Consider the following 144,179-nt stretch of genomic DNA (forward strand, 5'->3'; position numbering starts at 1 on the left):
CAATGAAATTCTAGTTTTCAGTGAACCTATGGTCAGGTCACCCACAGATTAATGGGCTTTAAGCCTAGAAGGTACTATTATGATCATTTGTTATGATCAGATACGCACAGCAGAGCAGATCAGCAAGTAAATGCTGCATTAAGTCAGTAACTTGCTCTTGAATCATATCACAGTACAGAAGAATGAACTTCTAGCAGCTAAATTTTAATAAACTAATGGCAGCATGATCTGGGATTATATGGTGGAAAGAGAGCTTGGAAGAGAGCCTTTACACCTGTGTCCATGGTAATAAAACTTCACACTCATTTGGCAAGCCAAATTTAAAGAGAAATACACTGGTGCTTCTAGAGAAAAACACGTACAGAGCTATGCTTTCAGCCTCTGGACTATGAATTCTCATTCAGAGATGTAAATCTCTTAGCTTCACCTGCAGTTGTACACTGGTCATCCTGCAGGACAGCTGTGACTGCTTGAAGAACACTTTAATAATAGTGATATTCTTCTAATATCCAATCCAAGATTTTTTCCAGGGTCAGTCTATATGTATTTGTTCTTGTGCCAGCATTGTTCTTTAATTTAAACAGCTCTGTTCCCTCATGGTGTTTATCTTTGAGGAGAGCAATCTTAGCTCCTCTCAGCCTTCCTTTTTCAAAGTTAAATAAATCATACCCTTCCATTGTCTTTCATTACTAGGTTCTCCTTTCCTGTTGTCACCCTTGTAGGCTTCTCTGCAAATGAAGCTTCAGTTTAATTTTTTGCATATCTGTGACTGGAGTTTTTACTATTTCAGATGACTACAGCACCATCATCCTGCTCATCGGCTCCCCTGGAATTCTCCTGGTGGGGAAGGAATATTGCAGTCTCATTTGCCTTTTTTCATGGCTCCATGCCTTGAGCAATTTACACCCATGACAACCATCAAAAAATGCTGGATTGTTCTCTTTCTTAACTACTTACAACTGATTGCAATCTTACAGCAAAGAAGATGCAATCTTACAGCAAATATTTTTGTTATCAGCCCCCAAATCATGTGTTCATAACTATACTGAATCTCCCTATGACGTTCTGAATCAAATCTGTTCTGAGCAGATCAAACAGTAGCCAGAGACATGCACGCATGGCTAAGAACAGTTGAAGACATGGAATGAAATTGCTAAACCTTCTTTTTTAACCACAGCAGGATTAAGCTTAATGCTTCCTCATATAATAATAAGCATTTAGAGGGAGAGAAAAGTCAAACTTGGCAGCATCCAAGCACAGAAAAATACAAACAAATATTGTAAATCAACACACAGTGGTTAGATTCTTTTTTTTTCTGATTTTTTTTAAAGTTTTGTAAGGTTTTTGTTTAACAACAAAGTACTGAATACAATGAGCTTACTAAAAATTCTGCATGCTTTCATATCTCAGAAATAAGGAAAGAGAAAAAAAAAATTTTTACTTCCCCAAATTTGAACATGTACATATCAAGCACCAGGCTGTGAAGAAAAATCTGTTTGAGATTGAAGTCATAAAAATAATTTCATAACTTGCTGACTATTTGCATCTCCTGCCTCTTAAATGAACTTTCTTTAGCAGTCGAAGGTTTTCTCTACCTACCCTTGTAAGCAATAGTATTTCAGTGAGATGGGAATCTAGGTGCCTATTTCTATAGTCAATCTCCCAATGACCAGGGTCCCTCTTCTCCTTCCAGTGTTTAGTTTCTCACTCTTTTCTTTCTGCAGTTTCCATAAGATGGACTGTAGTAGGAATAGTTGAGAGCCATTCCACACCCAGGAAGTTAGAATGCTCTTTTGGGAGATAAAGGACATGATTTCAAATCTCAAAAATTTCTCACAGAAAATGCCAAAATCTATTGGGGTCTGATTACCCCAACTTCCTGGCAAAAGAAAAGATGACCTATCACTGGATTTGTGAATGCACTCCCTCCTTTTGCTTTTCTGACAAAACCTGGAAAGCATTCCTTTTGAAAAAAAGGCTTTGCTAAGAAGCAGGGAATGAAATTAAGGATCAAGCTTATTTCAGTACAACAAACAACAAAACATATCCATTTAATAGAAAGTATGTTTTTCTTTTAATTGTCTGGTTAAGCAGCCAAAACAGAGAACTTATTTTTCCCTCCCTTTTCCATATCTTAGTCATTGCAAAGTCCTGCAGCTGCATATTTTGACACTTTGACAGATGCTTCCAGATCTACCCAATGGCCGAGGAATGACTCTCTTACTTGGAAGCACTGTCTGAGGCATGGGAACACATAATACTTTTTAAAGGGGTATTGAACTAAGATTTCTCTTACTTTTTAGATCATTAAGTGCATAAAAGGGAAAGAACCATTCTGCTCTGCCTTGTTTCTTACATCTCATTGCTACCACTGGGGAATATTGGCCATTTGATCTGATTCTTTATGCAATTTTGTTATTATGCTATTACTTATTATGGAGCTGTGCCTCAGGCACTGACTTCAGCTCTTTCTAAAACTGCCGACAATCAGCTAGAATTTGCGCAACACTGATTTCAAAACAAGACTGTGTTTGCTTGTGCATTCATGCAAATTTAAGGGCAAAATATATACCACATAAGGATGAGTACATTTGACAGTTTATATTTGAAGTTTACACTTTAGTATCACAGATCAAATCCTAGATCTTTTCTTCATTTTCTTCACATCACTGAAGAGACAATCTGAATTTACAATACCACACCTTCTGTGTTCAGTATGGATTTTTGTGTAAAACGGCCATTTTGTTCAGAACTGTCACATCAATGCATCTGCCTTCTTTAAAATGCAAACTTTCAGTACATTTGCTTGTGTTCTGGGATGTCTTCAATCCAAAATATATCTTCTGGCGCCAGACATCTCCCAAAGAAACACACTCCTAACTTCCTGAAAGAGGGCCACTACTTTCTTGTTTTAAATGTTCTTTATGAACTTTTACTCAAGCAGCAAGATCTTTGTTTTCAATTTTAGACAGTTTAGTTCCTGTTATTTTCTGTAAAGTTCTGCAGGGCCTTGAAGGTTATCTGTCCTTTGTTCTAGCTGAAAGAATATGCTTTGGCAAGTAGATTAAGCAAGAGATCTAAAACTGAAGTCGGTTCAGCCTGTTTTAAGGACATTGAGTACTTACACTTTTTTTTTTTTTTTTTAATTTGAATATATTGCACATTCGTTCTGAATCCTCAACAGATTAATTCTATCCTGTCAAAGTAGTGACTAAATTTGCATGAAAAGAAAGTCAAAATTCTGTAGAGAATGTTCCCAAAGATTAATCTCCTGAGACCATATCATCCATGGGATTTGTATAAGGATAGTGTAAGCACGAAGAATTGCTTTTAATTGCAACATTCAGACGTGAATTTGTGGTTGGTTTCCAATGATAATTTGATTTATTCAGTGTCTCTGAAACATTTGTGGCTGTTATTTTCTTTTTTACACTTAAAGGGCTGTTCATGAATGTACTTTGACTTGACAGCACACAATTATATGATGCAGTGTGTACAGTAATGTATGTGGTTTTATCAAAGTCAGAAAAAAAGCTATTCAGTTAAAAGACTTAGAGGAACACATCTGTTTAGGCCATTTCAGTGGTGCCATCCACAGGATTAAGAAGAGGGACATGCTACTCAAGATACAACCAAAAAGTTCAGTAAGGGTTTTGAGGACAAATTTAAAGGCTGATTCAGTCTGATGAGGACACTGTCTTGAACACAGATTTCAGTTATGTCTTTCAAGTTTTTCTTCTTTTTCCCTTTAATTGTTGCTCCCTGATGAAAGAAAGGAAGCTACAATTGATGTATCAGTGTTCTAGTTCCTGAATGCACAGAAATACCAGTTTGCTGGTACCAGTAAGCATATAATGTCTCTGCTACTCCCTAGAGGAAAGCATAACTGTGGTCAGCATCCACACACGTTACCTGGTGAAGTTCGTGGCTCCAGGGTGTTTGCAATTATGTTTTTGCTGCCTCTGAAAAGACTTGCTAAAGTGTGTTGAGCCATGCTGCTGGAATGAACTGTTGAAATCATGAGAAGCAACAGTTCAATGTTATATTGAAATTGCCAGCAGACACAGTGCTTGACTTCTTTTCACCTGAAGTAACCTTCGGGGGAATACTTTTTTCTGGGATTGTTTTCAATTTGTTCTATCATGCCTAATGTCCTCAGACTTTTCAGATCTCAGAAACAGCTGCATGACCAGTAAAAGGTCACTCAATATTTTTGGGTTAAAAAATTTACAAGTGGAGATGATCTGTATCAAGAAATATGTCACTTGCTCTCCTAATAGGGAGTGCATTCTAGCCTGGCGCTGTGAAAAAATGCAACAATATTCTTTTTGTAACTGAAAGTCAATGACAATTACAGATTTAATTTATGGCCTCTGGGAAAAGGCTGGCAACTTTTGAGACTTTGAAGAAGTTTTCTCAGGTGATCCTAGGCCGATTACAGATGGTCTTCTTCCACATCATTAACATTCTCAAACTGAAGAGACGTACCTCTACGTCAGAGTTTGGCTTAAGTAATTCACAATCACTGATTCTTGGGAATCACATTGCAAAACTTCCAGATTAACTGTTCCATTTAGCAATGTTCCAGAAGTAGAGGACTTCTTTCTGTTTCTGCTCCTGAAGTAAAGCTCTGAGGAATGCTGGGAACAGCCTGTACTGCTGTTCCTAGAACCATAAACACAGTTCGTGGCTTTGGGAATTGGTAAGTTGCCAGATCAAGCAGAAATATTGCATTATCAGAGGTAGTTCCCTTTCTTTCTTGAGACTAGGGAAAATTAGTAAATCCCCATCCTCCTTTGCATCAATCAAAAAGTATACTTATGTATGCAATCAATCTGTTTTTCTAGAGAATCATTTACAGACTGTTCCTTCTGCTCATCTGGGCAGTCCCTCCCCTTCACCATTGTAAAAAGACATGGTTGTAATTGGAAAATCCTACGACTACAACAAGGGACAGACTTTAAGTGTTACTGCAGTCTCACAGAATTACAGAATGGGTAAGGGATCACTGGAGGTCCTCCAGGAGCCTCCCTGCTCAAGCAGGATTCTCTACAGCATGTTAATCAGAATTGTGTCCTAACAGATTTTGAATATCTCCAGGGAGACTCCACAACCTCACTGGGCAATTTATTGCAGTGCTGAGTAACCCAAAGAGCAAAGAAGTTCTTCCTCATGTTCACGTGAAAAGCTGTGTTCCAGTTTCTGCCTGTGGCATCTTGTCCTGTTGCCTGCCACCACTGAGAAGGGACTGGTTCTTGACACCCTCCATTCAGACACTTATATACATTGATAAGATCCCTCTCAATCTCCTCCTCTCCAGGCTGAAGCAGGTCTATAATCAGTATGCACTCACAAGGTCAACAGACACATGCAGTAACATGCAAGAGAAGTAGAACTTCCTGAAGTCTAATCAGAATGAAACAACAAAACCACAATGATACCAAATAGGCAACATATTTTTCAGTAAGCTTGAGCATGCTACTGGAAACTTTTCCAAAGCCAATGCAAATTTTTTGGCTTTGGTTTACCATTATTTTCTGTGGAAAAAAATGCTATTCATGAAAAATTTGGAACAACTTTAGTGAAAACTATTTGCAAAGTGCAGAATGGATTCATAAAACCTCAGAGATCTGATCTTCAAAGTATTCTTTCACTGAATAAAAAACCTATTATTTATTCAGTGGTGATATAAAGGTGTTAACATTTAGGAACAAACTGAGGAGCTAAAATCCTCCTAAAGACACATAAGTAAATAGCCACATGAATGTACTTGTGCTGCAAAGAATCCATATAGCAGCTATGAGCAGATAGTCACTGCAGTTAAATTAAACACTAGTAATAAATTCATTAAGTGAACCAAAATGAGAAACAGACTTCAATGCACCATAGGCAACATTTTTTTTTAAATCTTCCATCTTCTAAATACAATTATGCCATCTTCCCGGAGTCATCCTGAAGCAATAATTCATTTCATACTTGTTGGCTGTAAACATCCTGGTATGACACAAAAATATTTAATTTTTTTTTTATTTATTACCTTTTATTGTTCCATGGCAAGGATGTCTTTAGAAGGAGTTGCTCTGAGGTGAAAGAGCACCAGGCTTAATCTAAAATTATTTCACAATGGATTAAGAACTAATAATTTATGAGATATCAAGCAGTTTATGCTACCATGAACTCATTAACTCATTGTCTCCACCTATGTATATGTATGACACACATACACATGCACCTTTATGCTCTGTTACCTCAGCATGATTCTTGGATCTCAGGATTGTAAAGACTATCAAGAGGATAGGAGAGGTTTTATGTCTCAGAGAAACTAATTTGCTTATAGGAAATCTCCACTTGTTGCATAAGGCAGACTTGGTTTTCATGCTTATGTGAATGGTTACTTTTTCACTATTGCTCTGGAAAATCTGGTTTTCTTGAATGCTTTATGTCAAATCTACCAGTGGGTATCTGCTACTCCTTAATGCATATAAAATTATGTGGATGTCAATGTCTAAGCCACAGAAATCTTCCGACTATTGTCACTAAACTGAGGTAAAAGATGTCTTACAGAATACAGTGCACCTCAAAGATTTAGTTCAATACTTTAGCTTTGAGCCATAACTATTTTGAGGCTTTCTGTGAATAATTCTTAGGGAACAGAAGATGACCATAATGGCCACTGCTCAAAAGCCAGAATATTTGCTTTCTTTTTAAGCACACATAGACAGTCTGTGAAGTACTTTCTCTTGGGATAATGGGGTCATGTGGTGTATATCTGCATTTTTTGTTGACAGTTATTTATTTGACGTTGACTGTACTAAAAACAGTCTATAAACACAAAAACTAAGTTGCTAAAATTTGAATATGAATTTGACATTTTCTGACGTGTTTGTATAGTCTAGTTTCTTAAACATTTGGACATAATTTGTGAATCTACTTTTCTTTGGAAATTTGAAAGGAACAGGTGTTGCAACTTCCCTGTCACAGGATACTCCATCTGTATTTCACATTTATGGTACACTAAGCTGTAGTTACCACATATTGCATGTTTATTTACTTTTCTCATTTTCAGTCTCTCTCTCTTTCATTCTGTTTTTCTTATATTACTTTAATTCTAACTACATATGCCTTTCATAATCATAGAATTGAAAATTCATTTAGATTCTGTGACCAAAAAAATGCTCCCTGATGCCAGAAAAACAAAGAGAACAGCTGCCTCAAAGTAGCTTGTTACTCAGCTGTATTTATTCACCTCATTCTTTGCAAAAACATTCATTTTTAATACTAGTCACAAGTCACAACTAGTTAATGTCAAGATAAATGATATCATCTGCTGATACAATTTCTAGATCAAATGACCAGAAACTATTCTGTGTAAGAATTCGACAGACTCACAGATCTTTCTGCTTTGCTTCTTTATCTATTATTTCATTCTTTGTTTTCCTTGAAGACTAATTTTACAGTATCTAGATGCAAAAATTAATCCACTGTTACAATAAAATTACTTTTCTGTTGGAATTTTCCATTCCCATTTGCAGTTAATAATCACAGGATATTTTTTTAGGCCCACAGGGTGAGACAGAATTCTTTGCAAGAAATTATATTGTCTAGAGTTTAAATTAATCATGCTGGCATGCATATAAACAAATAACAAAAATGTCTCACATAAGCCTGGATGTTTCTGCAGCTACATAAAACAATCACTTAGTTTCAAATACACAGGCATACTTCAGGAACTACTGAAGGACTACTCAAAGTGCCCTAGTTTCAAAAGAAGAGCATTCACTCGCACCAAAACCAGTATCACTGTACAGCCTCACAGCCTTATGGCTAAAACACTTTCTGAGGAGATATGGATTTCAGTTCATTCATTTTGTGGAAAGTCTTTAACCCCTTAGCCCCATATTCTGTTTGAATGCTTTAATTGCTCAGGTATTCCACAAAACAGAAGACAGATTCCAGTTTCAAACAGCTACAATCTTAATCCTAGCAAGATGGCACTCATTGAAAACAATGGAATCTTTTGCATTAGAAGAGTCTTGCCACCAAAAATACCCTTATATGGCTCAGCTGGACTTTTGAGAATCACAGTCTTGGATTTAGAAGCTCAAAGCATCTACAGATCCACTTTTGGCACTATAACACTTATGTGGATCTTGGCCTGAAACCCTCCAAGCCTGAATACGAAGTAGGATAGTACTATGAGAAACTGCAGCAATGTGCAATGGAAAAGATATCCAAAGCTTGACTCCAAAGCTGTCTGCATGCCAAGAGCTATTGGTGCTAGTAGCACTGTACCATCTACCATGAGGACTGTCTCCTCACTAATACTAATGGTTGAAAGATGTAGGGCAAAAGGCTAGTATAGACATATCTCTGATTGTTTAGGCTGATTATTTGTTCTCAGAGCAATAGAAGGAAGCTATGCAATGGATTTGTGCAATAAATTAAGTGTTAAGCAAAGTGTTTTCCCAGTTACTGATATTTTTGCAAAGTTTGCTGATTTCTCCAGCTCTCATTCTCTTTTGAGTTTGCTACTGTGTTAATTAACCCGTGTCAATTCTGCCTGATTAGTCATAGAGCTAAGTGAATCAGCATAAAATAACTCATGTGTGTCTTAGCTTCATTGGATTACATTGAGTCACGCAATATTTGATTTGTCTTGGTTCCTAGTGTGTGATTTTGAACTTGCACATAAATTTTTGGACATCTTTGCTGGTTGTTGAGACACCCTGCCTTGAACTTTATCTGCTCCAGATGCCAGATGTGGTTAGTAACTTTGAGCTAGAGCCCAGAAACAAACAAAAAAAAAGTCCAAACAGATATGGAAAAAGAACCTACAGTGGTGCCAAGATCCACCCTCACTTTTCATGCACAGAAGGTACACTGAAAGCTTTGAGTAAACAAATGCTCCATCTACACGCTTAATACTGTGAAAAATGACCTTGGAAAAATTGCAAAAAGGAAACCAGAAGGCTTCAGCCTAGCAGTCGACTTTTTACTTACTAGAGCCCTGTGATTCAACATATATAGAGTTTACTTGTGTCTTATTCCTGGAAAGCCCCTACTTGGCTTGAAGAGAACACATTTTTACCTTACACAGGATATGCATGAATTAAATAAACATCCAAAATAAAAGAAATAAATATATTCAGGAATATATTGATAATAACAGGCATGATAATAAGAGTTATGGTACTCATCTTTTTCTTCTTTATGAAGAACTTTTTTTTTTCCCCAAATTCGAGTAAGTTAATCGGCTTTACAGAGGCACAGAATGCTTTTTAGTGTATTTTTTAGGTCTTGTACCTCTATAACTTGTGAAAATTACACATGGATGAAACTCTGTTAAAACCAATGCTGTTCTTTTCCTTAATTTCCTGTAAAATACTAGTTTTCTGTTGTTCAAAGCCATTTGATAAACTCTATGGTTAAACAGTCTTTTAATTGTGGAATCTGATCCATAAGAGCCACTAAATACCTGCAGCTTGCCTAAAATTTATTTAGAATCACTCAGAAACAGTATTTGTGGTCTTGGCCTTAATTTCATGAAATCCAGGAGGAGAAAGAACAAAAATTCTTGCTGTATAAGTGTAAAAATATCACACATTGAAATTTTTTTTTTTTCATTTAAACAAGCACAATTTTTTAAGGTATAGAATAGATTAGTTCATTAAGATGCTGTTTGAGAGGAACATACATATACTTTTTTTGGCACTGATCTCCGTCAGTGCCTCCTAATGTCACCTAAACCAGAAAGGAAAATATAAACTCACTGTATTAATACTGTTGTTCTCCTTCCAGCTTGTAGCAGTTTGGGTATTTCATAATGGGCTAATTTGTCTTTCAATTAGAAATAAATGACTTGGAGAACCAGCCTATTTCCCAGATATAGGAAGATATGCAAGCTATGTGTATTTGTATGAACATACACAAATATACACTGATTATTGAGTGAATATTAATATAGAGAGGACAGAATGAAATATACCTGAAATAGGTAAAAAAAGAAAAAATCAGACATTCTTCAAAAATGTTTTATCTGTAAAAAGTGTTCTGAAAAAAAAAAAAAAGTCAACTGTATAGACATTATTGTACTGACATAACACCAAAACCAGGACTTTACTCATCCTGAACAAAGATCTGCATATTTTAAAATCCTGTCTTTGACAGTCACCAGGACATATGAGAATATATATATATATATGTATATATGTAAGTCTTCCACATTTTGCTATCTCACCTTCAGTGACCATAATTTTGTGTCTAAGTGCATAAGAGTGTGCAACTCCCAAATGTTGGAAGTCAAGCAAGTAAGGCAGAAGACCCACTTGGCTTAACAGGAATCTTCTTTGGAAATAAGGCAAAAAAGGAAGGTGTTTGCACAGTGGGAGCAAGGTCAGGTGACACAGGAAGAATAGAGAGATGCTGCTTGCCACTGTAGGGAGAAAATTCATGTGGTAAAAGCTCAAGTGAAGTTGAAACTGGCCAGAAATATGGGGGACAATAAAGAGTTTTTTTCAAATCTATTAAAGGCAATAGGCAGTGTAGAAATAACATCAGTCCATTACAGGGAGAGGATGGTCACCTCACAAACCCAGACACAGACAAGGCACAGGTGTTTAACACATTCTTTACCTCTACCCCCAACATGGACGATGGAACAAGGGGATACCAGTGCCCTTGAGCTGGAGGGCCATGAACGCAAAGATGATCAGCTCCCACTCAACTCCAAAATTGTGGAGATCTCCCTACATATTTATTGGGTCTGATGGGATTCAGCCAAGAATATTCAAAGAGTTGGCATATGTCGTTGCAAACCTATCTTGATAATTTTGAGCATTCTTCAGAATACAGAGAGGTCTCAGCTGAGCAAAAGCTGGTGAACATTGTTCCAGTTTTTAAGAAGGTCTAGAAGGAGGACATCAGAAACAACAGGCCTGTCAATCTCACTTCAGTGCCTGGTAAAGTTATGGAGAGGATTATTCTGGGAGGTATTAAAAAACACAAGAAAGACAATGCAGTTTTCTTTTCAGCCTGGAGAAGACTGAGGAGAGACCTCATTGCAGTCTGCAACTTCCTCGTGAGGAGAAAAGGAGGGGCAGGCACTGATCTCTTCTTTTGGTGACCAGTGACGACAGAACCCAAGGAAATACCCTGAAGCTTTGCCAGGGGAGGGTTGAGTTGGATATCAGAAAAAGATTCTTCCCCCAGAGGGTGGCTGGGCACCGGAATAGGCTTCTCAGGTAAGGACAGAGCACCAAGCCTGAGAAGTTCAAGAAGTGTTTGAGCAATACTCTTGGGCACATGGTGTGACTCATGGGAATAGTGCTGTGCAGGGCTGTGAGTTGGATTTGATGATCCTTGTGGGTCCTCACCAACTCAGCTTATTCTGTGATTCTGTAAATTTCATTGATACGATTCTGAACTAATTTAAAATTATATGACTCCCTATGGCAATGAGTTTCACAGTCTAACCATATTGTGCACGCTGTAGTGATCCTGACACCGCTGGTATGTCATTTAAATAGTCAAGTATTACTTTTTTGTTACACACTGGTGTTGAGAAGCCAAATTAACCCAAAGTACAAGGCCTATTCATGGGCCCTATACCATGTTTAACATTCATACTCACAAGCTCTTAGCAGCTCAGCAGAAGTTTCCCAATTAGATCACACACCCCATTCTCTCAATAAACTGTACCAAAATCTTTATGTCTCTTACCAAAGAACACTTCAGTTGAGTTATCTGAGTCAGCCTGGGACCAGGTGCTTCAGAGCTTGGAATTGCTTCGCTTACTTGGAGATGGTTGAACAATGGTCATTAACTGTAGATTAATACATGATTGATAGATAGATAGATAGATAGATAGATAGATAGATAGATAAACAGACAGATAGATGTTCCTAACAAGGCCAACTGGCACTGTAAGCCTGAGAAAAGTTCTGTTCATGTGGACATTTTTAATTTCAGTGCTGGATTGTGAATATCTTCAGATCACCAGAGCACTTTAATTAAAATCAGTTGCAGACTTCTGCTGCAATACTTCTGCCTTTAAGCAGTCTCAACTGCTTAAAAATGGATTACATAATTCTTTAAACATAGGCTGCGATTCACAAACCAACAAAATTTTTTCCTCTGAAATTGAGAGAGTTTTGTCATATCCTGGTATATCTAATAAATTTTTATACATCATACAATTGAGCATCTTGTGGGACCTTCATTATTTAAAGCAAAGTAAAAAGGCAATAACCGAGAGACAATAAAAATGATGGGGGTATTGAATATCTGATTTCATTCATGGGAATGCAGTCTAGTAGTATTTTCCTTATTTGTTTTCCTGGCAGGCAGTCTGTCTAAATGTGTTTGTTTAGTAATCCTTAAAATTCATAAGCCTTAGAAAGAGTAGGCCTTAAAAATCCCTGACTAGAATGGCTGAGACTTTAAAGTTCAATGTCATGGAAAATTCTCACATTTCACAATTACCTTTATCACTACATATTGAGGAAATTATTCATGGAATGTGAAATTAGAAATTTTCAGGGGAAAAAGAACTGCTAAAAAACTGAAACACATCCAAAAATATCACATACAACAGAAACTGCATTATGGCATAACACAACTAATAGAATATCAAAGTCCAAATCAACAATAAGAAAACAAAGTAGAAATAAAATTAATTTTGCCAAAAGAAATATTATTGTTACCAATGAAATAAGCACAGTCTCATTTTAATGATTCTTTATTTGACATTTGTCAAAATAAATGTTCTATGAGAGATTCTGCTTTCTTAATACTGAAACACTCAACATCCCTACTTACAGAGAACAGTGACTTGAAATATGGTGTGGTACAGGGAGCTAGAAAGCTGGAATGATCCAGCCTGATTCCCTTCACATTGGGGACAATACTTGGGTCATTATTAGGGTTCATTCTGGTTTTACACAGTTCACAGATTTTTTGGCAGAGTATGTTCATTCTCATGTTCATACCTATGTTAATCTGATGTCCTTAATTTGGATTTTTAACTTCTCAGCTGTCAGGATTTTTTTTTTCTTTTGAAAAGGCTAAGTAATTCTTAGCATCTCAAACATTATATTGTTATTAAATACTGACATGAAATAATTCAAATAAGGGCAATACTTCTCCTCTAATTGATAAGTCATTTCAGAAAATTGAAAATGTTATTTAATAGTGTAGTGCAAAATTATTGACAATCTTTATTTCAAGAAATGAAATTCAGTCACAAGATGAGGAAGAACTAGATCCGTTAAGAATGCTTGTTATCTCCGTAGCTATGTATATATTTCAATTCTATAGACCTGTTAACTCCATCAAGAGCAATGAATTATTAAATTTAGGAGAGAAATTAAATATCCCAATAAACAATGGGCCTATCTTAACACAAAATTGTTAATTAATGCATCATACATACTTCTAAATAATTTCAAAGCCAGTAAGTAGGAAACAATAAGAGGAAAGTATTTGCTGTCTTTGCCTTTATATTTCACTTTGTACCTAGCCAAATGAAATTTCATCATTACCCTGTATCAAAAAATACTAAAGCACTTAAACTCTAAAGCACCTTTAATTTAGATAGCTAAATTACGCCTCTCAAAAGATAGAAATGTGGATTTGAACCTCCCCTTCACCCTGACAGGAAAAAGAAAAAGATCCAAAAAAACAGGCAATTATTTTTTCATGGAATTATTTTGAAAAGCAAGAGTTGCACAACAATATAATCCAGTGAGAGATGCCTTGCCACAGTACTAAATAAACCCCAAATCAGTACCTGTGCTCACTGCTCACATCCCAGCATATGGGACCAGTCACAAGGCTGAGAGGTTTTACTAGACAAAGCTCAACACAAAGTTTACACTTCACACGTTAACAGTCAGTGAGACAGTATTCCTGTGAAAACAAAAACATCCTGGGAGTGCTGTGGCTGAGCACTTTTTTGAAAACTACTGAAAATCTTGTGCAGATAGAAATAGCTCTGCATGACACAGCCCAAATACATGAGGCATGCAGCTGAGGGAGTCTCACATCTTACTTAACTTGTCTTTACCTGCAGTTTTCCAACTGGAAGAAAACATCTGATATGAAAATTTCTTGCTTTTAGTATGGTAGAACTATAAAAATTTTAAGCAGACAAATTCTAATGAGAAAGGTGAGATAGCTTCTTGGGTTGTGCTTATAGTTGCCCTCATAATTTCTAAGAAGATTCTTTATGTTCTCTTTCATGAAGATCTTGACTTGTAAAAAATTTGAATTTTTTTGAACATGACATTTTAAGATAACAGTTTTTACCCTCCAGTAAATTCAGTGTGTGAGAAAAATGAAAGATTTCTTGTAGTTTTTCTTTTCCCAGTTCAAAGACATATGGGACAATCTTTTCAAACAATTTTTGTATGTGCATTTATAAAATGAAATAAGGTTAAAATATCTTTGCTGCCAGCTTCTGCCTGATTTACCTCAGGACGGAATTAGTCCAATAACTGTTGAGGGTTTTGGTTCTTGTTTTAATTCTGTATTGTATCTACTAATACGAAAATATGAGTGTATCAGTTACTTTTCTGACAGAAATTGTTTCAACACAATTTCCCTTTGCATATGTCATTCTTTAATTTAAAAGAATGACCTTTCTATAAGAAAAAGGGCCATGGTGTTGACATTTGAGATTGTTGACTCATTTCTTAATTTCATTTAATGTGATAATTTCTAGCAAGTACATCACTCATAAATTTTTACTTTCTTTTTCATAGCTCTTCTTTGACTTTTGGTTCACTTTTTCTTATTATTTCTGGATATGACTGCCTCATTATTCTGACCAGCTGTTAATCTATAGCATACTATAAATTGTATGTAGCACTTCCAAGTTTTTGCACGTTATTTTCTTTACTCCAAACCCTTTCTTTCAGTAGCAGTAGATATTCCCTAAAACATACATCTCACAATCACTCTGCAGCATAAAATAATCTGCCCCAACTCAAAAAAACCTCTGTATGTGTTAGCTTTTTCTTAAAACAGGACATCCACAAACTGATGCACCTAGACAGTGATTACATGTACAGAAAAATGGAGGAAGACAAAACACTAGCATGAAAGATAACTATCACCGTCAGACCATACATAAAACTGCAAAGCAGAATTAGAGGATTGATTGATTTCATGGTTCCTGCTAATTCTTTATTTTTCAGATTTGGAATGAAGGTTTGGTTTCCTGGACTCTCTCTCTCTCTTTTTTTTTTCTTTTTTTTCTTTTTTTTTTCCTTTCTTTTTTTTTTTTTTTCCTTAATTTTAAAGGTTAAAACATTAAGATAATTAATAAGACCCCAGGGTTTCAACAAATCCATATAACTTTGTATATTTAAAGAAATATACAACAGTAGAATTACAGCAGTAGAATTACACAGTTCTAAGAAACTCAAGTTACTGTACTAGGTGGCTAGTGTGATTTTAACTGCTCACCCTAGCTTTTCAGGAAGCCCTTTACAATTTCAGTATAAGCTTACAACATTTTCTTTGCAAACATATAGATATTTTCAGTGCTTGATAGGTTGATAATCAAATTAATAGGGAAGACAGTCAGTCCTGCATGTGGTGTGTTGCCAGACTTGCAAGAGGCATGGGAGGGGCTCACATATTTTTGTTTTGGTTTTGCTGACAGCTGCTGTACTGCTGTGGTGCTTAAAGACAGTGCCAAATACAGGGTTTTAAAGGTTCTCCTATAATTATATCAGATAGAGCTAGGGCAGGGCATGCTTTACTACTGAACCTTTCCTTATTCATTTAGAGCCTGTCTCAGGCCTTAAGAAGTTTTAACACTTTGCAGAACTGCCTTCCTAGCAAGGCCTCATGCTCATGTTCTCGTTATTTCAGCAGACTACACATTTTTAAAATGCCTTATTGATTTTCAAACAGGAAAACCCCAAATTCCCTTATCTAGTAACTTTTTTAAGTGATTTTATTAATGATGCTTCTATCCTCATTGAACACTGTGTTACCTTAATTGCATTAAACTTTTTTGTTTTTTTAACAGATTTAAGTATCTAAGGGGAAACACAAGTAGCTAAGTGTTCCCCAGTTATATGACCTATATGCAGGACAATGGATTGAAATATTTATCACTGTGATGCCTGAGATATAGACTGAATTAATGTTGAGCATGGCAGAAGTAATTTGATTAAGGCATGGTGAAGAGCTAGAAAGTCTCTCTGAACAGGTCCTCAGGAGAGGATTTCTAAATTTTTTATCTTTATCCTCCTGGATAAGGAGAATTTTCTTATTTTCTTTACTTCTTCTCCTATTTTCTTCACCTCTTCTCTAGATATTCTACATTATTTTCTTTACTCCAAAACTTTTCTCTCATTAGTAGTAGGTGTTTCCAAAATGCCAGGAATCTCTCTCTCTCTCTCTTAATTTCTTCTCTAATGTCAATTAGCGGAAATCTAAAAATAAGTAATTATCTCTCGTGTCTCATTTATTGTCACATCCTCCCACATGTTCTGTCACATCTTTTCATAAAAGCAGTATACTTTTTAGACATTCTCAAGAATCAAGAAATTGCACTGTATAGGTTTCTCTTTCTCTTTTTTATCATCTCCAGTGACACTCCTTTCAATTTTATAAAGCAAAGTGATCTAGTCTTCACCGTATGGTCCTCCTTAAGCTAATAAACAAGGACTTTTTATCTTCATCAACTACTATTTCTATTATGACAGTACTACTAACATCAGTTGCTGGTATTTTCAAAAAAAAAAAACCCACATTACTGCTTTCTTATCCTGACTGCTATTTTTGACAAGACAGAAAACAACAGAATAGTTTGTTTTAGTGTTTTGCTCCAAATCTCACCATGAAAGTCATGACATCTTAAGCATACAGTACAAGCGCTAAGAAAAAAGATTTTTGACAACTTTTTTCTTGTACTCTACTTTGATGTACCCTGTTTTCTCTGATTTGGCCCAAGTACATTATATTTTTGTGCATGTCCTGTTGTCCTGGGTGAACAAAATAATCTAGCCACTCACTACTATGAGCTGATATGATGTCGTCCTCTAAAAATGCATTTTGGCAAATGTCTGAGCCTGTTATTCATTCATTTTCTTGCCCCTTGAGTTTGTTAGTTGGATATTTCTGGCAGCCAGTCTGTGTCTTGAATTCTTTTGTATACACAGCTAGGTGTAATATCCAAAATGTAGTATAGCTGGATAAGCTCATCTTCTTATGCAGTAATTTATGCCTTTCAATGTAATACATGCAGAGAGAAAATACAGAAGTTGCCTTATGAATAAGCCTCTTGGACATGGAAAACTATTTCATACTTGCTGTAAGTTTCTTAATGAAAAAACACAAACCATATTAAGTATGTGGCCTGAAATCTGTCTTTTAATTACCCCATGCAAAGCTGGATATTTGTGGCATTTCTCTAGTTTTGTTTTCCACCTGTTCTTCTTAGTAGAAGTTGAGGAAATGCACTGAGCTACATACCAAAGCACACATGCTGATCAGCTGTGTTTGTCTGCCCTGCTACACACACTGCCTGATAATTCATCCACAGGTGTGATACCACTTACTTAGTCTCCATAGCAACTTGCAGAGAACAAGAAGGTGGTAACAAATAATGAATGAACAGGGTGACATATTCTGAGCGGTCATATTTCTGTCTTCTCTACAAATTTAGATTAAAACTATCTGGAGCTCCATCACATTGATGCCACTGTGGTCTGTGAGGAACAGTGCAGCCTAAGCCACGGACTTAGTAAATGGAAGGAAAAGGAAAAGGAACCACAGACAAAAGGAAAGGAAAAAAAAAAAAAAGATATTGCTAGCCAAGATGTTTACTAGAAAGCAATAAATGAAATGGCATCCTGTACACAAAAAATTGCACCCTTGTGTAAGAGTTTGTGTGAAAGATTTGACCTGAGCAGTGTCAGCATTTAAGACATTATTTAGTAGTATTATTATTTCTTACCTTTGAACAGAAAGCACATGGAATTACCTTTCTCTCAAAGCACCAAAATCAAATATTCGTGGACTAATTTAATATATTTTCATGTCTGTGACTTCAGACAATAGTTGTTTGTGATACTTTTGAGTCTAGCTAATGTATTACACAAAAACTCCTTAGGGCAAGCGTTAGTGCAAATTTCACTTCAGTGATAAACATCACAAATATGATAAGATTTGGTTTGACTCTTGACCACTGAATAATGCACCATTAACTGTCCCATTTTCTTAAATCAGCATACCAGCTTAAATAAGCATATCAGGATACACAGAATAAGGTACCCCAGGCATATACTCAGTGTTCTGTAAATTGGCCACTTAGGAAGACAAATCATTTATGGCATGCTGCTACTGCCTGATGTGAAAGCTCTTCCAACTTTTTGTGAGGTTGGGTACTTTTTTTTCTTAAGGTTGGGTTGTTTGAAAAGGTGGACCATTGAAAAACTGACAATGGAAGTCCTCATGCTTCTATGAAATTTTCTTTAAAATTGAAAGAAAGGTACAAAAACTGTCAATGTGTAAATAAGTGAGAAAAATATTTCATGACTACTCCCTACACCCCAAGTTTCACCAAGAAGACTGAGATGCTAACTCTGGATTTCTAACAGATATCTACAAGGACCTTTTTCCTATGGGTGATATTTTATCTTTTATACAGTTGGTCAAATGAAAAACTTGTGCGGGTAAGGGACTACGTGGCAACAAATTTCTTAAAAGTACCTGTAGTGAGTTGGCAACAAATCCAGTGTAGTTTGAAAGAGCAAAGCACACATATATCCCTTACAGCCAAGCAGTCTCTGCTGGCTCCAGGGGTAAATCACAGAGCCATCCTTCTATTACTTCCTCCTGCATTTGGAGGATTGGCACACCCTGTTCTAGTTTGGAACACTGTCTCTTACATCAAATATCTTTCTCCAAGGTTATGGGTATCAGTGTGGATCCTTTTTTGCCATCTTGGAAGTTGTGTCATTTAGATTCTTGAACAGAATAATGGCAGGAGTCTGTTCAGCCAAGAAAAACAGGTTAGAAACCCTGGCTTGCTTTATCAGAATACTTCTGAACAATTTCAACCTATGATACCCAAGATTGTATTCAACCAAGCTGATCTCTGGACACAGAATTATAAGCTTTTTTTATGGAAACAGTCTGTGCACTCAGATCTTAAAGCATTCCAGCATTTATAAAGAGTCCAGATTGTTCTTAACGTTCATGCCAAATTATCAACAATTTAGAAAACTGTTGCCAAAGGTCATTCCAACTACAGCTGTTTGGAATATAGAAGGGTTTATTGATCTTTTCCTTTGCATAGCTCTTTAAAAAAACATTACATTGGAGAAATAAAGACCATGACAGATGTTAATCGTTGCCATAGGAGAGGAAAGGAAGGGGAAGGAGGGGCAGGGGGTTATTGGGGTTAAACTGAGGGTGAAGGACTCCAGTGCAATGCTATTGTTAGGTCCCTATGTGGTAATATTCTTCTCGTGATGTGACTTTAACCTGGCACTTGTGTCCCAACAAATTAGGGAAGCTGGCTCGGCTGGTTGGGACAGAGTCATTAGGCATGGCACTTTAGGTGGCATAATTTTCACAGCTCCAAAGCAAATTGGAGTCCTCCCAGAAACACAGGTATCATATTCTAACAAATCATGTATCCCAGAGGCCATCTTTGACTGCTCTTTTGAAGTACAGTGCATCATGATCTTTAGGAAAACTTAATGGCTGTGATCCAGTTTAGCAGCTGGATCACATTTTTAAGGACAAAGGTTATAATAACGATTTTGTGTTACCGGGTTTACTCGGTTAGGTAACACAGTTACCTTAAAATTCTGTAACAGTTTGCTGGGTGTTAGGAGTGATGTAATTTCTTTCTTTTAGATAACACAAAAGAAGGGAATTCCATAGATAAAGGCAGACTAATAGAAGACAGAAGACAGATAAGAGAGAGGGCATAATAGGAATGCTATTACTAAGAAACAGGGAGAAATTACTAGACATTAATGATAGAGATGCAGTCTGAGTCAGAGTACTTTAGGGCCTTGAAAGCACAAGTAAAAATCTTAAACCTGATAAACCAGGCAAAAGAAAACAGAGAACATAAAACACAAGTGTGTGTGTGTTTTAATATACACGCACACTTGCATGATGTACATGTTTATAGAGCTTAGGCCTGAAACAATGGATTTTTCCTGCCTACCCAACACTCCACAACATTCCATTTTCTATAGGACATTTGTGAATCTCTGACAAATCTCCAAACAAGCTAATGAACAAAAGCATTTATTTCAGCTTTTACATGGTTGAGGGTGCTCTTATTTCTAATGTATGATCGCACACATTTGTATTGAGGAATTTTAGTTGCATACAGTTCACATTAATATAGAAGAAAGAATTTGGCTTATAAGCTATAAAAGCACATAAACATGCTGTAAGGTATGAAGATGAGCTGAAGATTTCTCAGAAGCACTTATCTGGATATGTCTCATGTCTTCAATATTAAATGGTTGCTTTTTCATACAAATAGATTCTGCTTACTGGGGAATGAGAGGGAGAGGTTGGTGGGTTGTTCTGAAGTGAGAAAAAGTGAGAAAAAATGTATGGTTTTTTGGAGGCTGTCCTCACCCTGCTCCTCATGCAGCTTGGACCAACCAAAACTCACACAGCCCCAGGAGCTGCCAACAGCCCTTTATCAAAGCTTATAGCAGCTTCTCACGCTATTTACACACACGTGCAACACACAAATCCCCCTCTCCACCGAGCGGAGCTGTAGCTGCCCTGGGACCCTTTCCCTGCGGGGCGCCGCGAAACTGTCCCTCCGGAAAGCCTGGGGGTGGGAAGAGGGGATGAAGCCGGTCCTCTCTTCGGCTCTTGCTCTCCAGGGTTCATGCAGACACTCGGGAGGACGATTCAGTGACCCGCTCCGCCCCTGCTTCCCCCCGCCCAGGCACCTCCGGGAGGCTCTGGGTCACACGAGTGGGGAGCGGGGGGAGAATGAGCCGCTGCAGCGGCGGCAGCAGGAGGAGGAGGGAAGGAGGGAGGGCAGGAGGCAGGGCACGAAGGAGGGAGAAAGGAAAGCGGGCAGGTGACACCGCGCTGCGTTGCTCCGGCTCGGCGGGCGCGGAGCGGACTGCGGGAGCGCGGCGGCCATGCACGTCAATGGGAAGGTGGCTCTGGTCACCGGCGGGGCGCAGGGCATCGGCCGGGCTTTCGTCCAGGCGCTGCTGGGCAAGGGCGCCAAGGTAAGCCCCGGCAAGCGCGTCCTCCCTTTCCCTCCCCTCTGCCTCCAGCCGCGGGCGGGAGTGGTGGCAGCCCCGGGGCTCTGCTGTCCTCGGCGGGGACCTGTCCGTCTGTCCATCCCCCGGCGGCCAGCCGCTCATTTGCCTCCCACCCCGCTTAGGTAGCCCTGCTGGACCGCAACTCCGAGGCCGGAGAGGAGAGCAAGGCGGCCCTGGACGAGCAGTTCGAAGCGCAGAGGACGCTGTTCATCCAGTGCGACGTGACGGACCCGGAGCAGCTGAAAGGTAGGAGGGAGCGCTGAGCGCTGAGCGCCCGCGGAAGGCGCAGCGAGCGGAGCGCGCCCGGGCTGCGGCGGCCGAAAGCGCTCAGCCGAGGCTTCAGCACAGCCTGCTCCACATCGCTTCTGGCACTGGCTCAAAAACGATTTGTTCCTGAACCTGCAGATGTGAAATATTGCTACCGGCATTACTACCACGATTTCACTTTGTTCTTTGGCACATCGGAAAGAAAAGCCAAAGTCATGTCAATTGAGTGTTGTGTGTGATATTTTTGCATGAAAGCCTCTGCAGAAGATAATTACTATTTTATGAGTAATATATATATAAACTTTAAAGCTCATACTTGTTTTTTTATGAGGTTTCAGTACAGATTCCAAGCTGCATTCCCTCGTCACAGGGGTAATAAATTCTGTACTGGGTTACAGTGCTCTTTCCATACAGCACATTCTACTTTCGTTGTGTGCTGCCATAGCTGAAACCAGAACTGGCAAAAAGTGGCGCGCTACTTCATTGCGGGGTTAACTATAGGGTGACCACACTTGACACACATTTTGCAGATGCATGGAATGAAAGCAGCTTCCCTCATGAATGATTTGCATTTCTGTTTTCACTTAGTGGATAAACAGTGTTCCCTACTGAGTATCATATAACATATAACAGGCACATCACTTCATCAAAGTTTCATTATTAAATGGTACATTCATAGGTAGTGACTCAGATTCAGATTTTGACATCTCTTTTGTCAGTGCCCTTTCCTCACATTCATTTCTGCCATGCTAGATGTGATTAGTTTTGGTCTGTTTTCGTTCATTACAGTTCACTGGTCACTTTCTCCACAGTGATCATTGAGCATAGCCATTCCTCTTCTAGAAAACATTGCTGCTATTCCAGAATTCAGCAGTACTGGCTACTATTCCAAGCTAACATGACTATTCCTAAATCTATAGCTTTACGTTGTCTGTCTGTAAGAAAGATGCTGGACTTTAAATCTGGCATCTGCTTTAATCAGCACATTTTTTATCAGCTAGGTTGATTATTGACTTTTTCTCCAAGTGGAAGGAGTAAGGAGAAAGAAAAAACATCCTAGGGGTAGGAATAACATGTGCTGCTGCACGAGTATTACCTCAGTGCGTCTTGTCTCCCACAGCTCCTCCTTTTTTTAGTGCCAGGCAAGTACAGCACCAACAGGGCGTGAACCGGGAGCTGGAGTGAGTAGGACAGGTCAGCAAGGGAGTTTTAGGAACAAGTTAGGAAAAAAGCAATCAGAGTAAAATTGGAACTGTTTCTTGCAAGGAAAAAGAGCAAGAACAGGCGGCTGCTGCTGCCAACACCTCTGCAATCATTGCATTAATCCTGTTGCAAGTTTCTTACTATAAATTTAAAATCATGTATCATGATCCTTTGGGGATTATGAGCTGGTTTTAATGTTGCTTTTTTTGTTTTTAACTGCTTTATTTTTAATATTTTTTCATTTGCAATTGTAAGCTACTACTTAACAAATTTAGACTAATTTCACATTTAGGGTTTAAAGGTCTTATTGGATGAATTAAGTCCTGTACTTTATATAAAAGGTCATGTGTGTGAATGAAGTTCTTCTCTTTTTGAACTTTAGCCCTTACAGTAGGAAGTCCCAGTATTAGAACTAGTATTTCTAAGTATGTGAGTCTTATAGACAAGAAATAATCTACTTAATCTACTTTCAGGTCTTTCCTGTACTTTTTTTCTATGGTGGTTCTTTCACCTAATCCCCACGAAAATCTCCTATGTCATCCCACTTAAAAAAAAAATCACCATACTTACTTTTGCCATCCAGGGTCATTTAGGAAGCCCACATAAAGCAGGTATTTGTGCTGACTTTGCATTGTTTTTCCTGTCTTTCTTTTAAAATTAATCCTTCTCTTAGTTTTTTTTCTTCCCCACTTAATATTCCATACAATCATGTGCTTTTGATTTTTTATAGTTCCATAAGCACAAATTGGTATGCAATGCAAACACAGAATTATTCTATGTTTGAAAAGGGAAGAATAAATCAGCTTATACTGATATGTAAGTGACAACTTCACTAAGAATTTACAATAAGATTCTTCTTTTTGTGGATAGGGGATAGATGGGATTACTGTAGGCAGATAAACTTTTACCAGAAATATTCCAAACATAGATATGCAAAAGCATCTGGTCTTTTCTCAATATGTAAAATAGAAGAATACAAATAGTCAAGTCTGTGTAAATTTAATTTAAAAATCGTTGGCAAAATAACTATTGTCCATGGTGGTTTCCAAAGATTCTGTTAAGAATTAGAATCTTCTTAAGAAAGATGTTATGTAGAGAAGGCTTAAAAGGGAATTAGTCAGTTTCCAAAATTTGGAAGCTAAGACCAAAATTTTATTTATTTTACTCATTGGAAATAAGTTAAATATTCACTTCTTCTTCTAATAAAGCTAAAGGTTTTCCTTTGCCCTTGCTGATACAGAATTGGAAAGATAAGTGACTGAAGAGTTGAGAAATCATAGAATGAATTGGCAGCAAATATAAAAAGAGAAAAAAAGGTAGACAGATGAAACCAGATTTATTTATACTGCAATATTGTAGTATGGAATAAGAATATTAGAAAAATCTGTACAATAAAGGCAGTTGGACAAATAAAACCTGTCCCATCAGCTGCCCAGCTCTTTCTTTGATCACAAGATGATGACTATCACAGGCCTGAAGCATTGAGGCAAAGAAAAGTTTGGTGCAGGAAAAGCTTTGTAAACCCCTGCAAGTGCTGCAGAAAAAGGTAGGTGTCTGAAAGCTAATGCTCTGTCCCTGATTGACATTAAGAGCCAAGCACTAAAGATCAGAGAAGGAAGATGCTCCTGTGATCACCTTTCAGTGAAGTAATTTCATCAAGGCCTGTCAGGTGTGGTTTTGATATAGCTGAAATACTATGGATTTTAAGTCAAACACCAAACAAAGTTTTTTGAAACAATAGTGGGGAGGTAATATCTTGGTTTACATAATAGTAAATATTTAGTGGTGAGAAACAATGCTTGAAGTGGAAAACACTCAAGCTATATATGCATGTCAGATAATGTCCTCAGTTCTGGAACTTCTTAGTCTGGAATGAACATCTGGAAGTCATCTCATCCATCTTGTCAAAGCAGAGCCAGGCTTGAGGAGTTTGCTCCTCATTATGACATCATCATGTTTTTCTATATACATCTTTTATCTCAGTTCAAACTCTGTCACCTGGGAAAAGACAATGTCATTGTGGAAGTTTCCCAGTTCTCATTTTGAAATTCTTTGGAAGACAAGTCACTATTTTTATCCTCAGAACAAAGAAGATTTGAATTTGAGAAACACATTATTAAAGTTACCTGACAAGTAGAATGTGTAACAACTTATCCATAAATAGATACATCTAAACAAGAATTGTGATTAATTATTTGTAGTTGAAATATTCATTTCAGTTATTCATTAAATAAAAACTGTGTTCTTAGGCTAAATTTGGACTGAATGAAGAAATTTTTTCTGAACACTTGAAGCTTTTGTTTTTCATTCAAAATAAATGGTGTCAAATCTTGACTTTACTAGCTATATCAAACTGATACAAATCAAGCTATAAATGCTTAATTTATATGATTGGGGTGCCAAACATCCCATCTAATACATGACATATTAGTGCTAAGAAGTTACATTTGCTCCTGTTATCAGACATTATCAAGCTGAATGAAAAGTCAACTATGTTTTCTTAATCCTTCCACTTTCCCTAACTATATCTAATGTTGGTGCATGTTAGATAAATAATTTAACTGCATGTTGCTCACTAATGTTTAAGAAAATAATTAAGACATTTTGGTACACTAATAAACCACTTATTTTTGTGTATGCATTGTATTTTTATATCTTACTTTCCAAAGTCCTAAGAAATGTCACTCTTGGATCTTACTGTAGGTGCTTTCAAAAAAGTAATTGAACATTTTGGAAGGCTGGATATTTTGGTTAATAATGCTGGAGTGAACAATGAGAAGAACTGGGAAAGCACTATACAAACTAACTTGGTAAGCATTATCTCCTTTCACATGTCTATATTTCACTGTTTAATGTTGGAATACAGTTAACAGCCTGTCACTTCTATAGATTTTGCCAGATGACAGAACATTAATTATTGGATTGGTAAATACAGCTGTTGAAACAATCACCACATAACTGAGTGTGTGGTGGGTCTCTAAAATTGTCTATCCAAGACATACAGGACATGTAGAAGTGCTTGGATTATCTATCACCAGACAACATTCTCTTTCTAGAAAAATCCAATTAATTCCCAAATAGTTGTAAGAATTGACTGCCCAAGGCAGGAGAGCTGCATCTATAGTAGGCTAGTCTGTTTATATGAATATTTTAGAACATTTTAGCTTTTTGAGGGTCAGCTGGCTTGCATTAGAGTTGCCATTTGTTGATAGTACAAGTAAATTTTTTCAACCAATACCTCCACACTTTCCTCACCAACCCTTCCATAAAATCAGCATAACCAGCATAAAATCTGAGTTTTTAGTATAGGCCACTTCACTATCATCACTGGTAGGAGTGCACTACTTAAGGGCACTTATTTGCTAAAATCCAGTACATTCAACAACCCTGTAAAATTAATTTTCAAGCAAACTGCTACCACTTCTTTGATATTATCTGGTATCTCGTCAAATAAAACCACAATATCTGCTTCTCAGCTGAAAAGTTTTTGATTTCAAGTACACCTCTAGGACATCTAAGCTCCAAGGAATGACCTTTCCAGCATCAATAGAATTTCTAGGTTAATGAAATTCAGCTTGTAGTCTACCATCTGTGAAGTCCTAATTCAATGGTGATTCTACAAGTCACCCCGTGATCTTACAGCAAAGAAAGTGGCAAAAAGAAGCTTTGAAGAATAAAATGTGTAGTTCTCTCCTTTGAAATTTATCGTTCAACAAATAAACTCAGAATATGAACATTAGGTGTATTTCTGTCAAAAAGTTTGAGGACAAAGGTACCCATCCTTTAATCCTAATGCCTCCAAAATAACAAACGAACAAAATAAGTCTAGAACAAGTAATATAAGCTGTGGAATTTATGGAAAAATTAATGAGAAAATAGGTATTTGGAAAAAAAGGAATTTAAGTTTCGTAAGGTCTTACTCTTGATTCTTTATGTCTATTGCTTACATATTCTTCAGTATTTATGTACATATATTTCTTCCTCTTTATTTAATTTCTAAAATATTCTGAAAAACTAAACATTAGGAAACTTCGTATTGTGAAGTAACAGTAGTTTGTCATCTTCAGTGACAGGCAACATCTATATCTCTTAGCACAGATCCCTTGAATGTAAAAGAAGACTGTGTTCTAGATGGCTTATTTCTCTTTACTTTTGTGCCTGGTTTTAACACAGGATATAAGTTAATGTAGGCAGCCATCCACCTGTCAAATTTGCAAGCACAGATAATTAGTGATTAGTGGAAATACTGAAGTCCATGTGACAAATACATTTGACTGTGATACTTGCTGTCAAGGTAAATATCCTAGCTTACAGTGATGTCTTAATAGTTTTTGATGCCAAGAGCTTCAAACAGAAGAAGCTAAAAACCTCCTCCTACTCTATTGCAGAAGACACCAAGTTGGCGGGCGGGGGGGAGGTTGATCTGCTGGGGAGGTCAAAAGGCTCTGTAAAGGCTCTGTAAAGGCTCTGAACAGGCTGGACTGATGGGCCAGTGTCTTAGCTGCAATAAAGTGAAGTGCTGAGTCCTGCACTTTGGTCACAATAATCCCATGCATCACTACAGGCGTGGGGCAGAGTGGCTGAAAAGGTGCCCATTAGGAAAGGACCTGGGGGTGCTGGTCAACAGCATGAGCCAGCTGTGCCCAGGTGGTCAGGAAGGCCAATGGCATCCTGGCCTGTGTCAGAAATAATGTGGCCAGTGGAAGTAGTGCAGTGATTGTCTCTTTGTGCTCAGCATTGGTGAGGCTGCAATCAAATCCCATGTTCACTTTGGGCCCCTCACTACAAGAAAGACATTGAGGTGCTGGAGCGTGCCCAGAAAAGGGCAACAAAGCAGTGAAGGGTCTTATGAGGAGCAGCTGAGGAGGACGTGGTTGTTTAGCCTAGAGAAAAGGAGGCTCAGAGGAGCCTTATCACCCTCTACAATCACCCAAATGGAGGTTGTAATGAGGTGGGGACAGCCTCCTCTTCCAGGTAAGAAGTGATAGGACAAGAGAAAATGGTCAGAAGGGCTGGGCAAGGTTTAGACTGGATATGAGGAGAGATTTCTTCACCAAAAGGGTTGTCAAGCACTGAAACAGGCTGCCCAGGAAAGTGGCTCAGTCACTATCCCTGGAGGTATTTAAAAGGCCTTTAGATGTGGTGCTTGGAGTCATGATTTAGTGGTGGACTTGACAGTGCTGGGTTAACAGTTGTATTTGATGATTTTAAAGGTCTTTTCCAATCTAAACAATTCCATGATTCTATTTTTTTCCTATTGCAAGTAATTGAGCAGAAGCAGACAATAAGTGGTCTCAAGTAACAGAAAATCTGAAATCCAAGTCTTAGAAATCTACATGCTTAACTATCAAGTTAGTCCCCTTTTTTTTTTTTTTTTAAGGGAATATTATATAGTTTATACATTATTGTATATGTAAGCTCATCATAAATGTTCTAATGACCTAATACACAGTTGGATGTTGAAAAATTTCATAAATACATGGTGGTGACTGGAAGAACATCTGGAACAATCAGACAGAGTAGAAGTACAGTTGTGTGGGTTAAATCAAAGCCACTCTAAGATCCAAAAATCTCCACTCACCTATTGATTTGATTATTCTTTTCCTGTCTGACTCCAAGTCAACTAACTAGCTTATCTCCATAAACATTTCTGTCTAGTTACTGTATTTTTTGTAAATTAAGATATAACACTTTGTACTTATTGCTTTTTTAGTTATAACAAAAGAAATATAGCTGATGCATGTAATATCTTCTGTGGATTGGTTCTATAAAATATTTATCTGTTTCTTGTAGGAAGGAGCAAAATATATATGAAATACATTATTTTTAAATGTCTCAATTTCCCTCTTGTAGGATAGTTTAAGTATTCTTTGTTTTACTCCTAAGAACAGAAATACCACACTGTGTGGTACATATTATGTACATATTTTTGTTTTAAAAGTGGAAAAAACCCATTTACATTCCAGTCATAGCCTTAGTGATATCATTTACATATTGATATAACAAATATTCCCTGCCCCAGTTTAAAGTACAAAGTACAAAAGTAGAGCAGTACAGAGCAAGATAAATCAGGACAAACACATCTGGGGTGTGTTCTTTATGGTTAAAAAAGTTCACAGAACCGGTTGGTCTTCGGGAATGTTTTTAAAGGAGCATAAGGAAGTTCTCTGATAGTACTGCTTGAGAAAGCATCAAGAGGAAGGTTCAAAAAGTGGGACTTAATTTGGAAGAAAAAGGGAATAAAACACAATTCCTACTGGTGTCCATTATAGTTTCCTGAGAGTAAGAAAAGGAATTGATACAGCTGGGGGGGTGTGGAGGAAGGAGTACTGACTACTAAAATGATATTTCTATTGCAGTGCTTTCCACCATTTTACTACATTTTGTACTAAACATCCATCTTTTCATTACTTTATGAATACATCTATTTTTTTTAACTTAAGTATTCCAGCAATGTTGTCTATTCCTCACCTCAAAACTCCAAATCTCATCAATCAAGTGATTGATATCAGCTTGATCAACAGCAGCTTCAACTAGTGATACTTATACAAGTGTACACTCCTGTTATTAGGGCACATAAAAAACCAAACTTGGCAATGATACAAGAATTCCATTTTAAAGAGATTTTACCAGTGTAGTTTCAGCAGTGTGTCACACACACATATTCATGCACAGAATAGCACAAGGGTGTATGACACAGAAATTCTTATTAAGGGTCCTACTTACAGTCCTCTAGCATGACAGTCTTTATTACATTCATAAAAATTTTGCCTAAGGGATCCAGAAATTTTATAATCTGATCTTTTTATTCTTGAAATCCCTAAAGCAAGAACAGAGCCCACATCTTTACAAGCCTTGAACATGTATGTTATTTAAACACAATTGGGTGTTCCAAGATGCTTCAATAATTTTATCTTATGTTGGTGTAGCCTTCTGGAACCACTGTAATTAGACTGCCACTATAATTACAGTGTTTTTTGTCATTACACATGCACTTAGCACATTTTATACTAAAGATAATCCCCGAAATTATACGAAGGGTCTCTTTTTATGTTTATATCAGAGGTTTCTGAAAACTGACATAGGTTGCAGTATGCAGTTGTATGTAGCAATACTGGTGTCACCTAAGACTGCGTTTCGAATATTCAAAAGTTTAAAGAATCAAAAGTTTAGAAGTACTTTATATGGCATTTTGACTACCTTACTGTTTTAATATGACAAAAAATTAATTTTGTATATATATTTAAATAATTCCCCAAATGAAATTATGAAAAAATTTAGAAAGCAAAATCACATCTCCTGTTTATGTCATAGTTATGCCTTTTTAACACATTCTGGCAAAACTTTACATTGTAGGCCAGAGCCTGGGCACATCAAAACACCCCAGTCAAATGGGATTCAATTATTTAAGCATTGTCTAGAAGTAAGTAGAATTCAAATGCACACATAAAGTTTCTTCAGGTGCATGAGAGTCCTATTCTTCATTTCTAGGCAAAATGTAGAAATATGCAGCAAGTCCAAGTTTTTACAAATTTACATGAGTTTGCACATTTATTTCCATAAGTAACAGAAGTAAAAAATTTCCGTGAATTCAGAAAAGTCCTTTACTAAAATGAAGTCTACCAACATCATGGTTGGTCCCTGCAAAATCCTTAGATTGAAACTACAGAGAAGATAACGCACCACTGCTTATTTACGTGTGACTCCCTTCAATATAGGTCATGGTGAAATACATGTTCCAGCAACTAGCAAAACCTTGCAAAATCAATGTTTGCTTATCAGTAAAGACCTATTTCTCAGAAGGCCAATTAATGTTTCAGCAGAAACCAGAAGGGTAGCTAAGCAAACATCAGAAGTGATTACTTGATTTTTTTTTTTTTTTTTGTGACAAAGATTTCATGATTATCACAAGACTATTCCACTGTGCGAGCCATAGAAGGGAGTATGTTGCAACTCTCTTCTGGTCCGCACACCTTGCTGGCTTTTCCCAGCATACCAGGAGAAAGCAGAAGGACTGAACTTTCATCCCAGGGTAATGTAACTGGACACATAGCTGGATTCAGCAGCTGGAAATAACTACTATGTTCTGCAGTAGAGACAAAGGCAAGCACCATTTCTCAGTGCCAGCAACAGAGAAACAAACCAGAACAAACAGTGCTGTCAGTAGTAGATGAAATGGCTTAGGTGACTGATTTACTGACAACCAGTGGCTGCCTCAATGGCTTACTTGCCTATTCTTCAGTGTAATTTGATGTCAGAGGACTAAATGTCTAGAGATGTAGCCAAAAAATGAGAAGTGACACTTACCTTGACGTTAGTCACACAAGGATCAATTCTCTAAGTACATAAAGAAGCCTGTAGGTATAATTATTTTTCCTGTTTGTGTTTTACTAGGAAGGACACAATTACTTACCTTAGTAGCACAATAAGGCAATGAATTTTTTAGCTTATGGCTTTAATGTATGTTTACAGTAACCAGTGTTGAAGTATAATGAAAAGCAAAGGTTTTGAACTAAGAACATAAGACCAGCTGTCAAAATGGAATACTATTCCTATGTCCTTCAGGAATGTGGAGATGTATTGAAGGTGGGAGGGAAGTAAAGAAATCTGCACCATAAAAAACTGAAGCATAGTGTTTCATTCCCACCTTGTAAAAAAGCTACTGACTGTAGCAAATTATTAAATCCTGCTATATATTTCTTTCCCCTTTCTGCCTCTATCTCTCTAGACTTCTTATTTTCCACAGTTTGAGTTGGAAATTCATACTCAAGAGCTTGTAATTTCATTTCATATAGCAATCAAACTAACCTATACATAGGAATGCCAAGGAACTTGCATGCTTGCTCCAATTTGTCTACATCCTAAAAAATCTACATTAAAAAAATTAGTCTCACCTTCCTGTCCAACAGCAAAATGCTTAAATTTTCCATGGATATAACAAGCAGCACTTCTAGTTTCAGAATTTTGAAGTTCATCTCACACAGTTCACAGAATACTTTTAAATGTTTTCCTATAGAAAGTCAGTGATTTACAACATCACTGTATGAAAGGCAAATGATTTAGGGTCAAATTTCAGCTCTGTGCTAACCTGCTTTAGGAAACCACAAGTTAGTGGCTCTTTCATTTTTCTTCAGTATCCCTGGCACTGAACTTAGTTCAGAAACCTACATAAAATGCTAGCACTGATTACTACTTTGTTTTCTCTAAGGAACTGGGAAAACCTTGATAACAATATAGTGCTTATCTTCAGCACTGAAGATGCTGATGTGTTTTCTCAGCACGAAGTGCCAGATGTATGAGACAAGAGCTGGTAAAGGGAAACCTTTTTAAATATGTGTGAGAAACTGTGTCAGTTGGAACAGCTGCCCTGAAACACTAGAAAAGAAGCACCTTGTACTAAGTTACTTTCAAAGCAATTTCCACTTGAAAAGGATGATGATTAATGATGCCCTGGGCACCATCACCAAAGAACACTTTTTTTTTTTTTTTTTTTAAAGTAGATAAATCTAAAATGAAACATAAAGTATAAAACCTAACTTACAAGTATAATGTTGGAAGACAAGAACATTGTACATATTGGCTGACATTGGCTCCTAAAAGTAGAAAAAATTAATTAGTGCTCTACTGAAGACTCTGAATCTAATTAGAATCAGAGTTTCAATACATGATTTCTTTTAGAATGATTGAATTAAAGCTATAAAGTCAAAGAACACAAAGAAATGTGAAGAATCAAAGATTTTGTAATTTTTTTTTCTGATTTTGACACTCAATTAATTGCCATTTATGAAACCATTAAATAAAAAACTGATTACTGATATGTGGTTCTCAAAAGCTACTGCAAATATTTTGATTATTTGCACAATTATTTTGCATTTTTTATCATGCTGTCAGATACCATTCTGGGTTTATTACTGTATGATACTTCAGCATGTTTGATCTCCTCTAATTTAAATCTGTAATTTATGTAACCTAATGCTAGGAGATCTTCCCACACTCACCACTATAATTTTATTTGAAAGAATCCTAAATTTTCTGCTGGCATTTGAAGAGTAAAATTGCCTCTCTTGAAAGCATACTCAGACCTCCAATGCACCTTAATGGCCCATCTTTATTATGTGCTGTAGTAAAATGCTGTATTTTGGTAAGATAATAATCAGAAATGTTACTGAGATACATGTTTCTCAAAATCTAGAAGAGCAGTAATTCAGATTATTTTATGACTTCAAGGATACTAGTTTTCTATAGCCAGGTTAAAAAAAAAAATAAAAAGGTAACAGTTGGGTTTTTTAGCTTAACCAATTTTTCATTTACCTACATTTAGTTACAAAGCTGACTATTTGGATACACTTTTTTTTTAACATTATGAACCTTAAGCCAAATGCAATTGTAAACAAAGGAATCATAAAAACTTCAGCTCTAAAATGCTTTCTTGTACAAAGTCTTCCAGAATATTTCCATCTTAAGCTGAATCAGACTATTTTTTTTAATTAGGTAATTTTAAGTTTAACTTTCCTGATTTTTTTAAAATAGATAATCTAAGAATTATTGTTGGTTAAGAATATGGGATTAAATTATTAGTTTTGAAAGTACAATTGGAGAAGTGCATAATCTGAAAAGACCTTTAGTTTCTTTCCTTTAATTGAAGGGAAATTACACTTTCATCATAACCTAAAACAAAAAACCTGGGTTCAGAAGACACATACATTTTGTGGGGATTGGAGAGAATTGGATACTTTCAAGACAAGGAGAAATCCAGCACATAAGACTTTAGATGAAAAGTGCCATCTGCTGAGAGTGCAGACAGCTTCCTCTCACCCTGGGTATGTGGTCCAGAGTTTACCTGCAGAATAATTCTTTATTTTACTTGCCCAAACATCATTAACAGCTATTTCATCCAAGATCAGCCATACTCAGTGAGGATTTTTTTGAGGATCACGGCTGAGGATTACAAGGCTATAGCAGGTGTAAGGGACAATATCCAAATGGAAGTCTGCATTTATCCTGAAGACCACTTCTCACTATACTTTTATGTATTTTACCTCCAGCCACATGATGAAATAATAAGTTAATGGACTCCAGAGGGGGAAGAAGAACAACACAGTGATTTTGATTGGACAGCCAAGCCACCCATTTTTTTCTTGGTTTAGACTTTGGCTTTGGCCAAGAACTCATCTAGCTCTATTATGTCTGAATTAGAAGGAATAGAAAAGCCTTCAAGGAGTCCCAAAATACTTCCTTCTTCAACTAATTTATTTTCTCTAATCATCCTAAGTGGAATTCTCTTTTTCTGCTCATCAAGCTGAGCCACTGCTCCAGGGCATGACAAGAACTGCACCTGCTCTCCAAGGACAACATTAACCCCTTTCTTTCTAAAATATCTTCTGCACAGCCTTTCATAATATATGTACATTAAAAAACACATTCCACGCTTAAGTCCAAATCTAATTTTAGTTGAGGTGCCAGTAAGTTTATGTTCAGAATAAGTATACCTTTTAGCAACACAACCAGGCATTAACAATCTTGGTTTTAATAAATCGAACTTACATGTGAAAATCAACAATAAACAACAATAGATTAACCTTTATAGTGGCTCTGCTACTTTCCAGGACATGCAAGAGAGATCTGATTTAGTTTGGTATGTGTCAAGACGCTGAAGACAATTATTTAGATAGATTTTGTTCAAACATTTTGTTAACAGCATCCTTTTTAAATTAATCAAATTTTTTTAAAAAAGATGTTAGCTTAAACAAGACTTTCTAGGAAAGAAAAAGAATCTATTTATGGGATTTTTTTCTTTAAGAAAAATTAAAAATATTATTTCAGAATTTTGGAATAGTCATATTCCAGGAAATAGATATTCTGAAAATATATTATTATAAAAATACCTCATTAAGTGCTGAAACTATAGAAAATGAGAAAAGCTGATTCATTCTCAAGATTCCAAAGCAAACTTGGTAAGGAGGTCTCAGGTTGTTTTATCTCTGTCAACGGGCAGCCTCATGTTGCTTGTAAAATGAACCAGTGATATTAATAAAGTAGGGCATGCACTCTTGCAAATCTGATTCCTATTAAAATGAAAAAGCATGAAGGGTAACTGAAATTGAATTAGAAGTACTACTTTATATTTTCAACATGCATTTCTAAAAATTTCAGCTAAAGAAAATGACATATAATACCCATCTTAAGATTATTCCAGTTTTGCTTTGGGGATTTAGAGAGTGGCAGAAAAATAGTTAACATTCTGATTTTAAAAGCTTTTCCTTTTTTCCCTAGTTTCTCTAGTCACTATCCATTAGGTTTTAGAGAAATACAGATTTTTCACTGTGTTTTTTTATATGGGAAATTCATGTCTCAGTTATTCTGCAGACCTTCTCTGGTCAAAAATAGGGAAATAATCATGCATGTGTCATCTTTTGGGCATCTTAATTTATTTCGTTCAATAAATAGCACTGAACAGTCATAAAGTATAAATGAAGCTCTCATTTAAAAGCTGAAATAATATTTTCAAAAGACTAAAGTGTGTCTCAATGCATTTGTCCATTTTAAGTATAAATTGTAAAGCAAACATGAAATTATTTCAGATTGAACAAAAAAAAAGGGTTAATAGTTATGGAACTCATCACTAATGTAGTAATATTGTAGTAATAATGTAGTAATATTGTAGTAATATTGTAGTAATATTGTAGTAATGTAGAATATTTCTCTAGAGTTATTATCTTCCACTGGGAGCTTTGTCTGCTGCCCTTTTTTAACTATTCGTTTCACTCTCAGGTAAAGTGACTTTCTGGGAGAAACTCTCTCTCATGATTCACCCAATGTAACCCAAGGCTTGGTGTGTCTTTAGACATCTGTTTAAAAGTCTGAAGCGCAGTGAGAGGAATCTCACCAGAACTTCTGACTGCAGTAGGGTTAAAAAACAGATTTTAAGGAATCAAGGTGATACAGGTCTCAGAAAAGGTTTTTCCTCAAAGTTCTGGCTTTAAAAAAAAAAAAAAAAAAAAAAGAAATATATTTGTAAAAATTACAGCTAATATTATGCTAACAACATCTCACACCTCTTAAATGCTTTTTTTACCTTCTCTGTATTTGCCTGTGTGGGCCAACTTTCATTTGAGAGGAATGGTAAAACTCCTTGTACGTTAGTCAGAAAATAATACACATTTTTAATATTCTGGGACCATATGTCATGGTACTTAATCCTGAAAAGTCTGAATTTCTTTTGACTTGAGCCTAATGGAGTTTTAAGTGTTAATGCTATCTTCAGGTAGTCAGTAAATTTTAAATAATATAGAACAGGCTATCTCAACAAAAATGATGGGATTTGTATCTGTTCATCTGCCATTTATATTTTTAGATGAGGTATATGTTTCGTCTATAAATTATTTACTTACTCTTTATTTCATTTCCTTCACAGCTTTTATTTCGCATTTCAACATTTTATGTTTTTATTTATATCTTATTAAGAGAAATAAGTAAACTGCTATTACATTTATCTATTGCAGCTGTGCTTCTAAACTTACTGAGTTGCAATACTGTGGAATGTCTCTCTGTTTAAAAACTTCAAAATATAAGATCACTGGTAAAGCAATACAGGTTCTAAGCACCACAATAAAAGCAAATTTCAGTTTGTAGAAGCATGATAGATATTTTGAATAGTATTAATAATTTAGTAAAATATTTTTAATAGTTTCAAATAATCTTTGAGCATCTTCAATAATTCCATCTTCTCTATACCAGACATCTGTGATCAGAGGAACCTACCTTGGCATAGAATACATGAGAAAAGGAAATGGAGGCAATGGAGGAGTAATCATTAATATCTCATCCTTGGCAGGTGAGAAGATTTTGTGCATAAACAATTTCTGATGGGTTTTTTCCTTAAGTAAATGAATCATACTGATCAGTCTTGCTTTTTCTTCCTTTTATGTCTCTTCCCTATTTAGAAATATTTTGAACTGGTTTTCATCATAGCAACAGAAGGAATACCAAAAGACCATAAATTTAATTTGCCTTTTTTAAACACAATTCAAATAGAAAAAAAATCAGTAATTTTCCTAACTTATCAATCTTTATTTAAAATCTTGAGCCTGATGTAAATTCCTCCATTCAATTCCAGAGGAACACAAATGTAGGAATATCTAAGACTAGACAATACCTATTTTATTAACAAAGATTGTCACACACCCACTCTGCATTCCAAGTCCTTCCAGATGTGATCTATCTGTACTTAAGAAGTCATAAAATTAACACTTACATTTCTCCAAGCTGAAGCAAGCGCTTTCTTTGCTCACTACCTTCTATGGTATAACTGTATTTCAGTTTATTGGTATAAAAATAGAATGCAATGGATCCTTCATCAGTTGAGGATAGTGGTGCCCCATTGTGAAGCAGAATTCTGCACCATTTCCTGTAGATACACTCAATGTTTCAGTGACTGGGCTCTCAGCAAAAAATTACAGCTGAAGGGGAAACTGTACATGGAAAATGATGTCACCTGAAAACCTTCCTCAAAAAATATGTGGGGAAATACTTGCATTCTCTCTTTTTTGTTTGAAGAGGTTGTTCTCTCTTTCCATTGGCAGACTGTCTGTAAAACATAATACATATGCTACCTGACACTCAGATTGTCAGAGGGGTTTTTTTCAGATTACCAAATTCTAGTAATTTCATTCCAGGATATTGCTGTGTGTTTTAACAATGAAAAGTCAGTTAAGATACCACCAGCTATAGTTAACTGATTGTGCATAGACGTGTATGCTCAGAGTAGTTTTAAATTCTCCTATAAACCTTAGCTTTTCTGATAAAAATTCCAGTTCACCCTAATGATATAATGCATATGGATCTTGAGGATCTGACTTAATACATGCACATAAGTCAAAAAGTTGAGGGGGTCTTATTAAAAGACTCCATGTACCTTTAAGTCAGCTTTTGTCATACTGCCTGACACATTGCCTACTGGCACCAGTAAGTTTTATCTCTATAGGCTGAAATGGACATTGTGTGGGGTCCAAATTAACCTGAAGGAAACTGCTGTTGCAGTGCAAGGGGTCATCAACACAAGTAAAAGATTAAACATTTTCACAGAAACACCAATGCCCAAGGCAATGCTTAAGAAAGGGTAGGGGTAGCAAGTGGTTTGATTCCTTTTTTAACTGGTCTCAAAAAAGCACAAAATTATTTTGTTTTTAAGAGCTAAAAGCTTGCCTGTTCTCTTTGGTAAGACAAACAACAGTTTCTTTGCTTTGTTTGGTTTTACATGGCTTGTGTTTAACAATTTTTTCCAAGGTCATAAGGAAAAGCACACTTTAAAAGTTAACATATAGTAATTTTTACTGCTTATTTATTTTCTACTGTTTGTGCTTAATGATTCTAATTCTCCTTTCCAGTCTGAAGGTCTAAGTCCTGAAGTTTATTCCATATATGAAAGACAAACTTCCATTGGCTTGCTGAACATCCTCTTCAAGTGTTTTCTTAGAGCTAGCTTCTGTTGATCATTAAACTGAGTGGTTTTGATCCCTGCTGTCCAAGTTCTCTGTAAGATACAGACAGCAAATCTTCCCATGTCTTTCTGAGCAACAATAGGGGTTGTACATAGTGCTTATGTTAAATTCAATAGTATTTCCTTTGCACATTAATTAGCTACCAGTACATCACCATGGGAATTTTACCAGTGATTTAGACTAAGGACAAAATCAAGTGTTGCAGTATTACATTTCCAAATACCCATTGTACTACCAAAATTATTTCTGTGAGGTGGATGCTTAAAAGTGTTGATTCAGCTGGATCAAATTCAGCTCTATCCAGTAGTGAGTCTTTCTTTCTTTAGTCTTGACCCCAGACAGGACTTAAAAGAGGGAGAGAAATATGTGAGCATGTGCAGCAAGCACTCTACTATGTCTCAAAACTACAAAATTTAATTTTATTTGATTTGCATTCATATCAAGAAGAAGTAATTCTGCTAAACTGAGATAATGGAAAATGTGTTCTACTTCAAATTTGGCTCCATAAAAAACAATCTCAATGATTGAAGGTTTTTCCATTGGAATGGACTTAATTTTTGAATTCAAGGAATAAAATGTTATAAAATTTCTTCTGTAGTAAGCTATACATGGTACTCTTCATTGCATTTAATGGAATAGTTACAAAGCAAGAGAGAAAGCACAAAAAGCTAAATTTAACTCAAGAGGCTGTTTAAATTCATAAACTTAATGGTCTTTCACCTTGTGGTAGCTGGTACCCATGCCCTTTTTGCAAAGGGTAAAAGGGCATAAGGAATTCAAGTATAGGCACACACTTTTGTTTTGATGGCTTTCATATTTTTAAGAAGGTTTTCTGTGAAATTGAATTTGTATCTGTCTGTATTTTAGCAGACAAAAAAAGTCAAAGTATTCACAAACGGGCTTAAAAATGTTAGAAATTTTTAGCCTAGCATCAGGCTACTTTTTTGAGAGGCTGTTCAATGTGTAGTGAATCTGGATACCTTTCTGCTGCACAGCCATATCGGTGGTTTGATTGCACTCAAAGCATTCAGATTCTGCAAACAGCTGATTTGACTTCCCTTTATGGAAAGCTTTAGCCACAAGAAATAAAGTGCCTGTCACTGCAAACAAGTGTTTTTAGGACCAGATCCTATATGTATTACAAGAACAAAACTAAGCATGTGGTTACATCACCAAGCAAGGACTGTGTCACAGTGATACAGGGAACAGAAGTGTCAATGGCTGTACAACTGGGGCCTTCAGTTCAGCATCATGACAGAGCATTTGTCTGTCCCTTTGTGAAAAGGCAGAATCTGCCAGAATGAGGTAAAAAAAAATTAGAAGCTATTCTCTTAGACTTCAGTTCACTGTAAAAAATCATGGAAATGGCACTGCTTAGAATTTATGCTAGGATTTCTGTTTCACCTTTGTTTTGGCACTCAGGAAGACTCCAATATCATGGGGATGTGCAGAGAGAAAATTTGAAAGGCCGAAGTCCAGCTTAAAACTAATAAATCTTATTCAAAGAAAGGAACTTATAATCTCTGAGGGTGACATATTCAGTGGGAGAGCCTAACTGGGGAAAAATGCTTACTTCTAGTTTTTATCAAAGTTCTTTGTTCCATCAAATTGGAATGAAAGGAAATACTGGTTTCAGCAAAGCCTACTGATACACTTCAAACTTCTTGACAGAATTCTCCTCCTCCAGTACTAATTTCTCAAGATGTGGTTATTGCAACTATTAACCATAATAAATAAGGAGTTGTAGTGAGACCATGACACCATGTCTAGAATGGTAGAGTGATCTTGATACCAACAAGGAGAGTGGAATATAAGCAAGAACTGTCATTCTCAGCCTGCCAGGAACTGAGAAAAATAAAACAGAGCAGTTAACACTGGAGCACAGAATTAATGTTGATCTGTTTGAGCTGGTTTTGGTAAACCAAAGCACATCTTGAGTCATCACAAAGTCATTTGCAATTCACCATGCAGTAACATCTGAAGAGAGAAAGATCTATACATAGCAGTCCTCCTGCATCTAAGAGAGATGAAAACACAAATGTATCACTTGCCAGAAGTATGCTGACCCATCACCATCAATTTGAACACCCTCCTCTTCTTTCCCCCATTATTTTGTGCATAATGGCCTCTAGTCTGTTTAGCTGCCATTCTGCCTTGTATAAAATAATTAAATATTTATGGCAGTAGCAAATAGAATCCAGATTTTCTAACAAATGAGTGCCATACTTATATGTTATGAACTCATCTCTGCCTACTGGTTGAATAAATATGCAGGCAGAGCAATATGACACAGTGGCTCATCATAAAATACTTGCTGGGAGAGTTCCTGGGACACACCACCAAGAGAGGCCCAGCTCTTCCCAGGGCAGGGAAGTGGCTCAGAGCTGGAAAGCCAACACTGTGGTTCTGAGTAATGAACTCAGGAACAAGAGTGAGACAGGACTGTTATTCTTTTATGTGAGGAATGCTAGGACTAGTCTTAGATGCTTTATCCAAAAGTGAGATGATTTTTTTTCTTGGTTCTCCACTTCAGCAAAAATAATAATTTCAATTAGGAAAGAACTGGTTTTCAAAAAAAAAAAAAAAAAAAAGCTATTTGTTCTACTCTTCCTGCCTAGTTATTCCTGCTGTCTTTGGTATTTAAATAAGTCTTTGAACCTTGTTCCACCTCATTATTGTGAGCCGTGCCCTTCCTTTGTTTCTTTCTTTACTTTGGTTCTCTTCTCTCTCAAGTAAAAGGTAATTTTTCTTACTGTGGCTAAAAAATAAAAATAAAATTACTTCTAAATTCTTCTTCTGTGTTTCCCAGTAGATGTTGTCAGTTTAATTTCTGTTAGCTGCAGCCTAATTAGAATTTTCCTTACTTAAAGCATGTAAAACTACTTGAGAGTTTGTTATTTGGTTTTTTTTTAAAAAAATAGTATTGCATTGTTTCTAATGTGCCAATACTCCAATGTTTTCAAAAATTTGAAGAATGATGATCATCAAAAGTCAATAGAGAGGAATATTAAGCATTTGTTGTGATCACAACTCAGAGGAGAGAGTACAAAAGCCATTTCATAAAGTGAGTTCTTAAGCAGAAGCATAACACAATAATCTAAGCAAAGCAAATAAATACAATTTTAAAAGAACAACCAGACAATAGGTTAAGTTATCTATTTCCCAGTATTGAACAGTGTTGCACTCACAGGATCACCAAAGTGGCATTTAAATCAAGATAAAACCTTGTAGCTCTCAGGTTGTTAATTAGAGCTTTGTGCTGTCTTAGAAAGTTCTTTCCTTCAGACAGAACAGATTCCAGAGCACAAAGCCCATGCAGGTCTGGTATAGATAATTTTTCTGGTAAATCCAAACTTAGAGCTAGATGGTGAATTCTTAATCTCCACTGGGGTAAGTCACAGCACTTCTTGAATGTACTACCTTATGATCTGAAATATGAAAGATTAAAAAATATGTTCGTTTTTAATTGGGATTACTTCCATCAGAACCAAACATTAAGGCATTAAAATTACTATCCAGTTTTACAATAGCACTTTCAAGGAAATATTTTCTCTCTAGCTTTCAGACAGGCTGAAGTTTGCTATTCACAATGGCTTGAATTTCAGGTGAAACTACAGCATCTATTTGGTCCAGTTCAGCTTTCATTGTATAGTAGAAATTGATGGCAAAATTGGCAGAAATGAATATGAACTCATGGTCTGTCATTTCTTCTTGATTAGCTTTTTGCCATCAACTCAGTTGTACCAGAATTAACTTCTTAGTTTTCTTTCAAAACCTCTGTTTTCTCTTCTTTCTCTACTATAAATAAAGATCTTGTGCTGTCCCACTCAGACCATAAAGGTTTACAGTGTTAGCAAAAAATTTTTATTTTGCTTCTTCTATTCCTACACTTCCTTCCTGACCACACTGAAAATGATTGCAGGTGCTAAGTTCACACATTAGATATCAAAGCCTATCTAAAATACTTTGCTCTTTAATATACTTTAAATAATCTACTGATTCATAGATGCCTCAAAATACTAATTCTTGAGTGTTTTCTTCCAGATTGTATCCTCTATTTTAAATCATATATCATAGATACTTATCCTTTTAAAAGTTGTGCTTTTTTATTACTCTTCTTTTGCCTGCACATTTTTATTCACCTTATTTTTTTTTAGCCTGTCCCAGATTACAAAATACAATTTATAAATGTCTACTAATCCATTTTGTTACATCTCTCTCACGATTTTTTTACATTATAGACCTGTACATGTATTTAAGGTAATCATAAATTAGGTATATGCAACATCTTAATTTAGCTACCTTTTTATTTTAAAGGACTCATGCCTGCTGCATTCCAGCCTGTGTACTGTGCTACAAAGCATGGTGTCATTGGATTCACACGGTCCATAGCAGTAAGTATGCATTTTCCAAAAGGATGTCAGCAGCTCCTTGGGAACATGCTTAAGTTTTTCATGTTCCTCCTCTAAAGCCACACAACTGGAACTAATTTTATGACAGAAAACCAAGTGTGTGAAGCAGTGGAGGTTCCCTCCTTTCACAAAGGGAGTCCAAAGATTAAATAAGTACATCATCTGTGTGTTTATGATCGATTTGGGGTTTGGAGAACTTGGAAGAAAGATGTTGCAGAGTAATTTAAGGACAGTGGGAGGAGTCTAAAAGCCAAATTCTAATCCAACTTTAAGAAATATTTTTTCAGAACCCTGTCCCAGTCATTTAACATTTTGGTTTCCTAATTTCTAAGTCAGGTCAATGACATTTTTATGATAAATAGGCAGTGAAGTGTAAAAAAGTGACTTGAACACATCATTATTTATTCTTACCAACTCTTAATACTTTGAAAATGAAAAATTACATCATTCAGGATGGGGCATGTAAGATGAACATACTATAAGTCTCAGCCTCTAATTCCAAAACTTTCTAGTTTAATTTAACAAGCAGTGTGATAAAACAACTTGGAGGGAGAAAATACAAGAGAAAATACAATAACACTTTAATAGATTAATCTTAAAGATTGTCTACTCACATAAGATTAAACACCTGCAATTATACTGTCAGTTTAATTACACTAATTACACTCTCTTCATATTTTATGCCCCCATCTCCACTCAAGTAAGTCAATTTTCAGATTAACATGAAGAGAATAGTGTGGATAAGTGTTGCATATATCATATTATACATATCAAGAAGATAGCACTTATTTTTCTGTTTTTGTTTTCTCATTAGAAATAAAAATATTGCCATCTAAGTGCAAAAGTAAATTAGAGGAAATGCTGTCTTTAAGGAATACAAGAATGCCAAGGAAAAAAAGAATAATAAACATAGTGAACTACAATATATACCAGGAAAGGCAGCCTGATGTTGGGCAGGTCTGATACCTTACATCTAGGACTTCAGTTTCTTGTCTCCCCAGACAAAAGGGCAGGCTGCCATACCATGAAAGTGACATGTGACTTACATAATACCTGAAAGGAGTCCATTTAAATGTTAAAATAACATTACAGTGTTTAACAGTTGCAGTTATTCTTGGGTATGCCACATATAGTTCATCAGTTTTGTGCTATTGCTAAGAAATCTCATCCAGCATTCAACACATCCCTGGATGTTGATCAGACTTTGCTACATGCAGGCTTTGGGAGAACCACAAACAAGGGGTCCTACCTCCCAGAACAACTTGTGCTTCTTTCTTTCATCATGTTCCTAAGCTACTTCCTGAGAAAAATAGCAGTTTGCAGGGGCTTTCCAGTGGAGATGCTCAGTGATAGACTCATACCTTGGCAGGGACATCAGAGAAAATAGGAAGGTTTAGCATTACAGTTGTAGGATTAGGGAACATATTGTATTTCTGTTGATGTGAGAAAGGTATCTTAATACGGTATCTTAAGGATAATTTTATTTATTTCAGAGTTCTCTGTTAATAAAAAAAAAGGTTCCTATAAGATTTTATGCATACATTTGGGAGAGTTTTTCTTGTTTTTCTTAGAAGAGTTATATCATCACCCTAGAATACTTTTAATGACATGCTAAGAACACTAACAACAAAAAGTATTAGGAAAAAAACAGCTTCATGGAAAGAGTTCTGATTTCTTGTAGAATTGTTCTCCTAACAAAAGAAATGTGGGGGGTTTTCTAGTGTGATTACTAGAGAAAACATGCTTCCAACTTAGTTGTTAAAACAATCAATAGTAACAAAATCTCCTCACTTAGCAAGGCTGAAAAGTGCTTTGTGGTAAATCTCATTCTTTGAAAATTTGCTAACACAATACTATCTTAAAATGTTGATGACAAATGCCTACCCTTCTCTCTTTTCTAGTTAGCTGCTAATATGGAAAACTACGGTGTGAGAATCAACACAATTTGTCCAGGATTTGTCAACACACCAATTCTTCAGTCAATAGATAAAGAAGAGAATATGGGACAATACTATTCATATAAGGATGAGATAAAAAATATGATGCAGTTCTATGGCGTGATGGAGTAAGTCAAGTCAGATACAGTGTGGTTTTTGCCCTTTGTTGATGAAGAACAAAGACACACTTTCAGCAAAATTAAAAGGAAAATGCTGCCTCAGATAAAAGACTATCAAATGTGATATCTGTATAGAAAGAAAAAATGGCACATATCTAAGCCTATTTTGAGAGCACTATCTGCACATATATCCCTTTATGCATTCCCATTTCCCAGCAAAGTGCAAATCAAACTAGCAAGTTAAATATAGTGATTTTAGTTTTTAATAGTCTTTGGTGTTCCCTCATGAATTTGCTTAATCAAACTTGTTGTGAGGTACAGGGTATATAATTTGCACTGAATTTTCACAAAATTTTCAAGTGAACCAAGACAACAGAAATCAGACAATGAAATGACAAAACTGAATTAAGAGCACAATAGCAACCACCATGGATCAGATCAAAGAGTTACCTGGCCCATTACAGTCTTGCCAACAAAGGCCAAAAGCGGACTGCTTGGACTGACTGTGAGAATATGACAAGCATGAAGTGATATTTTTTGACACTTTCTTAACTTCTAACATTTCACTTCCAAGATGCTTCTGCAAAAGGAAATTGTATGACTGTGTTGTTTCAGCCATACTTTTCTTTATGTAAAATATTTTGCACCTATTGACCACAGGAAACTGCATGTGAAATTGTCCTTTATGCTAATTTTTATGTCAGCTCTGCTACAGAAGCAGGATAAATCAACAGCAAAGAGCTGCAGAGGATTGTTTAAGGATTACTTCTGTCCATTTCCCTGACAGAGAAAACTTTGATAGGAAGCCCAGTGGCAGCTGGATGTCCACAGGCATTCATCAGAAACTAGAGCAAACAAATGATGATTTGTAAAGTAGCCACTTTACATGTATGTCCTGATTGAGGAGAATACATATCTCTCCTGAAATGCTCATACCACCTCTGCTTTTCCTCAAAATGAATTTGTTCAAATGTCACTTTTTTAAAATTTTCAGATCTATAGATTTACATTGAGTTTCTTGACCTTTTTACATGTTCATGACTCTGAAATAACTTTTTTTTTTCAGCCCATCAATAATTGCTGAGGGATTGATAACAATAATTGAAGATGATACTCTAAATGGAGAAGTTATGAAGATCACAGCATCTCAAGGAATTCATTTTCAGGAATATGGCCAAACACCTTTTACATCATCAAAGAGATAAATAATTGTTTTGTGATAATTACTTTTAGCTTTCCTTGAATAGAAAATTTTTTGCAAAGGGTCATTTTGGGGGAAAAAATATTAGTGTTGTTTCTAGATTAGGGACAGCGTTCAAACATCTGCATCCTAATAGCAAAGAGATAACTGAGAAAATCTGTTGTGGGAAGATGCTACCACCCTATTCTGATTCTATAAGCACTAGTAACAGTATTTATTTAGAAGAATAAACACACGTTCTCTGAAGTCTTTTTTATTATTATTATTTAGTAAGTAGTAGGGGCCACTTTTTTTGTAATTTTGGTTTTTCTGATCTACTTACTCCAAGCATAGATTACTTGATGTGACTTACTTCATTATAATTCTTTTCACTGTTGTGCCTACTTATTTACATCTTGAATTCTTCAGACAAGGAATTCAGTTCAGGAATCTAGATCACAAATAGATCATAAAGAGCTAAGAATTAACTTTTTCTTATGAAATGTTAAATATGTGCAACTTAATATGTTGTATATCATATAAGTACAGATTTTTAACATCTTGGATTTTAGATATTTGTAAAATATTTCAGAAATATATTTGTTTGCTTTTATATATATATATGTTAATTTTGCCACTCTGTATATACAAGGATGAATATTTTGGCATTGATTGAAATGTCTGCTTGCCTACTAAATCTTATTTTCTAAACCTTTAATTTCTTGCCTTCATTGAGTAAAATCCCAATTCAATCCTAAATAATCTGGTTTTTATCAGGTATAAACATGTGCCTTTTGGTTTCACAGTACATATTCTGAGACCTAGCATGTCATATAGTACAATGAAAATAAAAATTGAGCTTCCTACCTCCTGAGTACTACTGGACCTTCTGAATCCAGGTCAATCCTCAGCTACATTTATGCAAAAAGTCTTCCTACTTCATGGGTTACATACCTAACAAAAATAATTTTTTGCATGTTAATTTAATTAGGCACATAGCATAAGAATATTTAATGGCTCCTGGGAAAGCTGGAAAATTAATATTTAACCTTCTTATGACTTTAATTTCACTGATTTTTGTTACTGACTGGGTGGAAACAATCTGTGGAAGTCAGGGAGTGATAAGTCTGTGGAGAGAAGAAAAGAAATAGAAACACATACTTTGAATTACTCATCATTCTCCCAATGCCTCCATTATGTTAACACTATTTTTAAAGCCCATTTGAACACACACAGGATGCTAACCACATCTTTAGCATCCCTGACAGCGTCTGTATATCTCTCTGGATTAAAAACTACTATCTGATTTGACAGTGTTAGTTTCTGTGTTTGTCTCATAAAAATCACAGCATCAATACATGGCAGAATAGTGTAAAAGATGTGATGAAACTTGAAGTCAGCTTGTGTTACTTAGGCCATAAAGCTAATACTCATCTACCTCTCTGTGTCACCTTGTTAAGCAGGATTTCAATGTAGTCTAGAAACTAGGGAAGGTTTAATAATAATAATTGTACGTGCAAAGCATGAAACCACCAAACACCACACTAGGACAGTAACTCAGCAGCTTCTCTTAGTAACACACTTCAAATAACGATAGGGATAATGTTGATGGTACATTGCTGGCTTGATTGCTTTTGCTCATCTCTGCTTCTTGATGCCCCAAAAGAAGTTCCTGCTAAACAGGGTGGGTTGACTTTCCCAGGGAATCAATGAAAGAATAAATAATTTAATAATGTTAGTAATAAAAGACCAGGAGTCTAATGTATGCTCTCTGAAGGAAGAAAACCAGAAAGAAATGTAAAGTTAATTATAGCTAATCATTTTAGTTATTGCTCAATTAACTTGTGATATTGCACTTCTATAAAATTCTAATTCTATGAATTGCCATTATTCTAAGGTTTGATTTATGTGGTGTATTAATAGTCACACAAGAAATAATTAGATTCATAAAGCATGCAATTAGACTCCAAGACACCAGAAAAATCTAAGCCCATATCTGGGAAAGAATTTAAATCATATCTTACATGTATAGGTTTTTCTTCTGGATTAATTTTGTAACTCAAAAAACAGATGTTTTCAAATCAGAGCCATACAGAAAACTTCAGGAAAGGCATATACTGCACTGATTTCCATCTGATAATCTGATAAAGAAGACTCAGAATCAAATAAACATTTAAACTAAGATAAATCTCAAATTATTAGCACATCTGGAACCTACTGGAAGAAATATGTAGAGTGAAGCAAAATCCTTGCTGCAAATCATAATGTGAAAAATAGCCATCAAAATTCTACCTTTTTATTAAAAAGTGCCCCAAACAAATTACAGCTCTCCAGTCTCAGATAGTCTGAATTTAAACCCATCCGAGGGTTTTATCTGAACAGGAAGAACAAGTCCTACATATGTTTTGGAAGGGTTTCCTGTAAGACTTCCCCCCAAACTTTGGAAGTCTTCCAATCAGAAAGAAAGAGAGCATATGTTTGATTTAAAGAGAGAAACACAAGAGAAGCCGTAGGTAGAAAGATGAGTTGAAAGGGGAAAGTGAGTTTCATTTTTTGCACAAAGACTGTTTCAAAACTTCATCTTCAGTTAAAAGTCTTGACGTAATTCCAAGACATAATTTATTTTGCCCGAGAGACCATAATTTTTAAGTCAATTATGTACTTTCCAGTGTCGTAAAGAAACACAGCCAAAAGGAAAAATAAATATTTTAAATGAGATACACTAATTGCCAAGAACATAAAATAACAAGTAATATTCTAGACACATATAATGATCAGTATTTGGAATGAACACTCAACCCCATGTGACACAAGTTTACTTTTTGGTGGGTCCTTAGAGTTTCAAAGAGGATTTTTCTTAGGGGTAAAGAATAAATATTACAAATGAGCTCCATTTTTTTTCAGCACTTATTATCCTACACAAAAGCCCAACTCATAAGGGATTTTGAATGCTTTGTTGCATGACAGTGTTATTTTATTTGTATTATTTAATGCCTTAATTCAAGGCTCTTAAGAGGTATAATCTACATAATTCCATGGATTGTTCGTTGCATTCTGTAAAGTTCAGAGTGATCTGGAATTAACTTGTATTAGGAGTGCCATAAAATCATGTGTATCAATTTTGTTATTGATGGGGTGTACCATGGAGTAACAAATCCTTCTTGTAGTTTCCTCAAATTAAGGAAGTCCAGATATGAGAGACTAGACCTTTTCCTCTTGTTTGGAACATAAGCTTTGCAAACAGTAAACCAAAAATAAGCTTCAATAAAACCAAAATCTGATTTCCACAGAAATTGTGAATATGATAATCTTTAAAGGATAATCTTTAAAGGAACAGCATTAGATATCTAAAGCTACGGCTTTTGGCCATGATGGGGCTCTTCTGACAGATGATGATTTCCTTCCTCCAGTGTTGAACTGCTCTAAACTTTCTACATGATGATTCTCCAGCTGGAACTTCCCTTTTAGCTAACTCTATTTGCTTTGCATCAAGAGATGTTGACAGTTTTCAGCTCCAGCTCCAGGAATCCAGATGGTGCAATGAAAGTAAAGGATAATACCATATGACTTAGATTTTTTTTCCCCCTCCAGTACATAAAGGAACAGCTTAATGTCAGGTCAAATTTAAAATTAAAACAGAAAGGACAAGAAACAAGAAGCGTTATGCTCTTACTCTGATGGGGACAGTAAACAGGAAGAGAACAGATCAGGTAAAAACAAGGAGAAAAGAGGCTAAACCTGGATCATTTTTAAAATAAGTAATTTAAACCCTACTGTTTAAGTGAAAGGCCATTACTATGCACTGTGTCCTAAATTTAAATCTGAATGTTTTCTGATTTGTGTAAAGACAGTCTAACACATGATTCTCACAGAAATTCAGAGAATAAACTCAGGATTTTTATGATAAAAAGCAATATTAATGAAAAAAACTGAACAGTGAAACATTTGACACAGCTATATATTCAGGTCCTTTAATTTTTCACAAGCTCTGTATTAATTCGCTGCTGGCATCTTCTGGCCAAACTTTACAGAGATTATTACTACTGAAGAGGTGGAATTAATGTCTTGCTACAAGAATTGCACTTTTTAAACTTTCACTTTCATCAGAGGGTTCCTATCCCTCCTCCTTTCACATAGAAGAAAGGTTGCACAGGAGAGGATGATCATCTGGTGACAGGTCTGACATCTGGTCCAGGAATTCTGAATGGTTGAAGGCTCTAGATTTAGCCTCATCAAGCAGAGATTTATGGTAGTGACACCAAGCAGAATTCTAAAGATATAATCCCTTATTTTTTCACCCCAACTCTGCCAACTCCTCCTCTTCATCTTTACATTGGACTATCTTAAACACAAGCATATCAGAAGGGAACTACACTCCAGCTACAGCAAAACAGCCGTGCTTCTTCAGCAGCCACAGAGAACATATTCACTTAGGACATTACTCACTTCACAGATTTCAGAGAAACTGTAAGGCCAGTTTATTAGTTCACATCATGCTCCACGACAAAGAAATGGCTCAAGGTATCCCAGCAGTTTTTTCTCTTTGCAATGGAACCATTCCTCAGCAGCCACAATCTTGAGAAAGGAAAGAAAGAATAGGAAATTAGGCTCTCAGTCAGACAGCTTTCAACTCTTTACTGCAGGACATGAGAATGAGCACACTTCTGGCTTGCTTGCAGAAAAAAAAAAAGCACATAGATAACTTTCAGTGTACTTTCCCACAGCTGCAAACAAAACCCACAGAAATGAAGAGGAAATAAAGATATTTCTGGAATACAGGAATGTAAAACCCTTCAGAAAAAATAGCTGAATTTTAGCTCATCTAGCAATTTGGATTTACTTAGTTCAGATGACTAACACTTCAGAATCTTGTACAGCATTTGACCTTGAAGCATTGTTTTAGCAATTAATAGTACAAGCAGCTAAAGTCATATACAAACAAACAGTGCAGTTCTCAAGAATGACCCAGAGATGGGCAGAGAATACTGAATTCTCTGCTACTTACTCTGGAACAGTTACACAAAAATGAAAGAGCTTACTTGTACAAAATCCTTCTGGCGATTTCACTTCAAACAGATACAGTGTTCCTTTATGGAGCTTTTATCCTTCTCTGCATTTGTAAATCTGTTTAAGTACACTGCCCTCAGCAGTGCTTACAAATTAGCTGACACTTATAAAAACTACTGTTGTTTTGATTTAATAGTGTTTCTTTATGTGGTACGTATTAATGCAAGACTAGAGAAAATGCAGCTAGCATTTTTTTACATATCTATATCTATATATATGCACATATATCTTCACCTACTACACAGTCACAATCTTCAAATACACTAGAAATCTTTTGTTTTAGAGCAACAGTCACTATCTTTGAATGTCCCTGCAGACAGTAACTTTTGTAAAAGTTGCGAAGCATTATGATGTTTCTCTCTCAAATTCAGTGTCTTAAGATCATGAAATAACTTTAAATCTGTATAAATTATATTTTATTGAGAATTTTTTAGCTAGTTGAATTTGCAGTTTCATTTTTTTCTCAGTTCCTGATACTATATCGAAATTAGACTTGCTCTTCAAACAGTCATACATTAGCTGTATGACTTTGACATGTTATGGATCCCTCAAATGCCAGCTGCTGAGGTAAATCTATGCTCTTATCTATTATGATTTCCTATATATTATTTTATATACTAATCATAAATAATCACAGTCCCTGGAAGGTTTGTGATGCTATACATGAGACACTTCACAAATATTTCATGACAAATCTTTAGAATCATAGAATCACTTAGGTTGGAAAAGATATTTAAGATCATTTAGACCACCCTTATGGCAGAGCAAATTTACATTTTTCGTATGGGTTTTCCTTCTTTTTTTATGCTGCTAACATTATTAATTTTCACTTGCAGAAGGGGCAAACAAAATGAAACACTAATACCAAAATTCAAAAAAGGCACAAAAGAACATGCATTGCCATTTCATTTATTGAACAGAGCTATGCAGTGGATACAACAGTGGGTTTGGCTTAAAAAGAATAATTGTGCTATGCAGTGACCAAAACCAAAAATATGGTCACTAGACCAACCTCTGGGACTGTGTTCCTTGAAAAATCATCAAATACATCATCTGAGTTGTCTCATTTTTCCTTGTCATTCCCCATTATGTCTACTATGCCAAACATTTAAAAAAAAAAAAAAAGAAAAAAAAAAAAAAAAAAAAAAGAAAAAAAAAAAAAAACCACAACATGGAACAAAATGTTTCTATAAAGGACAAAGCTTGTGCTTTATACTGAACTGAAGAAATATTGCTGTATTTTGCAGTACAGATATTTGTCTATGACATGTACATGATGAAAGAGTAAGGTTCATTCCTGTGAACAATGAAGAGCCTGTATAAATATTAGTATGGGTAGTAAGTTTCCTATTGGCCACTATTTTCCCCTCAATTGTCATTGTACCATACTGTTAGGAAAAAAAACTAAATAGCTTAAGGAAGAAAAATTATTAGTGTACTCACTCTACACATTGGAGCAAAATTCAAACTTCATTTCCAATGAGAGTTTCTTAAAACATTGGGCCCTCAAAACACATTTGTAGCATAAATTAAAATATTCCAGGGTGATAACAAAGATCTGTAGAGTCTGTTTAACAGACATAAAGACTAAAGACTCATTAGACATTGGTCATAGGTCAATTAGGAACAGCTTGAAAAGCAATCATAATCATTTTAAACAAACTAAATGCATTTGATTTCTGTAAATTTTAAAACTTGGTGCAGCATTTATAACAAAGCACTTTTGTTCTCAAGTTAAATGGCACTTCAGCACTGAAACACTTGTCATGCTGGAGAAACATCTGCATTTAAAGTAGGATTTGCATGCTAAGCTTCAGGGAAATGCTAAGATGTCATCAAGTTCAGTGAGCCTGAGCCAGCCTACAAGTCAGCTGAATCTGTGTTCAAGTCTCTGTGCTAGACAAAAGATGGCATAGCATATAGCACTGAGGCATTCACTACATTAACTGCAAATTGGTCCTGATGGAGTCTTCCTTCTTTGCCAAATCTTTCTGTGGAGATAAAGAATTTTGCACAGTCTTTGTAGTCAGGGAAGGTGAAAACTATGCAAGAATCCCCCCCAAAAACTGTAATTTTCTGCCTCTCTCCAAGACTCCCTCCTGCATGACATTGTTCTCCACCTCCTGCATAAAAGTGAGCTGTGTTAGCTGTGTTAGTTTGTTAGCTATTTGCTTCCAGTATCCCTAAATCTCTTGATATTAAAAGAAACATCCAGTTACAAGTCATTTTGGCCTATCCCAGTAAACTAAAATTTATCTCAATATGCATTGGGTTACAGCTTCTCAGCTGCACAGTTCTGGAGAAAATGCAGAAGAAATTAATTTACATGGCCTTAGGAACTATTTAACAGTAAATGCTGCTCCAGAGCATGTGACAAACTGTGAATATTTGTTAAGAGTAGTTGAAAATATTCATAAACTGAGTTATCACTCAATTTCTAAATGAAATTATAATACCTAGCCAAACTGATCACAAATGGTTTTCACTCCCCTCCAGGCAGAGGGAAGTCCTCAGTTCTGAAAGTCAAAAAACCCAACATTCCAGAAGAACTGAAAAGAGAAAGATGAGACTTTGCAGTCACAGGTGGAGATTAGCACAGATTTACCTATAAAGACTGTAGCATTGTATTATAGTAATCATTCTAAATTCTCAATATTGGCATTTTCTAAAGGGAGCTTGCAATCCAACAAAAGGTATCCTCAACAATGCTGTTGAGAATAATGTTAATGCTTAACACTCATTGCCCTTGAACTGTGGAGTATAAATACATTTTACACTTCTAGAAAATAACTGCTGATCAGCAGCACAGCTACCCTGTCTTGGAACTTGGCTACCTCTATAGTACTACAGCTTTGAGGAAAGATCTGACCTGCAGAATCATAGTTATTGGTTTCCAATTCTTTAGCATTATTTTATTTTACTTATTTTTCTCCTCACATTCCAGTAGTTTTTGAATATTTAAAGCACTCAGACTATATGAACAAGACTCTAATTACCTTTAAGACAACTATGACTATTGGCTCCTCCATATTCACCTGATATTCAAAAATTTTTCAGGCGATCAGAAGCTCTGGCATCGGTGTTTGGCTGATTCCCAAAACAGAAATGGAAGTTTCTAAGAGAATGTGCTTTGATTTGCAAATCTTTGGTTTAGTTTTAATATGTATTTATATCTGATTAAAGCTCAGAGACTGAAATAAAACTATCATAATTGAATTTCTAAAGCCTAGTCTAATTTTTCAAATCATTAGTAATTCATGCATTTTGATCAAATTTTCAATCTCTAGTAACTCTTTACAGCGTATTTTGAAAGTGAGCTACATGAAAGGTTTTTATGATTAGACAGATTCAACCAATTCAGTAGCTTTGTTTATAGGGCAGCTGCCAAGACATGAGTCACCAAGTCAGCCTGTGACATGCCCGCTTGTATAACTTGTATTCTTTGGCAGCTTCTGAGGGGTTTGCATATCTCTTATTGGATACATCACTCCACTCAAATATCAAAAAAATAAATAGAGTGATACATTTTTATAAAATTTGTTTTAAACTGTACTCATTAAATCCAGTGGAGACCAGTGTATTTTTTACATCCTGCACCACCCTCTAACTTGGCGGTCAAAGAAAAGGCAAGAACTTGAAGCTGGTAAAACACAAACTTCTTGCCCTACATCAGACTTTTGATTAAAAGAACAGATTTAAAATCCATGAGGATAGTGTATCTTCTAGCAGAAGCTGGGAGATATACCAACCAAAAGAGCAGATTTAATCAATTTGTCACAAGAGCCATCAACTTCAGCCTGCTGCATATCAATAGCCAGCCCTATGTGGAGAGAGAAATCACATTCTCTCTTTCTCTTTCTCTCCATCTGCTTAATCGAATTAGAGAAAGGACAGTGCAAAGGGTAATAAACTTCAAGCACATCTGTTTGCTCTTTAAGGTTAAGTTGGATGCAATATCAAAATAATTGGTCTCCACCACTCAGAGATCTGTTCTGCTATTTTTGTCCAGTTTTTATGCTCTGAGAGCTGTTTCCTAACTAAATGGCTCAAACAGTAAACACTTTGAGAGATTATTTGCTTGCTTTAACATCTAGAAAATGGTAAGGCTTTTTAAACTTCTAAGTCTGATACATCACAATTTAGCTCTGGATTGAAAGAGTTCCTGGTCACCAACTCTTACTTTTTTTGCTCCTAAATAAAGTTTATTTAGTGGAACAACCAATTCTCAACAACTCTGGCATCCTGTTTAGGTGGTATAATACAATTGAATTTCATATCAGATTTTAAAGCTTGTCAGATATTCCTATTTATCTTTCTCTGGAAAAGAAAGGAAATGTTTTGTTTGCTTTCTCATATCATTTTGCCTTGGAGGATTCCATGAGGCCAGTTTGAAATCCAGAATATTAATTACCTTATATACACCATTACGTCAATATGATCTGGAGGAAACATATTTTTCTGGGTTTCCTGTTCTAAATGATGTGGTTTCAGATAGAACATTTGATAGTTGAGGACCGGGGCCTCTCTACATGCAGTAAGTTCTTCCTTATCAAGTAAAGCATTGTTTTTAATTTCATGTTCTGTTAGTGACAGACTGAAATGAAATTGCACGATTTTTTCATATTTGACCTTTCCACACCTAAAACTTCATCTTTTTGCATTTTGAGCTAGGGTGTCTGATGGCAAAGGGTGAGAAAGTGAAGTAAAGGAAGCCATCGAGGAAAAGACTATAGAGCCTGAGATCCTCTTAGAGGACACAGAATCAGAGTGCTTCCCCTGCTCTTTGGAATCAGACTGTTATTGGGTAAGTCTCACTTGAATTCTGGTGAAACACATACATCAGATGACTAAACAGACAAGAACTTGAAAACAAATTTGTCACCCACTGGCTGTAAATTAGTCCACAGCCTGAGAGGTGAAGTGCCAAAATTCTAATGAGGGAACTTAAGCCAGTATCAATCAAGGGAATAAAAGTTAAGGAGACAGGCAAGAATCCATACAAGTTGCAGGAAAGCCTTCTAAGGGGCATCTTGTCTGGGATAAAGAGCTCTCTGATGTTCTAGAGTATTTAATAATCTCATCTATGCTCCATTTCCAATTAAAGGTTGGACCAGACAGTTTTGTCCCTTCCAATCTGGCCTGTTCTGTTGTTCTGCACATTGCTTTTTTAATACCCTCTACGTGGGCTATACTGTGGTGCGTCTGGGACTGCTCATTTTCATTCTCTTGTAATCACTGATTATATGTGGCTGTATGGTTCTACTTTCCATGACCAGATCCAGAGGTTTAGAAATTATACACAGAATGGGCTGCAGGATTTTATCTGGTATGAGTTACTGATAATACTGCTAACAGTAGCATAATGGGATGGGAAAAAATACAAAGCAGCCTGAAACTGTTTGTGAGGTCAGCCTCTGCCTGAAACAGCAGTGATTCTACTTCCATGTGCACATCCTTATGAAAGAAGGGAAATTTCTGTTTATGGTAGGAAAACCCCAGTGCTGTTAGCAGCATGAGGGCACCACACACAGTGTTTTCATTGCTTCTGAGTTACCCTCAGTGAGCAGAAAAAACACATCTAGTCTAGTTTGAGAAAAGAAGGGGTTTGTCCTACACTGGCCTGGAAATGGTTGAGGAGAGGAGGTATCCAGTGTATCAAAGGGCTTCCTAGGCCACGATATGCTGATACATTAAGGAAACTCTAGACATGACAGACAGGGATGGAATAGAACAATCTGAATGCTTGTGAATCCCTTCAACATCAATTCTGCCGTGAAGGAGGTTTGGAGATTTTAGTGTACCTGCCTGCCTCATCCCCTTTCTTGGCTAGGTACCAGCAGGAATTGTTCAGCTGATCTGGACTATGGAGCAAATGCATCCCTAGGTATTCCTAATTATACAGATTGCAAACCATATTAAAACCCTCACATTTCCAGGCTTGGAAAGCAAGTGGATAAAATGGACTGAAAGGCTAAAGAATGAACTTACACACAGAGGACACTGCTGTAGAATTTATGGACATGCAGCACTTTTTGTGCTTGCAAAAGCAGACAATTTTCAAAATGGAAGGCAAATTATAGAATCATAAAATTATTAAGGTCTGAAAAGTCTATTAAGATCACCAAGTCTAACTGTCAACCCATCTAGACCATCATATTCATCATTAAACCATATCCTCAGATGCCATAGCCATGTTTTTTGAACACTTTCAGGGATGGTAACTCCACCATATTCCTGGGCAGCCTGTTCCAGTGCTTAACACCCCTTTCAGTGAAGAAATTAAATGAGATTACCTAAAATCCTACCATTATCAAGGTAGGATTCCTCACACTAAAACACCAAATTCTAAATTAGTTAAATATTTTAATACTTCTGGTTTCCCTGTGATTTCTAAGAAAATATTGTTTTCTGTGCTAGCATCATGTTGAAAAGGCTTTTAACATTTTTTTAGCATTAACGGTAAACCCAGAACAACTTAATATGAAAATTTTATTGTCAGTGGTAGACACAGTCCTGAAATTTTTTAATCCATTTCAGACCAGGAGTATTAGATGCAATTACTAATATTATTTTCCTTTGCAGGTAGGGAGCTCAGACTAATATTCTTCTATTTCAATGGTAATGTGTGCTGTTTCACCATAGAAAACATTTCTACCATTATGGGCCTGAACTCATATTGTTTTTTTCTCAAGAATCCATGACCTTTTTTTGCAACTGAAACTCTCTTTAACCCTGCATAACTAAATGCTGTGACTACCCTATTGTGCAGGGGTAGCAATTTTATATTTTAACTAGTAAATGATATTGAAATATAAGTTCTATTTTTTCATGAACGCTAGTTGTCACACAGATATCATACTACGTTGCAAACAGATTAGACTTCAAAGTACAATATTTTCTAGAAGAAAAGAAACTGATTGGGTAAGGAGTTGAAAGATATTTTCTTTCTATTAATATTTAAAGACACCGATGTAAGAGCACACCATACCTTCCCTACTCTCTTGTAAACATTTGAAGTAGCCAGACAGGTTTTTGAAGGTCACATTGCATTACTATGAATGAAGCTTCCTAAAAAGGCTGAATTACCATGTTTCTGCTATCATTTGCGGCAACACGTACTAATAAATATGTGACCTGTAGCACCTGTGATTTCTAAGCTTTTTCAAAAATAAATATTGGATAGAACAATATGTGCATGTTTGTTTGGGGTTTTTTTTCCAGCTCACTGATAATCACTTTTACTACATAGGCTCCATGAGAAAAAATGCAATAAAAGTATACCACCTTCTATTTCTTGTGGGGGGGAAAAAAAAAGAAAAAAAAAAAAAAAAAAAAAAAAAAAAAAAAAAAAAAAAGGCTTATTGAAAAGCCACAGCTTTGGAGGACATGCTTAGATACACAGGTGGTATTGAAATTTAGGATGATAAGTTACAAGGGAATAGAAGAGACAACGGAATTAAGAACCTACCTATACCCATGCTGCCCCTTTTCCTTCACTGCCAGATGCTCATCCCATTTTGTCCTGTTACAGGCTTCCTCCATGAGTTGTTCCTCTACACAGGCCAGCTGCTGGCAAAGTGCCACAGTAATCCAACAGTCTTTTTACCTCACAACAGGAGTGACAACTTTCAGAGGGTTGAGCCAGTTCATATCACTAGGGAACACTGACATCACCACTGATGTGGATCATGGAGGCACAAGGATGACTAGCAAACCCACATCCTGATCTTGCAGAAAGATGTTTGTAAGTACATGACCAGGCTTGCATGTTCAGCTTCTCCTTCATACAGTTGGCCTGAGGAGAAAAGCCTATTGGATTAACTAAATATTTCATTTCCAAAACATAGATGACATTGGATGATTTATGGCTGCTGAAATTTTGAGGGAATTAAATTGTACATTTATAATTTTTTCTCCTTTAGCTTCAGGGTTTTTTTCTCCGCTTTTTAGCTGTTATTTTGCTATAAAAAAAATTTCTTTCATTTCTATGCACTTCTGTGTTCTGAATCAGAGGATACAATGTATCATTGATTTCCAAAAAATTGCTGATTTCTGGTAGACTATGAAACTATTTTTTAACAAATATTAATGTCCTCTCTCTCACTAGAAACATTGCACCAGCCAATATTACAGAAGAATATGAAAGATCTATGAACCAACTAAAAGAAAATATGAAGAGAAACATTGCAAGTAAAATGCCTTGTGAATTCCTTACTTTCTGGGACATTTCTAAGTGAAATTTATTCTCAGAAGAAAGAGAGTACAGTGTAAAATCAGTAGGCCTAGTTTGAGTAAAAAAGTTTGCTTCAGAAAAATGACATTCATTATAAATCCTGACTTCCTGTTATAAGATTGGCAGAAATTACCTTTTTCGAGTATGTATGGAAAACCAGGGAAAACTGATGAAGTACTGCGTGGTCTTTAGGCAGTGGCAGACTGTCCTCTCTTTGTCTTCTACCAGCAAGTTCTTCTCAGACAAATATAGAAGCAGAACATGAAAAATGGTTTGTGTTTACAGAAGCAGGCAACCTCATTCCTTCTCCTATTTTTTTGCTACATCACACTGAATCCAGGAACGTGTTGGAGTCATTTACTCTGTCCTTGCTCTATCAAACCATTGGCATTGATCCTAAACTGCTTTCTCAAAATGCACTCACTGAAGAAGAGGAACTTGCAGAAGTTAGCACCAGCAGCTTCTTTCTGGAACTGGCAAAGGGATTTAAAAATCTGACTGGAAAACAGAGGGAAAAATAGAGGTCAAAATAAATAAAACAGACATTCCAAACAACAGCAGAAGTTACAATAGAAATATTACACAATGTTTTCTGGTTTCGTCTCTTACTCAGCTCATGTTTTGACATAGCCCCTAAACCTTTACATCACTAATGCCACAACAAGACCAAAACTCTTTCTCTTAACAAGAAAACATTTACCAAGAACCCGTTTGTGACGGAGGGTCACACTTGCGGCTGCTGTTAGGAGCACAAAAGGATGAAGCAGGCCAGCAGGAGGTCAAGCAGGAAAGCTTCTACTTTATTTTTTTGACTCTATATTATATACAATTTTACAGACAGGCCAAGATTGGCTACGCAGGTAGCCACTTCTTTGACCTCGTTGGTGAACATCACCATCAATTATCTTTCTCCTCCTAGAGAGGAAGAATGTAAACAATTCTAATAATATACATAGTTTACTTGGGGCTGCGTTAGAACAAAATGCAAACAGTGAAAAGCAGGCAAACTTGAGGCAATACCCGTTTTTCAGAAACACAGTTTTTGCTGTATATGTAGGTGAACCTGTCCTGGGAAAATCAGCCTATAGTTAGAGCCACCGAAGCCAAATTTGCATCCTTCTAATGTGCATCAAACCACAGAATCATCTGAGTTGGAAGGGACCCAGAAGGATGACTGAGGTGAACTCTTAAGTGAATGGACCATACTAATTTTTTTTTTAATTCAACTGATTCAACTTAAACATTTTTCTTCACTTGACTTAAAAATTAACTGCCAGCTTTTGTTTATATACTGATCAACACATTTTCTAACCCCTAGTGAAATTAAATATGCATTACTTAATTTGCTGGCATGCTTTCCCCAGAGTCCACTGTATGATTGCTGGATCTCTAATAACTTCATAATTTTCTTTTTACTATCCATAATTTTTTGGAGGATCCAAAACAGAAAGACAGAAAGAAATTTAAACAAAATTAAATACATTGCAGAAAGTCCATTAATCACATTCTGCACTGCTATGTTATGTTTTATTACAGTACCTATTCACACATGAATGAATACTCTAGTTTCTGTGCTTCAGTGTGCAGAAATTAATGACTACAATTTACAGTGGAGCACTTGAAGCAGGAGGAGATTAAAGATTAAGTCCCACCTTCAAGAAGTCTATGAGCTTTTACAATTTTCTTTAAGGAGATAGTATTTTGTATGGACAAATTCATATGGGCACTTGGTGGCTATGGAGTGTTTTATAAAACTTCTGGGTAGCTCTTTAACCACTTTAACTGTCCTTTTTACACAAACCAGTGCTGCTCTTTGCACCTAGCAAGCATTTAATTAGTGGAGGAAAACAAAATAGCACTTTCTTTAGGAAACACTGAGAAATCAAACAATCTGCAGGATTACCACAAATATCAACTTCCCAGATAGACAGAAGATTATTTCACCTTAAGTGTTGTGATTACATATCCTAAGAACTTCAATTTGCACATTGAATTTTATAAGAAGAGTTCCTTTAATGTGTAAACTGTTTATGTCACTAGAATTTCACTCCTGTTTGTTTTGGAAGATGCTTGTCTGAATCTAAAATGAAGGCAATTGGTTTGCCCTCAGGGTTTAGTTATTAAATTAATTATTTCCAACAAACAAAGATGTGGGAAATAATTAATTTAAAAGGCAGAATAAATAGTAAGGGAAAAATGTTTACAGATAAAATATAATTTTTAAAAAACCCAAGAAAAACCATTGAACTGCAGGAAATATGCAACTGGAAAATGAAATGGCCAGATAAGAAATAAACTATATATTTTTCGTTTAACATTATGCCAATCTTAATTTGCAAGAATTAACTGTGAAATACAACTGAAAAATGTAGTTGAGTCAAAGACACAATAACAAGAGTTGCAACTAAATTTTAGCACCAAAATAAGTCCTTCTAAAGAACATATTTATAGAGAGATTAAAGAGCATGAACATGACATACAAACATACATGTTAACAAATGCTCATAGGAAAGCAGTGACAGTACTGTTGGTTTCACTGTAAATAAAAAGCTGATAATTACCTATTAATCATAGAAAAAACCCTCATAGAGATAAACATATAAAATGTGCATGCAGAGAGAAATATATACACTACTTGATCTGTACTAAAGAAGAAGGTAGTGTTCTGGAATTTTTTTTTTTAATTTATTATCTCAGCAGGGTTAATTTGTTTCATATGCATGGTGTTTGTCAGAGATTTTTAATCAATCCTGACAGTTCTCCAGTTACTTATTAAAATGCCTAAAGCTTCTGCATGTAGTTCTTGTGGTTGTCATAATGGAAACAGAATTGAAGACTTTTTCTAAGCAATTCTGTGAACATACTGTTCAGAGCATAAGAACAGGGACATCCTACCACATTATTTGACTGTTAAGAAAGGAAGTACTAATAAGAAGTTATGTAATTTCATCACAGATGCTGGTGGATTAGTGGTAACATCCTAAAACATTTAACAGTTGGGAGTTAAAAATTAATAAACATCCATCTTCATCTTATTGCCCAGATATTTATACGATCTTTCAGTATCTCCCATGCATTATACCTGCGATCATCAGACTTTTATTTTGTTCCTATATTTAAAAAGAATCCAGGAGGAAAATTGCTTCCTGCATTTATGGCCACAAGTCAGAATAGCCCTGAGCTATATTCCTAATGACATTCCTTATCTGTCACAATCTTGGCATCCTGCTGTACGCTGGGCTTTTTGGGAACACTCTGTATACTCTAATCTTGTTCTTTTTCCTAAAACACTTCCACATTAAAAAAAAAAAAAAAAAAAAAAAAAAAAAAGGAAATGCAATACAATGCAAGGTAATAAATTTATACTGAAAAATATCCAATAAATTTGGAAAATCTATCCATTTCAGTCGCTGAAAACAGAGCAGATCCTAAGCACCAGAACTGACATGTTGGGCAGAGTACACTACTGGGAATATTCAGCTATTTTACAGTGTTTGGATTTTTTTAAACATAAAAGCAGGGATCAAAATTGTTATGAAATCCGTGAAATTGGGACAGCAAAGTTTTTTGGGTTCCATCTTCCTACAAGGCGAGGAAAGAAAAAATTAGTAAAAAAGTTACATGTCTGAAATGTATGCAGCTTCTCCTGCATGCTTAATGAAGCACTTTTCCAGCACATAGGCTTTTCATTTATTCTCTTTAGATCATTTCTCCATTAAAACTGCAAGCAAGGCAGAGTGAAAGTATTTACCTCTGATTTACGTAAACAGTGGATGTATGAGAGTACACAGGAATTGTCAAACTTCCATATCCTGTTTCTGATAACAGTCCCTATCACTGTCAGGAGACAGCAGGCAACAGTAACAAGATACCCCTATCAACATGGACAGCTGTTCCAACCCTCTGAAATTGGTTCATGTCTAGAAGATAACTAACGTCAAAACAACTGCAAAGAAAAATAAAATACAAACAATCTTGTTACCTCAACAAAGCAGCAGCCTGTTCTTTTGTCCTTTGGCTTTGATGTTGCATGAAAGTTCTTGACCTCCTAGTGTATTTCCAAAAGAACATCTCATTTCTTCATCACATCACAAGATCTCATCTCTTACTCAATTTTATTGCCTAACAATAGAAGACCGTTCTTTTTCCCAGGCAAAAGACACACTTCTAGTGCAGGATTGCCAGTAGCAGCATACAGAAACAAATTTTAACAGGTTTCTACTCTACAACCACCCTCAAGATATATCAATGATCAAATTATTCAATGTATTTGGCCACTCAGAATTTATTAGATATTATTACACAACTTTCTATGGAAATGTACTACCAATATCAAAGTAGATTCCCTCACACTCTCTACTTTATTAGTGAACCTGGTGCTGCTTCCGAGCATCAAACAACACAATTTGGAAAAGTCATTGAGACCTTCCAACAGTGCATATAATTCTTAAGGCACGATGTGAAACCAAGCAAAAGAACAATTTAACTTTTTTTCTACAGCCCTAGTACTCTGCTTACCTATAAGAAGTCATGACTTCTTCAGAGTAATCTCAAAAGTCATTTGAAAAAGAAAATTGAAAAAAGAGCTTTTTCAGTGTGAATGTTGAATATTTCCACTGGGAAAACTGAAAAGAAAATTAAACATACAATAAGTTTAAATAAGCTCTATAATAACATCATCCTTTGCAAACTTATGTAACTTTCTCCATCAAAAGCATCAAAAATATTATTCAGTGATATCTGATGTTACATGAATAAAATTTCTAGTGAAAAAGTCAGTTTTCAAAAAAAAGTTTAGGAAAAGTTATAGTGAAAAAGTTTTCTTGTATTGAGTGAGAAATAAGAAACCTAGTAGAAGGATTTAGGTGAAACTTTGGAGAGATTTTTAATTTAGCAATTCACCTTAATACTGTTTATGTTCCTCTTGTTGCTGAGTATTTTCATATCAGATGATTAGAACAGTAATATAGGACTTCAAAGTTAACTTTTCTCCTTATCTTCTGCATCCAGTCCTTCTATGCCATTCCAAAAAAGCCCTAGACAGACCCTGCTGGGTTAGATCATCCAGCTCATCTCTATACAGACAGGACTTTCCAGACAAGATAGTTCTACAAAAATCTACCATGTTGGTTCCACAACTTATATCAAATGTCCATTTCTTCATAGATTTCACTCTCAAGAAGATTTCATAAATTCAAATTTATTTTACAGACTTCATCCTGTTGTACTAAACTCCAGCTCAGTGGATTATACTAAAAAATTCCTCATTGTTGCATCTAAACTGATAGAGATGAAGGTCATGTGACAGCTGAGTGTCAAAAAAAAGAGAGACAGAAAAGAGAGAGGCCACCAAGTGCTCTGAAAGTGAAGGAAAATTTCTCACAGTTAGTGTGAGATACTCTGGCAATGACCACAGCCATGCAAACTTCCGAAATAACTGACACTGCCAACTCTTCTGTTTAATAAATAATTAGTAACTGACTAATGTACTTTAAATTTCCAAACTAAGAGCAAAGTGAAGACTTACTTCACAATAGAAGACGGGGGAGTGTAATGTTTATATCCTTTTCATGTGGCAGTATAATTTTAAGCTGAACTAGCTGAATGAAAGTAGTTAATATAAAAAGAATTTGAGCAGCACTGAACAGTCTTACAAGATGCTGGATATCTACACTATTTTCTCTGTAAGTATTTAGATTTATTCGGGATTCCCAGAAAGGAGAGTCTTCCTATGAATCAGCTGAAGTCTGGCTTTCAAAAGGCCACAGGAATGTTCCCACTCTGAAATGCACATTTAATTGGAAGGTATTAGTCTACTGTTTGGAGTAGAAAAAGAAAAACAATAGATTCCGTCTGCCTGAGAGCTCAATATTAAATTATCTTGCAATTTTCTGATCCTTTCTCTACCTTACTAGGAATCGGACATATCTTCAGCATAAAGAAAACTGGATTCTCATTTCTCTCACCTGTTCTTCTTTCCCTTACTTCTCACTCCATGTTCAACAATATGAATCTATATAGACGTTGTTAATTATTGTCTGAGAACTATTTATCCAGAAACCCTAAAATGGTTATAGTTTTTCCCACGAAATTATTCAAGCTGCAACCTTTTCACAAAGGAAGGTTTCTATCCCTACACAGAAATTTAGTGACACCTGGCAAACCCCGTTATTTCCAGAACATGCATGGGTGAAACTTTAATTTGTTATGATGGAGGCCAGTAGTGCAGAGTCATCCCACAATGAAAAGAAACACCACATTGCAACACAAGGATCCCTGAACACTCTGTACAATCATAAGTGGCTATCACGTCAATGCTAATTAAATAGAGTTGAGTTCTTTTGTAAGAAGGTATGGAGAAAGATGCCTCAACCTGGGAAAACTGCATAGTTTTCTTGGGTAACATACAGTTAACACTTACCAGTTCTACCTGGGAGAAAGAGAAGTGTTACACATGTGTATTCAAACCTGAAAGGGAAAGAAAGTTAATCTGTTTGAATGCCAGTGAAGAAGCATGTAATAAGTAGGTAGTGAGAAATAAAGTACTTGTACAAAGTAATTCAGCTACCAAGGTAGAAGGGTTCCTAGTGCTAATGATGGATAGAAATTCACTAATATTACACGTTATTACAATAATACAACTCCCTTTTTCTGAAAAGTTGTTAGTCAGGACAAAACTGTTGATTTCATAAAACATGCAGCACAACAAAAAGGTAGTAATCACTTCACCAATCACAAAAGTATTGTTTTACATTTCTTTTAAACAAAATAATATTTACATGCTCTTAATTCCTTCTGTGTTACAGATAATTCCACTGGGCTATCTTATGCAGCAGCTACTCATACACTATCTGAATATTTTCCACGCAAACAGGTTATTCATTGGAGTCAAGCAATACCCACTTTTGAATAGGTAAGAAGGGCAGATCAATAAACTCTTTGCATGCAGCAAAATAATTCCAAGTTCATAAGGACAGAAATAGAAAAGACCTTGACTCTAGGCAAGCAGTGCTCAGCAATAATGAAAACAGTTCTGTGTTATCAACACTGTTTTGGTCACAAATACTAAACATAGCATCATGCAAGCTACTGTAAAGAACATTAACTCTATCCCAGCCAAAACCAATACACTTACAAACATCAACAAAGAAGTGATCACAATATAAAATTTTTAGAAGATATAGGTCAAATATGCAACAGAGTCAGCTCAAATCCATTTATACATAAGGTTGTTAAAAGCCATGAAAAGAGAAAAAAAATCTAAGAGTAGGGGTAGATGCAGTTTCTGAAATAACTATCTATTCAACATTTTTCACTTAAAGAAAGTAAAATATCAAATTTTAAGGGCAGGAGTGTACTTCACAGTATTTTTAAATTATTTTTTCATATGAAAGCAGGCATATACACACACAACCTGAGTAGCTATTTCAAGGTTTCAAACCAATCTATTTTTTTTGAGAGAGAACCAATGAACATTTAACAGTGCACATATTGAATTTGAGATATTTGAGACTGAAAGAGATGAGAAATTGCAAAATTATTTCTGAGCATTTTCACCTTTGTACAGGAGAATTCTGTTCAAGAAAACAAATAAGAAAGCTGAGAAAAATGTTGGACATTTTTGTATATGAATGCTAGTCTTAAAGGAGGCACAATGTCAGTGAGAAACCAGTAATGCAAATGAGGAATTGGAATGAAAATTCCAGGGTCTGTTTCTTCTTGATTAAAAAAACACCAAAGCTATAGCTTAAGAACATGTATTGAAAAGATTAATTTTACAGACACGCAGATGACAAGAGTGTATATTTGTTAAGGAAAGTACCTGTCATATCTTTTTTTGTGCATTTAAGTTGGCCAACTTAAATGCTTGATATTAAAAAAAAAAAAACTAATAGTTTTCAAAAAAATCAAGGACATGAGCAAGCATGACAAGTAAAAGTATCGTTGGTGTTTTCTCTTGTTTCTAAAAAAAGGATAAGTTATTAGTTTGCAAGATGGCATTATCTTGGCTGGACAAAGAGCAGTGGCCACCATGGTCTGAGGCATTGCACAGACAACAAAAGCAGCAGTTGTATGTTCATTAAGTATAACAGGAAAAGATGACAGTTTGTGGCATATCAGACTGGCTCCCACTCTGAGCAATGTGTAGGGAGGAACAAAATTCCTGAGGGCAGAAAGCTTTATAACATTGGATACCAATCAGAGTTTATCACAATACTCTTGAGTCTGACTCCAACCTGTGTCTTTCCTTTGACCAGATAGAACCAGTCCAAACACATGCAGTGACTAGAAAACATAAAATCTCTCTGGCAAGTGGCCACACCAGCAAGGAAGTCAAAGACATTGCCTTACAGATAAGCAAAGTAAGCATCACACTGTTTTTCTCCTGAAGCGAGTTCTCCATGAGCTGGGAGCACGTGGTCAACAGTCACATACAGTTCAGCATTTTATTGTGAAGATGGCTTCAGGGCACTAGGGGCTCCAAGAGTGACTGTCACAACAAGGAAGTAGGGGGTTCAGAGTGACTGTCACAGAAGGCAGAGTAGCATGAGTCCAAATTAAAATGATTTGGCAGAGATGCAAAAAGGAGGAGCAAACACATCCACTCTCTGGAGAACAAATTCATTCTACTGTCCAGTCAATCTACATCTGAGTGGCTTTCTTCTTATCTGAGTCATTTGCCATATTAAATACTGTAAATTAGTGTAGCAGTTGTTGATATGCACTTGGCATTCAGAAATTCCAGGAAACACCCAGCAAATCTCAAGTGCAAAAGAACAGCACTAAGGACTGTGAAAAAAAGCTGCTGCTATAGCAAAACTATTAAGGTTGTTTGCTGTATCTTGACAGTAGAGAGTGCCAACATCTACAGCAGTGACAAATCAACATGCATGTGTCATTGATTATAAAACTGCTGCTAGTATGAAATTCTCAGTTCCTCATGTTGCTTCCTCAGAATCTACAGCAAGTGCTGGTATTCTGCAAACAAATCTGAAAATGTCTATTAATGTTTATTAGGAGCTTCTCTTTATTTCAAAGGATGATTCATCTCTTGGCTCCCCGAAACTCTGAGTTAATCTTAGCCACTCCTGCACTGACTCATACTTACTACTACTACTATTATTATTATTTTTATTATTATTATTATTACCACTACTACTACTATAGGGAGTCCAGTGAGATACTCCAGTCCATATTAATAGTGCCATAACACATGTGATTCATCCTAAAGAACATATTGCTTGTGAACACTGTATTATGCCAAGATGTATGGAAAAATGGAAACATAAAATCAAAAATATGAAATATATTTGTTAAAAGATTAACAACCAGACAAGACATTTATTAGCTCTCAACAGTATTTTGAGTTGAGTGATTTAGATCAGCTGTTGAGTGATTGAGATCAAATTAGAAAATAAGAGCCCTATGAAGTTCTATGGAAACAGAGAAGGGAATCATTCACTTGCAAGCAGGACATCGTCATCCAGGAGCTTCCTCATTTGTTCTCTTGCTTTAAGGCAAACTAGGGGAAATGCACTGTGACCTTTAGAGATAATTTTCATCATTCCGTTTTCTCCAGAATTTTGGAGGACATATTGTAAATGTGGGCATACCTGGTAATAAAAGATGATGCTACAAGCCTACTCTACCACATATGAGATGTACCTATAATAGGATCCAGAGCAAGTCAGGTTTGACAGGCCTCCACATGAGTCTTTAAAACTCCAGAACTACTTTACTAGAAACATGTAAAATAAAGGGTGCTATTTCTTAGACCTATTAGTTAAACAACCCTTTGTTTAGGACTGTCAAGCATTGGAACAGGCTGCCCAGGGAAATAGTGGAGTCACCATCCCCAGAGGTATTTAAAAGAGATGTAGATGTGGTGCTCAGGGTCAAGGTTTAGTGGTGCACTTGGAAGCATTAGGTTAAGCATTGGAAAAGAGGTTCCTAAAGGTCTTCTCTGGCCTAAATGATTCTATGATTGTTGAGTGATACAGAGCATGAGAGAAATGCATAGGGTCCTTGCACAGAACAGGACATGAGACTTAATGAAGGTAATTTCTGAATGAAGGAATAAAATGAAGTCTGCTTTTCACCATGAGAGGGAAGAGGGATAATTACTAGCAATTAGGTTCATCCTCTACAATAGCTATATTTTTGAATATTGAATGTGCAATTAATAATGCAGGCAAACCATCACTATCAGTGTTGGATGAGATACAAAAAGACAGCTTTAAGTCTGATTGAAATTCGAGGGCCTATTTCAACACACATAACTGTAAGGGACTTGCACTTAAGTGCTCTGTGAAGTACTGACACTGATGTGATGGACTAGTGTTCTGAAATAGAGGAAACTGAGAATCAAGGAGGCTGGCATAGAGCTTGCCAAGAAATTGGCACACTTTTTGACTCAGCTCCAGAATGGGGCCTCATTGACCCAATAAACTAAATGAGACAAATTGCTTTCAGGAAAAAAAAATGTACTGTGAAAGCAATCAAAAACATAATTTCCCACACAAAGTTCATATCAGTTCTTTCATCAAAATGGTGAGGAATAACTGAAAACCTCCTAGTATTAAGTATTAATTCTCTCATCCTGACTTTTATACACAGTATTGAAGCTCAACCTCTTCTGGGCCACTTCTCTATGTAAACAGTTTGCTCTGAATAATAAACAATCCTGTTTCAAACTTTTAAAATAATTTTTTAATATAAAAATCTGCTCCTCTTAAAGCTTTCGCTGGGCAATGAAAGCTACCTCCTTTCCCACAGTATTCCTCCAGTCCTAATTAAAATTTTATTCTTACTGTATTTAATTTATAAATTTGAATTATTTTCACTGGCTCACTAAAGCTGGAACATGAGGTATATGCTATCTGTCATGCTTGATGTGTCATGTTTGGTTTGGCTAACAATTTTCACCAAGTAAACTCAATGCGGGTTTGTTATCTCTGCCTATCTCTGATTGTAAATTCTTCGGGGCAGTGACTGAGACCTCAACAAGGTATTCTATTAAACAAACACCAGTAGTTAACCTGTACAGTAAATTTCCATTACTTCACTGACAAACATATTACCAAGTACTTTTCAGTGCAATAATTGTCAGTCAACTAGTGAAATTCCTGAACATCGGAAGCTGATATAAATGGAAGAAGCAGATCGAAACTGTATGATTACCTAGGTAACATAACACAAACCCTACTGGGCACCCAAATAATAAACATTTTTGCACGAAGTCACTGGTTGTTGGGATAAATCAAACATATTCTATCTCCCATACTCTATCAAGTCAAGTTTTTCTTTCTATCCTCACTACACTTGTGGAGACATATAATACACAAAACAGCTGTACTGCTAATCTGTAACATACCCGTGTGAAGCCCTAAAAGCTTCAACACTTCCCTGAAACCCACACAGATTTGGCTGTGCCAGCCAGATAAGAAATAGGCCAAAAGGACAAAGATAAACTTGTTAGGCCTCCAAGACTGTAGAATAGATTTTGTGCACAGCTACAACACGTCTGTATTCAAGATATTCAACAGAGATAAACACCATTACATTTTATGTGGTGATGAAAGATGGTTCCTTCTTATTGAAGAACCCCTCAATTTTTTTCCATGTTCCCATGGCTGTAATCAAATCAAGTTGTAGGAAGCCTAGGTCTTCTCATTCAGGCTCTTCATTATTGCTACTCTCAGCTTGGAGAAAACCAGCTTAACAGCAAACTAATGGGATTTTAAAACATAATTGAGCTTCTTACACTGTCAGATTGCATTGTTTAGCAATCATCTGGTACTCATACATTCTTAAAAAAAAATCCAAGAAACTTTCTATCACTTCTACTTCAGTGATAATTTTACAAACTGAAATAAACAGAAATTGTACACTAGAGATTCAATACACTCTGAATGCCCTATTTAGACAAGGAACACTGACCGTGGTTTGACCTTTAATCTTTTCCAGCCTTTTCAAGTACTTGGGAAAACAGGTGGGGAGAGCTTACTTTATTTAAATTCCAGAAAATTAAATAACTTACATTTTAAAAATAACATCACTTAACCTTAACAGTAAATGCTTAAGCACTGTGTGCAAAAGCCAGCTGGAGCACTTATCAGCAAAGAATTTTTATTATACTGACTGGAGAAAGACAGTTACCTCCATGCATTTAGTAAAAAAAAAAAAAAAAAAAAAAACAAAAAAAAAAAAAAACAGAACCCAAGCAACAAAGCAACATGCAGGTAATAGTTTCGGATCATGTTTTTTATTATTTAAGAGCATCCTACCTTGCTTATCTTGCTTTTAAGCTTGTAACATAGACAGCAGCTAATAACAAGTAGAGCACTGAATGCATTATGAAGCCTTTAAGAATTCACACACAGATAAATGGATATCCAAGGAAAGGACCACAGGTCCTTCCATTCATAGAAATTTTGATTATACAGTAATGCACAGAAGTCTGTTTTCAAACATTTGGTGAATCTAATTCAGCCAAAAAGGAGCATTAACTGTCCAGCTTGCAAAATTCGATTTTATCAGATATTTTCAAAATATAATATGCTCACTGCTTAGAGTGGCTATGTCTTCTAATCACAAAACAAATGGCAAGTAAACAGTTATATGTATTTTAAACAAATGATACTAAAACTCAGTGGTAATGGAAGTTACTGAAATTCTGTATCACCCAGGATCTGTTACACTACTAAAAACTAAACTAAGGCAACATTTAGAAATTATTTTGTAGTCATAAATGGCTTAGTCCAATCCCCTTTTGGGTTTTGCAAAACAGTTTGTTAAGTTTAAAAAAATGCACCTACACCGCCATCTTGTGGAAAGTATCCATTTTCCATTGATTACCTTTCCTGGATGAAACATCCACTCAAAAGGAAATTTCCTTTTCTTTTAGTACACTGTTCTTACTTACCAGACAGGTTTTGTTGTTTGGTTGGTTTTTGTTTTGTTTTGTTTTGTTTGGGTTTTTTTTTTGTTTGTTTTTTTTTTTTTTTTAATACGACAGTGTCAGTTTAACTTCGACTAATTTTTCTATATTTTACATAAATTTTACAAAAAACAAATGAGACAGATTCTGCACCAAATTAGTACTTCAAAGATCAATTCAGATAAAACCAGCAACTCAGAGAGGAAAAAAAATCATATTACAATGGACACAGCTGTTACCAACTGGAATATTCTCATTTTCCAGAACCATATTTGTAAAATCCCCCTTTCAAACACATCCTCTCACCTACAATTTGAACAACGTTTGCTCAGCATCTCAAATAGTGCCCCAAATAACACCTGTACAACATTTCTCACCCTTGCAGGAGCTGTCACTGAGCAGAATTCATGGTCAGAGTGGGAATAGCTCCACTGCAAACATGAAGGAAGCACTTCATCACTCTTTACAGTTAAAATACACTTCCATTCCACTCTAGGCTGTAAGAACCACAAGATTTGTATTTTCCATTCAGGGCTGGTAAATAAACATTAATCAGTTCCAAATGGTGTTATATCAGATAGACTCAGCAAAAGAACAACAATATGCTTAATTTTTCATTTTCTTGATTTTATTTTTTTTAATTGAGACTGATGATCTTGAAGGGACCACCCATAAAAATTAAAAAAAGTAAAATACCAAAACACAGGGTACAAAACTCTGCAGCATGAACAATAACTGCAGCAAAACTACAGCTGGGACCAAGCCTGAAGTTTCTTAAATGCACTCTGATGCCTCTTTTTTGGGCTATGACTTTGATATATTTAAGAAACATGTATTCCAGTCTTCCACTGTTTTTACCTGGACCTTCTCCATCTTCAAGCAAATCTTCCTAAATTTTCTCCCTTATCCGTCTCTACCACACATCCACAGGCCACTATGAATATGAATCTGTCTTGGTACACATTATATTCCCCAAACAGCCATAAAAATACATAGGCATTCTTGAGCTTATGAAGATTATATTGCATTTTATTAAAAGAGTGTTCCTCTATTGTCCTCAGCAGGAAGACTGTTGAATTATAAGATCCTGAATCCCACAAAAGTGACAATTTTGGTCCTGTTTGACCCCATAACACAAACAAGCCAACTTTTGTCCATCATGTACAGGGCAGAGAGGATTACTGAACAAAGTGGGGTGGGAGACATGCAAAATATTATACTTGAGTGAAAATTGCAACAACCAGTAAGATCCTCCTTAATTATGATGAACCATAAGAGAGTCAATTAATAGGCCTACCCAGACCAGAAATAATATTTACTACTGGAATAGCAAAGAGATCTTCTATGTCATTAAGCTGAGAGTTCAAATATATAGTATAAAAATTAGCTGCTATGACATAATATTTTATGACATTAACAGTGATAAAGATACCTTAAAATCTTAATAAAATTCTGCCCAGCTCAGTGTGGTAGACTTCAGAATGAGAAAAGCAACAATAGCTTTTCTGACTGAAAGCTGTTAATGCTTTTACAGTCAGAATTGAATGTAAAATTAAAGTTAGAACCATCCTTCTGCCATATAGGAAGACCATATGCCCATAGAGAGGTGAAATTCCTAATCACAAAAATCCAGCTATTTTTTTTTCAATCACACATTTTAAAACCAAAAAACAAAACCTAAGAAACACCCAAGTAGTTCTCTATCCACAAGTTGCTGGTTCAATAGGGAACTTCAATGAATTAATTTCTTTTAGAGCTGCTGGGCTGAGCTGGAGTTTGAATTAGCAATAAGCACAGTTCTATCAAAAATATGCTGGTTTGATCCTGAAAATATAAGATCATCTTCTGCACAGCCTATTAAGTTGGCCTGCCTGTTAAATTTGCAAGCTTGTTAAAATGGAGAAGTTGATGTGCTTTAAAACCAAGTGGAAAGCTAAAACAAAGTACTTGTTCCAAAGACAAGTACTGCATTAAAGTTTTTAAGAACTGTAAAGTTGCTAAAATGTTTTTGATTATAAGAAATAACAATAAATGGTTACTCATCTCAGGATGTGAATTAGTCTGTACTCATCCTGGTCTTCTTCCCTCCTCTCTTCTCAGGCTCTTCTACAAGGGCAGCTGCAGCACCACATTCTGGCCCAAGTCAGAAATCCTGCCCTCCAGCAGATCCTGTGTTGAGAAACCATAACAAAATCATAGGAAACTTTTATGCAATAAAAATTGCATTAATAAATATTGCATGAATAAATTTTTAAATAAATATTATTCAATTATTATATGCAAATATTATAAAGCATGAAGTTATTTTCTCAGAGACACTTTGAGGAATCGACTGTTATCCAAGATAGGTCAATACCCAAAACAGCGTGGGATTTTTGGCACAAGAGAGGAAAGTGAAGTGGAACTGGATTATGGGGGAGTTTCAAGTGAAGATAGAATAATCCCGGGTAGAAATGGGAAAAAATCTGCACCCACCTGTTTATTAAATTTCAATAAATGGTAACAAGCATGAAAATAATTGCTTAATAGAAACATTCAATTTTTTGAAACCATGGATACCCATAAATATATATTTGTACATTTGGTCTAAGACCAAATATACTTCCTGTACCTTAACATGCCAGCTATTTCTATTTTTGTCTTGACCAGTGTAAAACATGCTTTAATAGTGTACATAAGACAATCTTCATCAAATAATTTCCACTTCAAACACAGGACTTGGCACTATATAAATAGTAAGAAACATGTGTGTAGCATACCAGCACCAAAAATTGTAGGTCTGCAAATGTGCAGCATCCTCCTGATGGCCATTATTACTGTAAAAGCCCAGTATTCATACATAAAAATTTGAAGATCTATTTTTATTGCCTTAAAGCTGGACATCAGAAATCACTTTAATATTTTAGAGCTCTCAACTCAGTGTGTTTGAAAGGACCACATCTCCATGAGCTATTCAATAAGGATTTGATGTTAGTTTATAATTTCTCTGTATTATTTAAACATCCACCTTTAAGGGATTTTGTGCCCCTTTCCCCCAGAGTATACTTGCATAATTTCTCACAGAATCTTGGGAACTCATAAAAGTTTTATATGTGCATGTCAAGATAAAATCCACTTTCAGGTAAGTAAAAGTAGTGCCTGCTCTGAAAAGCTGTAGACATCAAGAGAGCTAAGCATCTCTGGGCTGTTTTAAAGTCTTGACTTTGCATATATTCATGTACGCATCCCACAAAAAATCCTATGTGTTGCTTATGTTAATGGAAAAATTATACACTCAATATTTTCATTGAACAGTTTAGACTGTTCATTGAACAATATAGACATCAAACAGTTTTTCAGAATGCAGAAACCTTCTTTAAAAGATTTATTTTTTAAGAATTCCTCCTAAAAGTTCACTTTTTTTCTGATGGTATTGATAAATATATCTTGAGCCTTCCAATTCCCTATTAATATTAAATTACCATGGTGCCCATTTAAAGAGAAATTATACATTTTATTCAGAGCCAGTGATTAGTGAACAAGATAATATTGGCACAGACTTCAGTGGTGCAGTATCCGGCCATATAACAGCAGTCATTCCTGCCTTTTCTGTGACCTTTAAATTTAAATTATCTTACGGGCAGTTTTCTCACAAAGTTTCATTTTTGCACAATAAAAAATAAAGTTTAAAATGTTAAAAACATTCATCAATTAAATGATTAAGTATATCCCACAATGTTAATTTATTTAGACACCATTCAAAAGACATAACATCACAGTATTTTATGCTCATTAAATATTTAAAGTAACCAAGAAAAATGTTTTTAGACTGAAGTGTTTTTTTCTTCATATATATTATTCTTTATTCTTTCTACCGATGCAAATTTATCTGTCTGTTTATCTCTCTCCTTTACAGTACAGCTTGAAAAAATGCAGAGAGATATGAATAAAAAGACAAGAAGAGACCAAGCAGCAGTGATAATTCGGAATCACAACCAATACCCCTGTAAAAAGTTTTCCTTGTGTCTCCCTCACTTGTTTTTGAATGTTGATTAAAACTTCTTGAGTTGTCTAGAAAACGTGTCAAAAATATTTATATGTCTGTATCCCTGAAAGAAATTACAGACATATTCACTGTCTTGCTAATCGCCCTCTTTTGAGCCATATGTTCATGCAATAGTGATACATATCAGACACAAATATTGCATAAAAATAATAAACTGGTTGAATTAAGGATTGTACAAGAGCTGTGAGACTTTAAAGAAAATCCAACAAGTAATTCCCACAAATGACAGGACTTTTAATTCATACCTTACATACCATTCACTTACTGTGCAAGGAATGACCTTACTCAGAGTTTTTTTACACATAATAAAAGAAGGAGTTAAATCTGTGAGTATTGGTACTTAAACAACCTTATAAACTTGTGCAAGACTGAGATGGCTATAAAAACTCTGTTCATAACTAATAAATCACTCCCTTTCTTTATCTTAATAGCACCAGCATAAAACCAAATGATAACAGTTCCTGTCCAGATTTACAGTGATGTAACTGAGGTCAGCACTTGGATCCATATGTTTTAGTGAGTGCTTATTTCTATGCATACTTAAAACTATCAACCACACAGAAATAAAGAGGCTGCAAACCAAAAAGAATAAAGTTCCACTTATAATTTGTCTGTATGCCCAACACAAAACATGTGTGAACAAACAGAGAAACAGGTCTCTGTATAGAAGAGCTAGTTTGAACTTTAAATATAAAGGCATATACTGAGCAGGGGGAAAGAAAGTTCACAGTCTAACACAAAATGACAAACTGACTTTCACTGCTATCCTGCTCTGCCTCTGAACAGGCAAGTGACACTAGATTGCATGACAAAGAAAGATGTGCGATTTCAAGAGGTCTGTGGAATAGAAAGTAAAAGACCCTGTAGCTCAGTTCCAGAAAGAAAATCCAACAGTCATATTGAACACAGATAGATCAAATCAATAAACACCACAAAACACAAAACTACTTTCAATATGCACCAATCCATTCCAGAAATGTTGCTGTTTAATTTAGGTGGGAAAAAATATAACTTTTTGTTAGGAGCACTGCATTTCATTTCACATAGGATAGTGGAAAGGGGACAGAGAAAGGGAAGGAGACCAAAACTATTTTCCTCTGTACTCTCTGGTAGGGAACTGGGGATGTGTTCTCTGTGCTGCCAGCAGAGACAGTCGGACCACATGTCCTCTAAAAAGATATTTGTGTCTATAGAATATTTCTCACTCCAGCATTGTACAGACAAGTGCTGTAGGACATGTAAGCAGAACTTAAATTAAACTATATTGACAAATCCCTTTTAAGTGTTTTGGTTTAACACAACAGAACCTTTCGTAAGTTTACTGTCCAACTACATTACTACAGCCCACAAATGGAGATAAAATTCACAACGAAAAATGTGGCTGACTTAATTATTACATATCAGCTGTTAGCTTGTTTTAATAGCCTCTACTTTATTTTTTTCTTATATCCACAAAGAACGTTAGACAACAAAGCCTGGTGTGTTTAACAGAATCTGAAAACACTCCTGGAAGGAAAGGAATGCACATGAACTTACAATTTCTGGAGTACTTAATTTTGTATCCAAATCAAAGCTTCTCTGCAACTTGTTTAAACCATCTTGCCCAAAATTTCTTTCATGCATCTAGAAAAAAATTCTGTAAACACACCTTTTACCTGTGGATAGAGAACAGCAAACATCAATTGCTTTCAAAAATATTTTTGAAGAAAAATAAGTTTTCTTTTGCTCTCAAGTTTACACACAGAACCATGGTATTTTCAATAGGCCTTGTATGTCTACCATGACTAGGCCACAGATTCAAAGTACTGCATAAAATGTTGTCAAATGGCATTTCCGTATTTCTTTCCAAAATTCATTTTGTTTATAAAGAAAAATAATCATAAGATCTCCTAATCCTCCAATGGTCTCCTCACCAAGCTGACATACACCCTTCCATACAGGTTTCTCACAAGCTGGAAGGATTCCAGAAAGTCTCCAAGGACAAATTTTAGAAGAAGGTCTACTTAAAACATGGGCAGCACATAAATTTGTCTTTTTAATGGCAACCACTTTACATTGTTTAGCACATTTAGCAGGATTTAAAGATGAATTTAATATACCCACAAACTCTCAGAAAAAGCATGTGGGTTGGAGGGGGGAAAATGGTGAGAGATGAAACACATAGTCACTGCCAACAGGTCTTGAGCAAGCACTGCATGAGCAGGTGAAAAAAAATCCAGTGACTGTGAAGAGCTTGATGACAGCTCTGGGTCTGCTCCCCTTATTCAATTGTTTCCACTTATATTCAACTTCTGCATGTGTTATATATTATGGGGTGTTTTTATTGGTAGCTTTGGATCCTCTAAAACAGGTGAGCATGTGTTCAAAAGACAACTGAAAAAAAAGACAATAGAAAGAAAACATGAAACATTTTAGAGAAAAGCAGAACAAAGTGTGCTCTTTGCAAATGAAAGAATCCTCATTTTAATTGTCTGTGCCATTTGAATGGAGACAAAATCAGTAAAACTGTTTACATTTAAATTAAATCAGGGAAAGTAGTTGATGCATATAATCTCTCTCACCAAGGACTGCTCAAGAAGAAACATAGCAAATATACACACTTACCACCTGCAAATATCTATCATAAAATTATATTCCTTAAGTAATTTTCCCCATTTTCCCATTCTTCTCTTTTAAGCAATTATTTACAACTCATTTGATAATCTTGCCCATTTTCCTCTGTATTTATGTGTTGATAGAGGTCCCAAGTCAGGAAAACATTTGAGATCCAAGTTTATAGCAGCAGGGAGAAGAGTTCATTTCCCACAAAATGTCTTCCCCAAATATGAACTCTTTGGCCAAGGATGATGAATTTATGCTTTTGTTTTAAAACTGTTCTTGGAGGGAAAAGGGAAAAGAAGAAAAAAAGTAACCCACAGACTTTCATCCAAAGTACTTATCTCTTGGGTTATATGTAAATTGGGTCTTGTAGAAGTTGTTGGTTTGTTTGTTCAGATTTTTTTAATCTGTATTTCCTATATTTTAATACCTTAATTGCTGGTATGCAACTGAAAATTTTTATATGCATATGAGAATATGCAGTTTTACATTTGGGAATATAAAGGCATTAAATATAGTATAAAAGGTATTAAATAATAATGGTTCATTTTTTTTGTAGTGCTGAGAGTACATAATTCTGATAGAGACTGTGAAGCACTCCATAGTCCAATAAATTGTCATTTCACATCTAAAAAGTTTTGAGGTGCTGCAGAACCATTTAAGCACTTGACCAGCTCCTCCCTCAAAGGAATACAAACATCTGTATTAGAGTGTAGATACATGATTCATTGTCTTGTCTTCAGACAGTAAAGCCAGTTTAAGATGTTCCCAAGTATTTCCTCCCTGACCCCAGCCATTCCTTGCTTCCTTTAAGCTGCTCCTTGTAATAAACCAATTACAGAAAACTCTTGAAAAAAAAATCTTTGGTGCTTATGTGTTTTACCTGCAGTTAAATGCCTCTCTGTATTTCTGATCACAAAAGAAACCACTCTCTAAGTTACAAGTACCTAGTTATTATTGGAAGGTAGATATTTTTCTCTTAAAACACACATGGTGATGACATCTATAAAGTAATCCAGAGGAAATTGTCTGGGCCACAATGAAAAAGAAATCCATGAAATTCTGGTCTAGTCATCAGGAAGCTCTCAGAGAGACAGTTTACATTCCATTTGCTTTTCCCAAGACTGCTTACCTTGTAGCTGTACATATAATGCAATAAGTGAAAAGTTTTGTGAAGCAGAAAGAAAACCACCAAAACACATTTCTTATAAGAACATTCTATAGACTGGTGGTTAAGACAGCTCCTGAAAGTAGACAAATATTTGCATTCTCATTTGCTGAGAGAACTACTAAATGTCCTAAGCCATAACACAAAAGGCAAGTCACAGAATCATAATCATTAAAGTTGGAAACTCCCTCCAGGATCATCAAGTTTAACCTTTGACCAATCACCACCTTCTCAACCAGACCAGAGCACTAAGTGCCACATCCAGTTACTTCTTGAACACTAACCACCTCCCTGGTGGTGTTAAGTGGACCAACATTTAACAACCTTTTCCAGGAAGAAATTCCTTCTGATGCCTCACATTAACCTCTGTTTATGCGGCTTGAGGTCATTTCCTCTTGTTCTGTCACTTCTTGCTTAGGAGAAGAGGCCAGTTCCCACCTAGCTACACCCTCCCTTCAGGCAGCTGTAGAGAGCAATAAGGTCTCCCCCAAGCCTCTTTTTCTCCAGGCTAAACAACGCCAGTTCCCTCAGCCACTCCTTACAAGACTTGTGCCCCAGACCTTCACCAGCTTTGTTGCCCTTCTCTGGACTCACTCCAGACCCTCAATGTCCCTCGTGTTGTGAGGAACCAGAACTGGACACAGTATATGAGGCGCAGCCTCACCAGTCCTCCCCAGTACAGGGGAACAGCCCCTGCCCTGGTCCTGCTGTCCATACTACTGCTGATCCAGGCCAGGATACCATTGGCCTTCTTGGCCACCTGGGCACAGCTGGTTCAGGTGCTGTCAACCAGCATCCCCAGGCCTTTTCATCTGGGCAGCTTCCCAGCCAGTCTGCCCAGGCATGCAGTTCTGCTTGAGGTCACTGTGACCCAAAGGCACCACTGGCACTTGGCCTGGGTGAACTTCAGACAACTGGCCTTGGCCCGTGACCCAGTCTCTTCAGATCCTTCTGTATAACCTGTCTGCCTCCCAGCAGATCAATATTCCCTCACAAATCAGTGTCATCCAATCTCCTCATGCAGATAGACACTAAACAGGACAGGCCTCACGGGGTGACACTATCCTCCGTGGCTGAAAACGGGATGTAGCACCATTCACCACCACTCTCTGCTCCTGATCATCCAGCCAGTTTTTAACCCAGTGAACTGTGCATCTGCCCAATCTGTGGGATGCTAGCTTTTTCCCAGGAGAACGCTGTGGAAGACAGTATCAAAGGCTTTGCTGAAGTCCAGCTAGACAACACCCACAGCCTTTACCTCATATAGTCCTGCCACCAGTCTTGCTTGATCAGTGCAGTAATGGGCTCCAAGGACATCTGTCAGACCAATCCCCAAGCAAATACGTGTAAAAGAGCTGGTTGGTTTCAGATAATGACCAGGTAAAAAGCTTCCTTCTCAGTACTGGTTAGAACTGGACAAAAAGAGATGTTCAAGTTTATGGAGCTCTAGATTATAATAATTAATATTGTAATATTTCTTTAGAATTCTGGTGGCCCTTGAGAGACAGCTTTGTCGTTATTTAAGTTGATCATCATTTTGTTCAAGCTACAGTCACAGTGTAAAATTAAAGTACAAACAATTGTAACATTAAAAGTTATACTATCAAATTAATCTCTCACTAACTGCATGCTAGCCTCACAAGTAGAACTAGATTTTTTTTCTTTTTTTTTTGTCATTTATTTGGCAAATTTACAGATACCTCTGAAACATTAAATGGGTTAGATTTAACAAAAATAACAGTTTGCCAGGTGCTGCATGTGGGGGAGCTAAAACATTCAAACTACTGACAGGTATTCAGTCTATTTGGACAGATTGGGTCTAACCCAAATCAGAGTATGCAGACTATGTACCAGAGGGTCACACTGGCTGCAAAGGAGTAAAACCTGTCCAGACCACAAACTAAGATAGGGGCCGAAAGAATACAGGTTGAGGAGACAAGATAATGTATGAATGAGTCATGGGAATTTAAGCAAGAAAAGAAGAGCATATAGTCTGTTTAGATAAAATTTTTCAACTTTTGTCAGGTCACTCTAATACCAAAAAATTTGGGTTTCTCCAGAACATATTTATTGAGGAAGACTAAAATAATGCATCACAGTATTGTCATAAAAATAAATGAAAATTCAAATATGTAATTTTCATTTATTTTGTGGTGTTTTTTAACCAGAAAAGTTTTATCATTTTCAAGGAAGTTACAAAACCAACTTTTGCTGACTGTCTTAATAGAATTTTCTCGCCCTTTTTGTGTAACCATAATTCATCACCTTCATTTTGATGTGCAAAACATTTCACACAGCTGCAGAAACACTGGAAGCACTTGTTGCTTTCAAGTTCCTGAAGATATTTTAAAATAAGTTTATCTCAGAACCTCTTTTCGTAAAGATCTTGAATAGAAGACATTATCCCAAGATATATTTGTTTCTTATTCAGAAAGTAACCCATCTTGCTTAGTCAAAATATTCAAATACATGAATGGATGCCCCTAAATGGTGCTGCTGTGATTAAATCTACATTCTGCTGCATGGAAAGACAAGTATTATATTCTTAACAGATGTAGTGTTGGAATGTTTTTATATTCTTGAGAGTAATTGCAGTGTATGATTTATCACCCTGACTCAAGTGAAATGATACTGAATGGAGTGCTCTCAGTGATGAATGACAATTCCAGCTCAATGAAATTCTCAAAAGAAAGCAAAAGATAGTATAATTTCACTACTAAATAGTTTGGGAAAGCAGGCTGGAGTGCTAAAACCTGCCAGAACTTCTATAACTTGTAGCCTTCTACTTTCTACTTTAAGCAAGGGAATTACACGGTGTAGATTATGGGACCTGAAGCTAAACACTGTATTTTTCATCATCTCTAAGGAAGGATTTAAATACGTGTACAACTACATTCAGACACACTTTTTCTAAATGATACAGCATTACTATACAGAAGCACTCAAAGCTAGATGTTTTCAAATCCTCGCAACTTAAAATCTAGATTTCCAACATACTGGGTCTGAATATCTCTGGCACAAGAAAAAGCTAGCCAAAGGATAATTTTCAATTTCAATTGAGAAATACATCTAAGTCTGTGACTGGTGTACATAACCTGTCAGGCTTTAAAATATTCACATACGTATTCCAGTAAAATAATTTCTATGTGTGCCTGAGGTCTTTACTTTTCAAACCAGTTCAGCAGCACATAAAGAGGCAAACCTTGTACACATTGCTATGTTTCTCAAATGCTTTAAAACTTGACTACTTTTTAACTAAAGGAGAATAAGTAATTTCCCAAGAACAAATATATAAACTTACTCCCTCTCCCCCCCCCACCCCCACCCTTTTTTTTTTTTTATTTTTTTTTGACACTTTAACATTAATATTTGAGGGGGTTAAGTTCTAGTCAGCATTGCATTAACTGTTGCTCTAACAAGTGTTAATGCAGTTCCTGCCTTTCCTCTAAAGAGCTATAAAAGCACAGTACTTTCAAAATTAAGGTAAAGACATAAATCTTTGCTCCAGGTGTTCCTGAATAACTCCATGATCTGAAATGAAACTAGTCTTGACCAGCTCTAAATAAAGTTTGAGTGCAGTATAGACTTATACTAAGTTAAACTACCTGAAGAATGAGTATGTGAAACAAACCAAAACTTACTGACATATTTACTTTCTGGAAGGCATGTTAAATGAACTATAATACCAGATTTGAAAATTCAGCTGTAAAATGGTATGCAAACATGATTAATGAGTGCTGAACACCATCCAGATCACATACTTACTCATAAGAACTACAGCAAGCAAAATTTTCACCCTTAAGTAACAATTCAATTTAAATTAGAATTGCAGTTATTCTTCCATTTTAAGCCAGTAGTTATTCTATAGTTGCCATATATCAGAAAAACCTGTTTAGTGAGAGAATACAACAGAGTAGTATAACAAATATGAGCAACAACCTTTTCAAGTATCATTCCTGAGTGCAGAGTGCACAACTTCTTCACTGCCAACTCTTAACACAAATCCTTTTGAGTCTGTACCCGCTAATCATGTTTCTACCTTCAAGGAATTTCTGAATGTCTCCCCTATCCCCCAACCGCCACTACCACTCACTAGAAAATCCTCCCTCATTATCTTGACTGATTGCTTCAATTAGTGAGCAACTCAGTCACTTATATTATGTTCTATGTTTCAATTCCAGGAAAGTAAACCTTCCCTGATATACTTCAGGTTTACTTAATTAGAAGGAAAATTAACTTAAATGCTCTACAGACTTGGTGCTGGGTTAGACTGCCTGAATAATGCTGATGAACTGTTTGCCAAGACCTTCCTTGATCACAGACTGCTTTCTCTGCTTGACAAGAAGCTCAACATGACCCACTCGTGCACTTGCAGCCCAGAAAGCCAAGAACACCCTCGGCTGCACCAAAAGCACTGTGATTAGCAAGCTGAGGGAGGGGATTTTGCCCCTTGCTCTGCTATGGTGACACCCCACCTAGAATGCTGCATCCAGCTCTGGTATCCCAAAATGAGGACAGGGACCTGTTGGAGCATGTACAGTAGAGATTACAAGGCTGCTAAGTGGGCTGGAGCACCTCTCCCATGGAGACAGGCTGAGAGAGTTAGGGTTGGTCAGCCTGGAGAAGAAGAGGCTCCGAGGAGACCTTGGAGCAGCCTTCCAGTACCTCAAGGGGGCCTGCAAGAGAGCTGGAGAGGGACTTGTGACAAGGGCTTGTAGTGACAGAACAAGGTGGAATGGCTTCCAATTCAAAAAGAGCAGGTTTAGATTGGATATTAGATATTAGAAGAAATTCTTCACTCTGAGAGCGGTAAGACTGTGGCACAAGTTTCCCAGAGAAGCTGTGGATGCCCTAACTGTGGAAGGTCAGGCTGGATGGGGCTTTGAGCATCGTGGTCTAGTGAAAGGTGCCCCTGTCCCTGGCAGGTGGGCTGGATCTATATGTTCTTTAAGGTCCCTCAAGACTTCTGTCTTCATGGTTGAGAAATTAAGAATTCTCACTGTATATACTCAGTTAAAAAAAAAAAATCCTGCCTTGTGATATCACAAGAGAGATCCATTCCGTAAGCAATTGGAAATTTAAATTGTTCTCAAGAGTTTCTAGATAGTGCTTGAAACAAAGAAGCAGGGATCATTATAAAAATCCTTCCCTTTGAAGGATGCTGCACTCAGCTTAATGTTGTGCTGCAATTATGTGATAGCTATGCTAATTCTCTAGAATCCATCAATTTTTTCTGTGACAAATGTCTAATTTTCTTCAAGTCATATAAACATTAGGTATAAAATATAAAAAGGCTACAAGAGAAAACATAGGTTTTTTGCAATATAAGAAATCCATAGAATTCAAATTTGAATAACATAATGAACAACAGTGTAAAACGTCTTCAGGTTGAGCAATAGTTTTAACTATTTAGGTATTTACTTTAAAGCTTTTTAACAATAGCACCATTTAATAGAAGAAGAAAAAAATGAGACAAAGATCATGTTTTCTGTAGGACTCCAATATTTTTATTTCCCAAGACAACCCTAGATTCAGGTTACAATCAGTAGAATATTGATAATTAAAAGGTGACATCCATCATACTCTATAAACAACTGTTAATGGTCCTTCTTATGTTTTTTCCAATTAAATGAACTATCCCATCCCAAGTCAAGAGCAGCAGTTAAAGTCTGTTGAGGTGACAATAATTATGCACTGTTTTGGTAAAAACAGCCCTTCACCCCTTTTGCTCTATTTGGAAATGCAATGTGAAGACTATTTCTTAGTTCTCAGCTTTCAGACAAACCTGAGCTTTGAAAAACTTCTAGAAACATTGGAGTACCTAAAAACGTGGGCAGTGTAAAGGAAATGAATCCATCCTGTGACAAAAGATTGAATTAGCAAACATGCACATTAAGGCAGAGGAAGAAGTCACAGGGAATATAATGGATAAATAGTGGAATATTGACCTTTTTAGAAAAGGAAGTGGGTTCTGCCAGCTTGCTACAGCACAGGAGATCAGAAGCCTTCTACTTATCTCAGAATTATTAAATACTTAATTGCTTTACAAGTGAAAACTAGCACTTTAAATTTGAACAGTTTTAAAGAAAGGCACAATACATTCAGATGCAGAAATTTTTAATATTGTGAAGATAAATAGCAAGGCCTAACAAAGAAGACTTAATCAGACTGCATAAATTACGTTGGACAGATTATTTCTAGAAAGTTATATTGTCACAAACGTGGCCTACCAATATATCAAAGGAGTGCTGAAGCTTTGTCTAAGCAAAAGCAGTTTGGACCAGGTGTCCCTCATTATGAGTTTCTAGCTTAGCTGAGGGTTAGACCTCAAGTCTCTGCTGACAGATGTTTGAGTAATACTTTATTTGGTTGCTTTGCAAGAAAGAGCTTAAATGATTGCCTTTGCTGACAGGAATCTTAACATTAACTTGACTTTGCAGTGGTACCTGTTTCTCACAGGTCACCTGATGAAATTTTAGCTATATAAGGAGCTTTGAATCTTCCCCAATTTCATCAGACGTTTCTGTGTGGCCCTAAGGTCTCAGGCAGACAAGTTGTTAAAGCCTACTACCAGAAAGGGCCTCCAAAACTCAAAAGAAAGAGGAAAAAAAATCATGAAGTCTTTCATACTACACAGACACCATGGTTAAGTGAGCTGAGTGGTCAGTTTAAGGTGTTTATCTTTTTAACGGGGTTACCTCCAAGTTAAAGTTGTTATTAAGAACCAAGTAATAAGTTATGTTACACTACTGACAGTATGAAATTCAATTCCCTTTGAAGGATGCTGCACTCAGCTTAATGTTGTGCTGCAATTATGTGATAGCTATGCTAATTCTCTAGAATCCATCAATTTTTTCTGTGACAAATGTCTAATTTTCTTCAAGTCATATAAACATTAGGTATAAAATATCCTCAAAGGACTCAAAAGGTGAAGCTGAACCCTTCTTCAATATCTTTATTTGAATAGGATTTTTAGGAGAGAACTTCTATTTAATATTATGCTTCCAGTTTTCTCCATTACAGATCACATTTCATATAGACCTAACACACCAAAAAGAACCCAATGTTTGACCTCAGGAAGGTAAAAAAGGGAAAAGACAAAACTGTTTTACTGGGATAAAGAGGAGGAACAAGTAAAGAAAGAAATATATGAATATAGAAGTAATTTCAAAGAGGTTCTGATGATCGTAGACATTCCTGAATTTGGGGAAATTTTCTTTCAGACAATTCTCTGAAATTTATAGAATGACACTTTGTTAAGGATCAGGCAACAAAAAGCTAAAGAAAACTTAATAGAGGCTATTAGGACAAAGATTTAATGTGTACTGCTCCTACAGTTATAAAGCAGAAATATCAAATCCAAATCTACTCACAAATGTTCTGGAAGGGGTGGTTATCTTGTGATATGATCATTTTGGGGGATAATACTCAGGCTACTAAAATCAGAAATGCTGAAAAAATATTTACTGAAAATACTGAGTGAAAAAACAATTTGCACTTCAGTGCTAACAAACATTAAACAAGATATTTGACAAATCTAATTTTGCAATGAGTTCTAAGTTGATTCTCCCTATGAGGAAGTGAGATACTGGATGTACAGTATCTCACTGCCCAGAGGAAAAAGAGCCCCTTTGGAAAAAGATTATCAGAGACATTATATTTTGCTTTGAAGATTCCAGGTTTCAAACAGAAAACAGAAGACAAGAGTGTATTTTTATGATTTATACAGGATCTCAAACTATCCAAATAACATTGGAAATACTCAGGTTCCTTTCCTATTGACCTGCTCTGCAAACATTGCTTTCGTACTTCAAGTTTACTGTTTATGTATTTTGTCTCCAAAGTTTCCCTCCAGTCATGCAAATTATACAAATGTAGTCACAATTTTACTAGTATGCTTATCTACAGCTTCCATGGAATATTTCTCAGATTTACCTTTTCTAGACCATGACCTCTCTCATGGTTCACATTCTGCAAGAGCCTGCACAATGTCCCCTGCAGTCATTTTTGAGAAATTATCCTAGCTGACACAGAATCGCTACCAATAGAATAGAATGAGGTAAAAAGAACAGCACTTTTGCCACAGTACTTGACTGAACCTGTTAATTTATTCCCTCCCTTTTTCCTAGATTCACTGGAACACAAAACCCACCACAACTGCTGTCTGTTTCTGAAAATCAAGGCATAAAAGAAAGGTGGCAGATTGACCTGACACAGTAATAAACACCACTAAAAATTTCTTCTTTACTAAAGGAGAGAAAAATTGCTTAAGGGCAATGCTAGTCAAAAAAAGATAATGCAAGGGCTTGGAGTAACAGGCATGTTAAAAGCCACATTACAATAATACAGTTAAAACAGTATTTCTGACATTTCCTAAAGCTTCTGCTTGGGCTATTTTTTTTTTTTTTTAATTTTACATAATCACAAAATGAATTCTGTTTATACTAGAGTATGAGCAGTGTTAGCATTTTCCTTTTTCAACAAAAACCAAATACATGAAGATAAAAACCAGAAAATAAAATCAGCTTTAGTACTGGTAGCAGAAGCAATGAGCTTGCTCTTCCCTCTTTCCCCAGATATGTAATCCAGACATTAAAATGAAGAAGCAGTTTCTGAAACAGAAAAGCATAGCTTCAATTTGTAAGGAGGGAAAACATTAGTAGGCCAGATATAAGGAAGGGGAGTGAAAGGGGAGTAAAAATCCCTTTCCGCTACAAAACCAGTTCTAACTGAACATACAATAAGGACTAAATGGCATACATGTTAATAATAATAGCAAGAGAGCAATAATGCATTCCTTATTGACATCAAGAAAATCTTATGTAGCAAGGAAGTAGGTACACATTTAGAGACATAAGAAATGTAACCCAGCAATTTCTATAGACATTTTAAGACCATATTCTTGGATATCTTTTCCTAGACATTGGAAAATATTAAATTTGAGGGATTATGTCTGCAACATAGACAATGTTACAAATAAGGGCCTACATGAACAATAAAAATTATTGTGCATTAATATTAAATTGAATTTCTTCTATTAAGAAACACATCATTTTGAAATATTCTCTTTATTGCAGGCAGCTTTACAATTTTAAAGATTAAGAGCTTAAGGTTTTTTTATATAAAGCTTTATAATTTAACATCTTTATCTAAAGTTCATATTTTAAGTGAGAAATTTTAGGGGGGAGAAAAAAGGCTGATTGTCAGCTTATTGAGAAGTTTAGTGTTTAATCTTTTCTCAAACACAAGGACCTTGTTGCACCATTGCTCCATTATTCAAAGTTGTTATCTTCTCCATGACTTACAGAACTGCAGCTAATCCATTTCCTGATAAGACCACATTGGCTACTGTTATCTAGAAAAAGCAGCAAATGTCAATCTCCTATGAAAAAAATATAGCTTAAAGACTAAATTGTTTATATTATAGTAGACAAGTCTGTCTACATTTTCTAGTAAAATACACCAAAATAGAAAATATGTATCCCACTTTATATGCTTTATTTAGGTTCTCTTTGGTAAGAGCCAGCTTTTAATTTTGTACAATGACTAGGACTGGAGCAACAAAAAAGAATGACCATTTACCAAATTGTCTGACTTAATGTTCAGATTCAAAAACATTTGACTCTTGGGAACGGTCTTTTGGAGGGCCAGGATTATGATCTTTGTGGGTCCCTTCCAACCCAATATATTCTGTAATAATTTTTGCCTGCATTACAGGCTTATTTTACATGAAAACAGGATAATATTTCTTAAATCATTCTAAATACTACTTCAATTTTTTTAACAGGAAAGCATTGAGCCCATTTAAAAATAGAAATCTTGAGTTCAGATTATCCTTACTTGATTTTACCATTTCTGTTAAAAAATACACTAATTATGGTTTGAATATTTTATTGATATTTCTAAACATATTAATCCCTTCAGTTCCCATAGGTAGACACAAAAACACACAACAGTCATGGTCAGATGCAAGAGATAATTCGACTGCATAACATGAACACCACTTAACTTCAGGTCCCACATTCAGTTAATGATGTATGTGGTGCTGTCCAAGATGTTAAGACTGGAGTCACCAAACGAGTGTGGTTATCAGCAAGAGTGCAGTTACCACAACCGAGATTGGCGTGCTCTCACTCACAAACTTCCTGGGTCCTGTAGCCTGTGCTGACCTCAACATTAGCCCCAGCAACAAGCCAGGACCTGAGCTCCTCAAGTTACTGATAACTTAGGAATGCTCGTACTGGCTACAGCTAACAGTTTTATTTACACGGACTTAGAGTGATTACCTGAGCTACCTTATGCTTTTGAGTACAGCTGTGGGCTAAGTGCTCACATTAAACTTCACTCGGGTAGGCAGGAAAAACCCCACCAATCATTCTTCGCTCGCCTCCCTCCCAAACATTAAATAAATAAGCATAACAGAAATAAACACTGTTAATTAAAGGTTTATGAAACCATTTGCTGAAGCAATATTGCTGTATATCCTGGTTCCAGCCAGGACAGGGTTAATTTTTTTGCAGTAGCAGGGAGAGGGTGTGATTAGGACATGGAGGTTATTCCATATCACCTCACCTCCTTGCTGAGGGCAGGGGAAAGAGACACCTGTCCAGGGAGAAGCAGCTCCTTCTGGGCTCGGTAAGCCTTCTACGTGGAATCACTCTCTCTTTTGAATCCTTTGGTTATTAATCCTGTTACTATTACTGTTTTTCTTATCACATCGTTGTTTTGAGTAAATTGTTCTTGTCTCAATCCATGATCTTTGCCTTTTCTGCCTCCAATTCCCAACTCCATCCTACCCAGCAAGAAAGGGGAAGACAAAACAGGGAGACCAAGCAGCAGCAGGGAGGCACTGAACTGGGGAATACCATTCCTAAACCAGGACAGCCTTAATTGGTGCCCACTGTAGGGCATGAAGAGTCGAGATAACAACAGATTTGCCCAGAGGAGCTGGAAACAACTTTGATCTAAGCATTTGTGTATTAGGTATGAAGCCACTGGTCACAAGGTTGCCTGGTCTGTTCATGTGGGTACAGTACCTAATCCTGTTTTATGCATATGACCACCATACTACAGTGTATTTTTTCCTACTCAATTGAGCTGATTTAATTTGAAATGGTTCTCAACATGAGTATACTTTTAATTAAATGAACCCCCTTGGAATTTTGTGCTGCTTGATTGTCAGACACACTACACTCTGAAGGTAGCTTTTAAAGCAGTACTTAAATAAAGAATGTCCTGCTGATACCCACTTCTGGACCATCCGGAGCCTTTTTCCTGCCTGCCTTGTAGTTCCATTTTTATCTCCTCCAGAGGAATTTCCTGTGGACCTTACTTCAATAATCAGGAAAGTCCTCCATAGTCTGGGTTTTGATATTTCAAGGCCTCACCTCTGTGAGGACTTCAGTTTACTCTTTACTCAAGACAATTTCTCTCCTTAAGCAAGAAGGGATTCACAGACAACTTATTTTTGTTTATTGCTAAGTTGAAACTACCTGTACAGCAAAGCTCACAAACCTTACCAAGAACACTTACAGATCATTGCTGCTGCTTGTACTACTAGATCAGTATTAGCACCTATTTATGGCAATCTTTAAAATGAGGACAAAACAATCAGAAAACTCACTTAAAATCTAAACACTTATCAAAGACATTCACGAAACAAAACTACTTTCACTCAAGGCTGAAGCCTTTAAAATGACACTGAAATAACATTCATCTCAGTGTCTTCTCAATCACTAGAAAAATTGTCATTGTTCTTTCCAAGCTAAAGTAACATAACTATTGTATCCCTTCCCTCTGTATATTTCATATTCAAGACAATTTACGATCAGTACATGAACACAGTATTATGCAAGTCGAAGTCAAACAAAAAGATTTATGTTTTGAGTATGACATTCAATCACAAAATACTTAGAGCAATATATTGTTTGCTGGTATATCTTCATGAAAAAGGTTATATATAATATAGAGAATACAGAAATGTTCCAACCATAATACAAGAATAAACCTACAGAAAATTCAAGTCACTGCTCTTAAAATGTTGTCTCAACTTAAAATGGAACTTGATAAAGTATTCAGGCTAGTAATCTTCCACCATATCAGCACCTATTTTTCTGTAGTTCACACAAAAGCACAGCTACTTTAACTGAAATTATCACAGCTGTCAACCACTTTTATAACTACAAGAAGCTGGACCCTAAGTTACCACTAATATGTAAGCTCAAGTAAGTTCATGAACTTATACTTAGTTCCTTCAATAGGTTCCAATGGGATGGTTTCAATTACAAGAAAAAAACAGACTACATTTCTTTCCATTAGCTTTTTTCCTAAGTAATTCTTAAAGTGGGCATAAACAATGAACCAAACCACATCATACTCAAAAGGAAAAAAGGGAAATCTCCTAATTTTACAGCGGGAGCAAGCAAAGAAATTACTATCAGTATCTTATGCAACAACAGAGGAACAAAGACTATACAATGCCAGACCATCAGTCAGTATGATAGGAAAGGTGTAGCACATACTACTTGATCACCTATGGAGCAAACGAACGCACACAGCTAAAAACAACTGAAGGCTCTTCCTGCACATTGAAACTTGCAATGAAATACCAATGAAATGGTATTCAATACCATTTGAATTATACCAATGAAATACTTTAAAGTCCATAAACTATATTGCCTAATCTATCACTACAGTTAAACTAAGCTTGTAAGGAGAATATGTTTCATATTTTTATAATACAGTGATTGCCTATCTGAAATATTTTAAATGGGTTACACATTCATATATAATTACTCCACAATATCAAAGATTACAAAGAATATTCCCCAAGGATTCGGTTTGCATTTGCCTGTATATTTTATGGTCATTTTACACAGCAAAGAACAGGTTGTGTTTTTTAGGTATTTCTGAACATATGAAAAATATGCCTTTAAATCCAAAAAAAAATGGCCAAGGAAAAAAAAAACAACAACCCCAAAACCAAAAGCACATGTAATAAACAGAGCTATTTCAACTCCTGAAAACTGACCCAATTCCAAATTGTAGATTTAGATTTCCTTTAATACTCTTTTCCATGTTTTTCTCAGACACACATTTGCCATTTCATTCAATCAATTCAAAATTAAATTAAATAAGTTTTCATTAATATGTACATTGGGACTTTGTACAGGAATCTCTTCACTTCTAGCTCTCTGCAGACCCAGAGAAAGATATCTTTCAGCAGTAAAATACCAACTTGACCCGTTCTCTCTCCTGTTGCACAGTTACTTGTTGACAGCATAGCAGGCTGCTCCAACTGAAAGTTCAGGCATAAACATTTGGATGCAATGTCATAAGCTAATCACAGAGCTGATGTGAATGAGAAAAAAATTTAAAAAACCACCAAAATAAGACCACCCAAAAAATTACAACCAATACCCCTCACTATTTATTTTCAGAAGAGTATATTTAAGTCACATCAGTTAAAAAACACAGTTAGATAACACAGACAGATGGGAATGATCAGCGCTGGGAGGAAATCCCTTAAGCTGCCAAAAACTTCAGCTTTGTGAAACTATTCTCAGCATTCATGGAAAGTATTCAAGGCCCTCTAACTCTTAATCCCAGTTCATATTTCAACATGCACTCAATGCGACGCAGCAACACCAGGTAAGAGAACAGACATGCAAGTGTGAAAGTTTATGAAGACCTTGCAGTATGTTTTAGAAATTTAGAAATCACCTTTGATTAAAAAAAATACCCCAAGGCACAATATTCTTTGACATTGCTTGCACTAAAAATTTATCATCATAAACCAAACATTGGAAAAACTATATTTCTGTTGATTTTGAGTCTATCATCAAGTGATTTTGCTTTATAGCATAAGGTTTTTTTACAATAACTGCAAGGGGAAAGACGAGAGGAAAACCAACACACAATGCTGTATTAGAACATCAGTGCTCATCACTACTGCTACTTGTTGTGAACCTGCAACTAGAGCAGTTTGCTCCTATAGAGTAAAAAGCCTCACCATTTACAAATCAAGTGCCTGCTCTAGACTGTTGACAGCATAGCTCTCTCTCTAAAGAGAATGAGTTTTGCAATGACTGATACAGCATTTTTGTCTCAGATAAGGTCACACTGCTTAGACAGAGATACTAACTTTAGTACTCCTCATTAAATAAGCCACAGGATGCTCATGGGAAAGAATATCATAGTTTTGGTACAACTTCTTTTCCCCATTTGGGACACTCTAAAGGGTTTTAACCACTGTCCTTGTATTGATTGCTGATGTGGCATAGGTAACCAAGTGCATCACCCCCAGTATCCTACAAAGACCACAAGACAGATCTCTATCACACAGAAATCTGCCTATAGACCACAGGAGCAAAATACTATCATTAAACCATTTTTGCAGATATAATAGCTTTCTTGAGGAAACATAATTTGCTGAGGATTATAAATTAATTATTTTCATCACACAGAGTAAAAAAATATCCTAAAAAAAAAAATCTGAACAGAAACGATATGCAGCATAGTGTTTGAAAAGATAATTGTAAATAATAAGAAAATAAATAATTTTAAGGTAGAATATATTATAATTGCAACTGTTTGAAATGATGCCTAACTTCCAATGTCAAAACAAGCAGCTGATAGAAAAAAGATGTTTCAAGCCCTCTTCACTATTGATTAGTAAAGAATTTCAAGCATCTGTAATGCAAAGTAACTAAGTGAATTCCATAATTAGTAGCTTCTGATATATTTTGATCATCTTACTTTCCTGTTTCTCCAGTAAAACTAACCTTTACAAGACAATAATGCACTTCTCAAACTTCAGTTTGTCCATATCCTTGATTTCATCTTTTCATTACTATATAAGCTGCTGGAAGAAGGAAATAGTTGAACAACTTGGGATTTTCAATTTTATAGCACTAAATACAGATGATATTGAATTGCACACCCAGAGAAAGAGCTTTCTCTAGCACTCATTGCATTCCCAGATGCATTCAATAAGTTTTTGTAACTTGAATCAAGTATATTGACTAACACTTTCTCATCTTTGCCATGACATCAACAAACAATATTAATTCTTCTCATTCCTGCCACAAACATTATCAAATACCACAGAGTATCTTACCGAACATAAAAGCCTCTGACTCCAAGGCAAAGAGGAAAAATAAGAGAGATAATTCCAAATATTTGACCATAGCAACTTAAAGCAGACAGAAATACTTATTTTTACTTCTTTGATGACTTCATAAAGATTTCCACAAGATGGTGCTGTAGTCCTAGCTTAAGATGTGACTTGCTCTAACATTTAGAAGAAAACCTCATCTCATTTCATTGTTAGAATAACGAACAGTGATTTGCAAGGCCTATTTTCAATTAAGGGACAAAACACATTCCTACTATGTAATTTTCCAATTTTTTTAGGTTCTTTAATTTTTTAACAACTGAAAAAGTAAGTCAAATCACAGAAGTCAAAAAAACCCAGAACTGTTTATATAACATAATAGATTGCCATTAGCTCTTCTGTTTCTGTGTAAAACAGTCCTTTTATATTCCATATGGTTTTAGAAAAAAAAATCATAATTATTGTTAAAACATAGAAATCACTTTTTACAGCATGTCAAACAGCTGCTTTTGCCTTCATTTGGAATTTCTGCAGACTGGTTCGTAGCATTAAACTCAAAAAATCTTTTAAAGTGAGATATTAAAACACAAAGGAACCTTTGTGTTTGATGTGATTGGATATTGGATAATTGATATGATAGGATATCAATCTACAAAGACTAATAAACAAATAAATAAATCTAATCAATCCTCACACATCTTTGGTTTGATCACTTGTTTATGGAAGTCTTACATCTACTGCTGTCTAAAAAGAAATCTTAATACAGCTTCAAATAATGAAAATGTTGTGTTTCTTTGTATACTGACTGGTCTCCATCTGTGCTGCTGGTCTTAAAATGTGTTGGGTAAGAGCACTAAAACACTCAACACATCTCTTGCAGTCAAAGCCTGTGGACTGACTTGCACATTTTAGTGTTTAGGATCAAACTGACCCTCACTTTGTCAGTGTTAATGGAAGCCATAAAGTGTTGGTGCTCTCCAGCTCAGCATGAAAACTTATATTTAAAAATAAAAAACAGCAAAAAAGGCACATACTTGAAACTGTGTATGTAAGCTTTTTATTAAGAAGTATTCAACAGTACAGACGGTAAGATGGTATGTAAGAATGCCTCCTGGGTGTAATACTCAAGTTCCAGCTGGAATGTTTCCAACAGGATGTAAACCACAGTCCTCAAGCCCACACTTTAAAAAACATATTACTTAGCACACTGCTAACAAATGTCAACACAAGAATACACTGCTGTAATGACTTCAATTTACAAAAGTGCAAGGAGGAGAGAAGAAGCTATTTGAACAGTCTTTAAAACCAAAAATTGTGGTGAGGAGGGAAATCAATACACAGATGCATGAGTAAAATATTTATTCAAAGCAATAAAAGCTCTGGTGATCACTACAAATTCGATAAATTAAGAATTTAATGCTGTACAATCATACATATTATTTCTGGTATCCATAAGTCTGCAGAGACCAGGTCTGAAGACCTGTGCTTTCAGGTATTCCCAGAGGGGGGTTTGGTGTTTTGAACAAGTTGAAGGTTTCTTCAATTCTGAAAGTAAATATTGTTTACATACATTTAATGAAATAAGGTACAAAATAACTGACTTGCTTTTAACTTCCTAATTATCCAAAATAATAACAAGCAGCATGAGCCCGTAAGTCTTCTTTCACCCCTCCCTTTTCCTCTGCTATTGGTTTCTATTTTAAATGCCTACCATATATCAATAATCCTTAAGTACACAGAGAAAGAAGTAACCCACACAAAAAAAATCACTGAAAAGGCTAAAGCTTTTTATAGGCCATGCACTTAAGAGAATAGAAATCTCTTGCTGGAGAAACACTGTAGAGCAACACATTTATCTTCAAGTATAACAAAAATATAACAAAAAATTATTATAGATCTCAGAATTAATATCAAATACATCTTAATACAGTTATTATAATGCTTAGGCTGAAACTGGTTTTACTTTTCCTTAAATAATAAAAACCAGAAAAGATATCATAGGTATTTTTCAAGATGAAAAGTTGCAAGTACCAGAGAATTTCAATCAGGAAATAAATAATATTCCTATTTCTTATCAACCAAATTCTAAACACTCTTTAATCTCTAGTTAATACCATTAAGAGTGCTTTCTATTGCTTTTTAGAAACCAAAACAATGACTCATCCCACAAATACAAAACTGTAAATGGATTTACTATGCAGTAGAGCCATAAGGAAATGCCACACCTGATGTAGAGACTTCTGAGGTTTCAAACACATATGTACATTTGCTGTGTGCCTTAGTCCAGTAAACTCCCTCCTGGGAAATAAATTCCTGCTGCCCTTTCCTATTACTTACATTTTACTTATCTTTTCCATTCTTTGTCTTATTGTCTCCTACAATTTAAAAGCAACAAAGTTAGTGAACTCTTCAAAGCTGACATTTTTCAGATGGACTTTCAACTTAAATTCAGAGAAAATGTGACTTTAAGCACTGTTTACATATGAAAAGTATTTTTATGAGACAGACCTAGATGTAGTTTTGCATAGTTTCATTGTTTTTCTATCAGGATATACAACTAAAACCAATGCTTACTTGTTCTCTTGACCTCAAAGGAAATCAACTGAGCATTCACCAGTTTTACTTACCTTTGAAATGTCTGTCAGATCATGAGAATTAATGGTCATGTCTTTGGGAGACTGGTCTGTGGATAACAGTGGACTGCATCCAGACAACTGAAGATCACTCTCTGGCATCTCCTCATTCCTCTCTGTATCTATAGAGAAATGCTCAGTTTTATGTCACCTTTGCCTTTTTGCTCTCTTTTGTAAGGTCAGCTATCAAATAACTTGATTTACAGTAGATAATAACAGAAGAGAATGCATTGTTTAGAGAGGGAAAAGAAAAGGCCACTATGAGAGTCCAATATAGGTTTCTTACTCATTTTAAACAAGTGTAATATTACACTCTGTATACTACATATAATATATAAAAAACAAATTCCAAACATTACTAAGATTATTTTCTCCTGGTTAGACTGAAATCAAAGCTTAAGAACATCTGATTACAGTGTCAAACATTTAATAGTAATTTCATATAGTAAACATTATTTTTATTGTAAACTATCTGTTCAAACATATCATTAATTTGTGCTAAATAACCCGTCTTATAAGTAGCATAATTTTTTTTTTTTAAATTTTTTTTTCATTTGGAAGGCTGTGATATTCTTTGCAATTTTAGATTTCTATTGTCAAGGAAGAGAACTTTGTATCTTGAAAAAAAACATGTTCCCATACCGATTTTTTAGCAATGTCATCCTCTATACACCCTACATTTGGAACATATATGGCTACATTATTTTGTACCTAAAATTCATATTAAATTGTTTTTAAATACCTAAAATTAAAAATTGTTTATTTGGTACAGCTGTGATTTCTGAAGAGTGTAACAACCAAAAAGAGCCTGAAAGGATTTCAAGTACTATATACTCAGAAAACAAAGTTAAGACTGTCCCCATATCTTTTATGCTGAAAATTTCTGGAATGTTAGAAAAGTAGGAATAACAGACTTAGAAGAATTTGGGGAGTCTGAAAATATGAAAATCCTCTTTCAAAAACCATCTGCCTGTTTACTTACTATAAACTCCTCAACTGTCAGTAACACACCACTGAACTTACCAAAGGAAGTAAACATGTTGCAAGTTTTCTATGTCTTGTAAAATGAAAGTCCCATTTTGAAGACTCTAAGATAAAAACAAGCTTTGACATAACCAAGAACTGCCTTCCTAATTTCCATGGAAACTGGATTACTGAGACTTCCTTTTAATTACAATTCAAGAGCCCAACACTGGACAAAAAAGTCCAATTTGTGAGAATGGAAAATAGAATATCCTCCTTACCACTGGTGGTAGGAATAACAGCTGCCACAAGGGAAACAGGCCAAATCAAGGAAGAGAACAGAGGGAGCTAATGAAGCTAACAGAGCTAAGGGCTAACAGAGCTAAGGGCTAAAGCAAACCATTGAGGGAGACAGAAGAATTACTCATGGCCTGGGCAGTGCTTTTAACTTCTTTCCCACTCAAGTCTGCTTCATTTACTTCTTGTATGTTATCAAAATTAAACGGAAGTTGGAAATGGAAGAAAAAGATTTTGTCTTTCTCTTCAAAACAAGAAAGTTTATCAAAAATGCCAGCTGGACAGCTGCTAACTGCTTCAGAGATGAAATATAGAAAACATTTTGTAGTGAGTTGAAAACCAACAGAGATTATGAATCATGATTTGTCTGAGACCCATTAAAAAGAAGAAAATAGCAACTTAAAAGATATTAGTGACAGCAAAAATAACTCCATTTGTGCTTAAGAATAGCGCATTTTTAAAACATGATGCTAACTGCTTTAAAGTCCAGATGACACTATCATTTTTCACAGCTTCAGTAACAGAACCATAATTAAATTTGCATGTTTGATATTTTTAGTAGGTATTTGTAACTATTACTTACTATGCTATAGCAATTAAATCATCTAAAGGAAAAGTCAGAAACATAAAATGATGAGGTTAACTTCTAATCTGCAGTATAGTTTTAAATTCAGAGGTGACTAAATTGCAGTTATCTACTTAAACCACTTTAGTCAAGGTCAGCAAGAAGTGTTTAGCATATTTTTGTTAATCAAAAGGAAAATCATTAATACTCACCAAGAGAAACTGGAATGCTACTAGAAGTACTTTCTCGATTTATACTGCTGAACTCTTTAGGTAAATCTCTCTGAAATACAAGTTTACTGCATTTTAGCCATACACCCTGTTTAAATCATCTTCTGACTGAACAAAAATACATTTAAGTACTAGGTATGTATGTATTTGTTTGCTATACCATCCAGATATGTTGGACAAATTGCACAAATATCTTCACAAGACTGAAAAAATTTAACATTTCCATAAAGGCTCTTCACTAAACTCAAGTCTATTTAATGGGTCTTTTTTAATATAAGTATTTCTGTTCATAAAGAGGACAAAACCAGGCCAAAATACAGTGCATATAACGTAGTTATGAGTAGAATGGACAATCAGAATGTTCGTAGCCTGTACTAATCATTTCAGCTCAACATTGGTTGCCATTAGCTTAAAGTAAGTGTGCCTCCTTCTATGGCTGGTGAATATTCAAAAATACAGTCCTGAGTCCTAAAAAAATAGCCTGTAGACTAACTGAAATTCATTCCATCTAAAGTCTTAGAACTCAGAAGGCTATTTTAAGCTGGTTTCCCAGGCTCCTAAATGAAAGAGGGCTCTTCAAAGAAACATTCCCAGTTTAACTCAATCTAACTTTAAAAAATTATTCATAAGCAAGAAAATAGTAGTTTTAGAGTTCAGCTTTCTAATTTCAAAGTAAAAAAATGCAACACTCATCTAGACATTTTTTTTTACCAATGAGTTATCATTATGATTTCACATCTCAGCCTCTAAAATATGCCACTTTATATACTGGGGTAGCTACATCAGCTAATGGGAACACTACACCCAAATAAATGAATGAAGGAGAAATAGTAGGTATTGTGTGGGAAAACACTGGAAAAAAACTGTAATAATGTCTATCTCTTAAAAAAATACAAAAATAGAATCTGCACAGACTATGTCTGTTCAATTCCTTTCATTGAATGGATTTGGTAGCTTTCAGACTTTCCCAGAGCTAAATGCACAGCTGCTGCTACTTTGGCAACAGCAAAAAACAGATCTTAGACTGTTCCTGCTATGTTGGCTAGATGCCAAGAAAGTCTCTGAAAAGTGCAAGAGTAAGAGAGGAGTAATTCTGAATTGTTCCTGTATGTGTGAAGCACGACTTGGATGCAATTTTGTTAAACAAAAAAACAGCAATTCTGTGTCACAAAGGATTATTTCTTAGCAGTTTTCAAATGTCTACTGCAAAACAGTTACTTTTGAAGACTATGTATACATACATATATATTTATATGTATAATCCTACACAGAAACTATAACTGAATTTCTGCAGGTGAGTTCTTTCAGTAACACGCAGTACAGAAATATAATTATCTCACTGGAAATTCCTGAGTGATATTTATGAGAGTATTTCCCAAATGCTATTCCAACCATATGAACAACAGCAATAAACATGTTACTGAAGCAGTAATAAATCAAATTTACAAAAACAAAAGAACTAGTCTAGTCTGAAACCTAAGCTTCCCCACGTGCTACAGTAATTTCTTGAAAAGAACACATTTAAAACCAGAGGAAAACTGTCTATGGCTGTTCACCTGAAGGCCTCTTGAGACCGCTACCAGAAAAAAAAAAAAAACACCATTATCGTTGGTGGTATTATCTGGACATATGTCTATTGATCCATAAGAATCTGATGGTAAATCACTTCAGCTACTACTCACCTAAAACTTTTTTTTAAAGTGATTGAGAATATCCATCCTTACTAATTGAGCTTCAGCCTTTAGAAATAACCAGGTGATCAGCCTGAACACCTGTCCTTTTCAAGACTTTGCATAACCACCACACTTCCGAAGCACACAGTAAAACATGTCCTGAATACAAGTATTAGCAACATTTTCAAATTTGAGGAGTCAGCAACCTGTATAGAGCTCCTGGTTATGAATAAATTCAATGGTTTTACAACTGAAAAAAAAATGCACAGATCAACTATTTTCCACAAGGGTTTTCAACTTCTGGAAAGCATCTGACAGTATCTGAAGGAAACGCAAAATGCGTGAGAGAAAAAAATTTTGAATCACACAATAAATTTCAAAATTATGCTATGGTTCACTGCAATTCAAAATATTTACATGTGTGCATACATCAAATTACATAATGTGCACACAAGGACCTTTCAACAGCATGAAAATAACGAAGAGTCTTAATGCAACAAGAGGCTTTATTTGCTATCCAAATGTAGCCACACCACAACTGTAGTGCTCTTACACATTCAAAAATGCAATGAACATCCCCGACAAGACATAGGAAGTGGGGTAAGAGAGTGGGAATAGGAGAAAAAACCCCATTGATTAGGCTAGAAATTTCAAGGACCCATAAATTAAATACAGGATTAGAATAAGAATTAGTTTTTTGATTAACCCTGTATTTTCCACTGTGCATGCCATGCATTTTTGTCACTATCAGTTGCAGAGAATGAAGACTCCACATTTAAAAACTTCCTTCCATAACTTCAGTAGTAAATAAAATGACACTGAATCATTACTAATGAGAACAGATGGAGAGCTTTGGTTCATAGAATATCAAAGAATAGGATTAAACAATTAAGAAAAAAAAATATCATCAACTTCATAAACAGCACTTGCATTCAGATCGTGCCTTTAAAGCCAGTGAAAAAAACACACCAGGAGGCAGAAAAAGACCAACAAGATTCTGATTGGACAGTTTTTGTTATAGAATTAAGAGAAGCTAACACAAACCTTTTTGGATTGTAACAACAGTTCTGTTTCAAGAAGCAAAACTCGATTCAGTAAGTTATTCCAGTCCTTCTCATCTATGATCACCTTTCCTTGCAGTTTCTCTTCTAAAACTTGTAGCTTATCTTCCATCCAATCTAGCTTATGAAGCTTTTCCTGGAAATCTGCAAGCTGATTCTTTAAAAACTCGATTTGTGAATCTTCTTCTATGACCTGAAAATATCAGTAAGAACATGTCCTCTAATTTCAAAACAGAAATAATTCATTACTTGATCAAACAAATTAAGTGTAATCTTCAAGTTCACTAACCACATCTTGCTACATTCGAAAATTATTTTTCTTCCAGGACTACCAAAATATGCCTACTCAGGGAACTCAGCTTTTAAAAGAAGCTGTTGACAGAATTCTGCCTTGAAAGAGACAGTACAATTTAACTGACTTTTCCTTTTTCCAACTTTTTCAATACATTTATTAAATATCAGCAGCATGTCCCTGAAGTATAATTATAATTTATCCCTTTAGAAAAATCCTGAAAAAAAAAAAAAGACGGTATCTTAAAATAGAAGCTCTTACTTGTTCACATTTAACTTCCACAATATCATGATCTAGGCACAATTCTTCCTCATTCCCTCCCTGTGCTGGAAGGGGTAGTGGACGAAGGTCACCACTAACTTCATTTCCTGAGTGCCGTTCCACTAGAGGCTTCTTTTGAATATGTTAAAAAACAAACAAACAAACCCAACAAACTGCTGGTGTTATTCATTACAGGAATATTTCAATTAATTTGCCACATAAGACTTATTATTTCAATATTTATTTAAATCTAACTATCTTATCCCAACTGGTTACAAAATACAGAAAGCAATAGCAGGCAGTTCAATTTTTAAAAAAAATCATACAGACTAGAAGGAACTGTAAAATAAATATACACACACTTTACCATATATACTGTGTACCTTGTTTCCTTTCCATAAACAGTAATGAAGACATCAATGTCTTCCCTTAATGTAAAGGTTGGCAGATTTCTAAGTATGGACTGGAAAATATGTTATTGCATACATTCATATGTAGAGACAGTTCCAACATCAAAACTATAACAAAAACACTAAGAACAAAAAAGGTTTAACTAGGAAGAATAGAATTCTTTCTTTTTCTTGACAACTGTCAGCAAAATAGTCCTATACATTAGTTTCCTTTGAAGGCTTCCCTCAGAGAAAAGAGAAATTTTGCAATTCTTTCTAGGTGGATTAAATCCTATGATCCTATGACAAAACAAAATAGAATACTTAATGGTTAAGAATGCACAATTACTAGTTTTGTGCAGCATCCTAACATGTACAGATTCCTCGATGTTTTAGTTAAGCTGAAACTCTCCCCTACCTGGGAATTCTTAAAACACAGGGATCTATCCCCGTTCAGTGTTAAAATTAAACAACTAGAAGAGACAGAGAAGCCATTCCAAATAGTTTTTTTGAGAAGTTTTCCTCGATAAAATCAGTATTTTCCTTATAAGTAGAAACCACCAACTAGTAACAGGTAGTCATAGTCCAAAAAGTTTTCTACAATTTTATTTTCCACCCTTTTAGCAGAAAATATTGGAAAGCTGCCTCCTTCACATATTAAGAGTCACGTAATGTAGAATCATTTTTACTGATTGCATAAATATTTTACTTTTGTAAAACCCAAGCCAAGAGAAATGCTACACTATGAAAACTTGCTGAATAGATTCAGACAAAAGACCAAACAGAGTTTTGAAAGCTGTGTTGAAAACACATATTAGGCTAAGCACACTTCACTCTTCAAACAGGATCTGGCTTCTTTGTCCCATTGTATCTTTTTCCATTGCTCTCCTTCATACTTCATATAATTCAAATATAACAAACAACAGCAGTAGGTCATTACTACCAAGACTTTGAGACCCACTATTCAGTAAAAGAAAGAGCTAACACCCTCTGCATTTCAGAGCTATTATTTCAGCCAACCACACTTTGGGAAAAAACAAACAAACAAGCACCAGCCCACCTCAAAACCGGTTTGATTAGGTATTAAAACCTAAATGAAAGCAAAAATTTCAGCAAGAGCTTGACTCAGTATAAATGAGATTAGCCTTTAGACATAAAACATAAAAATTATTTTCATACCTGTTTGGAATTCAGAACACTGCCACTAGGATCAGCAAGACCTTTACCACAATTTGACCACACTTCAAATTTAAAAGGTCTGATTTTTTTCCTCGTTTGGGATTTAACCTCCAAAGTGAACAGAAGAAAATAACACAGGAAAATTTTCAGGATTCCACACCCCACTTTCTAACACCACCACTGACAGTCAGGAATATTTCCTGGCGCACAAACACACACATATTTAAATCTCTGTAGTAAAATAACGTCTTAAAAAAATTAAATATGACCCAAATTTATAGAAACACAGACCAGAAGTGAATGCCGTATTTTTACACTCATTAATGACTATGCTAGGTTGCATCAAAGCTGGTTATAAGTAGAAAAGACAACTTGCACCAGAGTTGAAAGTAAAAAAACCCCACAAAAATATGTAATGTCTTCAAAACTGACTAACTAAGTATACAGAAGTCCTGAAGACTTGTTAAAAACTCAAAGGAAACAAAATCCTGTAAAATATAAAGACTGGAAATTCCTTTCATTAAAGCAGAGGCTGATAAAAACACACACTGATAAAGAATAATGCCATTACAAGTATTATTGATGAAAGTAATCAGATTTCAGAAACAAATACAAGTGTCATGTTTAAATTGTTACATAAATTCAACATACAAGATGATTTTGCTTTGCCTTTAAACTTACCTGAAAAGTTTATTGATTCACATGTTCACTGTATCAAGAAGTGTAAAAGAAAATGTATCGCTTACTGTAAAGACCCCAATTACATTTATCTTCGTTCTATTTTTTTAAAAATTACAAAATATTGGCAGCTCCTTAATACTAACTTTCCATTATTTGGTTCATAAGCAAAGCTGCATTGTCAAATAAAAGCTGAAGACCAGTTTATCTGCAGCATCAAACACATCAAAAGAAACTTAAAATAAAGGTAACCATTTGATCAGTACCTTACTAGAGTTACTCAACTCCTTATGTTTCTTCACCACACAGTTGATAATGTCACAAACAATTTGCATTTTTCTTTCCGCAAAGCCAAACTGAAGAAACTGCTCTTTTGTTAAAATTGGTTTATACTGAAATTGATCTCGAAGAAACTGCAACAAAACAAGAGTTTATTTCACTTTCAAAATTACCTCACAATTTGCTGTAGAATTGGCATTCCCATTATTTTACTACAATCGTTTCTTTCATTCTGCACTTCAGCAGTTAAGACTTTTTTCATTTGATTATTTATATATATATATATATATATATATATATATGGTTGTTTCTTTTAACTAGGCATTAAATACACCTCCTCTTCCAGAAAAGGTGGCCTTAAGCTTACCTCCTCTTTCATTCACATCACTCTTGTAAACTTGAACTCACAGTCTTAAGATCCAAGAAATAAATTACTATAGAAATGAATACCTAAAAGACCTAAACTAAGAGCTTGTAAAGTGAATGCACAATAAAGAGTTGTATTAATCGCAGCAAATGCATCAGAAGGCTATATAAGGCTCCCACAGAACCCTGCAAAGCAATCGATCAGATGGAAAACTAGTCTGAACAAGCCAGTATTTCTTAATTCATCAATCCACCTTTCACTAAAAAGTGCTTTTGTATATTTTAAGGAGGGTTCAAAGTTATTTTCAATCAGTTAAGAATTTAATTCCGATTTATAAAAGGCTAAGTATTTGATTTTATGTATTAAAATGGCATAGTGTTTCAAAATAGCTGTATTTCTTAACCGTGCTTACATGACAATTTTTTGAGTTTCTTGTGATTTTTTTAATCTAGTTAAGATTTTTGCCAACGTGACTTCTATAAATCTTATTGTCCAATAAACATTTCTGTGTTTTTCAAAACTAACATCTAACAATATTACTGTTTCTGCACATGTCTCAAAACTGATATTTGGCTACCATCACCCATCCATATTTTCATTAAAATCTAAAAACTAGGGTGGATAAGTCACACAGTGACTTATCTTAAATCCTAACAGAACTAAAATTCATGTTCATTGCCAAAAAAAATTTCCCTTTCTAGTAAAGCTCATAGTAAATGTTTAATCTTTGTGAAGTTGCTCTCAAACCCATGCTTCTTTTGCAAAGAACAAGAAGAGATACCTTATAAACAGCTTCGATAAAATGCAAGTCACTCTTGGCTGTCAGTTCTACATCACACTTTACCAAAAGCTCTGCTATGCAAGTTGAAAAAGATGTAAAACAATAGCTGATGATAGGTAAAAATGCAGCTGGATCACCCTTTACTAACCTATGAAGAAACAAAAGTATTTTACACAGCAGAAGGTAACAAAAGCCTTTCATTACATGAATTCAAACATTTAACTTGAAAGGAATAAATACAGGCAGCACCCTATATCCAAATATCTTTCATTTTAAGGTTTTTCTGTCCAGGCAGCTCTCGTTCAGCTGTCTTTGCTGTTATCTGTAAAAAGCTCAAAAAAAGTCTTTTTCTGATCCTCATGTAATTTAAACACTGTCAACTCTAAAGCCCACCAGCATTTCCAGCTCAACATTCAGACCTTTTTACTTTTTGTTTCTGATCTTTACAGGATGAAATTTCCTGAAGTAAGTTTTGCAAGCACTTCTGAAGAAATCAGAAAGGTGAGATTAACCAAAACAAAGACAAGAACAGCAGAAGAGAAAGAAGACAGTAATCCAGCTCAGGATTGTTCTAAGGAACACTGCTTACTTATCACTGGGTGCAATGCTAATACTTATACATATCTTGCTGTCATCATGTATTAGCATAAATTTTCACACTGCCACTTACACTGTATAATCCACATCTCTTGGATAATTTAACAAGCGAAGTCCTTGTTCTATTTTTCTTAAACTTCCATTTAGGTCTCCTGTTGCCATTATTCCAAATGCTGTTCTTCTTCCAGATTACAAAATAAACATAAAAAAATTACACCTGTTCAAAAAAATTATGTACACAAAAAATTACAAAATGCAATAATCACATAAATTCAATTTTCTGCTAGAACCTGGGAGATTGATTACCTGCCACTATCTTCACTAAATTTATCTTCTTGCTACAAGACAAATATTTTCAGGCCTACCAATCCAAGCAGTGAAGAGGCACGCTCACACAGCCTATAAATGAAATGATGGTCTCAAAAGACAATTAAAGCTTACATCTACGGTGGGCTGGGTTTGTTTGTGAGTGTTTTTCTTCTTGTGCTTCTATGGTGTTTAATCAACAGTCCTCAAGATCCAGCTCTTCCCATGTGTTCTGTCCTTGTTAAAGGATATTCTTGCTACTTAATCATCAGGTTCCTTTAATATAATCATTAGGTTCTGGGTGATTAGTTGCACTAAACATAAGTACACAATAGTTATTGTGAAATGTTTGGAAGGATTTAACCAATTATTTGGAAATTGAAGCAGCTATTCTTCCTGCATTACACTACAACATGATCTGTATTATGGTTTTGTGAATTTAGCTAGCTATTAAGACAAATCTCAAAGAATCTGATATAAAACTGAAGCTCTAATCTGCAATGCAAATACTCACAGAAGACACTCACAGGATTTTGTCTCATCATATAGGCTGTTTCCTAAAAGCATCAACAATCTTTTCTTTTTACACCAGACTTCTGGATGTAAAAACTGGTAACTACTGTCATTACAAAATAGCTTAAGAGATCAAAAAAGTAACAGTCAAGTTGGTAGCAAATCTTGGGAAGGTGAACCCAGTAAAATGAGGTACATAGCTTTTGCCTGTAGAAATTCTTAACAAAAGTTACCAGACCCGAGGCTATCAAGAATAAAATCGAGTATAACAAAGTTTCAAGATACGATAATATAGAACTTCGAGCAAGTGGCTCAAAGAACAACTCTCAAAACTGCATATGATATTCAAAGGATCAATGTAAAAAAAAAAACTAAACAAAAATAACAAAACCTAAAAAAACTACCCCATGCAAGTGACCAAGCACGTTAAGACTGCAAACGTTGTCTTTGAAATGCTCAACAACTAGACTTTAGATTTCTTCTAACTGAATCTAGACCGCCCTGCTGCACAGGGCGGGGAGCTGGAGGAATTCGCAGCATTACGCGGAGATGCAGAAAGGTCACTGTCAATACGGGACTTGGCGCAGCTGCGACACCCTTCGCGCAGAGGCCGCCTGCACGCCAGCGAACGCCACAGGGGACTGCGCGGCCCAGGCTGGTTGCCCTGGGCACCAGCGGGAAGAAAGCGTGTCCCAGACAGGACACGGCGAGGTGGGCTGCGGTAAACTCGCAAGAACGGGTGCGGGGCCGGCTCCCCACCGCCTTTCCTCCCTCCCACAACAGCCGGAGACCGCGCCCCCCCAGAGCTCGCCGTCTCCGAGGGCAGGGAGAGCCCCGGTGGGGGCCGGCCGGCGCGGCGGGGACAGACCCCGCCCCGAGAGCGATGCAGCCGCTCACCCGCGCGGCGGGAGCACCGCCGTTCCCTCGGCAGCGCGGCCGGGCCCCGGACACGCCGAGCGCAAACCGAATCTGCCGCCGCCGAGCCCGACGGGCACTTCCGCTTCCGCCCGTCCCGCCCCGCCGACGTCACTTCCAGCAACAACAGCCGACGTCAGAGCTGCCCGGGCAGGAGTCGGGGCGGCGACGGCGGGCTCGGCCTCTCTGCCGAGGCTCTTTCCTTGGGCCTGTCCGCCCGTCCCCGCCGCCGGGCCCGCGCAGCCCCTCCGCCCGGCGCGGCGCTCGCACGGAGGCGGGCCGGGCTCGTCGCGGCGGCGGTTGGAGCCGAGCTGGCACAGGTAGGGCCCGCGGGTGCCCCGCCGCGGCGCGGACGGACGGGCGGCACGGCCAATCGGCAGCCGGGGCTCAGGGGGCCGCCCAATGGGGCCGGGGGGCGGCACCCGCCGGCCGCCATCGCCGGTGCCCCCCGAGAGCGGGCGGCCGGGCCGGGTCCCGGTGCCGCTGTGCGCGGGGAGCAGCGGCTCGGGGCGGCACGGCTGCCGAGCTGCTCGGGGCGCCGTGTGGCCTTAGGCGGCTTCGGTCCTGGCTTCCCTGGGGCGGCTCTGGGCCTGCGGGACCGGCTGTGCCTCCGCCCCCCAGCCTGGGTGCCTGGAGCCGGGATTGAGGAGCTTTCATGTTACGGAGGATACAATCGGTTGCAATGCAGCTGCTATGAACGAAGCTTCAGCTTCGATAGGCTTCCATCGAAGGAAGGAACGTTTTCCTGTTGGGATTATCGTGGCTGCAAAGCAGCAGCTGTAGGGCTCGGTTACAGTAGAGTGAAGAGAGTTAATATCTAGAGTGCATGGTGCTTTTTATTTAATGAAGTAGAATCCAGTACTAATGCAGCGTTAATCTAGATTATTTTTAGCACTCTATCATGCTTGTCAACACACTGCAAAAGAATTTATCACGCAGTAGCAAAGTAACATGAGGAAGACACGCTTAGAAGTTAAATCAGACTTTGATAGATAGCAGACAGAGCTAGAGAAGATCAGCGATTTATAAACAGGCTTGATGTTATTTTTACTGTGGTAGTTGCTACAGCCAAGCTGTCAAGAGGTTTCAATTACTAGATAAAATTACATTATTAGAAGTTTGAAAACATGCATTGAGTGGCATACTGAATCTGAAGATTGAAAATATATGTTCAAAATAATTTAAACATACAGTTTTTGACGCCATTACTTAAAAGGCTTTATAACAATGGATTTGCTCATCTTTAACGATGATGAGCTCTGAAAGCATTCATCCTGGATTACTACAAAGCTGAAAGTAATTACATGATTGGGAAAATTATATGTGTTCTGACAAATGACATATAAGCTGCTGAATAGCTACGCAAATAGCAGAGCTTGTGGATTTTCAGCAGCTGGTTCTAGACTAGTTTAAATTCTGTCTCGTTTCTTCTGTGAAATTTCTTCAGTTAGTCCTTAAAATAGCAATTATCTTTTTAATTTTCTTTTTTTACATTATAAAAGGCTATTTCTACAGTGACATTCTCTGTATGAGTATGTGAGTGTGAGTACATTTATCAGGGTTTTATGTTATGCTGCTAGGTAAGAAGGCTTGAAAAGATACTTACTTTGTTTCTGAGCACTTAAAATCCTTACTGCATTTTCACTGAAGTTGTTCAAGTTTGTTTCAGTGTTTCACTGTGCTACCCAATACATTTTTGTTTTTCATTGACTCTAAATAAGGAGGTTTTTATTAAATTTTGAAGGAAGTCTGAAGATTCCAAATGTTCAGAAGCCTACGTTTTCTTAATTTGCATGGGATATAGATAATATTTGGTATTCTTTGAAGAAGCCTATTGCTAATTTTGTAGCTCTTCAAGCAGGGAAACTTTTGAAAAATATCTTCTAGGTTTCTTTTTTTGATGGGTTTTGTTTTCAGTATTTTTTAAGTTGCCTTGTGAAGGCTGATTACCTGGTCAACATAACTTTGACAGAACTCACTTCACCTGGTCAGATCAGTCCTAAAATTTTGCTTATGCTCTGAGGCTGTCCTACAGGTGTTTATAAATAGCTGTCAATATCTAATCTGGATTTTATGTCCAGCAGGCTCGCAGATGGGTCAGGGACTCTGGAGAATTGCTAGAAACCAGCAATTGCAACAGCAAGGATACAGTGGACAAGGCTATCTTACCAGAGAGCATGGTAGGAGGATACCTGCTAACAATGTTGCCAATACAAGCCATCGCAAACAAGCCCAAGGAGGCATTGACATCTACCACCTGCTGAAAACGAGAAAATCTAAAGAACAAGAAGGATTCATTAACTTGGAAATGTTGCCACCAGAGCTTAGTTTCACCATTTTGTCATACCTGAATGCAACTGATCTCTGTCTAGCATCGTGTGTCTGGCAGGATCTTGCTAATGATGAGCTCCTCTGGCAAGGGTAAGCACAAAAAAAACCAAGTATCACCTGGACATAGTAAAAATTATTAGATTTTAAAATTTGTCTCCATAAGTGCTTTTTGTCTTTCTCACCCGTAGCCAAGGTTTCCCAAGTTAAATGAGGTTGATATAGAGGATACATATATCTTTTAAAATGTGTTATTCTGGATTTCAAATTAGTATGGAGTATTACTGGTGATTACTACATGTACAAGTGGGCTTGGCACAAGTATACGTGGGGTAAAAACAGGGACTTGTCTTCACTTTTGTATTAGCTCAAAGCACACCTCGGGTGTTTGCATCATTACTTCTCTGAACTTCAAACACTTTCTAGCTTAAGCAAGCAAACCTATTCAGCCAAATTCCCAAATAGAGAGGAGTGAGGACTCATCTACTACACTTACAACAACTTAGGTCTATCTTTTTTGGAAGATGGTGGTGGAGAGAGGAGAGAAAAAGTTGTTTTTTCTCAAGTGAAATTTCTTCAGCCTAACACTTGAACCACTTTAATGTATAACATATGCAGAACTTGTATGTCTGGGAAATAAATAAAGGAACATTCTTTCAGACAAAATAGTGTAATATCAAAATGTAATTAACATATTCTTTGGTATTTTATGTTTTACAGCACTAGGAAAAACTCATTAAATCATACTTATCTTTAGAGTACATGGTCAGCAGAACTTGTAACTTCTTTCAAAACATTTTCTTCTTCTTAAACTGACAGTACTACTGCTGTAGAAGTTGGGTTGCTGTTGAGGTTGTTTATTTTCCTTTCATTATGCTCTACATCTTTTATTCACCTCATCTATTTTCTAGCCCTGCTGCATTTGAATTAAGCAGCTTCTCTTCCTATCTTGCTTTTGAACCAAGAAAAAAGGATAATGCAGCATTACTTCTTAGTCACAATTCTTCTGCTATTGGGGACTGTTAAATTGATAGGAAACAGGAATTCTAGTGAAAGATACCAGTAAGCTTCTAAGTTTATCAATATGCATTGTACTGTGCTCAGTTCTTGATATCAAACCCACCCTAAATCCAAATAAATTCCCTAGACCAAAGCTTGAAGCTGCTAGAGCTTCTTAATTACTATATATTATATAGTATTATGCAGTATATATTCTTAACATGTGAGGTGGAAATATGTATTTCCTTGAAGTTCATTCTGAGACACAGTTCAATCTTTTTTCATTAAATCTTTCCAAATACTCACATTCGTACCATATTTCTTTTGGTAATGAAAATGTGTCCTGATTTAGCAATAAATAAAAATCTCAATTTGCATAATCTCTGTGAAAATCTTCACTATTCTTCACATATGTCTGAGCTTTGGCAAGTACTATGGTTGCAGCTCCAAACTCAGTCCTCAAAATAAGACCCAGGTTCCAGAACTGAAAACAGAATCTTTGCCATGTCTCCAGTGACTACCTGCTTGGTCCTAAACATTGTTCCTAATTAACTACAGGGCAGGTGTGGTGAAGCAGAACTAGAAGTTCAGTAAGGAATCCAGAATGTGTAGAATGGAAATTGCAGATGGTATCATCAAAGACTGAGATGAGGGGCAGAAACTGATGAAGCTGAGCTATGAAGTCGGAGTGGAATAAAAGGGAAAGAAGCTGAAAAGTTGCAAAAGATGGAGAGGGATGGGGCTGGGTCTAGTCATTGGGAATGGCCAGTTAGGACAAGAGGAAGAAGAGCTGGGTGAAGAAGGACAGATGGGGAAAATTAATGGCATAATTTCATGCAGATATGGTGTCCGATTCACTGCACAGCTGGAGCACAAGAAAAGAAACAATGTTTTAATCTGTCATAGTATTGCAGGAGAACAACTTGTTGCTGTTCTCCAGTGTCCAGGTTTTAGGAGTGCCAAAGGTCTCCGCTGTGTGGTTGTCATTATGATGTCACCTACTGGGATGTTGCTTTCAGGTTGCACTCAAATACACCAAAACCTCTATGAGAAGAAAACATTAATTATATAATCGAAGATTTTAGAAAAAACATGGTGGAAGATTTAATAACTGTTACAGGAACCTATCTCTAACTTTTTCTGTAGTTGAGTATTTAGCTTTGCATTGTTGATTACATTTTGCTTCTGTAAAATCCATGAAATTCAGAAAGGAATTTTTATAATATATTAATTCTATTTTCATAGGTTGTGCAAATCCACTTGGGGTCACTGTTCTATATACAATAAGAATCCGCCTCTAGGATTTTCTTTTAGAAAATTGTATATGCAGCTAGATGAGGGCAGTCTCACCTTTAATGCCAACCCGGATGAGGTAAGTGAACTGTTGCTGACAGTAATAAACAGTTACAATAATGGTGATTATTTCTTTATTATTATAGCCATATAAAAACAAAGTTTTAATTGGTGTTCATCTTACTGTAGGGATGGTTAATACTGAGCTACAGCCACATTTTGGTCTTTTTTTGAATATTGTACCTGTGTACATCATTTACATGACTTGCCTGTTAAGTGCTCTGTACACTTCTGTGGATGCCAGAAATTCATAACCACATATTAACTTAGAAACAAGGCAGATATCCTAACTGAAGGGACAGTGGTGAACTGTAAGAGCATAACAATGAGCTTACATAAAGAAAAACGTTAAAATGCAAAGTCTGAGTTTGGTTCCACTTTAGGCAAACTGGGAGGAGGTATAAAGTCCAATTACTTCTATGACAATCACATTTTCTTGTAGGGGATTTTTACCTATTTCCATTATCAAGGAGCAAATCTTGAAATATGAAAAGGATTTACTGCTGAGATATCCTGAAAATCACTTTGATTTAATTTCTGTGAGTGTTTGTTGAGCGTGATCTCTCATAAAGGAACAACATAAATTTACCTTCAAAAAAAAAACCCTTGTCAAACTGAAAAGTTTCTATTTCTAAGTTCATGTAACTAACTGGAAAAGTCAGTTTCTGCTTTCAGTCCATCACCTTTCAAAGAAGAAAACACTTTGAGAGTAGACAGTTTTTGCCTGGGAGATAGACAGTTAATGCCCAAGTGACAGAGAGAGTCTTTTGTGTATAAAACCAGACTCCTGCTTCATGTTTCCTAGGAAAAGAGTGTACACAGTACAAAAATGCTGTTAACTTCCTGCATGTAGTTACATATACACATGGAAGTGGTAATTGAATAAATCCAAAGTAGAAAAAGGATTGAGATATAAAAAGAAACACTTCTAGAAGCAAATTTCACTCTGCTGATGTGATACAGAAAGTGTGAACTTGTGACCATGAGGTAAAATAAATTAAGCAGTTCTATGAATCATTGCAATAATATGATTTCGTTGAAGTTCTTGTATTATCTCATATTCTGCTTGATTAAGAGATCATTACTTTTATCAGTCACAAATAGAGTATTATGTCATTAGAACTCTGCCTTGAACTCTGATACACACCATGGAGACATCAGCACTTGGCCACTTGAGTGATTAGTGTTTGTTTTCTGCAGAATTTTCTCAAATTTAGTAATAAATGTAAAAGTTTTCAAATGAGATGCAATATTTAGGTAACTTACGTGTTTTCAGTAATATATCAAGTATATTGCTAGCAGCATTGTCTGTCCAAATTTTTCTTTGTATTTCAATTTGTTTTGACATATATTTTCACTTAACTATCTCAGTTTATAATGTGGCATTATATTTCAACGTTATTTAAAGTAATCTTGGTATGTTTAAAGCATTTGGAGCCTATAGAATAGGCACTTAATAGAAGATTCATTATTTTTAAAGGAAATTAAGATCTGTAAATCAGAGCTAACTTATGGCATACCTAAATTAGGTATTAACTTTATTATGCAACTCTTGCTTCTTCCTTATGGTTATATTTTACAATAGACGTACAAACACTTTGCTTCAATGAGAGACGAGAACCTCAGGGTATCTCCTAAGGGCTCTGTTCCTCTCTCCCTGTGGAGCACCATAGCCTGGTAGGAATCATTCAGGGCCTCAGTTTCAGGAGAATTCACAAATACTATTGGTTTTACTGTTTACAACTGTGATATTGGCAGAATTATTATTATAAGGACACTGTGACTGGAACATGTGATATGACATTCCACTATTACAAACTGTGTCTCCGAATTTCCTGCCAAACTCTGCTTTACATTTGATAACAGACCTGATCAAATTACAATAAAAATAGGAGTACTTACAGCCACAGGAGCAAGATTCTCCAAAGGACACCGCCCATGTCATGAAAATGGGTAACCAGGCTCCACAGCAACAGCTCCAGAGCTAGCGGTGGCTCACGGGGTAGGGAAGAGCATCTACACACTTTGTGGTAGGATTCTCTGGTTAGCCATTGTTGTGTGCATGGTGTTGTGATATCTGCTGTAATTTAACGTGTTGATTGTGTGCATGAGCTTGCATAATTCATAGCAGGTGCTCACATCCTGCTGAAAGGATGTGGGTAAACACGTGACACATAATCTGAAAAAAACAAAAAAAAAAAAACTCCAGTGCATGTTTGGGTTGGGTTTTTGGTTTTGTTTTTTGGGGGTTTTTTTGTTTTGTTTTGTTTTTGTTGTTGTTGGTTGATTTTGTTGGGTTTTTTTCATGTGGCACCACCATTGTAGCCAAGATTTTGGAATCTGGTTTTTGTTGTTTCTTTGGAGAGAGGGGATGGTTTAGTGTTAGTATTAGCCCTTGAATATAAATATCATATTGTTTAATCTGCCTACCTGGTTTCTGCTGTATTTTATTTTAAAGAGTGTATGGTGTATGTGAAATGTTTCTCATGCAGTTCTCATTTCATCTTGTGTGCTTATGATTCAGAATTTGCTAGCAACCAGAAGTTATTTCACATTGTTTTGTATCCAGTTTCTAACTCGCTATAAAGTATTTTGTCAAGTTTATTACATGGATCAATGCTATGTAGCTAAAATTGAAACTGAAGGTACAAACAAGAACCTTTTGGTCAGGAAAGTAGATCTGCTTTGTCCTTTCATCCTTAATGGTTCTAACTGATCTATTTAATAGTATTTATTTTTATGGACTCTCTGGAAGCTGTGCTGTACCAAAACTGTCGGTGAGGTCAGGATTTCCTTTATGTAACATAATAATAAGGTACAGTAAGACAGTGCTTATACTAAGCCTGTCTTTCCACTCTTCTGATTGTGTCATTCTACAAGCTGCCCTTAGTTTTTTGACAGGGAGGTCAGGTTTTTCTGACCTTTTCCTGGTTATAAATTTTTAGCCACTTGTATAAGGCTACCTTACCTGACTTTTAGTTATAGTTAGTCTGTAGATGATGAAATGTTTACTGTGCTGAATTTCTAAGCAAAGTTTTTTAAAACTTATCCTAGGTCATAGGGATCTACTAAGCAAGCCAATTTTGAGATGCATTGATTTATCAGTATGAAGAATATTATGTGTATGTTGTAGAGGAAAGACATTCTTTTTTGTGATTTATCAAAAAAGTTGGAACATTAAGCTGACACCTTTTGATAATTCTATATTAAAATCAGAGTAGTTTAATTTTGTAAGTTACTAGTTATGGATTTTGTATACAAGAAAAATATTTCCGCATTCTATTTGCAATTTCTGCCATCATAAGTTTGTATCACTGAGACTGTTTTAGAGAAATACAGTGAAAGACACACTGTTTGAGGTGTATGCTACATACTGTGTCCACCTTTGTCACCAAATTACTTAATTCATAACTTAGTTAAACAGTCATAAAAATCTGCATTATACAATATCTCATTGATACTTTTCATTGTTCCAGAAGGTGCACCATTAGATAGATTAAGATATTGTACTTCTCGAGAAAAATGGGAACAACAATACTGTACGTGTCTAATTTTATTTACTAATAATGTTAGTATTACCTAAAGCCACCAACAGAAATGGAGACCCTACTATACTAGATACTGATTCCAAAATTTCTGTGCCATTGACTTAGGATATGTCTGGTTTGTTTTGTATGCATATCTAAACAGAAGTGTCAATAGCAACTACAAAAGTTTTAATGTTGACTGCTGTACTGAAGTGCTCAGAAAGTACTCATAGCAAAAAAGATAGTCAATGCAGCCAACACTGAAAAAGAAAAGTTTTCCATTTTAGATATCCTTTATGAATATAAACAAAATCAAAGGCTATCAGAAACAGGTAGAAAACAAGCAAGGAGTGTCAGTGCTGTAATAGAATAGGCTGATAAAACAAGCATTGTGTGCCTGGAAAAAAAAGAAGCAACTGTAAGAATAACATAAAAATATAACAAATGGCTTTTTATTGTTACTATTAGTCTATACTTAAAATTTCATAAATAATTTAAATCAACACTTCCATACATTAATATTTTATCTCAAGCTGTCTGAAATTCAGAGATAATGTGCTTGCTGCAGAGCTAGGTAGGCAAGTATCCTTAAGGCATCTTTCCTAATTCTCTAATGCTAAGAATGTTACAGTGCTCTGAATCAGAATTTAAAAACTGTTGTTTTCATGTGCTCATTCTGCAGTGTTTCCCAAGTGTTAAAAAGGCCTGTTTGGATCTGGTAGATCGTGGCACAGAACAGCCTACCTGACTGACTGCAGTCAAATATTTCCTAAGAGAATCACCAGCTGACTGATAAATTATCTTAGCATAGATTTTAACAGTGTGTAGGGCTACTTATTTCAGCTAGTATATATGCCACAAGCGGCCATTTTAGCTACCAAAAGTGATTTATTTGGAGCAAGGGTTCCAAGAGTTTTTCAAGGTAGTTTTTACAGTGTTATGAAAAGCAGATTCAATGACATGCTGTAAATCTTGTAAATAAATTTAATTTGCTGTGAGACAAAATTTAAGAACTTAAAAGACAAATCAGGCTTCTACTGTTGCAAAGTGTGTTTGATAGCTTAGGATGAAATAAAAAGCAACTAAAAACAATGGCATATGGTGAAGTATATTTTATTTATACCCTGTTTAGTTGTGAAGGAGTTGAGGAAAATGCATTCACAGGGGAAGATACTGTCAAGTACTGTGTGTGGTGTGGGGAAAAGGAATTAGAGAAGCAATAGAAGAAGAATTAGAGAAGCAAAGACTTTGTAGCCTATCAAATGGAGATCCTACACTGAGTAACAAGCTAGTGCATGAGAAAGAAAGTGCAGCATTTACTGTCACAGAGAAACCAACCCATTGTCTGTCTTAAAAGTGTTGTTTTCATCCTGCCTCTTCTATGCCATGCCAGGTATTTTCTGGATATGTTGCAGAAGTGTTTGTTAATTGCAGCAGGAATGCTACTCAAGACTTGCTTGCTTCAGTTTGTATTACCTTAAGCTAACACTTATTACTGAAGCAAAAACATAAATCTCATTAACTCATCCTATGTAAAGGAGAGATTCTGCTGCTCATCTTACATAAATTGCCAAAATCTTTTTGTAACCTCCCATTTTTAATTTCTTATTTAGCTCTGGTTCAGGAAAGTACTTGACGTTATGTTTTCCATCCTTATTATGGACAGACTTAAATATTATCTAATTTGGACTGAAATGCAAGCTGATAGAGCAATACATGTTTCATTGTTTTCCTAAATACAGATTTTTCTTGAAATTGGGGCATAATACTGCTTGATTTTTTTGGTTTACCTATCTAAAAACATGTATGTTTTTAGTTATATTTATAAACCATTATTTTAACAAAATAAATGTATCTTGATTAACTGCTGTTTTCTATAAATATATAAACAAAAACTATGGACTGGTAAAAGTAGCTATTTAATACTGCAGGTGTAGTAATTTAAATTGTGAACTTAAACATATATTCTAACTATTTTCCTGCTTGATATAACTACAACTTTGCTTTACTAAGCTGCTTCACAAAATGTTCCAAACCTGCACTCAGTCCTTTATTTCTTTTTCACACAAAATTTAAGAGCACTGGGAAGTTTAGTTTATATACTGAATGACAGGTTGCCCCTACATCTTTGTAGCTGTAATGTAAACTAAAAGGGCAGACTTAAAAAATATTGTCAAGTTTGATATCAGAAGATTTATGAAAAAATACTTCAGATGTATTTTAAAGGTGATTTAGGTTGTGGCCTTGGTACATTATTCTATGCAGAAATGCACTGTCCTTCTCATTTTACATTTCAACCTTATGCTATAGTCAAGATATATTGTACTTAAGTATTGTAACACTTCTTTGTAACAAATGCTGAGAACTGCCCCCAGTCCCTGCCAAACTCAATCAGAAGAACTTGGTTAGTTATTCTCAGCTGCTGAAAAGTGTGGACATTTTTTAAGTCTGTTAGTTGGGGTTTGATTTCCAAGGCTGTAGGAAAAATAGTTTTGTGCTTTGGGATATTTCAGTGACTAGAGAGAATCCAAAATATCACTTGAAATATTTTAAATTTGCTGTGTTTATTCTATAAGAAATGCGTGCTTGGCCGAAGTGTAAAATTCTGGAAATCATAATATGAGTATAAATTATATGCAATTCTGTATTTTTAAACTACTTTTATGTTAGACATAGTGTTCTTATTTATGTGTATGCATATTTATATATGTTGATACTTACCTATGCTTTGAAATCAGCGTGCTTGTGTTTATTTGCATTATTACACATTTAAACAAATGCATTTAATGCATCTATTTGAATGTGATACATTGTATACATGTGAGAACATTACTGTTTTAATGACAGATGTTAAAAGCTAAACGCATTATGGCTAAGATTTTCTTATTTGCAAAAGTTGTGAAATTACTGATCCCTGCAATATTTTAAATACTATTACAAAAGTAATAGAAAAGCAAAATACTGATATACACAATCAAGAAATTATTAAAGAACCATCATGCTTATTATGGGGTTCATAATTTAAAATTTTCTGCCATGACTATATGTAAAATCTCAACCATAACATTAAATTGTTTCTTTGCATTTGATTTATAATTTTAGAGTGTATTCTGCATGTTGAAATGTGATTTAGAGGAAGAGGAATCATTCTGAAAAACAAACCAGTTAATTCCTAGGATTACATTCCTACATTGTGAAGTACAATACTTGTTCCTAAATACATTATGAAGATTAAACATATTTATATGTACATGTATTTTATCTCAGGGAGTCAACTACTTTATGTCCAAAGGCATACTAGATGATTCACCGAAAGAAATAGCTAAGTTTATCTTTTGCACAAGAACACTGAATTGGAAGAAGCTGAGAATCTACCTTGATGAAAGGTAATTCAAATTTCTCCTAAGACATTTTCTGTTGATTTTCAATGTACAGCCTTATTTAACAACATTATGAATGTGGAGGTGCCACTTCAAGGATGTAAAAAGACAAGAAAATGCAGCTAGGTAATTATTCTGCTAAATCTGAACAGTTACTCAGTTCAAGTATTTATGTGACTGTGACACTTAATGAGAATTCTCAAACATACCATCTATAAATAATAATCCTCACAAAATCTTATGCAGATATTTTGCTGCATTTTTTTACTTGACAAGTTTTTTTTTCCCCTTTCTTATGGGTGTTATTCAGAAAAAAATAGTTAGCACTTTATTATGGGGTGATAGCTTTTTAACTACTGTTGAGTCATCTAACCATTACTTGGTTGTCTGATATTTCTTGATTGGAAGTTGCACGCACCTTGTGAGATTGGAAGGGAGCATCCTGTAGGAGACATCAGGAGCTGCAGAAGGGAACACTTCCCTGCTGTAGCATTCTGTTCTGTCTCCACAGTGCTTTCTCATGCCATCAGGCTGTGGTAGGGCTGTATCATGAAAGGTGAAGGAGAGTAGCAACTGCACCTGAATAGAAAGAGCACAGGGCCAGCAGCACTTCTAGCAGGAATCCTCTCCTGCTTCTCATCCTCTTCAGCCTGTACTGCTAAAGAAATAGAAGGAGTCTGTAGTGTTATCCCCACTGGCAGTCCTGTGCTATAAAACTTCAGATTTATCAATTTTTTTAGACAATAATAAAAATACAAAACCATTTAATGGATGAGATTGCAAGTTAATGTTAGTGACTCCTGCTGCCATTTATCTTCCCTTCATAAACAGAGTATAATCAGACACTAAAAATAAAAACTACTTTTCTAAATGTTGAAACTCACAAGTAAACTAAAAATCAGATTAAACATACAAAAATATTCTTAGGTTCACTTCAAATTTGCTTCCAATTTTTTTCAATTGTCTTTTACCCATCTGATAATATAGGTGTGGTCTGAATCTTTTAAATGTGTCTGTGTTCAGTGCAAAATACTTGAGAACATCACACCCTGATGGACATCCATGATCAATTTTTGCCTAGCTGAAGCCTGGTTTTAACAAGACACTCCTGTAACAGCTTCTACTTAGACATCAAAATCTGTGACATGCATGAATCTATTCCCTTTACTAACATGTTAATTGTTTTGTCACAATGTAAAGGAAGCAAAGCCTCTATGTTAACCTTGATTGAATATACATATAAACTTTTGAGTTCTGATTTATGTATAGTTTTACAGTGTTTGGCTACAAATAGGCAAAGAACATGTGTTTATATTATCTTTGTGCTGTTAGTGATAATTTTGCCTTTTAGCAAAAACAAAAGCTCGTACTGTTCTAAAGCTTTAATTTTTAATTTTAAAATCTACACTTTTTCTTGTTTAAACAGTTAAACTTTTCTAATAATATGGGTTTTGTTCTGCCAGGAGAGATGTTTTGGATGACCTTGTGACACTGCACAACTTCAGAAATCAGTTCTTGCCAAATGCACTGAGAGAGTTCTTCAGACACATTCACGCTCCTGAGGAGCGTGGGGAATACCTTGAAACTCTCATAACAAAGTTCTCTCACAGATTCTGTGCTTGTAATCCTGATTTGATGAGAGAGCTTGGCCTTAGCCCTGGTAAGCAAAAATGAGCAATGGATCAGTCCTTATACTTCTGGATGATGCTACTGGTTATCATAGTTTTCAAATCAGCACCTAAACAAGTATTTCTGAAAGTACAAGATGGTTCAGTGTAGTCTCATCGTTCCACATGGGTTGGAAAAAAACCACAAAAACAAATGTACATATTTTTTTTTAGCTGATTAGTTGGGTTTATTTCCATGTTATCTTTCCTTCATTTTTGTCTGTACTTTAAGCTTTTTTCTTTTCTGAAGTTCATCTTGCAGAATCTTACACACTTAACATTTTACCTTGTGGATAGTCTCACAGAAATGAAAGGGAATATTAGGCCACATTCAAGTTAACAAGCATTTCTAATTGCTTGGGGGAGGCAGTTTTCAGCAGTGGAACTGCTTACATATTTAAAAGACAAGCTTTTACAGGATGTTGGCTTTAGTTTACATGAACATCAAGAATCTGTTTAAATGAAAATGTGTGAAGCCCTTAGTGGCTTTTGGATTATGTAGAAATAATAAGAGATTTGTAAATTCTCTTTTTGCAGTGTGCTGACATTACTTTAAAGGTTGCTATATTGAATTTTATTTTACTCAGATACCCTTCTGAGTAGTTGTATGTGTACATATATATGTGTGTATATATATGTATATATAAAATTAATGAGCCGAGGTGATAAAGACCATAAGGTTCTTAGGGAAAAATACTTTTAATGATCATAGTTTCTTTTTTAAACTTACTTTTATTTATTCTCTCTTTTTTAGATGCAGTTTATGTACTGTGTTACTCTTTGATTCTACTTTCAATTGATCTAACAAGCCCTCATGTGAAGAACAAAATGTCAAAGAGGGAATTCATCCGAAATACGCGACGAGCTGCACAGAATATTAGTGAAGATTTTGTAGGGCACCTTTATGACAACATCTACCTTATTGGCCACGTGGCTGCCTAAAAGCACAATTTGCTAGCACTTAAAATTTGTAATTTTCAAAAACTACATCAATTCAAGATATTAATTATTTTGTAGAGATGGGGGTTATTTTAGTGCTGGTCATTCTAACCTCTGTATGCAATCAAAGTTTGTGTGTGTAAATGTGTGTATGTGTGAACTACCTTTTCTATCTATTTACTGTGGGAGCAGAAGGAATTTGTTTCATAATTTTTTTAGTTTTGCACAAAACAATGCCATTAGTCTGACACAGCCATTTATGAATGTTAAACTGACATTACAGTCTAAGCTGAAAAAGTGGTGAATTCGTGCGTTAGATCTGCTTGAAATTTTAATAAGTTCATTCTTTTTAGAATACCATGTAATGTGTATATATTTAACTAAAGAGATTTATAATCATAATTATTTTATTGTAAAGTATTTTAACTAAAATTTCTCCTTTTATCTCTTAAATTAGTGTTTGACTTTCGTTTGCATTTTTTTACAATGCTGACTACCTCAGATACTTAAGTTAGACTATTGGTCTGAATACTACAATAAAGTTTATTCTAGGAGATGACAGAACACTTGTAAAATATCTAAGCTGGTATTTTATACTATATTTATTAACTTGAATTAGCATGTTGCCAATCTGCTATTCATTCAGTTTTAAAGATTACAAGATTACATTCAGTTTTAAAGGTTACAACTATTTTAGATGAACCCTGATGCCCTACAGGGTTAACCAGGGAAAATAATGCAGTGTATCAAGAAGTTTGTGTAATTTACATACATAACCTATTTTGCAGATACTGGTTTTTGGGAAACAGGGCAACTGCAATCACCTATTCAGCACAGTAAGCAAGAAAAAAATCTGAACAGAGAAAGTGGTAGGAGTGAGTAACGTGTTGCTGCTTTCAACTGGTTTCCTCAGTCTAGAAGTGTCGATGATGGAAATGCCTCGGCAAATGTGTACCAGATGACTTGTTGCTAAAGCTGTTAAAAACTGACGGTGCAAGATTAGAGCAGTGACTGTGCAGGATTGGAGAGCTGTTTGACAGTCAGATACTGAATTACTTTCTAAATCTGTCATGTAGCTAGATTTTAAACAGCTCTAAATTTATGGAAATGCTTCAAAAATTACTTGATCAGGTTGTGTCTTGACATTTTCTGAAGAGTAGAGAATATTAGTGGTGGAACTGCTGTGCATGCACAGGAATTGAATAAGGATTTGCCTAATTTTTGTTCAGAGAAATCATGGAGCAGTGCTTTTCTTAAGCTGACATAGCACATAGTTGAAGTAAGAGCTGTTCCTGATTATGTATGTTTACATAATATTCAGCTATCAGTAGCATCTGGATACATTAACAAGTATATTTTTTTCCCTACCCTACCATGAGGTGAAGTGGGAAGGTATTCTTAATCTGTGAAACAGAACTAATCTGAGTTTTTATCTAGAAAGCCTATTGCAGAGCCAAGAATTTAATTCAGGAATGACCCCTCACTGCCATGCACATTGCTTGTGGTGGTGTTTTCTGTTTAGCACCTAGGCAGTGTTGCGTTTGTCTTAGATATGAGAAGGACAATTCGTACAAGTACTCCATAAATGATGGGAAGAAAAAGATGTAGCTATTTCTGCTATTTCAAATGTTCCACAAACCAAACTGCATGCAGAAAAAGTACTTTTTTATTATATTACCTTTAATGGAGTGTAAATGCCATTGCATTTATGTAGCATACCCAGCCAAAGCCAGGAGCCAGCAGTATTGCGACCATGTTCCAGACAGGTTTACAGTATCACCTGCCTTGCTCAGGACAACTACTCTTCATCCAGTGTTGTTTCTTGTATTGCAGAAGGTCCAAGGATGCATTCTGCAGCGGTCAATTAATCTCAAACACAAGTCAAGAGTAAAATGTGATTTGTAAAACTAGCTATAAAGGACAAGTGTCTCTGGGCTCTTCAAAGTCATCTGAAGTGGAGACAGTGGAGTATAGTTTTCTAACAAACACTCCTGAAAGGTTAGACACTTTAAAAGAAGAATTCAGTGAATTTTGAAATTAGAACTTTTCTTGTTAGAAAGTATTTTCTCCTCAAACCACAAAAGCAGAGCAAGGTTTAATTCTCTTCTGACTTGTGCTTAGGTTGACATTAGTGATACTGGTTTTGATTTTGCACTAATAAGAGAGTATGAATTGTTAGTCTCTGTTAATTTCCAGTTACCCTGAAACAGAACAAAGCCTTCAGGCAGACAGAACATGTTTTTTCTGGAATAGATGAATGCATCTATTAGTAAGGTTTAGAATACTTCAAGGCCAGTGTAGCAGCCAAGAAGATAAATTAGAAACAGGATGATACAATTCAAGTTTCCATGAGACAAGTCCAGGGGAAAACAAAACTCTAATGACCTGCTGATAACAGCCTCTGATCTTCACAATAGGGTTTTGAACAGTGTTAGAGGATTACCACCCAACTCATGCTATACATTGTTACTAACGCACAGTGGAACAGAGAACAGCAAGCGCAACGTGCCAAGTGTGAATCCCCTCAGAGGCAACCATGAAACAACTAATTAATACAGACATTTCTTCTGTGCTTTTTCAGGTTTGAGTCTAGCTCTGAAGTGGCTGAGAAGTAATTTTTTGCATTTAAGCAATCTAGACTTTACATGAAGTTAAACAATTTTCTGTCTTAAAAGGAGGAAAAAAAGTCTTAATCAGGTATAATAGAACTCTTAAAAAGTGACAAAAATTGTCGTAGTTGTCCTCCAAAAACTCTTTAAAAAACCAAAGTTTTGGGCAGTGTTTTCTTCAATGCACTTGGTCTCTCCATGCACACTTTAAAATAATTTTTCATTCATCCAGGTGCCACTGAATGATGTGATGTGGATTTAGCTACTTGATCAAGCACTAAAGAAAACTTAGGTAGAGAATCTCAAGCCGAATTACATGAGCATTATCATGCTTATGACTGCAAAGTGATTCCCAAGCTATTACGATTCCACCACTACGTGTCCTTTGAACTTTGGCCATGTCGTGTTGCCTTAACTCTTAACTGTATGCACTGTACACAGCACTGAAGGAAGAAGTGAACCTGCAGCCCATCCCCCTGCAAACACTCACTGTTCTGTCCTAAAAGACACTGGAATTGTTCTGAATGGCCATTTCTGAAAGTTTGGTAACTTCAGTATACACAGATGTGACAGAAGGAAAATTTTTCTGTTCACGTCGCGAAAACAAGTGTACTTGTGTCCATGTAAGTGTCACAGAAATGCAGCTCATGTTTACTTTTATTAAAGTCTGAGGCTCTGATTGCATTTTTTGAAGGAATATGGCATGTATTAGATATTCACATGGCTTAGCTACAGACAGCATCTGATAGTATCTGCTTTCTCAAACTTTATACTTCCCATTCAAACTCTAAACAGCATATTTATACAGCTTTGACTTTTTAAAATAAATCAAAGCTGCTGCAACATACAGAAGCCCAAACAAATACAAGTCTGAGACATGTTTGTCGATCTTGAGGCAAGTGAGAAAATGCATTCAGGAAAAAAAAATCAATTTGTTCTCTTTAACCTTTCCTTTCCACCCCCCACATTGGGAAAAGAAAAAATGTAAACAATTTCAAAATACAGCTTTAAGAAAATAAACTGACTAGCTGGACAAATAAATGTTACTATTTATTCTTCAGTATTCTGCAGTTTATTAAGGTTCTTAACACAAACAAGTTTATCAACAAGAATTGCTCTTTTTGGAAGTTGTAATAATTTTGTTCTCTGTGTAAGGAGAGACCTGGGTTGGACTCGATGATCTTGGAGGTCTCTTCCAACCTAGTTATTCTGTGTGATTCTGTAAGGATGTTATTGCGCAATCTGATATTACTAATAGCTCTGTTTTTAGAAAACAAGTATTACTTTTTTTAGAAAACAAGCACTTAAACAAAATTGAGGTATGCCTACTTGATCATGTTAAAATGTCAAAATTATGATAAGTATTTGGGAAAGTCAGATTTACTTGCCCTCTATTGAATTTGAATTTTTTTTTCTTTTTAAATATTTCACAGATGTATTGAAATTAATAATCATTAAGGCAGATGAATTGTCCTCTGCCATTGTAAAATCTCCCACTCTAAGCTCAAAAGCACTATTAAAATGGGCAAAGAAGAGATATAAAGTAATTCCTGTGTCTCACATTATGGTTTCATTTGCCTTAAAGAGAAATACAAAATTTCATAATCTGCATGTAATAGTGATTTTAGTAAGATAAAAATTTATGTGATGATCTAAAATTATTTATGACATGTTTAAAGTTCAGACTTGCCATGTGTAACTAAATCATAATCGAATAGCTAGGAGTAGTTACAGAAGTGTGTCTGTAAAAACCCTAAAAGGGATCACATTGCTCCTTTGTCACCCCAGTGTTTTTGCTAATATTAATGTTAGTAAATTTGCGGTTTTCTTTTCTTATTCATGTAAATATGCTTAGAGAAAATATTTAAACCGAATACTTCCATTTCCTGTGTGAAATTTGCTTGCATTAAAAACAAACTTTCTGTACTTAAAATGTTAAAAAAACCAAAAAACTTCAATTCACTGAAAGAAAAAAGAGGCTGTTAATTTTCAGTTGTATGGTTCACTCATAGATCCTAATAGAAAAAACAAGCAAAAAGCACTTTCCAGATTCCTAGCAATCAAAAAAATGCATTTTTTAAGCTTAAAAACAGTGTATGCGTACCTAACAGAAATCAAGCATATTTTTGTGAAAGCAATATGGTCAGGATACCAGTTATTTTCAGAGAGAGTATTCATTTGTAAAAGTTAGCTTTCTTCTTGGCAGTGTTGGAGTGGAATGTTGGATTTAATTTAAGATGATTAATGAGATTTTGTCAGACTCCCTGCCTTTACCACCACTGCAGTTTGTCAGCACAACAACCTGGGAAACCCGGACGCCACTCTGTCGCCCAAAACTGCTTTCCAGGAAAAAATAAACCCAAGTAACTAGTGCCAGGTATGTGTCGATGGTATTGTCTTTCAGCTGTTGAAAGTTTAACTCTAAGCTGGGACATTTACACATTCTGAGGAAGTGAACCTCATTTGTTATTCCAATAGTCTCTTTTTGACAGTGGATACCGATGTAAACTTAAATTTTTTGCAGCAAGCATAGCCATTTTTTTAACCTTATGGAAAATCCTATAATCTATGCAGAAGAGAAATACTTTAAAAGGGAAAAAAATATGTATCAAAGCTTATTTAGCTAAGTTTTTCTGGAGAAAGATTTCTATTCAATCTGTATATTGTATTCTGTTCAGAGGAGCTCATCCTTTGAGCACTATGCATGCCAGTAGCTTGCTGAGTGGTAAGGAATGTTCAGTTGGACGTGAGGCAGATGCATCAATACGTATGCCAAGAGCCAAAATCTGACAAGTTTGCAATACTACTCTTATGACCATAACGTAAGCAAATGAGTAATTCTTTTGAAATGTAAGGTTGATACTGAAAATTATTTAGCATTTGTCTTCTTTGTTTTCCTTGTGAGAGTTTGTTCTGTTGGTCTAGTCTGAGCATTGTGTTCTCTTACAAGTAAAATAGTCAAATATCAAAAAGATTATTTCAATTTCAAAAGCAGTGTTCCCTGTCAGAGAAAACACGTCTGCCTGTGCTGTGCAAGTCCTCCTGCAGTCACATAATGCTGTATCAAAAAACTGACCTTGCATTCACTCCTGTGGGCCCCTTTGTACACCAGTTCTATCCATTAACTCAGCAGGCAAAAAAATCCTGCAGGCTTCACAGAGATATAGATGGTGAAAAAGACATGCTACTGCTCTGGTGCACTAGGCAGAACATTCCCCTTTACAGGGCATGATGGCACATGTATTCTTTGCATTACTTTTATCTTAGTTTGGGGTTTTTTTTATGTGTTAAAAGAAGTATTTTCACAACTGCAGCTTCCCTGTCTTCATATCCAGAATTCAGGCTAATTGTCATAACTCCATGTAACACAACTGAACTGAAATATATTTTTATAACTGGGCAGCTTGAATTTACTTGCCTTCTGCAGTATTAATCACCTGCATGACAAAACAAACAAGGAAATCACATAACTTCTTTACAAGTGCTAAAGAAGTGCATCTCTCAGCGTGCTTCTTAGGAACAATCAAGATGCTGTATTTTTTCACATTAAATGTAACTTCTTGTTTCTATATTCCACTTAGGAGTTTATATCAATAAAAGTATTTGTTACTGTTCCACCCTGTCTGAAGTCTGACAGTACAATTTCTGGTTTGTACCAGCAAAAGCTGACTTTCTGGGGATTTTTTTCACATGGAATAGCAGAAAAAATTAAATTAAATACTCAACATTAATCTATCACTGCAAAAATGCAATAAGAAATGCTTGGATCTTTTTCTTCCCTATAAGTAAGTTTTAGCTATGTAATAAAATACAGAAGTCACATGATTAGTAATCAGCTTTTGTTAAATTCTTTTTCAACTTTTTAAAAGTAAAATATCATTTCCTTTTGTTGGTATTAGGTCTTCACAGTGTGCATAGTGCTGCCTAACCTGTACTGAAAATCACAGCACTTCAAGAGCTTAATTTGAAGATCTAAATGGAACATAGACATTATTATGGTTTTCAGTATAAGATAGATTTTATTTCAAATAATAAAGACTCTGAAATGTATTGAAAATTATTTTAAATTAGTGATACATAATAATATTAAGTTAAATTATTAAAGTCGGTCATAAATCAGGATTTATAGCCTGAGTCTAAGGACTCAGATTAGTAAAACAGAAGAAAGCAAAGGAAATTTTCTGTGGTAAGACTTCATTCAAGCTAAAATATTGTTGTTTTAATACAGATCAAGACAGAAGTTTTGAATAGGTGATATTGGTAGTCTCTGTGATACTTGGTCCCAGCCATATTCATACCTCATCCTCCCTGTTTCCTGCAGTAACAGAACAGCTTTTCTGCCCTGTCCAATACATCTGCGCCTCTCCACAGCTGTCCCCAGGGAAGCGGAACAGTCTTTCTTTGCAAACTATACCTCTTCCCCCCAAGGTAGTAAATAGCATGTAATCTCGTTATTTATAAAATATAAAGTGTTCTCTGTAATGTCTTCACAGTTGTTAAATAACAGAAACAAGAAAAATTAGTGGTCAAGATGTACTCTTCGTGAGTATAAATACGTTCTAAGTACAGATAGTTCTATTATACAAACAACAACAGAAAAAGAAGCCCATGTTGCAAAATGTACAGTTTTATGTCAATAACCATTCCAAAATCATCTACAAATTTATTTCATGAATGCTAATTAATGATCTTTAGTCTGTTTTCGAAGTTGTTCACCATAAATTTGAACTAAGAATTTTACAGAGTGTATGAGATAATACTTGGAGAAACTTATCTGCGTTTGCCTTGCCACACACCTAACAAGTTACCTGGTAAAGTTGTTGCCCTACCTCTGTCAAAGGCAAACCAGTAACTGGAGGGAGGAGATTCAGGATGACATTGGAAGGAGCACAGGAGAATTTGTGTGTTAGTAGGCTGATGAGATAACCTGTCTGCTGTGGCAAGCACTTCTCACAAACAGCCTTTGCTGAATTAGTTGCACTGTAAGACCTTCTGGAAAGATATTTGTCACTTGTCATATTACAAAGTTTAGAATGAATACTCAAAGGCAGAAGGAAGCCAGGTTATGGGGTGGATGGGGTGGGGTTGTTGATACTTTCAGGTGTACGTATTGTATATATTTAATCTTCCTTTCTTCTTTTTTCACTTTCTTCATTTCCATTAAAGCTTGTTTATATTAATCTTAACAATCGTTTATCCCAGGATACAAAAAAAAAAAAAAAAAAAAACACCACCACCAATACACCACACACCACCCAACAAAACAAAACAATCTGAATCTTTAAGGGTAAAAAAAATATGTTTCACAATTTTTCCATAACATTAAATTTATTAAGTATTTACAGAGTCTTCAGATACTGAAAAGTTCTGACTGAGGAAGCATTTACTTACATGGTTATAAGCGTAAATTGATATATGAAAATGAAACTGCCTGTAAACAAGTAAGTGATCCAATCCGTTTTAAACACAAGTCCTTAAAAGAGGAAGGTCTTAGATGTAAACCCAATCCCTGTTCTGCTGACCATACACATCTTTAAACACATTAAGTTTCTTAGAAGGCAGTGACGAAATTTTCCAATTATTTATGTCTCTAAGACCCAGTCAGCTTGGAAGGTCATCACCAAACCCCACTTTCCTGACATGAGTAGTTTTTGGCTTAGGCTCCTTATAGGATTTGTTTTGACAGATAACAGCCACAGACTGAAATGACCAAATACCTAAGTTTATTCTTGATATGAAAACTTATACAACAAATGCAGTAATTAAAAAAAAATAAAATTATTCCTGACAATAGCTGCATAGAGACAATGCAGTCGCAATGTCTTTACTGAGCAAAATCAACACTCTGGTCCTCAATTTTCCAAGCTTGTTTGGCAGGTTTTACCAGTTGGGAAAAGCTCCTCTATCTGTTTTCTCTGAGAGCACAGCTTCTGCTCTCTGATCATCATTGCCCAGGTTTTCCCCAATGCTCACTATGCAGAAGAAGGAGCCACAGTTTTGGATCATAGCAGCACAAGAACAACACTCAGTTCCTGCAGTACCAGCAGTCTTCTATTTCGGTGAAACTCCTAATTTACACCAGCACAGAATAGAATAGGTCCTCCTCTTTTATTCCGAAAACTTGAATATCTTTCTCCTACCTTGATATGCAACTATTCTTTCTGCATTACTGGGATGTTCAAATCTGTTGCACCCTTCCTTCATTTTACAGGTTTCTTCTTTCACACATGTCCTTTCACAAGAAAAAAAACTCAGTGTCAGAACGAAAGAGGGCAAACTCCATGCTGTGCAGAGCTCTTATTATCAAAATTCATTTTTAAAAACAGAACAAAAGAACACAGTGCATTTGCAAGGACCTATCCCTAGATACAAATATGTTTCAAATTAAAGACTAGAAATGACTGCAACATAAAGAATACTTCCTTGACTGGAAAATCTGGTAAACTCACGTCTTTTACAGATATATCTATTGCATTGCATTTTATTTTAAAGTGGCCAGTTTTCATGTTTTCAGCCACATATTCTTGAAATTGTCTCACTGACTGTAAGCATAATATTATTATTTTTTTTTTAATCTTCGACTTGCTTTGACACTTTTTTCTTTCTCTTTTCCAATATTTCCCTTGCCGGCATTAAAACAAAGTAACATAACTTCCTAACAATACCTTCTACTTTTCCACTGTGATTTCCTGATTTGTCAGAATCTTTCTAGATACAGTTTCCCTTAGGCTTGTAGAAAAAAAAGAAATGTAACTACTCCAAAATTGACAGGGTTTACATGTATATATTTATGCCTTGTATATATCCTAGGCTCCTGGTCTGCTTGCTTGCCGGCATGATTGATTGACTGTGTCCTGAAAGTTGTTTATAAAAACCGGCAGGCCCCGTATTTGTACAGAGCTGCAAACGCCCAAGGAAAACCCTGCGCCCGGTGATCTCGCTGTTGGCTCTGTTCCTGCAGCCTCAGATAGGAGCTCAATTACGGCGGGGCCTATAACTAATGCCGCCGGCCAGCTGCCCTTCCTCCTCCTCCTCCTCGTCGTCGTCCCTGGGCTGCAGCGGAGCCCCCGCACCGCAGGGACTGGCACGGTCGCCGGCCGCGGATGGCGGCAAAGCCGAGCGGCCCCCGGGGATTGCCAGGGCGACCCGGGAAAATTAATCAGCTTGTCCTTGCTTAGGCTCCGAGGAGGCGGGGGGATGGCGGGGACGGGAAAGCGAGATGGGTTTTGCTTTTTTCTTCTCCCGTTTCAGGAGGGTCCCCTGTTCCCCTAGAGTGACAACCAGGTCACTTCACAGACGCGTCACCTGGAGCAAAAATAAAACGATGAAAAGTAAACTGCCCGCTTATTGCGAAGGCTCGGGCCAATGCTTGCTTTATGTTCAGGCTCCGAGCCCCGCCCCTCCCGTCTCCACCTGCCAAGACGCGGGGCCGGGAGGATCAACTCCCATCCGGGGCTCTTTTCCATGTGGATCCTATTATCATCATTTGCTCCTAGTATAAGGGGGATTAAGGCGATTAGAATGAAAATAATTAAATGATTTTTTCAATTCACTCCTTCACCCAAGGGGAAAGAGAGGGAGGCAGAGAGAGAGAAGGGAATCACCTGGAGAAAGAGATAGGGACTGTGACTCCCTTTTGAAAGGGGTAACTTTAAAAGGAACGGAAGGAAAAAGAGGGAACCCTCGCAACTATCAAGTGTTTTCCAAAAACTAGATTAATGCTGGCCAGACCCTTGTCGTTGTAATGTGGCCCTACTGTTTTCAGATGGGTTTTCCAAATGGTAATTGTTAACTCCCAGCACTGAATAATGAAATCAAAATAAAAACAAAAAAAATTCTCGGACGCTTCTAGGTTTTGTTGTTATTTTGGAGGTGGAAAGGTGAAAAATCTTTTTGGGGGGAGTAGTTTCTTTCTTTGTTGTTGATGTTGTTTGTTGGTTTGGTTTGGTTTTTTTCCTGTTACAAGCAAATTCCTCTATTTCATCATTTGGAATACAGCCATAGTCCTGATGAAAGGATTTAAACATTTAAAAATAACAGACGGCTTTTAATCTGATAAAGGGATAATAGTTTCGTTAGCTTCTCTTCTTTTTCAATGCAAGTGCTCTAACAAAACTGCTTATATCCATATGCACACAGTCACACTTTGTGTTCATTTAGGTATCTTTATAAATCAGTCCTTCAGTATCTACCGTTTTCGTTTGCACAGATAAAATTTAGATATTAAATCCGTGTCCGGGAAAAGGTAAAAATTCAAAGTTTAATTAGTTACAAGTGCCTTTGCTTTCTTATCTTTTTTTTTTTTTTCCCTCTTTCTTTCCTTTTTGGGTTTTGGTTGTTTGTTTGGGGTTTGTTTGTTTGTTTGTTGGTTTTGGTTTTGTTTTTTGTTTTCGGGGGGGGGGGGGGGCTTGTTGTTTTTTGTTTGGTTTGGTTCTGGTTTTGTTGGGTTTTTTTCCCCAAGGTAACCTTAACATTCCAGACCATATTGAAATACAGTTGTCTACCTGGGGAAATTCGCGTGATATAAATATTTTCAAAGACACAAGGAGACGGTCTTCCCAAGGACAGTGGAAGTTGTTCTGGTGGTCCCGCCATCTGATTTTGCCAGCTGTGCCTCGGTGCGTGCCATCCCAGCCGCGGGTGGGCCGGGAGGCAGGACAGGCACTGCACTGCCGGTAGCCTCGCCGCAAAATCCGCCTTCGCCCGGAAAGGCAGAGTGACCGCAACCAGACTATTAACTTCAAATGGGCAGAGACAGCGACACAACACACCCCTTCACAGCTTACAAGGAACTAAATTAAATTTTAACCCCCCTGAAAGGACTGCTGCTGATGGGGGAAGAAGGCGAGCCGGACATACGCACAAAATGCGAAGTTTACAGCCCTAACGCTTCTGCTAACTGAAGGCACAGCGCCAGAGCGGGTAATTCCTTTTACTAATTACTTGACAATAAGCAGATCAAAAGGAAAATCTTATAGGAAGGCCTTCAGGATCTGCAGGAGAGAGTAACATCCCTGTGCTCCCTGCATACCCGAAAATCCTAACATAAATATTGTGGATATTCTGCTCTCACCGGCTCTAAACACGTCTGCCCACAGGCAACGCTGCGGTTTGGTTTTAAAGGTTCTTCTACAGCTGGAAAATTGCTCTGCGGGGTGCTGTTAATTTTAAAATAGTAGATCTTTTAGGGTGAAATTTAAGTATAAGACGTTTCTTTGAATCAACGAGAAGGGGAAATCCCGCTTGTTGTCAAAAGTTAATTCTCAGCTATTAGAGAAGTTTGTAACTTCAAGGGGTTTCCTTTCCCTCTATAAATATTATTGGCCTGCTTTCATAGTTACTAAAAAATTCATCCGGCAAGTCGAAGGCTGAAACCCGGCATTCATTCGGCACTAACTCCTTTAGTAAATACTTGTTACTACCGCATAGCGCCCTTTGCCCGCTGGGTCTCGCCGCCAGCCCGGCAGTGTAATTCCTACCCACTGAAGCGGTCATTAATGCCAAACCTGCGGCTGCGAGGCGCTTCTCAGTTACCAATAAAACCTTTACTGCGACTCGCCTCGAAGCGTCTTTAAGAGAGCGCGCTTGTAGGCGCCCGGTGCCTGAGCGCGGCTCTGCCTAATGCCTCCCTTCCTGATCGCATTACCGGCCGCTCCCCCGGTACTATTTATGGGCAATAAAAGCTGCCGCAGGCTCCGACCGGGCCGGGCTCTCCTCCGGTCGAGACGCAGAGCAGGTGACCGAGCTCGCAGTTTTTCTTCTCCCCCGCTGCAATGCCAAACAGAAAATTGCTCGACTTTCCTCCCCTTCATTTCTTCATGAAGCCGCGCATGGAGAGCTTCGGAGGGGTCGCGGAGTGCCCGCGGTGGCCGGCAGCAAAGGGACAAAGGGCAGGGCGGCCCGGGGCCGGAGGAGGCCGAGCGGAAGGAGGACGAGAGCGAGCGGCGCCGGCCGGGCCCGGCCCTCCGCGGGGACACGCCGCTGGCGGGGACAGGGCGGCGGCTTTCCCCGGATGCCAATAGCCGCCTCCCCACGGCAGGTCCGTGCCGTTCAGAAAACGACGAGAAGAGAGGAAAAGAGAGAGAATTAAAAAAATAGACGTATTTTTTAAAATTACAATCGCAGAGAGAAAAATTCCCACAACAAACGACCGGTTCAAACAAAAACTTCAAAACAACAAGTAGACAACCCCAACAGAGACCAAATCTCATTTACCTTTCGTGGCCGGGAAGGTTGCTATGGTCCTCCCTTCTGGCGGGATGGGGTCTCCTCGGAGATCCCCGTCTCGCCCGCTGCCCGTGTCCCCCGGAATGGCGCAGAGCGCTCGTACCCCGCACACGCTCCCCGCACAGCCGGGCCGGGCCCCCCCGCCCCCGCCATATAAGGCGCTCCGGGAAAGCCCCGGAGGACCCGCCGGTGCCAAGCGCTGTCCCCGACACTTTGGGTCACCCGACCCCGCCTCAGCTCCTTCAACACGGGGAAACCCTCCTTCTCCAGCAACGCCCTGGTGGGTTTGGTGTGTTTTCTCTTGTTGGGGGTTTTTGTGCATGGGGTTTTTTTCCCCCCTAAGGCTGTGTCCTGAGGCTGAGCTCACCAGCCCCTCTCGGCCAGTCGGGGCTCCTCGGTCACCCCCAGAGCCGCGGGAGCCCCAGCCCTGCAGAGGTGAGGGACAGGCGCCCGGCCGGAGCGGCGGGGTGGCCGAGACGCGTCTGTCTGCTGGGTGTAGGAGTCAGGCTGGATGGAGTCCTCCCTTACACGGACATTTGATTTAAATCTGTCTCCAGAGAAATGCAAAAAAAAAAAAAAAAAATTAGTAGGGACGAGGGGGGGGAATCAAAAGAACACCCAATCCGAAAGCTGACAGCAGCTACAGACACTAAATACGTGTAGGGATGGGAGAAAGAGCAAAAGTAAATAAATCTCGGTTACCTAATTGAAAGGCAGAAGCGAGCCTTTTGTGTACACAGGGCTTCAGGGAGAGGAAAGCCAGAGCACGGGGAAAGGGGGGGGGGGGAGCTCAGGGGCTCCCTTGGTCCTGCCGTCGGCAGATTTACCTCCGCCCGGCCGTCTCCCCCATCCAAAGCCAGACAGAAATAAAGAGAAAAAAGTGCTGGGAGAAGCCCAGTAACTGGGGCGAAAGGCTGAGGGGCGCGGAGAGCTGTCCCGCTGCGGGGAGAGTCACACTTGCCCGGGGCGCTCGGGAGGAGTGCGAGCGGGACGCTCCTCAGCACCAGGGGCAACCGGGCAACGAAACTGGGAAGGTGCAAACAAAGCTGGTGAAAAGAAACAGCACTTTTGTAGTTTTTCTTCTTAAACGAGGTGCCTTGGCAAGTGTATTTTTGCACACGTTTCTCTGCCAAAGGATCAAACGGGGCTTCCAAAACCAGTTATATTTAATTATTTGTGGACAAAGCTGAAACTTAGTCATTCCAACCTAGTATGATAATTGACTGAAAAAAAAAACCCTTCAAGTCTTCTTGGTGTCTCGTAAAACCACAAGTTTTTCTACCTGCATTTATAATCAATGCCAAATAATTCCCAAAATGTAGAGTATAAAAAATATGTTGAAACCCTTTGCTTGGAATTGTGACTTTATTTACAGTGCACTTGTTTGGAGAATTTCTCTCTCTAACTTGAGGGAGTGCATAATACCAAAGGATGCTCTGGACGCATGCTTTCATGTAAACACATGCAAATCTATCTCATTCCTTCTGCTAATCCCTCGTTCACCCACAGTAACAACAACTGTGATTAACAGCTCAGATTTTGTATCTCTCAGGCTCTCCACATGAAAATATACTGATGATCTGCAGTTTGCAGTTTTCAGTGTTATTACCACATGCAAAAACATCTCTCAAACATTTCTTTCCTCAAATGTGACCTTTCAGGCACCCCTCTCCCTGGTATCAAGAAGAGCCTTTCCCCCAGTCCCAAACTTGTTTGCAAAAAAATTCAGCCTCTTCCCAAGTCAGCCTCTTCCCAGACACTGATTCCAGCATCATTTCCATGAAAACATCAGGCTGTTAACTTCAAAGACTGTGCAACCTGTTAATTCATCTGTTTCAGTTAACTAAAAAAAAAAAAAAGCATTCTGTTAACAGATCAGTCCTGAAACTCAATGCGCACATACACATATTGCTAACAAATATCAGTAATTTTTCAGATACCTCCCTTGGACATTGTGGATGCATTCAGAAGTGTCTTTTACAACTGGTGTGAAATATTCTTGATGTACAGGTGCATATCTGGGTTGACAAGGGCCTGTTTAGTGTCATAACACTATCTAGTCATGCATACACTGCTAATCAGATGCTGCAACTGCAGAAAAGCCATCGCCTCTCAGCTTACTCTAGTCCTTTACAACTGTGACTGTAGAAAGTCTTCAGAAAAATAACTATCACCTTCACCTACTGTCATAATTTCCTATCATCCTCATTTTCCAGTTACCAGAAATAGTCTTTTGAAAGCGCAGTTTTCCTGTAGAAATACAAAGATGATAAGATAATAATTCTAAAAGGTAATTTAGTTCTAAAAAAGATGTCCCCCTTCTCATGAGATGTAGAACTGAAAATATTTAAGGTGACTGTTTAAAAAAATTTAAATATTCTTTTTACTCAGTTTCTCATATTCCCACTTCTTAATCAAACTTTTAAAATTAAAGTGTGAATTTAATTTTCTGTTCATATATAAGATTTAGTTATGGAAATGTTATCAGACTATTTGATGCACAGACAGCTGTAGCCTACAAGAGATCCCATTGGTGACTTCCAGTCCTCAGAGCACAGCAGCAGTTGTTCAGTAGTTAGCAACATTAATCAGTAGTCTACATCCCACAGTTTAAAGCAGTGAATAGGTAAGGTAAACACATATAAATCCTCATGTCTTAAAGAGAAATCTTGCATTAGTCTGTCATATGAAAGGGCAAGAAAAAGAAGGTGAAGAAAGCCTTTTGAGGCTCTATTGTCAATATGGAAAGTTTCTACACTAGTCCTGACACTAGGCAAGAGTGGCTGAAGCACTGGCTGCTGTGGGTGAGAATTGGCTTTTTGGGCAACTGGTAAGGGCAAGGTTAGCTCACAGCAGACATTTTATGCCTCAGGAAGAAGTCAAGGGAGAAGTGGCAACTTGTAGGTAATTGTAGTGTCAATCTAGCTATCAAAAATATGTTTGCCTCCTATTTTTCTGGGAGGCCAGTCAGATCATCTTTAAGTCCCTATCAATGTCCCCAAGGCAGTGCCTTACTGCTCTGTGTGGTGCAATGACAAATCTGGGCACAGAACACTGCAGGAGTTTTCCTGAAAAGTCAGGAGTGGGTTTTACTGCTCATTTCTCAAAGTAATCTGACTTGCTACCTCACCTTCTAAGTTGGCACCATTGTGATTTCTCTTCTTGCATTTGCTCTACTGAAATATACAGGTAAAGAGGGATGAATTTTTTTAGAATTACTATGAAAGCCATTTTAATGGCTGGACACTCATTCTCATCTTCCTAAAGTTAGAAAACCTCTTGACTTGATACAGCACTTACTACCTAGATGCTAGAGGGCTGATTCCTAAAATGGTTACATAGGAATTTGTAAAATAAAAAGACACAGCCCTGCCCTCCATGTTTCCACTGGCCAGAGGGTTGTGTTTTATCATCTAACTTCATCCCCACTCTGGACACTTGCTTTCGGCTCTGAGGGGCAGGCAATGAAATTTCTTCATCAAACTGAGACCCAAGCTCGTGACATGCTGCTGAGAAATCCAGGGGCGGCTACGTCATGTCACACCATGCAAACTGGACAAAGCAGAGCAGAAGTGAGGCTGTGTATGCCAGAGAAGGACTGAGGTGCTCTGTGAGTGTGGAGCTGTGTGAAAGCTTGGACAGCACCCACAGCAACTGGACAAGCAATTGTGGCCCTACTTTAGGAAAGAAAAGGCAGAGTGCCAAGATGGCAGCCAAACAGAAGAGCTGAGATCTAAACAAAAATCTTAAACTAAACAACAAAACAAAACAAAACTCTATATAGGCAAGAAGCCTTTTGGAGTAACACAGATTTCATCGAGAGGTATTAAAAAAAAAAAAAAGAAGAAGAAGAAGAAGTTGCCTGTAGTGTCTCTTGCTTTTCCAAAGGGCACATTTTACCAGATACCTGCAACAAAAATACCATAAAACACTACCTAGCTTATTCTGAAAGCCACTAAGGGAAAAAAAAAAAAAAAAAAAAAAAAAGCTTTCTTCAAGGGGGGTTTGATGTGCTGTTTAGCCTGCTCTGTCATTTTTCTTGTCTCTCTTCATAATCTCTATGCAACCCAGAAACAGCCAGTAAAAAAGAGAGACCCTCTGCTTGTTTAATTACTTCCTGAAAATTTGACAACTACTACTTCGGTCTCATTGGATAATCTACTTTTAAATTACCTAGTCTTTCAAAGACAGCATAATTTGAGTACATTTACTTCCCTAGCTATACATCATGCCTATCAAAATTAAATGCTTCCAACATACCAATGCAGTGTTTTAACATTTCACTCCTGTAATACATTTAACAGTAAATTTAACTTTTTACCAGATTTTCATACCTTTAGCAGTAAAGCACAGTTAGAAATGGATTAGTTTTTTTCTCATAACAAAGTAAAATGATGTAAAAATTTATAGCAGTTTATAAAATGCTAAGCTTGGTGCCAAATTTTGTGGTGATTGAAAGTTTTTTCTTTATTCCTGCTGAAGAAAAAAAACTATTTTACTAGTACAACTAATTTATGAACAAAATATGCACTCCGGCATAACTCAATGACTTTGCATTTTGCTCTATATATAATCAAAACTAAAAATGCTATCTCAAAAAAATTCGTATGCATTTCCTCTGTTTTTTTAAGACTTTTGAAAGCAATAAAATTATTTACAGAAATTTAGAATAAATTGCTCAATATTCTCCTTTAGCAGGCTATTCAACTGCCCTTTTAACTGGTAAAATATATATATATATATATATATGGAATATATAGTTTTCTAGAAATCCTGTTTTTCTGTGATCTGCATGATTATTTCTACTTCTATATCAGAAAGCAGAAAATTATCTTAACAACACGTATTGATTATCACCAAAATAGGCAATAGGCACGTATTGAGGGTGCGGTCTCTGCAGGGAGTGAGTGTGTTTTTCAAAGCTGAAAGACTACCCCACACAGTACCAGGACTCCTCCTGGAGAGAAACGGGAAGTGAAAAGCAGTCACAAAAACAGACCTCTCCCCCAGATATTAGCATTGCTTTTGAGCATTCCTCTCTCAGGAAACCCGGCATTTGAGGTTGTTTTTTTTTTTCCTTTTGTTTGTCTGTAGTGACACACGTCAATAAGCCCTATTTTTAAATGAGAGTAGTTTTAATTGCAGGAATGCATGCAGATCTCATGGTGGATCCTGTTGGTATAGGCACCACATGTGTGTGCATGCATGCAAGCCAGAAGACTGTCTACAGCACATGTGCAGGTCAATCCAACATGAGCAAAACCAAAAGCAAAGGAGGTAAAGAAAGAGCACGTAAAAAAAAAAAGGAAAAAGAAGGAACACCCCCTCCCCCCCTTTGCTTCTAAATCATCACAAAGACTGCAATATCCTGTTATCTGTTGTAGTAAATTCATACAAAAATAAAGAAACAAATGTTGCCCTTCTGTGAAGAGAGATAAAAGATTGATTCTTTGAAAAGGAAAAATTAAAATCCAAACAGAGGAGAGAAGAAATACATTGTTTTAGGCTATACTCAAGAAAAGCAGACTGACTGACATAACATTTAAGCACCCCAAACCTCTTGTTATTGTCCGTTGAAGTTGTCTTATGGAGAAAACACTGCAGACGTGAGATGAAAGGCAAGGAAAAGCCACCATATATCTGGTTGCCACAAACTTGTTCCTAAACCATGCCATTGACCTAGTGAAGATAAGATTTCTATGCTGATCTTAATTTTTTTTTTCCTACTACAGAGCTAAAAGAGACTAAAAAACACCAAATGCATATACTTTTTTGTGGAGTCCATAAGAAATGCATTTTATCTTAAAGAAAGAATACTACTCACCAAGGATTAGTCTTGATTTAAAATATCTATTCTGAATGCCTCCTTAATTCTGTTATTATGGTATTCTGTTATAATGGTAATTATAATTAATTCTGTTATAATGGTAATTAGGTAGATATAAGAAAGGTAGAAGTGTCAAGTTTTAACATTAAATGATGATAAAACAGAGACACCACTTCAGACACCAATATTTTTAGTTTAGTGTCAAGGAATTAAAATTGGTTGCCTACCTGTTTCTAAAATTCTGGTTTTTGACTTCATTGATTTGTCAGCTCAAGTTTCCTCCTCTCTCATATCCTAAATACGTTTACATGTTCAGGAAATATTAAAAAATTACACATCTTATTAAAACTTTTGAAACTTTCACTGAAATACCATATAAAATAAGAAATAGTATGGACAAATAAATCTTCCTCCTTTCTCTAAACCAGGTTTACAGCAAAACTTGTGAAAACTGATACACAAGAAAATCTTTTAGGCACTATTTACAGAACTCACAAGAATAATCTTTGGAAACAGGAATATTTGGAAAGAATAACAGTAATCAACTATGAATAGGTTAAGAAATTTTAGAAGTGTAGGCTGCTGAACAAAATCATTAGAGGTATATGCCTATGGTTGAACTCTCAGGGTCTTACTTAGCTCCCTTATGAAGTCTGGCCAACAGTTCCCAGTAATGTTAGTAGAAAGTGTCCTTCACATTTGAAAACTGCAATACTTATTGAACTGCCTTAATAAGGTGTTTGGCTAGGCAGAGGGCACACTGAAGGCAGGGAGTAACCCTCCATACCCTAACATTTTTACACTTGCTTTCAGTGTAGTTGGTCTGCTCTCTTGCATAGTCGATGCTGTTTTCTCTGTGGATAGTGCAGTAACAGTTTTTACTCTTGCACGTTATTCAACGGCACACACAGATTGACTCTGCTTCCAAATATTTTATAATTTTTGTTTTATCTTAGCGTGCTGATCAACCTAAGTTGATACATTAAAAACACAAACCAAACCATTACTGTTTATTTGATTGTAGTGGATTTTAATTGTAGTTAGTTGATTTTGCATAATCACTGTCAAACTTAGAAAATAAACTTCAAATTTCTGTTAAAATATAAATTATGCCATTTATTTATTTAGAAATAAATGAAGCAAGTTTTACTTACTATCCTATGTTTGCATAATATTTAAGGTCAGAACAGTCACAATAGAATTAAATCACTCTTCTGAATGAAGCCATGCTCATCCAGTGATTTATAAAAATGGATTAGATCTTAAGAATCAATCATTATAAATGAAAGAATTCCAGGCAACATCCCACCTGGAATTAATATCTAATTAAGTCCTACAATCTCGAAAGGAAAAAATAAAACTTCTTTAGTGACTTATGCACTGTACCTGGCATTTTCAACTTTTCTTATATAAAAGTTCTTATATAGTAGCTGTCACTCAAGATCTATACTTTTGCTTCAGTATCAGTTTTCAAATTCATGTTACACTGGGTATCCCTTTAAAAGAATGACTAGCCACTCTTAAACTTCTGATCCATCTTTAAAAGCTTGTACTAAAATTGATTTTTCTATAGAAGTTCTTAAAAGTACATAAAAAAATAAGTTGTTCTGATAGTGGTTTACAGTATAAATAAATAAAAATATAAAAAGTGGACATTTCCTTTCTTGTTTTTTGTATTAACTTGATTTTTTCTTGGAGCATTAGAATGCTATTTGGTATCCTCCCCTTAACATTGCAGGGCTGCTACACAACATACAATATGTTGTGTACACAACATACATATGTTCCTGACATAAAACCAGTTTTCCCCATTTGAAATCTGTCCCCATTACATGCACATTCCTTAGGGCAAGGCCCAGGTGTGAAGCCTAGCTCTAGTGAAATACATTTCCCTATGATCATGACAGAGTCAGCATTTTGTAAAGAAAGTACATCTGTAAGACATATAAGGTTCCTCTAGAGGTAAAGTGCCATGAAGGTAGAAACAACTCAGTTACTTTAGTCAAACAAGCATTTCTTTATCCTTAGAAAAATAAAATAACTTTAAAAGTAAAAGTAATAACTCTGTCTAATATTGGATGATTTTTTGACAATCTGCAATAAAAAGCCCATCAGGCGAGGTTCCTCTTCCCCTTAAGGAATTTCTTTTTCCTTATTTCTTTTTGACCTTGAAAAAGGGTAAGAATTATTTTTTTAAACAAATGGCTGCAGATTAAAATTAACACTGTACATTTCAATTATTATCAAATCATCAGAGAGCCAAAAGAATTGATATCTTTTTA

General features: G+C 36.3%; 3 protein-coding genes and 1 long non-coding RNA gene across 12 annotated transcripts; 2 read left to right on the forward strand and 2 right to left on the reverse strand.

Moving 5' to 3' along the window:
• Positions 1–21,046: 21,046 nt before the first annotated feature.
• Positions 21,047–47,202, forward strand: HPGD (15-hydroxyprostaglandin dehydrogenase). Its single transcript, XM_066317581.1, has 7 exons — positions 21,047–21,242; positions 21,401–21,524; positions 25,452–25,558; positions 36,486–36,582; positions 42,566–42,642; positions 44,562–44,725; positions 45,783–47,202. Exons 1-7 carry the CDS (start codon positions 21,150–21,152, stop codon positions 45,919–45,921), a joined length of 801 nt encoding a protein of 266 aa, XP_066173678.1. The 5' UTR covers positions 21,047–21,149; the 3' UTR covers positions 45,922–47,202.
• On the reverse strand, positions 43,756–59,436 carry LOC136360378 (uncharacterized). Of its 2 annotated transcripts, XR_010743453.1 has the most exons (3): positions 59,330–59,436; positions 58,432–58,758; positions 43,756–44,021 (listed from the first exon to the last, which is right to left on the reverse strand). It is a non-coding gene; the product is annotated as an uncharacterized lncRNA (long non-coding RNA). The 2 variants fall into 2 exon arrangements; XR_010743454.1 differs by lacking the exons at positions 43,756–44,021; positions 59,330–59,436 and adding an exon at positions 50,339–50,471 and having other exon boundaries at positions 58,432–58,894.
• Positions 59,437–96,096: 36,660 nt separating this feature from the next.
• Positions 96,097–109,121, reverse strand: CEP44 (centrosomal protein 44). Of its 7 annotated transcripts, XM_066317586.1 has the most exons (12): positions 109,024–109,121; positions 107,614–107,706; positions 107,381–107,524; positions 106,711–106,858; positions 105,550–105,696; positions 104,606–104,713; positions 103,038–103,169; positions 102,468–102,677; positions 99,733–99,802; positions 97,690–97,817; positions 97,400–97,437; positions 96,097–96,607 (listed from the first exon to the last, which is right to left on the reverse strand). In XM_066317586.1, exons 3-12 carry the CDS (start codon positions 107,467–107,469, stop codon positions 96,499–96,501), a joined length of 1,179 nt encoding a protein of 392 aa, XP_066173683.1. In that variant the 5' UTR covers positions 107,470–107,524; positions 107,614–107,706; positions 109,024–109,121; the 3' UTR covers positions 96,097–96,498. The 7 variants fall into 7 exon arrangements, with proteins under 7 accessions (XP_066173683.1, XP_066173685.1, XP_066173684.1 ...); XM_066317588.1 differs by lacking the exon at positions 107,614–107,706 and having other exon boundaries at positions 107,381–107,485; XM_066317587.1 differs by lacking the exon at positions 107,614–107,706 and having other exon boundaries at positions 107,381–107,488.
• A 26-nt stretch (positions 109,122–109,147) lies between these two features.
• On the forward strand, positions 109,148–123,798 carry FBXO8 (F-box protein 8). Of its 2 annotated transcripts, none has more exons than XM_066317583.1 (6): positions 109,148–109,361; positions 111,123–111,462; positions 113,614–113,740; positions 120,516–120,634; positions 122,092–122,288; positions 123,050–123,798. In XM_066317583.1, exons 2-6 carry the CDS (start codon positions 111,134–111,136, stop codon positions 123,235–123,237), a joined length of 960 nt encoding a protein of 319 aa, XP_066173680.1. In that variant the 5' UTR covers positions 109,148–109,361; positions 111,123–111,133; the 3' UTR covers positions 123,238–123,798. The 2 variants fall into 2 exon arrangements, with proteins under 2 accessions (XP_066173680.1, XP_066173681.1); XM_066317584.1 differs by having other exon boundaries at positions 109,149–109,361; positions 111,126–111,462.
• The last annotated feature ends 20,381 nt before the right edge of the window (positions 123,799–144,179 follow it).

Source organism: Sylvia atricapilla, chromosome 4 (assembly GCF_009819655.1).
Source record: "Sylvia atricapilla isolate bSylAtr1 chromosome 4, bSylAtr1.pri, whole genome shotgun sequence".
NCBI classification, from domain to species: domain Eukaryota; kingdom Metazoa; phylum Chordata; class Aves; order Passeriformes; family Sylviidae; genus Sylvia; species Sylvia atricapilla.

Excerpts from the sequence above, each read along its gene's own strand:
- HPGD (XM_066317581.1), top strand. The coding sequence starts at position 21,150 with ATGCACGTCAATGGGAAGGTGGCTCTGGTCACCGGCGGGGCGCAGGGC. Across the intron at positions 21,525-25,451 it reads GGACCCGGAGCAGCTGAAAG|GTGCTTTCAAAAAAGTAATT; the intron begins GTAGGAGGGAGC and ends ATCTTACTGTAG. Across the intron at positions 42,643-44,561 it reads GATTCACACGGTCCATAGCA|TTAGCTGCTAATATGGAAAA; the intron begins GTAAGTATGCAT and ends TCTCTTTTCTAG.
- CEP44 (XM_066317588.1), bottom strand. The coding sequence starts at position 107,469 with ATGGCAACAGGAGACCTAAATGGAAGTTTAAGAAAAATAGAACAAGGA. Across the intron at positions 103,170-104,605 it reads GTGTTCTGAATTCCAAACAG|AAGCCTCTAGTGGAACGGCA; the intron begins GTATGAAAATAA and ends CATATTCAAAAG. Across the intron at positions 99,803-102,467 it reads TGTTGTTACAATCCAAAAAG|AGAGATTTACCTAAAGAGTT; the intron begins GTTTGTGTTAGC and ends CTTGTATTTCAG.
- FBXO8 (XM_066317583.1), top strand. The coding sequence starts at position 111,134 with ATGGGTCAGGGACTCTGGAGAATTGCTAGAAACCAGCAATTGCAACAG. Across the intron at positions 113,741-120,515 it reads TTAATGCCAACCCGGATGAG|GGAGTCAACTACTTTATGTC; the intron begins GTAAGTGAACTG and ends ATTTTATCTCAG. Across the intron at positions 122,289-123,049 it reads AGAGCTTGGCCTTAGCCCTG|ATGCAGTTTATGTACTGTGT; the intron begins GTAAGCAAAAAT and ends TCTCTTTTTTAG.